Here is a 144,179-nt window from a genome sequence, read left to right as displayed (position 1 = left end):
AGTTTTGGTGTCTCCTTTCATTCTCAAAATTAACTCCTACTATAGAGAAGACTCTGAAGGAAAAGTCTCATTACAATTATCACCTTTAATTTTGGTCTTCCTATGTTAACATACAGAATGATTCGACATATATATTTTGAGCAGAGTTCTTATCGTTCATTACATTTTTAAGACCCACTACATATGAGGTGCTAATAAGCATCTGTTGAATTCATCAATCAGGACAAGTTTATCTGTATTTTATGGTAATTATGAGTATCTAGCACATAAAATGTTCTATCCTAGACATTGGGACAGATACAGGGTCTAAGACTAGATTGAACAAATTTTCTACTCTCCAACTTAATTAGAATGATGGCATGTATACAAAGTGGCATGTTTAGAGTCTGTATCTCTGAGTGCATTCCTTCATATATTATTTCAATGTTTTTCGTATTGTAGAGTTATTTACTCAAATCTCTTTAGCTCTGATAAAATACTTTATCTGTACCTTTCTTTGCAGTACATGTCATTTTTGATTCTGTATTAGAAATATTTACAAGACTTATTTTCTCTACTATATTGTAAACAAATTGAGGTTAGGTCCATGTTTGATTCTCTGATGATTCTTTCAGAGTTCTTAACAAATGGAAAGAGCTCACAGTGTTTATGGAAACGATGAATGATATAACTACTCTACCAGGCCATGTATAATGAATGCATATTAGTGATCCTATACTATTCAGAGAAGGAATAAACCATTTCCAATTAGAGATATTTTTGCATTCAATAAGCATTTGCTTATCAGCACTATGTGTCAAGCATTGTATTGGGCACCATCACACAGAAGTAAATAAAATAAATATGGTCTTTGCCATTGTGAAAGAAAATAAACGTTATGTTATTAATAAATAATTTTAATCTGAGCAAACTTTATGAAGAAACCTCAGGATATTATGAAAATAGGCAATAAAGAGGTCTGACTTGGTTAAGGAAGTGAAGAAGGTAAAAGGGTCTGTCAGGATTTGCTTTCACAGGAAAGATTCCTTCCTGGCTCAGGAATCTGAGGATTGTAGAGAGGGAGAGATTAAAGAGGCAAGATAAAGGGCAAATGGGAGCAAAGGGGTGAAATCAGAAAGGTGTGGGGTATGTTCGGCAGTCCTTGAGTAGACCAGGAATAGGGGGAAATGCTAATGAGGTCGGGAAGGTCAAATTCTGGAGTACCCTTACACATTTTAAATCTCAGCTTCATCCTATAGTAGGGTGGGGAGAGATGGGACATGGAAAATTGGGGGAGAATACCGGTGACATAAGCAAAGAATCTTATGCATTGGATACAGAATGGATTTGGAATAGAGAAAAGGAGAAAAAAGGTAGAATGTGTAAGAGAAAAGTCGAGAATTAAAGGTATTTGTTAAAGTAATTCTGTGATTGTCCAGTAATGAGCCTGAACTAGGATAAGGAGGAATTTGGAATGACTTTCTTTAAAAGTTAAAGAAATCCATAGCTCTTCTTTGAAAGGTCAAGATCTCGGAAGGCCTCAGATTGTAAACGTCATTTTATTTATATTGAAAAACGTTTTTAAAATTAAAATAAAACTTGCATCACTTTGATACCAAACATCTTCTGAAACTCATAGAAATGAAAAAGGTGAGGGTAGTTAAAGGCTAAAGGCAGTGGAAGAAGCAAACTATGATTAAAATACAGTAAGTATAAGGGTTCTAGATTTCTTGATAGACCTGATTCTAGTGCTACAAAAGAACATACACAGAAGTTCATCCAGAGCTATAGATATTTCCATCACTTATTACCCTTATTATGCACATAAATGCTTACACTTTTGGAAAAAAATCTATTTGTTAATTTTTTTCTTATTAACATTAACAAATTATAACCCATTTTTTGACATAAGCAATAAGGCAGACGTTTCTACAGTTCTCTAAAAAGATTTTTAAAAAGCATGCAGAGGGCTTCCCTGGTGGCGCAGTGGTTGAGAGTCCGCCTGCCAATGCAGGGGACACAGTTTCCTGCCCTGGTCCAGGAAGATCCCACATGCCGCGGAGCGGCTGGGCCCGTGAGCCATGGCCACTGAGCGTACCGCAAAAAAAACAAAAACAAAAGCAAAAAAGCATGCAGAAAATATCTATTTCTAACCTGAGAAATGAAAACTGTATCTCTTAGTAAATGAAAACACCACTTAACATAAAAACCTTTAGTAAGAGTAAAATTTTACCAATATTAATTCCATGACCAGTGATCCTTTAGCAACTATATCCCCTGGGGGCTCCATGGGTCTCTGAAAAGTGTTATTCAAAGTTTCCCCAGAGTCTAATGAGGATAATTTGCTAATGGATGTTTTGTTTGATTTTTATCCAAAGGCAAAGAAGGACATAATTGATTAGCATCTGCAAGTGAGAAACACAAGAGTTTCCTTTAAAAAATGATGCTCTCATAGTACTAACAAAAGCCATGATTAATGTTTTTGTCAAATCTGTAAAAGAAAATGGAGAGGACACTGCCTTCTCCCATCATACTAGTACTGTATAAGGATGAGAACAATGCTTTGGCAGACCATTTGTGCATTCCCTTCTGATATGGCACTAGCTGGCTCCTTTTTAGTCTCGAGTTATAAACAACTAAATAGGCTATTAACATTTTGATCAATATTTAGCCCTGCCCTTGCAAGTTCCATGTTTGTTTAAAATATGGTTTTAGACTAGGGTCACTTGAAATAGATATTCTCATGACACTTGGTTTGAGGTTATATTACTTCTTTATAAGTCTGGAAAATTATTTAGAATAAAATAGTAAAATTTCTAAAAGCACAGAGAGATATAATGTAAATGTTTCCTTTGTGCTTTTTACCACCTCCTGTTTTACTCCCCAGACTTAACTATTAGCACTTTCTCATTAACCAAAATATGAAGAAATGTAAGAAATTATAACATGACATAAAAATAATTTCTTGCTTGTGCAAAGTATTTTACAATTTACTAATAACTCTCATATAATTTGTTATCTTTATCCAACCTTGTACAGAGGGTGAAACTGGGGCTTAGAAAGGAAAGTGACAAATTAGATCACATAACTAGTGTCTGTGGGGTAGGACTTTGATACAGATCATCCACCTTGAAGACTCCGAACTAACACGAGTAGGCATGCATGCTTATGCTATCTGCAAGAGGACATCAAAAGCAGTGGAAGAAGACAGACTGATATAGGTTCCTAAAAGTTAGTCGGTTAAATATGGCGAAGTTTAGAAAAGCAATAACTTAGTATCACAGTACAGTAACACAATGGGAGGAAATGGCCACAGAGGAAAGAGGAAGGTTGAAGGATCTGCTGTATGCTGATAATGAAGTATTAAATAACTGAATAACCAAACTCAGTATTGGATTTTTGTCCAAAAAAAGAAATGGTCCCCTGCAATTGATAATCCAGCATGAATTGTGTAAGATGTACCTGAAATTTCTACCACAGAGTTTCCAAAAGTGATTACTATGGCACACAGATCTTGTAAGGTGCTTAAAACAAAAATCTATGCTTACACAGATTTGGGTATATTGATGTACTATATTCTCTGTCCCACTCCTTTGGAAATATGAGAATATCAAAGCCTCCATGAATTCCTACGAGGAAGAAACCTGTCTAACGTTGTTTATGTGAGTTTTTCTCAAATTTAGTTGACCCTTGGTCCCATTATGGATGCCACACTATTAACTTCACAGGGCACATTTCAGGAAATGGCATCTTCTTAAATGTAGAAAAGTTTGGGCTCGAGGTATAACAAGTCAGTTAAAGAAATAAAGCATAATGTTTCTCCTATGTCATTTCATACCTTGTTCTTCACTGTTCAGACAAGGACAAGGAAATCTGTGGACACTTTATTGAGAATTCTCACAATTGCTTCCCAGACACTAATACGTTCAAGAACACCTGATTAGGGGAAGACGTTTTTAACTTTCTATTATTCATGCTGCTTGAATTCCTTCATAGCTAAATGGATATAGTCAATCAATTAAATAATCAATCAGCACACATTTTCCTTGTTTACAATGCATTCTGTAAGATAGATGTTGAATCTGCCTCAAAGAGCTTGTGATTTAACTGAGGCGGCTGGGGATGGATACACTGACAAATTATAGAACTGTGTGATGTTAAATATACATCATCAGAAATGTCGCAAGGTGGGCATGATTAATTACTGAGTATCATGGGTCATTCACTTGCTGTGAGTTCAAAAGGAGTGAGGTCACAGTGGGTGATGGTGACTTAAGATGGTAGTGGAGTTCCTGAGATTCACATACTGTGAAGCATATATTTATGGCTGTGTCTAGGCACAGTTTGAAAAATGGCAGAAAGCTTAAATGCAAGCAAGTACAATAACACATTTGAATTTTTGAATTAGAAAGGACACTAGCTGATAAGAAAGGAAGAAAAAAGAAGTTAGGAAATTGGCCACTCTGCCAAGTTTCAAGAAGAGGACTTTGAAGCAAAATAGTGAAATAAATGAAATGAGGGACTAAAACATATGTATTAATTAATTGAACACATCACTTGATCATTGTTCATTATCTCTGCTCACTTGTAAAGGGAGAGACACACAAAGAATCACCACTTAGATGGGGCTTGAAGTTGGACTATGGAGTGGAAATTGCCCAGTGAGGCAATTCTAAGCTTTGGCTCAGGGATTCCAAGTGAAATTAGATATTAGAAATTAATGAAGACATGTTTCTCTGATTCTATAAACCAGAAATTAATTTCATTAACAAAACAGCCTGGAGAGAAATAAACTATATAGCTAGATAAAATAAATTTAATTTCTGAGACCTATGATGTATTTTTTAAGCAGCACAGCATTTGCTATATATTTTTTTACATCTGGAAATTGATATGTATTTATAACTTGAATAGGGAGATTTTGTTTGGCACACTTTGATGTAGATGTGTACGTTTCACAAATATGAGTATAGGCTACACAGATTTTTTTCAGAATTTTAAAACTTAAAACAGAAACCCATATCTCACTATGTTAAACATCTCCATCTTCATGTAACATATGAGGGAATTAGGCAGCAATAACTCCACGTGTACAAAGAGGTCCCCCAGTTCTGCCTCTTACATTATTTTGACAATATCACACTCCAAAAGAGATAGGCATGAAGCACCAGAATTGTGCATTTGAATACATATCTTTATAGAAGACACACGGATATATATATGGTATATATACTATATATATAGTATACTATATATATATATAGTAATAACCTATATTTCAGCATGCGTCTTAGAACTTAAGTGTGTGTGTATTACTAATGTTATTACTAAGTTACTTAATCTGAATTAACTAAAAACTGAACTAAACCATTCTCAAAGCTGAATCCCAAACCATATCACAGTGCAAAACATTTTCATAGAACCATTAAAAATGCTAATCCAATATTAATTTGCCAAACCTAAACATTGTGTAAACCGTTTCAAAATCTATTCTGAGCCAAAACTATTCACCGTGAGTCAGTGGCTCTAATTCCCTTGCTCAGTTCCAGTTATTCCAAACCATGTTATGCCCAGTCATCACAGTGACCCAGACTCAACAAGAAACCAGCATTAGCACTGGAATAAAAAGATTTAAAGTAGGTCAGTGGATGACCTGCTTTTTGTTTTTCCTGACAAGTTTAATGAGATATCCAATGCATTTATTTGTTCATTTAAAAAATATCTGTTGAACACCCACTGTTCACTCGGCACTGAACAGAGCTCTGAGAGGTACAGGAGAAAACTTGACAATGGTTTTGCCCTTGTGGAATTTTCTAGATTAGCAGAAGAAAATAGATATTAAGCAAATACTTTCCCCAAAATGTGTGCAACAGATTGTGATATGTGTGCAGAAGCAGCAGCAAAAGCACTTGTAAGAGCAGATGATACAGTGCTCTCCTAAGCAAATGTTGCAGTACAAATTGGAGGCTGAATCAAAATGCTCTCATCTCTTAAACTAAATTTGGCTGGTGAGTGAATTTTTTCTGGACGTGTAAGTGATGCAAATTTATGCATATACTTTATATCCTGACTCTTCACACCCCTTTTCGTATAATTTCCTTATTGGGCTCATTGCAGTTAAAATAATGTTTATACTATAGAGAAAGTCTTGAGACTGCATGGGATTTGCAACACAGAAAGTTTAGAGCTAGTTTTTTGTCTTTGCAGCCTTATAAATCTGCCACTTTTCAGACTGTTTTTAAAAGATATATTTATTTTAGCAAATCTATTCTGTTACTTTGATAAAATCTCCGGGTTATATTTAAGTTGTCTGATTTAAATAATTTTGCAGTGTTTAGTTCATGTCTAATTTATTTATTTCATCTCTGGTAGAGGTGGAAGTATGTATTACAAAAGACATGGAAATATCGTCGTGTTTGGAGAAAAAAGTACAAAAGGAAACAATAAGAAAGACATTATGTACTATTTAATATCTTTTAAAAAAGTGTAGTGATGACAGTAGACTTGGCTGATTTTTTTCTGCATTTGTTTCCATTCTTCAAAGTGCTTTTATCTTTGAGTTAGTTTTTTTGTATTGCAAGCTGTTTTTCATTGCGCCTTGCTTTGTAAGGTTTACAAAACTCTCCCACACAACACAAATATAAAGAAGGATGTAATTTGTGAGGTTATAAATGGCATCTTTTAACTGTAATAAAATAAGCAAAGAATAAATAACACTGGATTAAACTGAAGCCCATTAGTGAATTGTGAAACAACACCAAAAGTGAGTGGAAGGATTTAGTAACAAATCTTCAAAGAGTGTTCCTTTGTGTAACAAACGTTTGACTGTGGTGGGAAGCCTCCTCCATGTGTCTTTGCACGTGCCAAGTAATCTTCTGCCTTTGCAGCTAAGAGAAGAAGAACCATGCTGTCCGTATACATAACAGTAGCTCCCCTGCATCTATTAGAAAAGAGTTAAAAATTGGGAACCATTGAAATAAAGTCTAATTCTACAATAATTTATTGTTAATTCTGTCAATGACTTTCATTACGTAGACACTAGCTTCTCTTTTGTTCTAGTCCCCAGCTCCCAACACCTGGGTTCTGCTGTCATATGGTGGCAGAGGGTGGGAGGGTGGGAAGCAGAAACATCGGGGAAGGCGAAAGGATAGTAAGACTATGGAAGCTGGAGTCAGGTAGTCAAGACCCACATCTTCTCTCCATCACTAACAAGCTGCATCACTTTAGGCAAGTTATTTCGCCTTCCAAACCTCAGTTTCTACATCTGTGAAATGGTATAATAGTAGTCCCTACCAGAGCAGGTTGTTGTGAAGATGTACTGAAATGTAGCATGTAATGTGCTCCAGACAATGCAGCATACAGCATGTTCATAGTTATGAGGAAAATTAAAACAGAAGAGCGTATATGTTAAACACTGAATAAGTACTAGAAGCAGATATAAGAATTATTAAGAGAAGCCCAGAGAAAAGAGGGATGTAAATATAGTAGCACTGATGTACCATGGGGGTTCCCACACATAAATGAAGGTGACATGATTAACAGTCGTATGAAATTATAGTTGGATTTCAGTTTCAGAAGCTGTGTAACCCTGAATCTGCCTCCTTCCCTTCCTGAATTTTACATCAGTCACTTAAAAAGCTTTTTATTGGTTTAAAAAATTCACGTGGGTGTCACTAGTCACTACCAGCGGCTGGAAATACTAAAGGAGGTTTAAAAGCATCTGATATGGAGACTGTAAGAGTCTCTTAGTAACTGCTGTCATGCATAGCATCCACCAATGGAACTTAATATTTTAACTGATACTAGAGGAAGATACAGAAACACTGATGCTTAAATTTCTGTTTATGGAATTCTTACGTTAATTTTTATGTTAAATATTTCCATTCCAAACATATTAATACGTCTGAAAAATTCTCAGGACCTAACTCAGCGCTGTCAGTGAGTTGGGTAAACCAGAAGTGATCAACTGGATGGGAAGATACAAATAAATTGTTCTGTTCACCCCAAACATAAATGCAGCTGACTCTCCTTAGTGACAGAGTATAAATAGATCACGTTATATAAGGCACATTGAGGCTTTTTTTAACCTTTCAAAAGAATTAGCATAGCACATAGCATTACTATTTAAGAATTTCCTCCACACAGAACATGGTGTTTAAAGATCTACCCCCACTGACACTCATCAGAATCAAGAGAGTAAACAAAGATTGAGAATCTATATCTTGAGGAGTCTTGGTAGATGAACATAGGCTGGTGAAGGCAGAGTCATGAATGCTTGAATTATGCTGAGAGTAGGCATCTGGTTAAATGAAATTTCCATTTAACAGAGTCTAGCAGAAACCTTAGTTACCTGTCACAAAAAGTCAGATGGCTCTTTTTCCTGGCTTGGAAAATCGAGCAGCACATGGAAGTGTCCTTAAATTTCATAACTACTGGGTTGGCCAAAAAGTTCATTCTTTTTTTTTTTTTTTCCTGTAAGATGACTCTAGTAGTACTTAGTTGTCTTTAACTTCATTCAAAACAATTTTGTTAGATTGTATATGACAGTTGTCACATCAGCGTGTATTTAAAAAAAGACTTGTCAAAATTGGTGAAATTTTGTGTAGCCATTTTAACATTGAAGATGGAAGCAAAAAGCAACATTTTTGGCATATTATGCTTTATTATTTCAAGAAAGGTAAAAGTGCAACCGAAACCCAAAAAAAGATTTGTGCAGTTTATGGAGAAGGTGCTGTGACCAAATGAACGTGTCAAAAGTGGTTTGCGAAGTTTCTTGTTGGAGATTTCTCTCTGGACGATGCTCCATGGTCAGATAGACCAGTTGAAGTTGAGAGCGATCAAATCAAAACAATAACATAGAATGATCAACGTTATACCACACAGGAGATAGCCGACATACTCAGAGTATCCAAATCAAGCATCTAAAAACATTTGCACCGGCTTGGTTATGTTCATTGCTTTGATGTTTGGGTTCCACATAAGTTAAGCAAAAAAAACTTTCTTGGCCATATTTCCACATGCGATTCTCCACTTAAACGTAACGAAAACATTCTGTTTTTAAAACAAATTGTGACAGGCAATGAAAAGTGGATACGGTACAATAATGTGGAATGGACGGGATGGTGGGGCAAGTGAAATGAACCACCACCAACCACACCAAAGGCCAGTCTTCATCCAAAGAAGGTGATGTTGTGTATATGGTGGGATTGGAAGGGAGTCCTCTATTATGAGCTCCTTCTGGAAAACCAAATGATTAATTCTAACAAGTACTGCTCCCAATTAGACCAACTGAAAGCGACACTCGACGAAAAGCATCCAGAATTAGTCAACAGAAAATGCATAATCTTCCATCAGGATAACACAAAATCTTCCATCAGGATAACGCAAGACCTCATGTTTATTTGATGACCAGGCAAAAACTGGTACAGCTAGGCTGGGAAGTTCTGATTCATCTGCCATATTCACCAGACATTGCATCTTCAGATTTCCATTTATTTAGGTCTTTATAAAATTCTCTTAATGGAAAAAATTTCAATTCCCTGGAAGACTGGAAAAGGCACCTGGAAGAGTTATTTGCTCAAAAAGCTAAAAAGTTTGGGGAAGATGGAATTATGAAGTTGCCTGAAAAATGGCAGAAGGTAGTGAAACAAAAGGGTGAATAGATTGTTCAATAAAGCTCTTGGTGAAAATGAAAAATGTGTCTTTTACTTTTACTTAAAAACCGAAGGTACTTTTTGACCAACCCAATACTTTGTGAGTCCTGATTGCATTCTTATTTGTTTCTAGTACCAGTGACAGCCAAGAGATATCAATTTTGTTAATCTGCACCTGGAGTGCTTTAAAAATTCATGATTTACAGTAATACAGGTGGTTCTCTGTTATTTGAACCAATGAGCATTACATGTAAGTGTCTCAAAATCAGTTAGGAATATCCAGAAGAATGCAATCCTTCCTCATCCCATGCCAGTCAATTTCATAATGACAAGACCAAGCTTCCTGACAGGATCTTTACACTGTCTTGAGGATCACTGGCAGTCAGGCACATAATAGACATGAGGACATGGGCAATTTCCCTTCTTACTGAGTGCACTCTCCCTTACCCTCTGTGTGCTTCTGTGTGAGCTAGGTTGTAATCACACTCACTTGAAAGGACATCGAATCATTTTCCTGTGTCTGTGGCATTTTTCCATCAATCACTCTCATCAGTGCATGGAACAATTGTGCATTATCTGGGGACTTTGTTAGGGTCCAGATATTATACTGTCCACCTATAATCTCACTGGCCTGGCAACCTCATTATTATGAGAGACAAGTGTTAATTGTGAATACAGGAATACTGTAAACTGAAACAGTTATATTTTCTCACCTGAAGCACATTTTAATAATACTTGCAAATATCTGGACATATTTTAACTTCATAATTTTTCTGCCAGAAAGTAAATTGGATGATGCTTTAGAAAACATAAGGACAAAAAGGGAGGGAGAAAGAACTTGAGTCTCATTTCATTTTAAAATCTGGGCTGACTGGCCATATAATTAGCTAACTAATTAGGAAAAATAATTAGCATCTTAAGACTTTCACTTCATCATCTGTACATTGGAGACTTTATTTCCCTGGAATAATTTTTCAAGAGTTTTCGATTCCTAAGAAAAAGTATATTAAACCACATTTGAGGATTATAAAATACCACCTTGTAAGAAACCATTAGCAACAATTATTTGTTTAAAAAGTTAGAATAACTAGCCAACAAAGAAGTTAATTACATTATGCTCAGAAATTAATTGGATAATCAAATATAAATGCATTTGTTTGTATAAGAAAAAATGACAGAGGAGAAGAAAATACAGTTGGAATATGTTAATATTTTTCATTGACATATTTTTTTAACTAAACTTTTCCTGAGCAAGAACATGATAAGAAAGTAATTGAACAACTTTGCTGATTGTCAAAAGCGTTAACTTTGTCATTCCAAAGACCTATCTTTTATTCACTGACCTGAAATAAAAGAGGGGAAAAAAAGACCAAAAAAAGAAAAACAGGCTCATACTTAAGATTAAAGGGGACACGTTTTTGGCCTATAGAAGAAAACATCATTATATAAATGAAGTTACAAAACTACAAAACTATAGAAAAATGAATTAATTGATAAAACACCCACTTCCTTTTGCAGTTTTTATTTTAATGCCCCTTGCAAAACATTAACTTGACAATAAATGAATTAAGGAAATGAATGGTGTTTCTATGTGCTTTTGCTCATCATCCCTCATGTGTCACAAGATACAGCAATTCTGGAATCACTGGAAATAAACACTGCCAATTTATCTGGTTCCTTTCTTTGACTTTAGCTAGTATCCAATCTAAACTATTTCATTTGTGGGTACAAGTTAGAACCAAAATAATCAGAGAAGGGCGAAAAATTTGTAGAATGGATGTCTGGTTTCATTCTTCTCACTCTGCAGATGATAGAAACCAGACCAAATGGTTCTATGCTTTACCTGAGGCCAGATACCTAAATTAGAGGCAGAAACAAAACAGAAACCTATGTCTCCTGACACTGACTCCTGTCTCCCTTCCAATACATGATGTTGCCAACATTTAAAATTTGAAATATTCATCAATGAACTCTCTGGTGGATTCACTGGTGTTTTTATTGGAAATTAGAAGGTGGTTTTCTCAGGGAACAGTGAAAGAGCATACTATTAGAAATATATTTTTTTCAAAATATTTCCATTTTATGTTTTAAACATATCATTAAAATCCATTATTTAACTATAAAAACTTACATAGAGTAAAAGTAGCAAACTCCTTTCTCTTCTCCTAAACCCACTTTTCCCATTATTTTTCTTTGTTAACTGATAGACATTCTGCCCATCTTTTTTCAATGAATTGATGTGCTCATTCACATACACTAACATGTAAAATCTCAAAGTGATTTTGGATGTAACAAGCTAAACATACAAAAGAATCCAGTCTCAGACTAAGGACATTTATTGGCTCACTTACTGAAAGTCTAGATAAATGTAGATTTCCAGGTTGATTTAATCCAGTGCCTCTGGCTATATTTCCTGTGACTCCCTGCTGGACTCTACCTCCCCTGTGCATTGAGCTTTTTAGTAGGATGGGTTAAGTACTTCTGGGTCTTACATCCACATACACAAACATCCTCAGAAAGAGAGAGCTGTTCTCAGAAACTATCCCATAAATGGAAGAAGAGTTTTCCTAGAAGGTCCCCAGAAAATTTCCTCTCACAGCACATAGGCCTCTACTGGATCATATTCCTGAAAGAATCACTGGTAAGGAAGAAGGATATGGAGGGTCTTAGGTCCATGGAGACACATGGGATGCACGGAAGAAATGTGAATTTCTGAAGACAGTTTGTATTCTGGTAAGAAGAAGACAGGAAGGTACAAATGCTAAGTAGCAGTTTACAATGTTTACTACACACAAATAAATAGTTCTCTCTCTAGACATATAAATATACATATATATATCTTGAACATATTTTATGCCATCATACATCTCTACCTTATTGTCTTTAATTGCTTCATAATAGTTCACAGTACTATTGTACTATGTACTAATTGTACTACAGTACAAATGTACTGTAATATTTAACTGATACCCCAGTGATATGAATCACTTTTTAATTTATTAACTGTGTTTCCGTAATTTGGATGAGGCCTGAGTGAGAAAGTTTTAAATAACTCTCGTCAAAAAGTTAAAACCAAACAAACAAAAAGCACATGCCTAGATTAAACATTCATGTTTAATATGCCTGGTCCTGTGAGCTCTGCATGTAGCACCCAAATAGTAGTTAATGAAGTTTCATACACTATGTTTCTCTATTTCTCACGAACTGAAAAATGGAAGTTCTTCAGTAGTGACAAAAAGGAAAATGACAGTGGTGAAATATTTTATTCAAAAGTCATAAAGATCCAGAGACAGCAGAAGCAGGAAGAGCTACAATCCTGCAGGCTGTGGACAAAAACCACATTCTCAGAAAGACAGACAAGATGAAAAGGCAGAGGGCTATGTACCAGATGAAGGAACAACATAAAACCCCAGAAAAACAACTAAATGAAGTGGAGATAGGCAACCTTCCAGAACGAGAAGAGAGAGAGAAAGGACCAGAGAAAATATGTGAAGAGCTTATAGCCAAAAACTTCCCTAACATGGGTAAGAAAATGGCCACCCAAGTCCAGGAAGCCCAGAGAATCCCATACAGGATAAACCCAAGGAGAAACACACCAAGATACATAGTAATCAAATTGGCAAAAATTAAAGACAAAGAAACCTTATTGAAAGCAGCAAGAGAAAAATGACAAATAACATACAAGGGAACTCCCATAAGGTTAACAGCTGATTTCTCAGCGAAACTCTACAAGCTAGAAGACAGTGGCATGATATACTTAAAGTGATGAAAGGGAAGAACCTGCAACCAAGATTACTCTACCTGGCAAGGATCTCATTCAGATTCGATGGAGAAATCAAAAGCTTCACAGACAAGCAAAAGCTAAGAGAATTCAACAACAGCTCTACAACAAATGCTAAAGGAACTTCTCTTAGTGGGAAACACAACAGAAGAAAAGGACCTACAAAAACAAATGCAAAACAATTAAGAAAACAGTCTTAGGAACATACATATCAATAACTACCTTAAACGTGAATGGATTAAATGCTCCAACCAAAAGAGAAAGGCTTGCTGAATGGATACAAAAACAAGACCCATATATATGCTGTCTACAAGAGACCCACTTCACACCTAGGGACACAGACAGACTGAAAGTGAGGGAATGGAAAAAGATATTCCATGCAAATGGAAATCAAAACAAAGCTGGGGGGCTTCCCTGGTGGTACAGTGGTTGAGAGTCCACCTGCCAATGCAGAGGACACAGGTTCGTGTCCCGGTCTGGGAAGATCCCACATGCCGCGGAGCGGTTGGGCCCGTGAACCATGGCCACTGAGCCTGCACGTCTGGAGCCTGTGCTCTGCAGCAGGAGAGTCCACAACAGTGAGAGGCCTGTGAAATGCAAAAAAAAAAAAAAAAAAGAAAGCTGGAGTAGAAATACTCATATCAGATAAAGTAGACTTTAAAATAAAGAACGTTATAAGAGACAAGGAAGGACACTACATAATGATCAATGGATCAATCCAAGAAGAAGATATAACAATTATAAATATATATAAACTGAACACAGGAGCACCTCAATACATAAGGCAACTGCTAACAGCTATAAAAGAGGAAATCGACACTGACACAATAATAGTGGGGGATTTAACACCTCACTTACATCAATGGACAGATCATCCAAAACGAAATAAGGAAACAGAAGCTTTAAATGACACAACAGACTAGATAGATTTAACACATATTTATAGGACATTTCACCCAAAAAGAGCAGATTACACTTTCTTCTCAAGTGCGCACAGAACATTCTCCAGGATACATCACATCTTGGGTCACAAATCAAGCCTCAGTAAATTTAGGAACTTGAAATCATATCAAGCATCTTTTCTGACCACAACGCTATGAGATTAGAAATGAATTACAAGGAAAAAAACGCAAAAAACACAAACACATGGAGGCTAAACAATACGTTACTAAATAACCAAGAGTATACTGAAAAAATCAAAGAGGAAATCAAAAAATACCTAGAGACAAATGACAATGAAAACAAGACGATCCAAAACCTATGGGATACAGCAAAAGCAGTTCTAAGAGGAAAGTTTATAGCAATACAATCCTACCTTAACAAACAACAAACATCTCAAATAAACAATCTAACCTTACACATAAAGGAACTAGAGACAGAAGAACAAACAAACCCTAAATTTTGTACAAGAAAAGAAATCATAAAGATCGGAGTAGAAGTAAATGAAATAGAAACAAAGAAAACAATAGCAAAGATCAATAAAACCAAAAGCTGGGTTTTGAGAAGATAAACAAAATTGATAAACCATTTGCCAGACTCATCAAGAAAAAGAGGGAGAGGACTCAAGTCGATAAAATTAGAAATGAAAAAGGAGAAGTTACAACAGACACTGCAGAAATAACAAGCATCCTAGGGACTACTACAAGCAACTCTATGCCAATAAAATGGACAACCTGGAAGAAATGGACAAATTCTTAGAAAGGTATAACCTTCCAACAGTGAACCAGGAAGAAATAGAAAATATGAACAGACCAATCACAAGTAATGAAATTGAAACTGTGATTAAACATCTTCCAACAAACAAAAGTCCAGGACCAGATGGCTTCACAGGTGAATTCTATCAAACATTTAGAGAAGAGCTAACATCCATCCTTCTCAAAATCTTCCAAAAATTCGCGGAGGAAGGAACACTCCCAAACTCATTCGAAGAGGCCACCATCACCCTGATACCAAAACCAGACAAAGATACTATATAAAAAGAAAATTACAGACCAATATCACTGATGAACATAGATGCAAAAATCCTCAACAAAATGCTAGCAAACAGAATCCAACAGCACATTACAAGGATCATACACCATGATCAAGTGGGATTTATCCCAGGCATGCAAGGATTCTTCAATATACATAAATCAATCAATGTGATAAACCATATTAACAAATTGAAGAATAAAAACCATATGATCATCTCAATAGATGCAGAAAAAGCTTTTGACAAAATTCAACACCCATTTATGATAAAAACTCTCCAGAAAGTGGGCATAGAGGGAACCTACCTCAACATAATAAAGGCCATATACCACGAACCCACAGCAAACATAATTCTCAATGGTGAAAAACTGAAACCATTTCCTCTAAGATCAGGAACAAGACAAGGGTGTCCACTGTCACTATTCTTATTCAAAATAGTTTTGGAAGTCCTAGCCTCGTCAATCAGAGAAGAAAAAGAAATAAAAGGAATACAAATTGGAAAAGAAGAAGTAAAACTGTCACTCTTTGCAGATGACATGATACTATACACAGAGAATCCTAAAGATGCCACCAGAAAACTACTAGAGCCAATCAAGGTAAAGTTGCAGGATACAAAATTAATGCACAGAAATCTCTTGCATTCCTATACACTAATGATGAAAAATCTGAAAGAGAAATTAAGGAAACACTCCCATTTACCATTGCAACAAAAAGACTAAAATACCTAGGAATAAACCTACCTAGGGAGACAAAAGACCTGTATGCAGAAAACAATAAGACACTGATGAAAGAAATTAAAGATGATACCAACAGGTGGAGAGATATACCATGTTCTTGGATGGGAAGAATCAACACTGTGAAAATGACTATACTACCCAAAGCAATGTACAGATTCAATGCAATCCCTATCAAATTACCAATGGCATTTTTTATGGAACTAGAACAAAAAATCTTAAAATTTGTATGGAGACACAAACGACCCCAAACAGCCAAAGCAGTCTTGAGGGAAAAAAAATGGAGCTGGAGGAATTAGGCTCCCTGACTTCAGACTCTACTACAAAGCTACAGTAATCAAGACAATATGGTACTGGCACAAAAACAAATACACAGATCAATGGAACAAGATAGAAAGCCCAGAGATAAACCCACGCACCTATGGTCAACTAATCTATGACAAAGGAGGCAAGGATATACAATGCAGAAAAGACAGTCTCTTCAATAAGTGGTGCTGGGAAAACTGGACAGCTACATGTAAAAGAATGAAATTAGAACACTCCCTAACACCATACACAGAAATAAACTCAAAATGGATTAGAGACCTAAATGTAAGACCGGACACTATAAAACTCTTAGAGGAAAACATTGGAAGAACACTCTTTGACAAAAATCACAGCAAGATCTTTTTTGATCCACCTCCTAGAGTAATGGAAATAAAAACAATAATAAACAAATGGGACCTAATGAAACTTAAAAGCTTTTGCACAGCAAAGGAAACACTAAACAAGATGAAAAGACAACCCTCAGAATGGGAGAGAATATTTGCAAATGAATCAATGGACAAAGGATTAATCTCCAAAATATATAAACAGCTCATGCAGCTCAATATTAAAGAAACAAACAACCCAATCCAAAAATGGGCAGAAGACCTAAATAGACATTTCTCCAAAGAAGACATACAGATGGCCAAGAAGCACATGAAAAGCTGTTCAACATCACTAATTATTAGAGAAATGTAAATCAAAACTACAATGAAGTATCACCTCACACCAGGCAGAATGGAAATCATCAGAAAATTTACAAATAACAAATGCTGGAGAGGGTGTGGAGAAAAGGGAACCCTCTTGCACTGTTGGTGGGAATGTAAATTGATACAGCCACTATGGAGAACAGTATGGAGGTTCCTTAAAATACTAAAAACAGAATTACCATATGACCCAGCAATCCCACTACTGGGCATATACCCAGAGAAATCCATAATTCAGAAAGTCACATGCACCCCAATGTTCACTGCAGTACTATTTACCATAGCCAGGTAATGGAAGCAACCTAAATGCCCATCGACAGACGAATGGATAAAGAAGATGTGGTACATATATATAATGGAATATTACTCAGCCATAAAAAGGAACGAAATTGTGTCATTTGTTGAGACATGGATGGATCTGGAGACTGTCATACACAGTGAAGTAGTCAGAAAGAGACAAACAAATATCGTATATTAACGCATATGTGTGGAACCTAGAGAGATGGTACAGATGAACCCGTTTGCAGGGCAGAAATTGAGACACAGATGTAGAGAACAAACATATGGACACCAAGGGGGGAAAGCCGTGGAGGGGTGTTGGTGGTGGTGTGATGAATTGGGCGATTGGGATTGACATGTATACACTGATGTGTACAAAATTGATGACTAATAAGAACCTGCTGTATAAAAAAATAAATAAAATTAAATTTAAAAAATTTTTAATAAAAGTCATAAAGATCCAATTGAGACCAAAATTTCTTCCCAGTAATTCATTTTAGATAAAATATGATGGAATTGGCTTTGAAACATTTGAAGAACATCTAACTTTCCCAATTAACTGAGTGATGTTTAATTTAGGCTTCATTAACTGTCACACCTAGAATTGACCTCCCTGCACTGGACTCTAAGTACCACAATATCAGAGACAATGTTTTTCTTATTCATTATTGTATCCCTAGAGCCTAGTACAGTGCTGGAGAAAAAGTAGGCACTGGATAAATAACTGTTGACTGAATAAATAAACTAAATAGTAGTAAAGAATGGCATGAACCTTGCCCTCTACTGGGGGTGATGGTATAGAAACAGTTGTCTTGCAGGATCAAATATCCTAAGTGCTCTAAGGAATGATTAAAGTCCTATGTGACAAGTGAAAGTAATAACAGGTGAAATCAATAGAAATGAGGAATCATTAAATCTTTTAATGACCAATACTCCTATATATCCTGCCTATACGAACAGGAAAACTTCATTTTATTTAGGATTATTTCAATTGCAAGGAGCAGTGATAAAAGTGATCTCAAGGAAGGAGGAAGAAGGAATTTATTTAATATGACATATTTCATTGGGTACTGAAGTACAGAAACGACTCTACAATATAGCCGGGAAGCATAGAACTAGACCTTGCTCTTTCTGTCCCTCTTGGGAGCTGAATGATGGGTGGTCCAGCCTTGCTAATCTTACCCAGTCAAATTCTCTCTCAATGTCAAATCACTGCCTCTGCTTCCTTGTGCTCTTTGTATACCATAACTGTAGTTTTCTTCTACCTCCTTGGGTTCTGCTGACTGTTTATTATAACATTTGTAGTTTTGTTCCAAATGATAACTGATTAACACCTTGATAGCCTATTTTTTAAATGTCAAGTAAAATGTCTCCTTTGACAAGCTTCTATCTTCTGTTCAGACAATAAGTAACTAGCCACCCAATATATAGACTAAATTTAGGGCAATTTGTGGCTCAGGGTCATGTAGCATGCTGACCTTTCTTCAGGGGTGTAAATAATTACAGATTTCTGAGAAGAAACCATGGAAAAGTGGACAGGCATAAAAGAGATCTAGTGCAAACATTTACTTATTGGCTACTTTTTCAGATTATAAAATCAATATATAATTAAAGATAACTCATGGTTATCTTTAAAACACTGAATCATTACATGTATTCTAATATATTTTCCTCAGTCTATTTTCATGCATATATTTCCAATATCGTGTACTGTATACATTTTTTTAAAAAAGATGTGGGATCTCACTCTGTATTTTGGTAGATCTCCCATTTCTAGCTGTTTATTTATACTACTTACTCCTCTTAGGAAAAATAATTGATTTAGATGACTATATAATATTCTCTCTTAGAAATTCATCTTTTACTCTCCCTGCCCCCAATTCCTGCCAAGAGACTTGTAGACAGAATAACCTGTGGCAAATATCCTTTTATCTAAATGTCTCTATATACTCTGATTAGGTCCCTAAGATACATTCCTAGAAATAAAATCACTGGATAACTTGGCATGAACTTTTTAAAGGCTATTGAAATATATTGCCAAATTGCTTTCAGAAAAGTTTGTTTACTTTTACTCTCAGTAATTGTGTAAGAAGCTATCATTTAATCCTCATTAATTATCCCAAGCATGGGGCTAATGACTGTTCCTATAAAGTTCAAAGACAGGATTTCTAAATAATGGAAGAGTGGGCTGTTAATGCTTGAAGTATTGAAATCTAGAATCAAATGAGAATATATTTCCTCTTTTGGAGTTGCTTTCAGATTTGTAATAGTCTAGGCAAACTACATAATCAAAATTCTCTTAAAATTTTAGTAACAGGATATTAGAACACAGACCATCAATATAATTCCCCACATTTTAAAATTAATTCATTTATTTGTTCATTTTTTTTTTTTATTCTCAGTAAATGTCAGACGTCAACTGTAAGCTTAGGTTGTGCTAGGTACTAGGGACACAAATATGAATAAAATGTTTTTCCATATCCCCAAATCCCAAGGTGGTAGAAAGACATGGAAACAACCTATTACAATGCAATGTTTTAAGTGATATGATAGAAGAATATACACAGAGCTACGGGACCCACGAGGAAGAGGTTGCTAACTCTGCCACAAGAGACAAGCAAGGGAGGCTTCACAGGGAAAATGATAATACTTTGATATTAATACTGAAATACTAGGCAAACACAAACTGGTTAAGACTGTAGTTGGAGAAGAGAAAAAGAAGAGATTTGGCCAGATAGTGAAGTTTCTATCAAACAGTTCGGAATTTATCTTGAAAGCAAGAACAAGCCACTGAAGGCTAGAGCAAATTGGAGGTTGTTGGAGTGATCCAGGGAAAGATTAAGTGTTGCTGATAATGCTGAGTCCCTGGGAAGCAGTGAAGAGACTTGGCAATATTTGAGAGAGAGAGAGTCAACGATGTTTATCAACCAATCAGATGTGGATTTCAGAAAACTGGAAGCAGAGTTGTTTTAGTGTGTTGATTAGTACATGGTGGATCTGTGGATATAATGCAGAGTTAGAGTCAGTTTGGGCTTTACTAAGTTTGAAGTGAATGAAAAATATGAATTTGTGTATATAAATCTGGAATTCTACAGAGAAGTGGAAAACAATGATTAAAATTTGAGAGTAAATAGCACATAGATCATAAATCATATTTGAAATTATCAGCAGGGCAGAGTATAAAGGGTAAGAAGAAAATAGGATATAAAATGGAACCCTAGGAACAATGAGTGTTTTTAGAATTGTACAGAAGAAAGGAGCAGCTAAAGGAGACCAAGAGTCAGTGAGACTCAGTGCTATTCTAGAAGAGAATAAGTGTTTCAGAAGCACAGAAAAGAGGGAATGGCCAACTTTGTCAAGCACAGCAGACAGATTGGGTAAAATGAGAGCTAAAATTACCCAACATACTTTGTAATGGGAGGTCACTGCTGACCTGAGCCATTTACAGTGGCTTTTGTGGAGGTATAAATCACACTGTAGTATAAAAAGTCGAGAATGGTAGGTGAGAATTAGATAAAATATAAACTACTGTCTCAAAAATTTGATGGTGATGTAAAGACGATATATAATCATAGTTATAAGAGATTTCATAGTGGAATAAAATTATGGATTAACAAAGTCTCTGAGGATGGACAGTTTGAAGATACAGAAAGAAAGAGGATATTTAGTGATGAAAATAGGCTAGCAAGTCTGAAGACCCAATGCTTTAACTTAAAATGACAAAAGTTAGAGAATATTTTGATTCAATATTACAGCTTTATGTTTTAAATAATTTAAAATATTTTTAAGATTACTTTTCATTTACGCTTATTACAAAATATTGGCTATCTTCCCCGTGTTGTATAATACATCCTTGAGCCTATCTTACATCCAATGGTTTGTATCTCCCACACACACACCCCTATACTGCCCCTCCTCCTCTCTCCCCACTGATAACCACTAGTTTGTTCTCTATATCTGTGAATTCTCTATATCTTCTTTACTGTTATACTCACTAGTGTGTTGCATTTTTTAGGATTCTACATATAAGTGATATCATACAGTATTTGTCTTTCACTGACTGATTTCACTTGGCATAATGTCCTCCAAGTCCATCCGTGTTGCTGCAAATGGCAAAATTTTGTTCCTTTTCACGGCTGAGGAGTATTCCATTGTGTGTGTGTGTGTGTGTGTGTGTGTGTGTGTGTATACATATACATATACATCTTCTTTCATGGACACTTAGGTTCCTCCCATATCTTGGCAGCTATATGTGTTTAAAATTTTATATAGTTGAATTTAAGTACTCATATTGTACATTTAGTTTATAAAATGAGTATTCCCAATTCAAAGATATAAACCTCTGGATTTCAACTTGTCACCAGAGTCAGTGTGTCCAAAGCATTTGACAGATTCCATTAATGTGAACTTTGTTAATTTCAAATGCTATGGCCATGGCCTAGAATAAAATGTAGAAAGACATTTCACCAATAAACAAACAAACAAGTAAATAAATAAATAAACCATAGAAAGGCATACTATTCAGTTGGGTAAAATTATCTAAGTAGGTGCAGCCAGGAAACCCAATAGACTATTAAATCTATGAGTGGAGAAACTATCTTCTTCATTTAAGTTATCTTCAGGACGTAACACAGTTCCTGGTACATACTAGACATAATACAGTGCATTTTACAGTGTAGGTGAGTTTTGGGAGCATCAGACTGGGGAGATTATTGAAGCCATTGAAAACTGATTTATTTTATCATCCATTTGTGTAACTTAGCAGAGAACTGGACACACATTTAAAGGTCTTGACCCCATAGTTGATTTCTAAAAGCAAACTGATACGGGAGAAAAGATAAATATCCTTTCATATTTGTCTTAACTCACTTGCTTCCTCTGCTTTCCTACATTTTCTATAATCATAAATCTAACACCCCCTCATTTTCTCTCCCTAATTTTCTTCCTTCCTTCCTTAAGAGTAAACTTTTAGCATTTATTTTGGCTATTTTTAACTGAAGAAAAATAACAGCCACCTAGATGGTATCTTTCTATTTTTTTTTAACATCTTTATTGGAGTATAATTGTTTTACCATGGTGTGTTAGTTTCTGCTTTATAACAAAGTGAATCAGCCATACATACACATATATCCCCATATCCCCTCCCTCTTGTGTCTCCCTCCCACCCTCCCTATCCCACCCCTCTAGGTGGTCACAAAGGACCAAGCTGATCTCCCTGTGCTATGTGGCTGCTTCCAACTAGCTATCGATTTTACATTTGGTAGTGTATATATGTCCATGCCACTCTCTCACATTGTCCCAGCTTACACTTCCCCCTCCCCGTGTCCTCAAGTCCATTTCTATGTGTGTCTTTAATCCTATCCTGCCCCTAGGTTCTTCAGAACCTTTTTTTTTTTTTTCACATTTCATATATATACATGTTAGCATACAGTATTTGTTTTTCTCTTTCTGACTTAACTTCACTCTGTATGACAGTCTCTATGTCCATGCACCTCATTACAAATAACTCAATTTCGTTGCTTTTTATGGCTGAGTAATATTCCATTGTATATATGTGTCACATCTTCTTTATCCAGTCATTTGTCAATGGACACTTAGGTTGCTTCCATGTCCTGGCTATTGTAAATAGAGCTGCAATGAACATTGTGGTACATGACTCTTTTCGAATTACGGTTTTCTCGGGGTATATGCCCAGTAGTGGGATTGCTCACTCGTATGATAGTTCTATTTTTACCTTTTTAAGGAGCCTCCATCATAGTGACTGTATCAATTTACATTCCCACCAAAAATGCAAGAGGGTTCCCTTTTCTCCACACCCTCTCCAGCATTTATTGTTTGTAGATTTTTTGATGATGGCCATTCTGACTGGCGTGAGGTGATACCTCATTGCAGTTTTCATGTGCATTTCTCTAATGATTACAGATGTTGAGCATCCCTTCATGTGTTTGTTGCTGATCTGTATATCTTTTTTTTAAATAACATCTTTATTGGAGTATAACTGCTTTACAATGGTGTGTTTGCTTCCGCTTTATAACAAAGTGAATCAGTTATCCATATCCCCATATCTCTTCGCTCTTGCATCTCTCTCCATCCCACCCTCCCTATCCCACCCCTCTAGCTGGTCACAAAGCACCGAGCTGACCACCCTATGCTATGCAACTGCTTCCCACTAGCTATCTATTTTACATTTGGTAGTGCATATATGTCCATATATATACTACCACTCTCTCACTTTGTCCCAGTTTACCCTTCCCACTCCCCACGTCCTCAACTCCATTCTCTGGTATGTCTGCGTCTTTATTCCTGTCTTGCCCTAGTTCTTGATGATCATTTTTTTTTTTTTTTTAGATTCCATATATATGTATTAAAATATGGTATTTGCTTTTCTTTCTGACTTACTTCACTCTGTATGAGAGATGCTATGGTCCATCCACCTCATTACAAATAACTCAATTTCGTTTCTTTCTATAGCTGAGTAATATTCCATTGTATATATGTGCCACATCTTTATCCATTCATCTGTTGATGGACACTTAAGTTGCTTCCATGTCCTGGCTATTGTAAATAGAGATGCAATGAACATTGTGGTACATGACGTTTTTTGAATTATGGTTTTCTCAGGGTATATGCCCAGTAGTGGGATTGCTGGGTCATATGGTAGTTCTATTTGTAGTTTTTTAAGGAACCTCCATACTGTTCTCCATAGTGGCTGTATCAATTTAATTCCCACCAACAGTGTATGAGGGTTCCCTTGTCTCCACACCCTCTCCAGCATTTACTGTTTGTACATTTTTGAATGATGGCCATGCTGACCAGTGTGAGATGATATTGCATTGTAGTTTGATTTGCATTTCTCTAATGATTAATGATGTTGAGCATTCTTTCATGTGTTTGTTGGCAATCTGTATATCTTCTTTGGAGAAATGTCTATTTAGGTCTTCTGTCCATTTTTGGATTGGGTTGGGGTTTTTTTGATATTGAGCTGCATGAGTTGCTTGTAAATTTTGGAGATTAATCCTTTGTCAGTTGCTTCATTTGCAAATATTTTCTCCCATGCTGAGGGTCCTCTTCTCATCTTTTTTATGGTTTCCTTTGCTCTGCAAAAGTTTTAAGTTTCATTAGGTCCCATTTGTTTATTTTTGTTTTGATTTCCAATTCTCTAGGAGATGGGTCAGGAAGGATCTTGCTGTGATTTATGCAATAGAGCATTCTGCCTATGTTTTCCTCCAAGAGTTTTATAGTGTCTGGCCTTACGTTTAGGTCTTTAATCCATTTGGAGTTTATTTTTGTGTATGGTGTTAGGGAGTGTTCTAATTTCATTCTTTTACATGTAGCTGTCCAGTTTTCCCAGCACTATTTACTGAAGAGGCTGTCTTTTCTCCATTGTATATTCTTGCCTCCTTTATCAAAAATAAGGTGACCATAAGTGTGTGGGTTTATCCCTGGGCTTTCTATTCTATTCCATTGATCTATATTTCTGTTTTTGTGGTAGTACCACACTGTCTTGAAAACTGTAGCTTTGTAGTATAGTCTGAAGTCAGGAAGCCTGATTCCTCCAGCTCTGTTTTTCTTTCTCAAGATTGCTTTGGCTATTCGGCGTCTTTTGTGTTTCCATACAAATTGTGAAATTTTTTGTTCTAGTTCTGTGAAAAATGCCAGTGGTAGTTTGATAGGGATTGCATTAAATCCGTAGATTGCTTTCAGTAGTTTACTCATTTTCACAATGTTGATTATTCCAATCCAAGAACATGGTATATCTCTCCATCTGTTTGTATCATCTTTAATTTCTTACATCAGTGTCTTATAGTTTTCTGCATACAGGTCTTTTGTCTATTAAGTTAGGTTTATTCCCAGGTATTTTATTCTTTTGGTTGCAATGGTAAATTGGAGTGTTTCCTTAAATTCTCTTTCAGATTTTTCATCATTAGTGTATAGGAATGCAAGAGATTTCTGTGCATTAATTTTGTATCCTGCTACTTTACCAGATTCACTGGTTAGCCCCAGTAGCTTTCCGGTTGCTTCTTTAGTATTCTCTATGTATAGTATCATGTCATCTGCAAACAGTGACAGCTTTACTTCTTCTTTTCTGATTTGGATTCCTTTTATTTCTTTATCTTCTCTGACTGCTGTGGCTATAACTTCCAAAACTATGTTGAATAATAGTGGTGAGAGTGGACAACCTTTTCTTGTTCCTGATTGTAGAGGAAATGGTTTCAGTTTTTCACCATTGAGAATGATGTTGGTTGTGGATTTGTCATATATGGCCTTTATTATGTTGAGGCAAGTTCCCTATATGCCTACTTTCTGGAGAGTTTTTATCATAAATGGGTGATCAATTTTGTTGAAAACTTTTTCTGCATCTATTGAGATAGTCATATGGTTTTTCTCCTACAATTTGTTAATATGGTGTATCACATTGATTGATTTTTGTATATTGAAGAATCCTTGCATCCTGGGATAAATCCCACTTGATCATGGTGTATGATCCTTTTAATGTGTTATTGGATTCTGTTTGCTAGTGTGTGGCTGAGGATTTTTACATCTATGTTCATCAGTGATATTGGCCTGTAGTTTTCTTTCTTTGTGACATCTTTGTCTGGTTTTGCTGTCAGGGTGATGGTGGCCTTCTACAATGGGTTTGGGAGTATTCCTCCTGTGCTATATTTGGAAGAGTTTGAGAAGGATAGGCGTTAGCTCTTCTCTAAATGTGTGATAAATTCGCCTGTGAAGCCATCTGTTCCTGGGCTTTTGTTTGTTGGAAGATTTTTAATCACAGTCTCAGTTTCAGTGCTTGTGATTGGTCTGTTTCTATTTTCTATTTCTCCTTGGTTCAGTCTCAGAAGGTTGTGCTTTTCTAAGAATTTGTCCATTTCTTCCAGGTTGTCCATTTTATTGGCATAGAGTTGCTTGTAGTAATCGCTCATGATCCTTTGTATTTCTGCAGTGTCAGTTGTTACTTCTCCTTTTTTGTTTCTAATTCTACTGATTGGAGTCTTCTCCCTTTTTTTCTTGATCAGTCTGGCTGATGGTTTATCAATATTGTTTATCTTCTCAAAGAACCAACTTATAGTTTTATTGATCTTTGCTATTGTTTCCTTCATTTCTTTTTCATTTATTTATGATCTGATCTTTATCATTTCTTTCCTTCTAACTTTGGGGGTTTCTTTCTTTCTTCTTTCTTTAATTGCTTTAGGTGTAATTTCGGTTGTTTGAGATATTTCTCGTTTCTTGAGGTAGGATTGTGTTGCTATAAACTTGCCTCTTAGAACTGCTTTTGCTGCATCCCATAGGTTTTGGGTCATCGTGTTTTCATTGTCATTTGTTTCTAAGTATTTTTCTATTTCCTCTTTGATTTCTACAGTGATCTCTTTGTTATTTAGTAGTGTATTGTTTAGCCTCCATGTGTTTGTATTTTTTACAGATTTTTTTCCTGTAATTTAAATCTAGTCTTATAGTGTAGTGGTCAGAAAAACATTTGACAAGATTTCAATTTTCGTAAATTTATGAAAGCTTGATTTATGACCCAAGATATGATCTATCCCAGAGAGTGTTCCATGAGCACTTGAGAAGCAAGTGTATTCTGTTTTTTTTGGATGGAATGTCCTATAAATATCAATTAAATCCATCTCGTTTAATGTGTCATTTAAAGCTTGTGTTTCCTTATTTATTTTCATTTTGAATGATCTGTCCATTGGTGAAAGTGGGGTGTTAAAGTCCCCTACTATGATTGTGTTACTGTCGATTTCCCCTTTTAGGGCTGTTAGCATTTGCCTTATGTATTGAGGTGCTCCTATGTTGGATGCATAAATATTTACAATTGCTATATCTTCTTCTTGGGTTGATCCCTTGATCATTATGTAGTTTCCTTCTTTGTCTGTTATGATAGTCTTTATTTTAAAGTCTATTTTGTCTGATATGAGAATCCAGCTTCCTTTCGATTTCCTTTTGCATAGAATTTCTTTTTCCATACCCTCACTTTCAGTGGGCATGTGTCCCTAGGTCTGAAGTGGGACTCGTGTAGACAGCAAATTTACAGTTCTTGTTTTTGGATCCATGCAGCCAGTCTATGTCTTTTGGTTGGAGCATTTAATCCATTTACATTTAAGGTAATTATCAATATGTATGTTCCCACTACCATTTTCTTAATTGATTTTGGGTTCTTATTGTTGGTCTTTTCCTTCTCTTGTGTTTCCTGCCTAGAGAAGTTCCTTTAGCATTTGTTGTAAAGCTGGTTTTGTGGTGCTTAATTCTGTTAGCTTTTGCTTTTCTATAAAGGTTTTAATTTCTCCATTGAATCTGAATGAGATCCTTGCTGGGTAGGGTAATCTTAGTTGTAGTTTTCTCCCTTTCATCACTTTAAGTACGTCGTTCCACTCCCTTTTGGCTTGCAGAGTTTCTGCTGAAAGTTCAGCTGTTAACCTTATGGGGATTTCCTTGTATGTTATTTGTTGTTTTTCCCTTGCTGCTTTTAATATTTTTTCTTTGTACTTAATTTTTGATAGTTTGATTTATATGTGTCTTGCTGTGTTTCTCCTTGGATTTATCCTGCATGGGACTCTCTGCGCTTCCTGGACTTGATTATTTCCTTTCCCATAAAAGGGAAGTTTTCAACTATAATCTCTTCAAATATTTTTTTCAGTCCCTTTTTTTTTCTCTTCTTCTGGGACCCCTATAATTCAAATGTTGGTGTGTTTAATGTTGTTCCAGAGGTCTCTGAGACTGTCCTCAATTCTTTTCATTCTTTTTTCTTTATTGTGCTCTGCAGTAGTTATTTCCACTATTTTATCCTCCAGGTCATTTATCCATTCTTCTGCCCTAGTTATTCTGTTATTGATTCCTTCTAGAGAATTTTCAATTTCATTTATTGTGTTGTTCATCACTGTTTGTTTGCTCCTTCTCTCTTCTAGGTCCTTGTTAAACATTTCTTGTATTTTCTCCATTCTATTTCCAAGATTTTGGATCATCTTTACTATCATTACTCTGAATTCTTTTTCAGGTAGACTGCCTATTTCCTCTTCATTTGATTGGTCTGGTGGGGTTTGCCTTGCTCCTTCATCTGCTGTGTATTTCTCTGTCTTCTCATTTTGCTTACCTTACTGTGTTTGGGGTCTCCTTTTTGCAGGCTGCAGGTTTGTAGTTCCTGTTGTTTTTGGTGTCTGCTCCCAATGGCTAAGTTTGGTTCACTGTGTTGTGTAGGTTTCCTGGTGGAGGGGACTGATGCCAGTGTTCAGGTGGATGAGGCTGATCTTTTCTTTTGGGTGGGCAGGACCATGTCTGGTAGTGTGTTTTGGGGTGTCTGAGACCTTATTATGATTTTAGGCAGCCTCTCTGCTCATCAGTGGGGTTGTGTTCCTGACTTGCTAGTTGTTTGGCATAGGGTGTCCAGCACTGTAGCTTGCTGGTCATTGAGTGGAGCTGGGTCTTAGCATTGAGATGGAGATCTCTGGGAAAGCTTTCACTGTTCGATATTACATGGAGCCAGGAGGTTTCTGGTGGACCACTGTCCTGAACTCGGCCCTCCCACCTCAGAGGCACAGGCCTGACACCTGACCAGAGTACCAAAACCCTGTCAGCCACATGGCTCAGAAGAAAAGGGAGGAAAAAAAAAAGAAATAAATAAAATAAAATAAGTAAAATCAAAAATTATTAGAAATAAAAAAACAATTTTAAGTAATTAAAGAAAGAAAGAAGAGAGCAACCAAACCAAAAAACAAATCCACCAATGATAACATGCACTAAAAACTATACTAAAACAACACAAAACAAAAATATCAGACAGACAGAACCCTAGGACAAATGGTAAAAGCAAAGCTATACAGACAAATTCACACAAAGAAGCATACACATACACAATCACAAAAAGAGAAAAAGAAGGAAAAAAATATATATATATATTTAAAAAAATGAAGAGAGCAACCAAATCAGTAGACAAATCTACCTATCATAATAAACTAAATACTAAATACTAAAGTAAGATAAACATTAAACCAGAAACAAGTTAGATGCAGAAAGCAAACCCCAAGTCTGTATTTGCTCCTAAAATCCACTGCCTCAATTTTGGGGTGATTTATAGTCTATTCAGGTATTCCAGATGCAAGGTACATAAAAGTTGATTGTGGAGATTTAAGCCACTGCTCCTGAGGCTGCTGGGAGAGATTTCCCTTTCTCTTCTTTGTTCGCACAGGTCCCTGGGTTCAGGTTTGGATTTGGCCCTGCCTCTGTGTGTAGGTCACCTGAGGGCGTCTCTTCCCCACCCAGAGAGGATGGGGTTAAAGGAGCAGCTGATTCAGGGGCTCTGGCTCACTCAGGCCAGAGGGACAGAGTGGTAGGGAATGCAGGGTGAGCCTGTAGCGGCAGAGGCCCACATGACGTTGCAACAGCCTGAGGCATACCCTGTGTTCTTCCAGGGAAGTTGTCCCTGGATCATGGGACCCTGGCAGTGCTGGGCTACACAGGCTCCCAGGAGGGGAGGTGTGGATAGTGACCTGTGCTTGCACACAGGCTTCTTGGTGGTTGCAGCAGCATCCTTAGCATTTCATGCCCGTCTGTGGTGTCCATGCTGATAGCCATGGCTCGCGCCCATCTCTGCAGCTCGTTTAGATGGTACTCTGAATCCCCTCTCCTCATGCACCCCAAAACCATGGTCTCTTACCTCTTAGGCAGTTCCAGACTTTTTCCCGGACTCCCTCCTGGCTAGCTGTGGTGCACTACCCCATTCAGGCTGTGTTCACGCAGCCAACCTCAGTCGGAGCCTCAGCTCCCAGCCACAACCCACCCTGGAGGGTGAGCAGACAAGTCCCTCAGACTGGTGAGTGCTGGTCGGCACTGATCCTCTGTGCAGGAATCTCTCCACTGTGCCCTCCGCACCCTTGTTGCTGTGCTCTCCTCTGTGGTTCCAAAGCTCCCCCCACCACCACCCCGCCCCCCATCTCTGCCAGTGAAGGGACTTCCTAGTGTGTGGAAACTTTTCCTCTTTCACAGCTCCTTCCCTGAGGTGCAGGTCCTCTCCCTATTCTTTTGTCTCTATTTTTCCTTTTTTCTTTTGCCCTACCCAGGTACATGGGGAGTTTCTTGCCTTTTGGGAAGTCTGAAATCTTCTGCCAGAGTTCAGTAGGTGTTCTGTAGGAGTTGTTCCACATGTAGATGTATTTCTGATATATTCGTGGGGAGGAAGATGATCTCCACATCTTACTCCTCCACCATCTTGAAGGTCTCCCCTCTTTCTATTATATTATCTAAAGAACCACCAGTGTCATCTTTCCAAATTGTAATTGATGTCCTGCTCTAAAAATATAATGGGTCCACATTGCTCTCAGGAGCAAGTCCAAAGTCCTATAATTTTTTTAAGTCCATGCTTAATCTGCCTTTACCTAACTCCCCATTATTATCTCATGTCCCTTTCTCTCTCCCTAACCATGTTGTTCTACTGTTGTTACCTCTTCTCAACTAGAGTCTATGTACTAGCAGTGCCAGAAATGCTTTTTCTAATCCACTTCCCCTCTTGCAACTAGCTGGTGCTGGCTACACAAATCACAGTTGTCTTCCTAGTTCTACATGTTCATGACAGGCCGTGTTCTTTGTAACGAATATCATATAGTTGTTAATAAACTTTTTTTTCCTTGTGGCATATTCTTCTTCCTCTACAGGATATACATTCCACAAGGTGATGGATTTATCCATTTGCTTATCTCTATGTTCCCATTGTCCCTGAACATAATAAACACAACAAATATTTATTGGAAAAATAAATGAAATGATGGTTTTTGAGGAAAAAATATGCTATGAGCCACTCATAATTAGTACAATTTTAAGTGATTTTCAAGGATGAGTATCTGGGGTCATAGTGCAGAGAAAAAAAATCCAATTCTTTTTCAGTCTCCCACACATGCAAGTCTGATGGTCAAAATTGTGGTAAGAAAGTTAGGAAAATGAAATTTTGATTAAATGAAGTTCTCAATGTTCTCAACTTAATGATCTTTTAAGGTTCAATGTTAAGTAAAGAACCAATTTTAACTTAACAATATTGGCATCCATCTCCACTAAATGTAACACAATCACAGGTTTTGTCCATTATATTATATAGGATTATATAACCTCATATAAATTTCCAGAATTAAATATTTGCAACTTCAGAATTTTAATACTGAATAATAATAATTTTTTTTCTTGGTTGACCTTTTATTTTTATTTTTAATTAAAGTATAGTTTATTTACAATGTTGTGTTAGTTTCAGGTATACAGCAAAGTAATTCAGATATACATATATTCTTCTTCAGATTCTTTTCCCTTATAGGTAATTACAAAATATTGAGTATAGTTCTCTGTGCTATATAGTAGGTCCTGGGTGGTTATCTATAATTATTCCATTTTTGATGACTAAAAGTTTTAATCAGACTCTGGACCCTCAATCTGGATGTCAGAAATTGCAAACCATGTTATACTAAACAATCACGAAAATAAAATAATTGAATGTTACTTTCAACAATGAGATTGGGACCACCCAAAGGATTTTTTTTAGTAAATTTCAATGAACCAGAAATTGACTATTTCTGAAGATCCCATTCCCCCAATACTTTCTGTTGTGGTTATGGCAAAATATATAAAATAAAATTTACCATTTTATTTTAAGGTTAAAGATGTAATGTACGTGGTAGAGACTACTTCGCTGTTCTCCAAATCTGTTTCTTCTATTTCTTGTACTTAGTGCTATCATTTATTTCCCAGCTGGGCTATTAGTTCAGTGTGGCCATATGGCTGGATGGTAGCCCATGGAATACGGGGTGTGAGTGGAAGCTAACATGCTTCTCTTCCACACTTTCTCTATAAAATACTTCCGTCCAGAGTTCCTCCATGCTTTTTCCTCATCTAGTGGTTGAATGAAAGGACTAAAAGGCCACAGAGGATTGTAAACTCACAAGAGGAAAGGATGTTGGTTTCCTGAATGATCTTGGAAAGTGAACTGACAAAATGGAGCATTTAATGCCATCACTTAATGTGGAGTGGAATTTGGAAGTTTGATGGTCACAGATATAGAACCTGGTATTACCCTAACAAATACTATGTGCTCTCCATAGCAGATGCAAATATTGACTGATAGGTTTTCCAAGTACTAAACTAGCAAAACATACAATGGGTGCTTTTTCTTTTGTTTGTTTGTTTTCCTCTTAATTGACCGGCTTCCGGAAGTTGATGGTAGCAGTTGAAGAGACAAATAAAATGACCCTATATAAGTAATAGCAGGAAGAAAGGCTACGATGAGCAGTACATCCTTTTGGGGGTGGCACAATTCTCTATGGAATGCTTGAGGCAGACCTGAGTTCACATCAGAATGTAATGTTGCCCCGGCAACAGGGTGGTAGCATTTATTTCTGTTGAAAATATCTGAAGCACGTGCAGCACCTTTTCCAAATTGAATGCTCTACTTTGAAGTTATTTGCCCAGATTCCGTACCCTAAACTGCTACAATTCCCTGCTGAGCTCCACTCCTTACTATAAAGGGCAAAAAGCCTCAGCACACATTTGCCATGTCACTGTTCACTCCCTTTTCAGCTCATTAGGAAGAATAGATGGGAATACAGAAGGATTCCTGTGACTGGGGTGAACGTGAACCATAAAGGTGATAAGGTATAAACTGCTCCCTGTGAGAGGAAGGGAGGAAGTTACTGACTTCCTTCTGAATCACTATATTTGGATGTACCTGGTAGTGAGCTCTGCTAGGGTAACTTCATAGAAAATATAGCTCACTTTCTCTTCTTAAAGAGTTAAAACAATACTCTTAGGAAGATCTGGGGGATGGGGAGATCTCCAGGTTAATGAAGCTCACCTAGAATGATTCTTTTGTAAAGCAGCCAATATTACCAGAGAAATCACTCCCTTGCTTAAAATACTTCAGTGGCTCCCCATTAAGATAAATGTTTAAATTCTAAAGAGGCTACAAATGCCTTACTCACTGCTACATACTCATCTCAGGATAACCTCCTCATCTCTGCCTTTACTTCAGCTTTATTTCTTCCATTTTTCCAAAAGGTCATGCTTACTTGCACCTCATAACATTTCCATTTGCTGTTTGTACTGCATGGAATGTTCTCTGTGGACCACAGTTTGCAGTTAATTACATCTCATCCGTTAGAACAGCACTGAGACAGTGCTACCCTCAGGCTTTCCTTGCCTCCTCAACTAGGCTGAGGATCTCTTTCACATGTCTATTGTGGGTTGCATTATTTGTTTAAAATATCCTGGGTGGGACCCTTCTCTGGTGTTGCTTTTTATAGGAGGAGTGTATTTCCTTCCCCACTGATGCATGATTTTACGATGAGGCTTGCTTTATACAATGAAATGACAGTGAAAGTGCTGATGGCATGTTCATGAAGCGGCTTCAAGGCTGATACAGCTAAGATAAGAGATGATCTTTTCTCTTGGATTCCAGAAGAATAGGACATGGAGCAGACTTGCAGCTGACCCACAAGGGACATTAATATGAGTAATATATAAGCAATTAAACCTTTATTGTTGTAGGTCACAGAGACTTGGAATAAGTTTGTTATTTGAATATAATGTAATGAAAGCTGAGTAGTTCACTGTCATAGTTTACTTTTTTTTTTTTATAAATAAGAGGATGTATAGCATGGTAGTATTAGACAGGCTCTAAATTCAAACTCCTATATTCGATGTCCATTCTGCCACTTGGTATTTTGTGTTCTAAGATATCACATTATTTAATGTCTTTGGCTTCTGTTACTTCACTTGTGAAATGGAGATAATACTAGGATATACCTCATAAGGTGGTGGTCAGGATTAAATGAGTTAATATTAACATTAAATGTAATTAAATATTACACCAATGTCTGGCACAGAACAAGCCTTCAGTAAGTGTTAATTATTAGTATTCATAGGACTTAGCAAATTTTTCAGTCACAAGTTTTCTATGATTATTTGATTAAGGTTTCCCTTATTAGACTGTTAGAATCCTGGGAGCAGAAACCTCACCAACTTGATTCACCTTTATATCACCAGTGACTAGCATAAACCTGACACATAATGAGCAACTGACAAATATTTGTTCCTACAATGAATTTTTAAAAATGAATGAATAAAATAATAGCCGAAAGCTAACATCAGTCATTGTATTGAAATGAATAAAGAATAAATACTATTAATATTTAAAATTACTTGTAAGAGGAGTAATATTTCAAGCAATGCTAGTTTTGTCCACTGAAATTATATAAAATCTAGACTGATGGAAAAACCAGACTTTTTGGTTGAAATTTGCAGGGTAAAATTTCCTGTGGTAGATGGCACTGCTGGTCTGGTGACAGCACCATTGCTATTCCAAAGGGCACAATTGTGTGAAATATGGGATGGTGATCATTTGTTTAGATGTTTCTCAAAAAAACAGTTCAATAATGACATATCTAATTATTGAATTTTATGATGAATAAAACCAGTCCTAATATCTATATAATGCTTGTTCTCAAATTCTCCCATTGCCATGTTCTGTCTATCTTAAAGGACATTTCCTGGTACCCCATGTTGGCCATCATTTTTCATATCGTCTGATGTGACTGCAACTTCATGCCCATCCCTCTCTGATAGCACCACCATCTCCCCATTTCCACTAACCCTCAGCCCCTGGCAACTATTCTACTCTCTGTTTCTGTGAGTTTGGCTTTTTTAGATTCCACATGTGAGATCATACAGTATTTGTCTTTCACTGACTTATTTCACTTAGTATAATGCCCTCAAGCTCTATCCATGTTGTCACAAATGGCAGGATTTCCTTCTCTTTAATGGCTGAATATAATGGAGTATATATATATCACATCTTCTTTATCCATTCATACGTAGACAGTCACTTAGGTTGTTTCCATATCTGGTCTGTTGTTAATAATTCTGCAATGAACATGAGAGGGCAGATATCTCTTTGAAATCCTGATTTCATTCCCTTTGAATATATATACAGAAGCAGGATTGCTGGCTCACATGGCAGTTCTATTTTTAATTTTTTGAGGAACCTTCATACTGTTTTCCACAGTGGCTGCACCAATTTACTTTCCTACCAACTGGGCCCTTTTTCTCCATATCCTTACCAACACTTATTTTTTAACTTTCTGATAACAAACAGGTGTGAGGTGATATCTCATTGTGGCTTTGACTTCTATTTCCCTGATGATTAGTGATATTGAGCATCTTTTCATATACCTATTGGCCATCTGTATGTCTTCTTTGGAAAAATGTCTATTCAGGTCCTCTGCCCATTTTTACTTCAATTGTTTGATTTGTTGCTATTGAGTTGTATGTGTTCCTTATATATCTGGGGTATTGACCTGTTATTAGATAGGCAGTTTGCAAATATTTTCTCCCATTCTGTATGTTGCCTTTATATCGTATTGATTGTTCCTTTTACTTTTTAGTTTGCAGAACTAAAAACTGCAGAAGCTTCTTAGTTTGATGTAGTCCCACTTATCGAGTTTTGCTTTTATTGCTTGTACTTTTTGTGTCATATCCAGAAATTGCTGCCAAGACCAATGTCAAGGAGTATTATTCCCCCGTTTTCTTCTAGGAGTTTTACAGTTTCAAATCCTATGTTTGTCTTTAATTCATTTTGAGATAATTTTTGTGAGTGGTGCAAGACAGGAGTCCAATTTATTTTTTGCAGGTGGTAGTCCAGTTTTTCCAACAACATTTATTGAACAGACTATCATTTCTCCATTAAGTATTCTTGACTTCTTTGTCAAATATCAGTTGAAGTGTTCATTTCTAGGCTCTCTATTCTGTTCAATTGCTTTACTTTGTATTTTCTTTTGCCAGTACCATACTGTTTTAATTACTATAGCTTTGTAATAAGTTTGAAATCAGGAAGTATGATGCCTCCAACTTTGTTCTTCTTTCTTAGGATTGCTTTGGCTAGTAGAGACCTTCTGTGCTTCCATACAAATTTTAGAATATTTTTCTATTTCTGTGAATAATGCCCAGACTTGTGGTTGCCAAGGAGGGGAGGGAGAGGGATGGTTCAGAAATTTGGGGTTGGTAGATGCAAACTATTACATTTAGAAGGGATAAACAACAAAGTTCTACTCTATAGCACAGGGAATTATATTCAATCTCTTGGGATAAATCGTAATGGAAAAGAATATTAAAAAAAGAATGTCTATATGTCTATGACTGAGTCATTTTGCTATACAGCAGAGATTGGCACAACATTATAAATCAACTATATTTCAATTAAAAAAAATATCCAAGAGAAATCTAAATGACTGAATAAAATTTATTCAAATTATTAAAGACTATATTCATTAGATAATAGATGAGATTCATGTGATGGTAAATGTTTTTCCTTGAGTAAAGAGCAGAGACAGTTTATAACAATGAATAGAAATACTTAAATTAAACAAAGTTTAGAGGTATAATAAGCTTCGGAGTCTAAATTTCTTGCCCTGTTATCTCTATAAATATAGATCTGACTTCCTTAGAAAAACTGAGTGCTTGTTTTCCTGTATCCTATTTTCCTGTATCATATTTTTATCTCCCCAAAGAAAACTTTGATATCTCTGACATATAATGCAAGCTTCCAGCGCTCCTCTTTCTGTGAGATGCTGTCTCTTACGGACTTCATTCCATTAGTCCTGTGTGGATTTTGGGCACATTTAATCTGCGCAGGACACCAAAGGGACAAAAGCACATTCCTGAGCTTTTACATAAAGCCCTTCATTTGTCTAGCCCTGGCACCAAAGGGTGAAATATCAATTATTATAAACGTATTTGGGGCACTTAGAGGCATTACTCATTCTTCGATGTGGAATGGGAATTTGTGTTTCCAGGAGAAGAGAGGGAGTTGGCAGGTGCGATGAGAAGCACTGCAGTAAAAATTTCCCTACAAAGAGAGATGCTGTGTGTAGAGAGTGTGCGTGCAAGATCTCCTGCATTGCTTAATCCATTTCTCTTGGGTAGAGAAGCCAGTTTACATTTTCCAGTGAACCATATTCACTGATGATTGCTTTGATTTCACTGAACAGGAGGCTTAAAAAACAGCCAACAGAGTTACATTTTAGAGGAAAGCATGGCATAACCTTCAGCAGAAAACCTCCTTCAGAAAGAATCAATGTGCTTAGACTGCCAAATGCATTTAAGTGTTGCAACAGATTAAGAAAACAGGACATATGTGTGCCATGTTCACCAGGCTGAGTGTCCTCTGAATAACCCCCTTGGAAACAAGTCCACACACAATAGCACTCACATGTTTCCTGATCTTAGCAACATCTGCATCTCTCTAGTTGGTGCTATAGACATTGGAAAGAAACTATTTGATGGTAAGATTGTTTAACTCCATTTTAGGGATTTGTACCTTTAAGAGCTGTTCCTTTTTTTTTTTTTTTTTTAAATAAATTTATTTATTTATTTATGGCTGCATTGAGTCTTTGTTGCTGTGCGTGGGCTTTCTCTAGTTGCAGCAAGCAGGGGCTACTCTTTATTGCGGTGCTCGGGCTTCTCATTGCAGTGTCTTCTCTTGTTGCAGAGCACGGGCTCTAAGCATACAGGCTTCAGTAGCTGTGGCTCACGGGTTCTAGAGCACAGGCTCAGTAGTTGTGGTGCAAGGGCTTAGTTGCTCCATGGCATATGGGACCTTCCCCGACCAGGGATTGAACCCATGTTCCCTGCACTGGCAGGTGGATTCTTAACCACTGCGCCACAAGTGAAGTCCCAAGAGCTGCTCCTTTTTAATTCATACATTTTGCTCTTTGTTGAGGTCAAAAGCAAGATATGCTGCTTTAAATGATATGTGTGGAAAGTACGACATATCATTTAAAATACCATTTTCCCTTGTAAAATTTGAATTGCAAACAATTACGATCTTAACTGCTTTACTGAGGTATGAGTAACAAATAAAAAGCTGTAAATATTTAATTTATACAACTTGATGTTTGGAGATAGGTATACACTCTTGAAACCAATGTATCCATCACTTACAAAAGTTTCCTCTTGCCCCCCCTTGTGTTTTTTGCTTGTTTGTTTATATGTTTTCCCTTTTTGTGATCACAGCACTTACTATAAGATCTAGCCTCGGGGGCTTCCCTGGTGGCGCAGTGATTGAGAGTCTGCCTGCTAACGTAGGGGACACTGGTTCGAGCCCTGGTCTGGGAGGATCCCACATGCCACGGAGCGACTAGGCCCGTGAGCCACAACTACTGAGCCTGTGCGTCTGGAGCCTGTGCTCTGCAAAAAGAGAGGCCGCGATAGTGAGAGGCCCGCACACCGCGATGAAGAGTGGCCTCCGCTTGCCACAACTAGAGAAAGCCCTCGCACAGAAACAAAGACCCAACACAACAAAAATAAATTAATAAATTAATAAACTCCTACTCCCAACATCTTCTGTTAAAAAAAAAGATCTAGCCTCTTCTTGAGTCTGTTGGGCCCTGATTGTCTTCAGCTAGAAATAACTCACTTACCAAAGTGGCACATTCTGGGGCAGCCTCCCCTGAACCCCATCACATCATAATGGTAGGCTTTATTTTTCAAGCAGGGATACTGCCTTTGGGGAAGTTTCAGGAAAAAATATGGGATCAAATATGATTTCTGTGGCTGGTTTCTATGTGGGTTAATATAAAGACATTATTTTATGCAGTATAGACGGAGGGAAGGAAGATTGAAGCAAAAAACTTGGTCCTTGATTTACAAGCTTTCTCTCAAACAGGTTCTGTGAGCTTTATCCTAGCTCTATTTCATTAGTGGTTATAATTAGAAAGTAACTGTTCTCTGTTCCTGTGGTATTCTGATATAAAATTTGGGGAGAGACATGTGCTTTATTGATTTTGTATTAGTGCAATGTATGAGACTTTTAAGAGAAAGGTTTTTTCCTTATTTGTAAATAATCTTTAAAATTATTTTTAAAGTCACTTATTGCTCACAAGCCAGCCTAGCATCTTCAACCTGTGTGGCGCCGTGCTTTATAACTTGGCCCCTGCGTTCGTTTGTCCAGAACACGTCTTCAAACCAGCTCAGGTCTTTCTCCCTTTCTTCACAATGTTGTTCAGATATCATCTGCTCAGTGAGGTCTTCCATGGTCACACTATTCAAAGTGTCACCTCCATATCGATATTTCCTGTTCCCCTTCCTTGCTTTACTTTTCTCTCCAGAACTTAACACTTTATAGGAAAGTATATAATTTTTACATTGTTTACGTGATCTCCATCCACAAGGATGAAAGCTCCATGTGGGCAGAGGTTTTCAGCTGCTTTTTTACTAATACTAATCAGAACTTACAACACTGTCTTACATCTAATATACACATATTTGTATATATACAAATATAGCATTAAGTAAAAGTTATTAATACAAGAAACTTTAAACAATATATAAATATAACTACATATATCTTAGATTCATTTTAGTAAACTACACATAATCAGGTACTCTAATAGAAGCAATAATCAAGGATACTTGTCTAAATACTTATAATACTATGATTCCATATTTAGGGAATTATTTTAAAATTAAGAAGGCTGCATTAATTTTAAAAGGAATAATTTATCATGGATTTAGGCATCAGTTCCTGAAATCTTTCAAAATTTGTTTTGCAAGGTATATTTTAGCCTAAAGGATATTATTGCTTTCAAAATAATTTCCCAGTAACAAGAGGAACTTTTTTCCTTACATTTTAAAAGGGTCCATAAGAAATTATAATAGAGTTTTACCTAATTTCAATCATTAACTGAAAACTACTAAAACAAGAAAGACCAAAAGCAAAACAAAACAAAAGTTACATCCTGAGAAAGTAACAACATTGCAATCTCACATACTATGGACTTTTTTTTCTCTTAGCACAGTCTCTCCCACCTGTGTTTATCTGCCTGCATTTACTGGCGGTGGGTCCAGCTTCATAACATCTGTTTTCAAAGAGACATTAGCAATCAAACCTGATGTGTGAGTTTGTTTTCCATGTTAAACCTGACTAGGAATTAATTGCCAAATAAAGGATTACATATTAATTCATCCTGTATTTATTCATTCAGTATGCATGTATGTGTGTGTGTATTTAGCAAAAGCCCACTATGTACAAAACATTAGGCTTTGTGCTACCTGCAAGAAGAACAAAACACAATCTTGGTCTTCAAGCAATTTACATGCTATGGGAGATAACAACTTGAAAATCCAAGCTGTGTGTGGCGATACCCTGACGACTCCCCTGGGAGCCTTCGTAGTATTGCTCCCTCCGTGGGGATCCCTAGAACTGTGACGTGCACAAGTGGTCATAAGGTCTGAAAGTGTAGGATGTGATGGAAACAATTTTATCGAATAAGGCAGGAAAGCATAAGTGCTCTTCAGGAGGTGTAATCACTGTGTCATGGGAGTAGTTAATTCTGCCTCAAAGACTGGAGGGTGGGAAGGGGGTGGCAGGAGCTGCAAATGGTGTAATGTGATTTCTTCCAAAGTCAGGAAGATTACTTGACTTAAGTAGACTGTTACGAGTAACTGGACATAAGAAATAGAAAACATTTTACAGATCACTTCTAGTTCAATATCTTTGTTTTATTGGTCAGGAAACTGAAGCTCAGAGAGAGGAAGTGACAGGCCCAAAGTTACACAGCTAGTTAAATGCAGTATGGAATTCTAATCGCATTTATTAGCTGTTACTTACTATTAGATATTATTTTCAATTTAGAATTTTCCTTTACTTTTTTCAATGAAACTCATCTTTCTCTCAATCTCTTGATTATTGAAGTGGTCTTGGATCAAATATTAAGGAAATTGTAAGGTGATATAGTATGGAAGACTTTTTGGATAAGATCATGTGTTAAAAATCTACTTCAGGGAAGAAAACTATTAAAAAACAACTTTGTACAGTTTTCCTTAACTAAATGCACTTCAACTTAAGATTCTATATTTTTTAGTTCCTTCTCATGCTTTAAAAAAACTGTGACCATAGCAGAAATACTATGTCACAGCAATACTGAAGCGGATTTATATGTTATTTAGAGATTGTGAAAAACTCTTTCTAACAAAAGTAGGAATTTCTTTAAATCCTTTAAGTCTACTGCGACTAAAAGAATTAGAGCTGGAAAAGTTTCCTCAGCAGAACATAAATTAGAAAGTATATGGCCTCAGTGTGGGTTCCATTTCTGATTTCACTCCCACCTTCTTCCCGGCATGGTGGCTCTATTGGTAAAAACAATTTCATTTAAATACTCTTTACTTAAAATTGAAAAAATGCTTGTAAAATTAAACACAATTTAAATTATCTTTTAAATTTTTAAAAAAAGATCTGTTCTAAAGCCTTTAGATAAATAGCCACTTAATCTTGAATTTACATTTACCTATATTTGTAAAAGTTGAGAGTGCTCATATTCTGTAAGCATAGGAATTTAAGGGTAATGGTACAGTACCCTTACATACCCTTTATATATATATATATATATATATATAATGTATATATACATATAAAATACATATACATATATATATTATATACACATATATATATATGGCTAATATATAAATAATATATTTTAGCCACAATGTGATAAGCATACAAAAAAATGATGTTCTACAAAAAATTTCACAATTTGTATGGAAACACAAAAGACCCCGAATAGCCAAAGCAATCTTGAGTACGAAAAATGGAGCTGGAGGAATCAGGCTCCTTGACTTCAGACTATACTACAAAGGTACAGTAATCAAGACAGTGTGGTACTGGCACAAAAACAGAAAGACAGATCAATGGAACAGGATAGAAAGCCCAGAGGTAGACCCACGCACATATGGTCACCTTATCTTTGATAAAGGAGGCAGGAATGTACAGTGGAGAAAGGACAGCCTCTTCAATCAGTGGTGCTGGGAAAACTGGACAGCTACATGTAAAAGTATGAGATTAGATCACTCCCTAACACCATACACAAAAATAAGCTCAAAATGGATTAAAGACCTAAATGTAAGGCCAGAAACTATCAAACTTTTAGAGGAAAACATAGGCAGAACACTCTATGACATAAATCACAGCAAGATCCTTTTTGACCCACCTCCTAGAGAAATGGAAATAAAAACAAAAATAAACAAATGGGACCTAATGAAACTTCAAAGCTTTTGCACAGCAAAGGAAACCATAAACAAGATCAAAAGACAACCTTCAGAATGGGAGAAAATATTTGCAAATGAAGCAACTGACAAAGGATTAATCTCCAAACTTTATAAGCAGCTCATGCAGCTCAATAACAAAACAAACAAACAACCCAATCCAAAAATGGGCAATAGACCTAAATAGACATTTCTCCAAAGAAGATATACAGACTGCCAACAAACACACGAAAGAATGCTCAACACCATTAATTATTAGAGAAATGCAAATCAAAACTACAATGAGATATCATCTCACACCAGTCAGAATGGCCATCATCAAAAAATACTTAATGATTTGTATTTCCCTTGGCAATTAGTTAGAAATTAGTGATTAAACTGAATTGAAAACGCCATTTGAAAAGTATTAAATGGGACAGTTAACTAATCAAATAAATTTACATACTTGAAAAAATGTTATGAATTTGGAATATGAATGATAGTAACTAAATTTTTGAAAGACTCTAGTTCTGGTAAAATGTGCCTAAAATCCAGAGGCATTAAGAAAATATTAATTAAATAAAATCTTTAAATTGCTGCCATCCTAAACATAAATCCATCCCATTTACGGAATATTGGATTAACTTTAGTTCCAGGTTAATACTGTTCACTAACTTGAATCTGGCTTTCCAAAAGTGTTCATTATTTTACAGCATTTAGGAAGAGGAAAAGAGACTAATGTTTATGTGTGGGTATTTATTTTTCCATGGACAACAAAAGTTAAAGAGAATGAGAAGTAAAATATTAATGGTAGACATACTTGAACAATGAGATTATCGTCACATTTTTCTATGTTTTAAATTTTTAAATTTTTCACTATTTTTGGTTTAGTATGTATTGTACCTATCTTTTGGAAAAACAACCACGACTTAAAAACAGACAAAACAACAACAAAACTAAAGCAAGTGATTTCTCATAAGATTCCTTGGTGGGGAAAGTGGTGGGGGGTGGTGGTAGGATGAATTGGGAGACTGGGATTGACATATATACACTAATATGTATAGAACTAATAAGAACCTGCTGTATATAAAATACAGTACAAAAAAAAAGATTCTTTGGTAGATTTTTTTTACCTATAGGTAATATAGAACCAGATAGAAAAGGTCTGAGGATAACTTGTAAGAGAAAAACACCACAAAATAATTAAAAATCCATAAGTACTGAAACATTTGGTGAAGATGACTAATTCAGTGGGTTAATTGTACACTGAAAAAACGGCAGTGATCCGCCATGCCTTTGACTTTTATGGAATATGGATGTACCACATGATCTTACTCTAGAGTTCGCTGTCTCCACATTTTAATCTGGGCCAGCTAGAAAACATAGGCAAAAACTCAGCAGATGGCACTCCCATCCTTAGGTCTAGACTAAAACCAAATCTAAAGATGTTTGTTTCACACTTCAGGATAGAAATGGCACTTAAAAACATGTAAAGACTATTTATCATAATACTAACATGGATCAATGCAATCTGCATCAAAGGCTCAGCAAGTCATTTTGTGGATATCAAGAAACTGATTCTAAACTTTATATGGAGTGGCAAAAGACCCAGAACAGTCAACACAATACTGAAGAACAAAGTTGGAGGACTGATACTACGCGACCTCAAGTTTTACTATACACCTGTAGTAGGCAGTTCAGATCAGGATGGTGGAGCTAAAGGAGCATGGCGCTCACTTTCCCCCATGGACACAACAAAAATGCATCTACAGGTGGAACAATCCTCACTGAAATCTAACTGGAATCTGTCAGAAGGGTTTCTGTACAACCAAGGCTGTAAGAAAGATACACACCTAATTGAGTAGGAAGGGAAGAAAGGCAATCAGGTCAGGACCTGTGCCCTTGGGAAGGGACACAGGAAAAAGGAGATAACATGGGCAGACACCCACCCTGGGTAGTGTACAGTTTGAGCCACAGACTGGGCACCCATGAGAGGGAGACTATCCCCGTTGGCTGGTTGGAGGACCACTGGACCTACCAAAAGGGCTGTGGGAAGCCTGGACACCACTCATGAGGTGCCTACATGCTAGCTTGCCCCCGAGACAGGGTGGAGAGAGGTCTGTTCTGAAGGCTACTGTATTTCCAGCAACTACTTCTCTGTGTATCCCAGTCTGAGCTGAGCGAACACTTCGGCCCCACTTACTCCACATCACAGAGCAGCACTATATCTGGGGTGGCTATGACAGGGGAAAAGACTGGACCATGGAACGCAGAGGTGACCCGGTCCTGAGACAGAGCCTGAGTGGGACAGTGGCCATGGTCGGTGCTTATTCAAGCAGTGTCTCAGAAGCAGCCCAGGTCTCTGACGGCAGCCGCACAACCACAGCTCCCCTCCTGAGACATGCTGAGAGTCCACGTGGGCCCTGTCCACACTGCAAAGCAGCTCTACAATGGGGCAGGGGCAGCAGAGGCTGGAGTCAGCGATCAGCTGTGTTGGACAAAGGGGACTTGCATCCAAGGATACATTAGAGAGAAGGCACCGGTGCCTGCACACTGAACCTCTGTCTGTGGCTGACACAAGCCGAGAACCTGCAGGGGCCCCAGTTACTTCAGCACTACCCTCTCTGGGGCAAAGGTCCAGGTGCTGGGAGAGGGAAAAACACACAGTTCAAGGGAACAGAGCCTGCTTGGGCTTCAGACCGCACCCTGATAGGGTGGTGATTGTCACTGAGCAGAGAGGAAGTCCCACCTCACACCTGGCTCCAGCTCTAACCCCTCCACCTCCACCTACCAAGGTGATAGCTCTAGCACGCCCTGAGGCAAGATGTGACTTGCATCCACATCAAATCCAGCTCTCCCACCAAAGGCACTGGGCACACACGGTCTGTACAGGGATACTCCCACATAGGACACACATTCAAGACCAGAGTAAGTAGCTGTTTCACTCAAACTGATAGATGCAGAGAAAGTTAAGCAAAATGAAAAGGCAGAGGAACTACTCTCAATTGAATCAGCATGAGAAAACTCCTGGAAAAAATAAATAATGAAACAGAAATTAACAATTTACCAGATAAATAATTCAAAGCATTGGGAATTAAAATGTTAACTGAATTAGGGGAAATAAGTGATGTAATCAGTGAATACTTTAACAAGAAACTAGAAAATAAAAAAGACCCAATCAGAAATCAATAGCTGAAATAAAAAACACACTAGAAGGAATGAATAGCAGACCAAATGATACACTCTGCTTGATTTCCAAAACAGCAATGTTGTAAAATGGTCTCAGTAACTACACATTTTAATCCGGAAGCACTCCAGTATTGTTTCTGGATTGGTGCTTGCTGACATTCTGTCTGCCCCTAATTTTACTTTACACCTAGTGTAAAGAGAAACATGGCATTGCCTCTTTGCTAAAATGCCATTTCTTAAGAAAGACAGAACTTTCTTGATCAAACTGTGGAAAAGAGGCTCCACCCAAGTTATATCACTCCCGGAAATTGTAATATATATTTATAAACTGTAACTCCCATTGTTAATAATGTGGAGGTATTGTCTGTCTCAGGCACTGCTTAAACCCCAGTGTTTAGAACAGTGCCTGAATGAATGAATGAACCTGTGCAAAACAGAATAAAGGAGGCTAAGAGAAACATACTTTTAAGGAATTTATCCAAAGACTCACAACTTATAAGTTGTACAACCAGAATTTTAACTACAGATTTCAGCCCAAACCCTGTGCGCATTCCACTGCGCCAACTGTTTCCATCTTGCTTCCAACGGTTAATGTCACCATGTCCGTGGAGAGCAGCATAATGTAGTAGTAGTTTGAGCCACATGGAATTTCCTTTCTGAGTTGAGTGCCATTTAATCTATAACATGAAGTATATAAAGGAGTCACTCTGCTAATAGGTAGGCTATGTTATGCAGAAGAATCAGTAAGTTCAAGGGCCCATATGTCAGGGAAGAGTACAGATTATTCTAGAAACTGACAAAAGGCCAACATACTTGGAATTTGAGTGACTGACAAGGAAAGTGTTTGAAATGAGACTAAAGGGTAGGCAAAGTCTAGATCCTACACCGTCCTGTAGGTTATATAAAGGAATTCAGATTTTATTCTAAGCACAGCAGGAAGCCACTGGTTTTAAGTTAAAGAGTGACATGATCTAATGTGAGTTTTTGAACAGTCACTCTGGCTATTGCATGGAGAAAGAACTAACAATGGGCAAAATCTACATACATACACTACACCTTCACACCCCACATGCCACCTGTGGAAGGGTGTAAAGGATGGGGAAAGAGAGTGTTTTGCACAGCATTAGGTACATGGTGACAGCGGAGCTTATGATAGCATTCCACGTCTCTGAACACCAGATATAGACGTGTCTCCCTCTCTCTCTGTCCAAGCTGCCTGCCCTCTGCAGCAGTACGAGAAACCTCACAGGGAACGGGACCCTACCCTACAGATGGCAACTCTGATATGAATGGAACACTAAACTAGACATAATTTCATATGCAAAACATTCAGCATGTAACAACTTACATGCTTTCTATTGTTCAGGTGCATTTTATTCCTGAATTCTATCCAATTGTTAGCAACGGTTTTCTTTAATTTTTTTCTATGGCCAGGTAATTCTTACCTCTATTTTTTTTTTTTTTTTTTTACCAGCTCTCTGTTTTCTTTTATTTTCTAGGATAAAATTCAGGCATTTAAAGTTGCTCATGGAAAAGGCAACCTCCCTACACCATTGCTGGGAATGTAAATTGGTGCAGCCATTATGGAGCACAGTCTGGAGGTTCCTTAAGAAACTAAAAATAGAGGCACCATATGACCCAGCAATCCCACCCCTGAGCATATATCCAGAGAAAACTATAATTCAAAAAGATACATGCATCCCAATGTTCATAGCAGCACTTATTCACAACAGCCAAGACATGGAAGCAAACTAAATGTCCATCAACAGATGAATGGATAAAGAAGATGTGGTACATATATACAATGGAATAATATTCAACCATAAAAAGGAATGAAATATGCCATTTGCGGCTACATGGATGGACCTAGAGATTATCATACTAAGTGAAGTAATTCAGAAAAAGACAAATACCATATGATATCACTTATATGTAGAATCTAGAATATGACACTAATGAACTTATGTACAAAACAGAAACAGACTCATAGATGAAGAGAATAGATTTGTGTTTGCCAAGGGGTGGAGTGGGTAGGGAAGGGACAGACTGGGAATTTGGGATTAGCAGATGCAAACTATTATATTTAGAATTGAGAAACGACAAGGTCCTACTTGTAGCACAGGAAACTATATTCAATATCCTGTCATAAACCATAATGGAAAACAATATGAAAAATAATATATATATATAATTAAATCACTTTGCTGTACAGCAGAAATTAACACATTATAAATCAACTATACTTCAGTAAAATAAATTTTTAAAAAAAGTTCCTCATGATCTGGTCCCTGTATCTTTCTCTATTCTCACCTTTATAAGCAATGCCCATTCATCCATCACACACATACAAACATGCATACACACACACTTTGTGCTGAAGCAGTAATGAATATAGCCCTTGCATTCTATGATTTTTCCCATGCTTTTATATCTTTTGGGATGTTTGCTTTTTGATTCGACAAACCTGTATTCAATCTTAAAAGCTCAGTTGCTGTCATATTCCCAGAAAGCCATCCCTGGTACTCTTTTAACTGGAGGCAGTTATACTTTTCTCTAAATTTTTTCTATACCTTATTTATGGATATATTAATGAATTCATTTATCAAATTGTTATTTATTTATCACCAGAATGAATTTCCTGTTAAGGGATTACTTTTCATTTGTTTTATGCTTCTTGTGTCTAGTGGCATTGGGCTTGAGGCAGTTTGGCCATTCAAGGAATATGTTCTAGATTGAATTCTACTTTTCATCTATACAGATATTCTGAATAACTACTATGCATGTGCAAATAAAGTAAATTCAGATTATGAAGTAAAAGTGGAAACCAGGATAATTATTATTAGTCATTTGTCCAGTCCCCCTTGCAAAAAAGTATTGCAACTTGACAAAAGGAAACACAACATAAATTCTTAGTGAGATTGCAAACATTCTTAGGCATTTTTTTTCTTTGTGGTGTTGGAAGTCTATATTTATGAAAGAGATAATGAAGAATAAAGGATAAATTAAAAGTCCAAAACAAGCTTTAAACAAACTTTAAAAATAATGTTTCCACTGAAGGCCTCTACCACAATTTATAAAGGTTTCTGGTCTTTACTCTTTTGTTCAGAATGCTGCTGACCTTTGAAATTCAAGGAACTGGGAGGGAATCATTATTTATTATTTGAGGTGGCAGTGCACAACCAGGCTGATTTTCGCTCTGACAAAAGAGATCAGAGCTTGTGAAAGTACAGGAAAAGTTTAAAAAACAACCAAACCAAACAAACAAAAAACCTCATCCATTTATAATCCTGGTAATAATAATAGAATATAACATACTTTCTAGACTCAAGATCCCAGAAATTAAAAAAGAGAATACATTTGCCATAAAGAAGAGGTTTAGGTGGATATAGTTTTCTGTTGAATGTTATTTCTTCCTCAGATTTCCTCGCCTCCTTTCACAAGGCCACTGGAATGTCTAAAAATAATATAAATAAAAATAATGTTCTAATGAATTAATTACTTCAGAAAAAGAATCACAGACCTCACATGGTTATGCGAATTCCACTAGATTCTAGATATTTGTGGGTGGGATCTTTGTTTATATCTTGTTCCCCCTACAGATCCTGTACCTAAAATAGTGGAACAAACACAGTGGAATCTCAGTATTTGTTGGACTAATGAATGATATATTGAATACCCAACTTAAATATAAATGGAGATAACTCTATTCTTTCCAATGGTCATGCAAATATATACATATATATGTATACATATATATTTTTTAAAGATTTTTGTTTTGTTTTTTAAATTTATTTTATTGAAGTATAGCTAATTTACAATGTTGTCTTAATTTATACTGTACAGCAAAGTGATTCAGTTATATATATATATATATTTATACATTATTTTTCATATTCTTTTCCATTAAGGTTTATCACAGGATATTGAAAAGAACTCCCTGTGCTATACAGTACGACCTTGTTGTTTATCCATGCTATATATTTATAATAGTTTGCATCTGCTAATTCCAAACTCCCAGTCCATCCCCCCCATCAGTTGAATGGTTCTTATCTCATCCCTGACATCTACTTTGTCACAAAATCTTGACTGTGTCTTCCCATTTCCATTGCTACCTTCTTCTTAACTCACCATCTCTCCACTGTAGGTCCTCCAACTGAACATTTTCTTCCTACTGCTGAGTGTTTTTATTGAAAATAGCTCTGATATTTCTCTTACCCAATCCTCTGATTGTTAAGTTTTGCCACATTTGTTCTATCGCCCAATCTATATATAAATATATAGCCATGGGGCTTCCCTGGTGGCGCAGTGGTTGGGAGTCCGCCTGCCGATGCGGGGGACGCGGGTTCGTGCCCCGGACCGGGAGGATCCCGCGTGCCGCGGAGCGGCTGGGCCCGTGGGCCATGGCCGCTGGGCCTGCGCGTCCGGAGCCTGTGCTCCGCAACGGGAGGGGCCACAGCGGTGAGAGGCCCGTGTACCACAAAAAATTAAAAAAAAAAAATAAAAATAAATATATAGCCATTATCTTTCATCTTTTCCTAAACTTTTCAAGAGTAAGATGTATGCAGAATGTCCCCACTCCAAACAATACAGTATTTATGTTCCCCAAACAAGGATACTTTCTCGAATAAAAATCATATAACCCTCCCTCAATTTAAGTTCCTCAATCAGGAACCTAAAATTGGTACAAAATTCAAGCCCACATTCCCATTCAAATTTTGTCAGCCGCCACAATTATGACTCCTTTCCCATTCTGGTTCTCATTCTTATCCAAGACACCATAGTGCACTAAATTGTCAGGTCTCTTCCTGAATCAGTTCCTCAGTATTTTCATGTCTTTTTGTCTTTCATGGGTTTAAAGGGGGCAGGTCTTAAACTCTATAGCATGACGCTCAACCTGGGTCCATCTGATGATTCTTCTTGTCCTGATGGAGGTCATGCATTTTTGGTAGGAATTCCACAGAAATGATGTTACACACTTCTTGGAGCATCACTTGAGGGGACACTTGATGTGAACAATCCTTCCTTTGGTCACTTTAACTTTAACTACCTAGTAATACTGGCCTCTGCCAAGTTCTTCCCCTTTACAGTCATCATTTCCCCAGCTTAATTGATTAGTATTATATTGTAGGAAAGTAAAAATAATTCCATAAACCCATTCCTTATCAAACCACCACCAAATAATTTTGGTATCCATTAACAGCATCTTCTTAATTAACCATGATTTCTGATGTTTGCCAAATGACAATTCTCTATTTCCATTATCTCTACAAAATTTGTTGGCAATCTATTGTAAGGAAGAATTTTATTTCTACATAGGTTTATTTATATAGCTATAACATAATATATAGGCTATCTATAATAGCACCCACAATTCTATTCATTCATTCATTTGTTCATATATTCTACCAGTATAATATCATGAGTTAACATCTTATTTATTGGGGTTGCAATCTATCATTGTTATTTATTTTGATGCCAAAATCATCCCAAACTGTCTCCTATGTGCTTTAGGAGTCCCAAAATTCACTGAGCATTACATTAATTTCAGGTACAATATGATGTTCAAGGCTTATCTCATCCTTTCCCTGCCTAGTCTAGGAATAGTTAGTTCTCCAGGAAGCCCTGGTTCCTTTCAGTGAAGACATCATTTAGATGTCTTGGCACTCACTGTACTCATTGTTATAAGATTGCTGTTGCCCTATTAATTAATGGGCAGAGCTTGGAAATATATGTATATGACTCCACATACAACTACAATTACTTATATGTATAGTTGTATGTATATGTTACAAAATCATGAGTCCATATTGAAATCTCCAGTTTTAGTCTAACACTTCATGCTTCTTTTCATCCTTTACTTTTCTTTGTTAATATCTTCTTTTGCTTCCAGAGGCTTCATATTATTCTCAGTGCATGTATTTATTTGCTCAATGTAACCACACTCTAGCCATGCAGGTCATCTCTTCTGTCAACTCCAACCTTCTCACATCACTCCCATTCTTGGTCCTCAAGTCTTCCAGTCTGCTGAGCAATGTGTATCTCTAGCCCTTTTCCAGTGCCCTGCCTTCCTGGTCACCATCAATCCTACAATCCCACAGCTCCATGCAGTTCTGCAACTCCCTGTCCCCTCACCACCTCACATGCTAGGTGACATATGTTCTCCTTTAGACAGGGAAGAGAAGGAAAAGAAAAACTACACATGAATTTTTAATAGCATTTTTGTCCATTGATGAGTACTTCACAAAAGATTCATCATAGTTCACACTGTACATTCCTAGAATACCAACAGAAAGAGAAAGGAAAGAAGAGGGGAAAAAAAAAACATAGCTCTTTCTGTTTGCTTTTGGGGTTATATATGTAAATTTGAGTCAACTAAAGAAATAATTCTACAATAGTACCTAAGACTTTGTCCCTTTGCAGTTCTATCCCCAGGGGAAAAAATTAAATTAAATTAAAAAGCGTTTATTTTATAATTCAAGAACTCTATCACTTGTAAACCCTGAAATTAGAATAAAAAAGGTTGTGGTGCAACACTAATTATATAAACAATTCTAAGTTTCTCTATAGAGAATACTCACGTAAAATCTTACGATTTTAATTCAATAAAGGCAACTATATATATTATATGCAAAGTACAGCCCTTATATAAGACCATACGTAGGTAGGTCATATTTACTGTCACTATTCAACAATAGTTTTATAAGTTCTCAGAAGTGTCAAATTCTTCCACTTTCACTATACCATGCAACTGACTTTAAGACAACATAAAATTACACTTAGAGTATCCTGCTCCTCTCTTCCAAAAATGCACAGTATTTTGATAATATCTTGATGGATGACTTGAGCCATAAACAATAAAATATCCCATGTCTAGAAAACATCCGGACTACAGACCTACAAAACTAGTAAGAATCATGAAATCTCACAGATCCTGAGATGAATCAGTTTATGGAATGATGATTCTTAGAGAGCATTTAATCCAATGCCTGAACTTCACAATAAGGGGTAATCATTGGGGGATTATACTACTTCACACAACAGGAAGCTTACTGTCAATAACTGTAAAGGGTCTGAGATTTTACTCTACCTGTAAAAAAAACTGGCCTGTAACAGTTTCATGAATGCAAGTGAACACAAGACTCTGGGTCAGAAATAGAATGCTTTATTAATCACAGCAATAACACGGGCCACAGTATCAGCTTTTGCACTGCTCCCATGAGTCCCATTTCCACAGGGAAAATCATAAAGTTGGTTGCATTACAGGAGAGAAATTCTAAGCTTAGGATACCAGAATCTTTTTTAACAGGCTGTAATCTTGCCTAAGCTTTATCTTACAGGTAAATATTATCTTCATCATACTGAAAAGTAAACAAACCAGCTCTTTGTTGCAGAAGGAGATGCAATTTCTATATTCCAAGCCTGTTCATTATACAAACATCCTTGAAAAATTAATAAGAAACAAAGGCTGTCAGTACCACTGCTTGCAAGATAGGCAGAAATGCAGAAGACTCATGGGAAATTGTCTCTCAAGGCTTAGCTTCAGGTTGATTCCAGGATGGCTTTAGCAAGTCAGCAATAGCATCATGGACCCAGTGGTCCAGAGAACTTTGGTTCTCTGTTATCCTTAGCAAGCTGATGTTTTTACTCATGGTTGTAAGATGTTTACAGCAGTTTCTTGGTATCATATTGATGTCTGGCCTGATCTAGTGAAAAAGAGATGTTTCTACTCTTGTTTCTCTTTTAATGGTGAGGCCACATTGACAGATTTACATGCCTGTTCTTTTGCTCAAGATTGGGTCGCTCATTCATGCCTAATTAATGACTGTCAAGGGGTAGAAGACCTATCAGAATTCTTCCCCTCTATTTTCTTTTCTGAGTCATATGAAGGGGAACATCCAATCAAATGGAGATTCTGCAGCAAAGAAATAGGCAGATGGGGCAACCAACTGAGACTGCCAGGCTCCTGGATTCCAGGAACATTTCTACTTCTCTGCTTTATAAATTTTAAACTTTTTTTTTTCATTGCAAAGGAGGAAAATGGTCTTTCTCTTCCATACAGAATAATAGGATATAAGCAATTGCAACGTTTTTATATTTTGGGAAAATCATAATGGTGGAGCTAAGTGGAACACACACTTTCATCCTATTATCTGAGAGTCTGTGATTCTTACTCAATTTATGAGATTGAAATTTAGAGATTTCCTTTTTTTTACCCTGAGGATTAGAGACAATGAATATCAATGTTACTACACCTTTAAGGAACCCTTCTCAAGCTTCTATTCTGAAGTGTTTCTTCTTATTTACAACTTGAAAAAAATATGAGTAGGATTGCTCTTAAAAATTGAATTTTCTTAAATTCCTGTGAGAGCTTATCATTATTATCTTCATCAAGAAGTCATCTCCTGAATTACCAGAGAGCCAATTAGCATGATTATGAGAGCAATTTATATTTGAATGGTACCTAAATAGGTATTTTATGGAAGGAAAGTGAAAAATATCTATTTGATTAATTTAATTACTAAAGGTGAAATTCAAGAAAAGAGAGTACTTTCCTTCCACTAGATTGGCTTTTCTTTTTCCCTAGGCTAAACTTTAACATCCAAGAGCTCTCAAACATGCACCCTGCTGTGATGTAATGGAATCTTATGAAACTGGATTACCAAGTACTTCTAGAAACCTAGGGAAGACTCTTTAATCTTTTAACTGGTGGAAGCGTAACTGAATATAATAAAGGCCTTTTTTCTGAAGGAATGTGTTCTCATGTCTCCCTTCTTTAAGGGAAGTAATTACATACAGTGTTCTACCTGGTTTTTAAAATCTGATTTGAAATATGTCACATTTAGTTTCTAAACAGAGGACACTTCAGTCTTTGATCTCTGACATTGGTTCAAATGTTGTTTCTTTAGTTGGTTTTTGTTAGTTTTTTTTTTCTTTTTTTAAACCAGGATTGTACCTTCTATCAAAATTTCAGGAAAATAAATGTATCCTAGTTCATACATACACCTGTCTACATGGTAGAAGGGGCAAAACTGGAGTCCTGGACCAGGGCTTTCCCCCTAGAATAAGTTGCCGGGAGCACTTCACATAGTAAGAAATTTGAAGTAAGGTTCAGGAAGCCCGAGTTAGCCTCTGTTACTGTGTGACATTGGAAAATTTGCTTAACTGCCCTGGGATCTTTGTTTCCTTATTGTGAAGTTCAGGCACTGGATTAAATGCTCTCTAAGAATCATCATTGCATAAGCTGATTCATCTCAAGATCTGTGGGATTTCATGATTTTTACTAATTTTATAAGACTGTAGTCAGGATGTTTTCTAGACACAGGGAAATGCTTTTAAGGCTTGAAAATTCTTGTTTTAGAAATGTTTTAAAGGTTCAGTTCCATGATTTTTATCTCACTGTTTTATTTTCCATTTGTGAAAAACAAACACTAAGCTTCCTGGCTCTTTATCTTCCTAATTTCCAAATTATCGAAATATTATTGCCTTTTTTTTTCATTGACTATATTTCTCCTATGGAAATAAACAGATGAATTTAATTGATATAAAAGAGAAGGTTCTACCGTGTGCAATAATGTCCTCTTCCTGAATTTGTGCTCTAGGACATCAGTAAAACTTTTAATAGAATAATGATAATAAAACAGGTAGTGAACGCCACAAGCCATGCCATATTCTCTTTGAGAACTAGGTGGAGTCCATATAAGAATAAACAAAACATAAGTAGACTATGTTCTTACATTATGTTCAGTAAGTAGGCTACTTTCTTGAAATATATGTCTAATCTACCTAATCATTATTTTCTAGTTAAACTATTTATTTATTAAGTCCACTGGGTATGCAACAGCATGACGCAATTTTCCACTCACTCAGCCTCTGCCATAACCTGATGGAGGTAGTGTTGCTTTCTGCCAAAAGCTTTGTGAGTAGTGGTTCTTGGATACATTCTCTTGCATAAGGGTATGTATTTCATGAACTCAAAAGGAAAAAGTTTCCTAAGGGAATAATGTCAGAGGTAAAACTCTTTTTAAAGGAAGACAGATGGTAGGCGAAATCAGCATTGATGAACTTGAGTTCTACTTCTTCATATGCTGATTGATTTCTCCCAGAAATCTAGCTGGCAAGGTGGATGGAGGTGATGAGAGTTGTGGATGGGATATAAATAATTGCAACATCGTTGTTTTAATTTTAGAAAGGCTAAGGGATCCTAAAAATGTTATTGTCTCCCAAGGAAATAATCATTTTCTCTGAAATTGGGACTGTGCAGATTTTTGTTGATGCTGTGGTCACTGGTTCATTAGCTTACATGGTACTACTTCAGTGAAAAGAACCCTGGCTTCAGTCACAATGCTCAACTGCCACAGGGGCCTGTTTCTCAGCATCTTCTCAATACCAGGAATGGTGAGCCCTGGAAAAATGGAAGTCTCCTTGACTACAGATATGAAGAGATGCGTAGATTCTGTGCTCCTATCCTGGGATCATGGGAGGTCTGCAAAGTGGCAGAGAAATCAAACCCATCTTCAGCATGGAGCAAGCTGAGTGTTAGTGGGAGAACCAGTTTAGATCAAATAAGCATCAGCATTTTGTGCTCTTAAAAAAGTGGTTCTTTAAAAATTGGAGAATGGAATTTTTTTTTTTTTTTTTTTTTTGCAGTACGCCGGCCTCTCACTGTTCTGGCCTCTCCCGTTGCGGAGCACAGGCTCTGGAAGCGCAGGCTCAGCGGCCATGGCTCACAGGCCTAGCCGCTCCGCGGCATATGGGATCTTCCCGGACCGGGGCACGAACCCACGTCCCCTGCATCGGCAGGTGGACTCTCAACCACTGTGCCACCAGGGAAGCCCTGGAATTTTTTTTAAAAAACTTTTATTTCATAGAATCAGTTTCCTCAAACATGCTATTTCTATTGGTAAAATGAGTCAGCATGCCTTTTTCTCCTATGACTATTGGTTAGGTTCATGGAATTGGCATTGCTCCATGAATAAATACTAGTGGCCTGTTACTAGCCCGTCAAAGAAGTTACTACTGCAGCAGTTTGTCCCCTCTTAATATCTGCTCTGGACCATTCCAGTAGATTCCAACTTGGCTTTCTAATATCTAGTTTCGTGCCCCACCTCACTTACCTCCTCAAATCAGTCTCTCTTATGCATTCTTCACAGTGACATCAGAGAGGTCTTTAAAGAACACAAATTTGATCATGTTTCTTTTTGCCTAAAATTGCTTAAGAGTGCCACATTGCCTAGAATATAAAGCCTAAGTTCCTTAGATTTGCATTAAAAGTCTTTCACAGTTTTGCCTCTGACTACCTCTCTAAATGTGTAATTCCGTCCCAGGACCATGTATCTACTTAAAAGCCAACTCACTTTTACTCTCTAGCTATAGCAAAGATGCTGAAGTTCTTGAGAAACACCATACTGCTGTCTCTTTTCATTTACTACATTTTCTACCCATCTTGTATTTCCATTTCTTCTCCACTTGCAAAATTCCTATTCAACCCTCAAAACTTAAGTGAGCTTCTTTTGGAAAAACTTCCACGACATACTCAAACATTCTCTCTTTTCCCACATCCTCAACATTCGCACAGTAGCCAGTACATGGTAATTTCTTAATGGTTGTTTTATTCATGTATGTAATGTTTATGACAGTAATTTTCAGGATCTTTAATGAAAAAATGTGCCTGCAATCCTATAAGAGGAGTGTGGAATGTACAGGGTGTATCAGGAATTGCATCCAATTGCTGGTAACAGACCTGGTTGGAATGGCTTAAACACATTAGGGTTTTATATTCTCACTGAAATCAAGATAAGAGGTAGGGCTGATGTGGTAGTGCCACAGAGTAAACTGAAGTTTCATTTATAATGTTTTGTAGAAAAGAAAAAACTCTGACAGTTTTTCTTTTTGTAACACAAGTGCGTGATTTAAAATCTGCCTAGGCATCCACTTCAATGATGGCTATCTGGAATAAACACAGTGCCAACCACAGGGCCAGATAAAGAGCCAGGCCATGCCCCCCTACCCGCTTTGTTTTAGAGATCCTGGTTAATTTCAATAACTGACTATTTGGAACATTGTTTCTCTCTTCCTGTGCCTTAAATTTCCACACTTAGGTTTTAAATTCACCAATACAGAATGAGCCTTTGAAACCATAGCCCTCACCCTAGACCCCAATCAGGCTGAACTCCAAGTGCGCTGGCTCGCGCTCTCTCTCTCTCTCTCTCTCTCTCTCTCTTTCTCTCTCTCTCTCTCTCTCTCTCTCTCTCTCTCTCTCTCTCTCGCTCTCTCTCTCTCTCTCTCTCTCTCTCTCTCTCCCCCCGAGACCTGCCATGGGGCCCTAAATGTACCATGTAATTTCCAGGACTTGTAAGTAACAAACCTTTTTTTTCCCCCTAAAGTTTCCTGATGGTTATTGCTGGGGGTGTCTTGGGTAGGGAAGCAAAATTTGCACCCCAATGTGTGTCTCTTTGACATGAGGATTATTTTAGGTTGACTATTTTTAAGAGAAAGAAGACTCAGGAAGTCTTTCTTTTTACTTCCCCCTAAGCTGCCTAAAGAATTAGATAAAAGGGGCTGCAACAGGAATGGAACTATCACCAAAGGTATCTACCAAGAACTGGGCTACGTGGGGAGAAGAAACTTGGCAGGGCCTGGAGAGTCCTTGGTAAAGTCCTGTCTGTGTCCCATTGTCTCTGCGTGGCCCAGCAAACATCTGTTTGTCAAACATTTGTTTTTCCATCTCCATGTGAATCGCCTTCCTTCCCTTTGAAGTCCCAATCCAATACCCCCAAAGTTCCCTTTTGTCTTTAGCTGTAAATAGATAGTGCTTAAGGTGAGGGTTTTGGCCATTTTAGTGAGTTACTTGTTTTTCCTGGGTCTCTTGCAATGTGAGAGACCCAGGAAATTAAATTAAAATTATTAAATTTTTTGCTCACTTTTCTCCTGTTAATCTGTCTCATGTCAATTTAATTCTTAGAAGGGGCTTCCCTGGTGGCGCAGTGGTTGACAGTCTGCCTGCCGATGCAGGGGACACGGGTTCATGCCCCGGTCCGGGAAGATCCCACATGCCGCAGAGCGGCTGGGCCCGTGAGCCGTGGCCGCTGAGCCTGCGCGTCCGGAGCCTGTGCTCCGCAACGGGAGAGGCCAAGACAGTGAGAGGTCCGCGTACCCACCCCCCCACAAAAAATAAATAAATTCTTAGACCAGCCAGAAGAACCTGGAAGGGCAGAGGAAAGTTTTTTCCTCCTGCACACTTGCAGTCATAATAAGAACCACAAGGGCTGGTCCAGCCACAACCCTGGTTATCAGTAGGCTGAGACTGGCACAAAACAGTGGTATCATGCTAACTTCTTGGATTTCATCCTAATAACAGCCCAATGTTACAAGAATGTGAACTACTGGAACTCCAGCCTTCACATATAACTACCAACCAGAAAAGTAAAACAAGAAAATGGCAAAATGGATCCCTTCCAATCTTACTTACAGCCCTCTCTAAAGAACTCTTCTCATAACACAATCCGAAATTAGATTTACATTTCATTGGCCTCCTCAATGAAATAGAGGCTGGGAAATATAGTCACCTGGTTATTTTATATATATGTATATTACCCTAGTTCTACTCCTTCTCCAAATAAAACATAAAAACGGTGTTCCGTTACTAAGAAGGAAGAGATGTGGATAAATAAATTCTGCTAGAGGCGTTTCAAACTATGAAACCTAATTTCACAAAACATTAGCATTTCTAGAAACGTGCATTCTTTGCAACACAGTTTTGGAAACAATGGTCTAGATAATCTCTTTTAAACATTTTTCCCAGTGTAAAAACATGTCATTAATTACTAGTTACCCAAGGAGTGAATTTCAGATCCCCTCAGATTTGATATTCTACTCTTCTATTAGATCAAAACCTGCCTTTTTAGTTAAGATAAATTTTTGTGTTCCCTTTGGCTCTGTGCATTTGTGAAGCATTTCTCTAGGATGATAATGATCTTTTCTCTTTAGAGATATTTTCCAGAAACGCATCATTTTTCTTCCAAAGGACCATAGTCTAGAAGCACCTGGAATAAAGCATGGGTCAGCTATTTTCTCATGCTAGATGATCAGTTTTGGCACTTCTGCCCATCTTATTATGTAGACAATCTGTTGTCTGCTATGGCATCCACTAGAAGAAAAACTGTTATGTGCTGTATTTCAGCTGCTGTATAGAGCCAGGCTTTTCAAACAATGCAGATAAAAACCACCAATCATCTTGTCCCGTGACTGAACCTAACAATCGTTGGGATACTACAATTCTCTATCAACTGATGACAAAGCTGCCTGCTTTATAAGGGAAGAAACATCTGCAGCATAAAAGATGCTGCATGAAAATACAGGCTGCTTATTCTGCAAAGATCCTGGCTCTGGAGCCAAATTGTTCAAAGGTTCAAATCCTGGCTCAGGCATTGGGTAGATGGAAAAATCTCAGTCAAAGAGCTTTACCTCTATGAGCTTGAATTTCCATCTCTGAAAGGAGCATCAAAGCACTTTGCAGAGTAATTTCAAGGTTTCGAAAAAAGCCAGTAAAGTGTTGAGCATGGTTCTTGGCACACGTGTTCCTCCATAATTTGTTGTTTTCCTTATCTTCTTATTCCTTCCCTACCCCTCGTCATCCTTTTCCTCATTTTTAGATTGCTATTTTTAGTAGCAGTAGAAGTATTCGTGTTTTAGTAGTAATAGAAAGTTAGTTGCAAATATACTTCATCCTGTTCTACAAACATTTTCAGGTAAAGGCATGTTTTTTCTCATTTTTTTTCACAGTCCATACACCTGCATTCCACTGTGCAAATGTATTCCTTATTTTCAGAAAACTCATGGCATCAATAGACTTTGTGTCTTTTTAAAAATAATGAGGGGGCTTCCCTGGTGGCACAGTGGTTGACAGGCTGCCTGCCGATGCAGGGGACACGGGTTCGTGCCCCGGTCCAGGAAGATCTCACATGCCGCGGAGCGGCTGCGCCCATGAGCCATGGCCGCTGAGCCTGCGCGTCCGGAGCCTGTGCTCCGCAAGGGGAGAGGCCACGACAGTGAGAGGCCCGCGTACCGCACAAAAAAATAATAATAATAATAATAATGAGGAATGTGAGCCAATTTAACTTCACAAAGGAACAGAGACAGCATCTATCCCACCTGACTGCCTACTGTACTCTATAATTTTCAACAAGATCTGGCTCCTGCACAAATGTAATTCATCCTGTATCCCTTTTCTAATCACTCATTATATTCCAGCCACACTGCCTTTCTTTCTCTTTTTCAAGCTTCAGTGTTTACTCCTGCTGCTTCTCGCTCTCTCCCTCCATCTCTTTTTCCCACCTTCTCACTCTCTCTCCCCCTCCTTTTCCCTGTCCTCCTGGAATGTTCTTTCCCCAAAACTCTACATGGCAGATCTTATTCTAAATGCTATCACTTCAGAAAGGCCTTCCCCGACCTCCCTAATTAAAGAAGCTGTCCTAGTGACATTATCCTTTTCATTTAGCTTCATAACATTTATAAGCATCTGGGATTTTAAAATCTATTTATTCACCTATTTATATTTGTCCCTGTTCACTAGTAGGCATGCAGCGAGAGGAGGGAAATTGTTAGTCATGGCTAGTGCTCTATTCCTGGTACCCAGAATTATACCTGTCACCCGCAATGTGCTTGATAGACGCTTGAATCAATGAATTAATGCTAAGTAAACATTTATTAAGCATGAAGAAAGGGAATCACAGGGTATTGTTTGCTCTTTTATCCTTGCTCTTTTATCCAGTTCTCTTATATGCCGTATCTCTTTATTTTTCTATGTTCTGTCAAGAACCATGAAGTATCTAATACTTTATCCTACTTGTAAGCTAACACTTTATTCTGCTGCAGTTTCATGGATGCTGGCAGAAGACATAAGACTCCTAAATCAAAGATGAAGTACTTCATTATCCCAGGCACAGCAAGCAGCACGAACATCACGTTTGCATCAGTGCTCCATGCCCCAATTTCCACAGAGTGAAACGCACAGGGCCAGGTAACATCTGCAAATTGAATGGGGTGCATTATAGAAGAACTTTCAACTTAGGGAACCTACATCTCTTACTATGAGAAGTGAGCATGCTTGCCCTCTGTTCCAGATGGGAACAATATCTCCACCTTCCAAGGCTATAAGAAAATATGCTTTTTGCTCTGAAGAGAGACACTCTCTTATAAGGATGTTTACTAAAGAAATATCCAGGAAAAAATAATTTGGAATAAAGCAACGACTGTCCTCTGCTCATAAAATGTGCAGAAATGCTAGAAAACAAGAGGATTGTCTCCCAACAAGTCCCTCTAACTCTTACTCACATTTCACCCCAATGCCTATTTTGCTCTTCTAGCTTCTATCTTATATATGACTTGTTCAATCCATTTGTCTACTCTGAATGCTTCTGGTTCTCAGAAGCATCTTTGCAGAATAGTCTAATATTAGTGAGTAAGGAAACCCAGGTTTTCCAGCTCCAAAACCAGTATTACCTACCCCACCCCGTGAGTACAGCCCCCTAAATAGTTGAAGTGGCGGCCACTGTTTCTCAGGGCTATCTCCCTAGGTATACTAGACAAAAAGTAGTCATGTAATGCTTTTCAGTGAGAATAGAAGGCTGGCTATCTTCTGAAGCACTTAGAAATATTAAACTCGGCAGGAGAAGTTTAAGAATGATTGCACTGAGGGAATTCCCTGGCAGTCCAGTGGTTGGGACTTTGCCTTCCAATGCAGGGGGTGTGGGTTCAATCACTGGTTGAGGAGCTAAGACCCCACATGCCTTGTGGCCAAAAAACCAAAACAGAAGCAATACTGTAACAAATTAAATAAAGCCTTTAAGAATGGTCCACATCCAAAACAACAACGACAAAAAAGAACCGCTTCATTAAAAAAAAATAAAAATGACTGCACTGAGAAAAATCCCCTCATGTGAATTGTTGGTATTTGTAATAATCAGAATATCCCTAATCAGCATGGCTCCAATACTTTGGAGCTGGAAATATGCCTGTCATAGTTTGCAATGTAATCTGTCTATATTTGTAAGAACAGGATTAGGGGAGGGAAGTTTTTAGTTCAGTAGAAGCTTAGGCACCAATACCAGAGCGTCAAGTTTTTGAAAATGCTCAGTAAGGTCTTTTGCCTTATACATAAGGGATACATGGGCTGATATACAGTAAAACAATCTTCTTGCCTAATAATTGCAATGAGGGACATAGCCTTTAGAATTCAAAAAGTAGAGAAGGGGATGGGGGCATATACAATTTGAAAACTGCAACATTAACATACTTTTACTTATGCACAGATTCATGGAGCCAAGGAGAAGTAATTGTGCATTCTGACTGATCTAACCAGTGTTCATATGATCTTGATCTTTCTAAACATTTATCACTAGAGTGCAGTCTTTAAAATAGGGTTATCTAAAGCCTATAATGACTGCCCATGCTGATATACATTAGCATCACTTCTTCTAGGAATCTTGAATTCATCAATTAAATCCTAAATTGTACAGTGCATTCAGAGACATGTGTTCATTGATGTGTGGCATTTGCATGCTTATTTTGTAAATTCTCAAGTGATGGTGACACAGCTGTGTTCCCTAAATAAAAATCTTATTAGTGTCACTGTCTCCAGTAATGGTACCTATGTTGAAATTTCCCTCAGATTATTGATTTCTAACCTCACTGTGAGGAACAAATATTAATCTCAGTCTATAGAGAAACTTAGTCTCAGAAAGGTTTCTTATAGTAGTGATAATAATAATAGTAATAAGAATAGAAATAATATCAGTTACCTTTTTTAAAATGTTTATTGAGCATTTATTATGTGCTAGGCACTGTGCTAAGCACTTTATCTATCCAATCTAGGCCTCCTAGGAAAAAATTTGAAGTGGCTCTTATTCCTAATTATCAGGCAAATAATCAGAGACACAGAAATGTTAAGTGATTTAGCTCAGTAATTAGCTGAGCCAAGACATGACCCCTGTTTCCCTGAAACTGCTCTGCTGTACCTCTACTTGGACATTTATTTCATGCAGTTTGTTTTGAACAAAACCTCTAAGCCACCTTTATGGCCTTCCAAGATTGGACATCTAGCCCCTACCTGCAAACTCTACTCTATCTTCATCTAAGAGCAGAAGGGAAGTCCTCTTTATAACCAGTCTGGAGACTGATGCATGCCTTACTTTCCTGGATCATGCTACGTTGACTATCAAGCTAAGCTTTACTCACTTAAACTCTTTTGAAATGCAAATTTATTTAAGTTGGGTGGGAAATAAGAAATGCTAATCTCATCTACCACAATGCAATAGTAAAATGTAACAGAGTTTTGGGGTTTTTTTGCTTTTTTTTTTGTTTTTAATTTATTTTTTTAACATTTTTTTAAACATCTTTATTGGGGTATAATTGCCTTACAATGGTGTGTTAGTTTCTGCTTTATAACAACGTGAATCAGTTATACATATACATATGTTCCCATATCTCTTCCCTCTTGCGTCTCCCTCCCTCCCACCCTCCCTATCCCATCCCTCCCACCCTCCCCATCCTATCCCTCCAGGCGGTCACAAAGCACCGAGCTGATCTCCCTGTGCTATGCGGCTGCTTCCCACTAGCTATCTACCTCACAGTTTGGTAGTGTATATATGTCCATTCCTCTCTCTCGCTTTGTCACAGCTCACCCTTCCCCCTCCCCATATCCTCATTAACTTAGAAGTGTTTCAATAAAATCCTGCAGATATATTTATCAATGATTAAGCCTGATCCTTTCATCCTTTAGACAGAAAGCTATGCTTTCAATCCATAGAAAATAGATGCCCAAAATGTAATGTATATTCATTATGGAAGAATTGTTTTCTTTCCTTGTTCAAAGATGCAAAGCAGAATTATACTTTTCTCTTGACCATGAGGTTAACTTTTTTTAAATTTCCATAAGAAATGAACTATGATGGTACATATTTTAGGAGTGAAAACAAAGAAACTTGAGACAGTTAAATTTACTCTCTGTTTTAAAGCTTACTCTCTTTGCTGAGGCTATGTGAAAATAAAAACAACAAAAACAAAAATAAAACCTTCCATATGAGAGAAAAGAACATGCTTGATAGGGATTTGGAGTTGTTTACTTACATACCTGTTATGCAAAGCCACAGAACCAAACTTAAACATCTTTCAAAGTAAGGATAAAAGGGGATTTATTTAACAATAAGCCTATGAGAATTACATACCAGTGAAGAGTTCCAAAGTCTGCAGACAGAGAACTAGGCAAAGAACTCTGGTTCCCATCAATGTGATGCTAACATATTTAAACATAATGCTCTCTAGGGTAGGAGGCAAGCACAAAATAAATTCTGCCTGAAACCCTGAAACAAAAAAAAAAAAAAAGAAAGAAAGGCTGGGGGGCTGTAAGTCTCCATACTGGTGATACTGTAAACTGATCTGCTATTTATAGCGTGAACCCCAGCATCTTTCCTACTCAACCATGTCTGTTCAGTTGTTTGACAGCCTCTATCTTTCCATCATTTGTTATGGAGTTTACAGTAAACCTATAAGCACATTATTTGGAGCAATGCCTAAGATTCTGAACAGGTTATCTTATTTCTGAAGGGAATTGTTACCCTGGATAACTAGGTAATTAGGAAAAAGTGAGTTTGAGCTTCTAGCACTAGGCTGCCACTTCCTCCTCCACTTCTAAGAGAAGTGAATGAAACCTCAGTAATTCTGAGAATCCAACTCTTTCTGAGTGATAATTATAATAACAAACCTGTCTCTGTAAACACATAAGAGTCAGACTTCTGGGGTTTTAAGTGAACTCAGGTGTTGTTGATTTATTTCTTCTGTATCCAGGCTTTTGTCTTAACCTTTTTCTTTTGGTTATTGCTTTATTAAAAATTTTACAGAAGATGTACACACTTACTTAAAAATTGTACTATGTGGAAAGGAAAAAATAAAAAGGTGTGATCTCTGTTGATGGTTTTGTGTATCTGAAATGTGTGCCATTTCAGACCTATATTTTATCTTGTTTTTATATGTATTTTGCAAAACAGAAATCATACTATTTACATGTTTGCTTTTTGATTCAGCTATACATTGCAAGTATCTTTCTGTGTCAATGGGTAAAGATTTACTTAGATCTTTTTAAACATTGCATATAATTTCATGATGTGAATACACCAAAATTTATTCAACCATTCCCCTATTTTTGAACTTTTAAGATGCTTCTAATTTCAGAGGTATTTACAGATGATTCTACATTAAACCTCCATCTACATACACCCTTTCCCACTTGCACTAAAATATCTAAAGAATGAATTCCTAGAAATAGTATTACTTATTTAAATTTTGTATATATGTATTTATCATTTGATATATACTAACAGAATGCTTCCAATTTTATCACCAGCAACTTCTCAGATGAACATTAAATAAGAACATCAAATTCTTTAAACCATTTTTATTAATCTGATAACCATGACATTATCTTGCTTTAGTTTGTATTTTCTTGATCACAATTGCAGTTAAATATCTGCTGTCATGTTTCTATTAGCAGAATTTCCATACTGATGTATCATTTCATCCTCCGTACTCATTTTTCTGAGTTGTTTATCTTTTATTATTGATTTAATTGATATAGAGGACTTGTAGATTCCTTCCTTCACCAGGAATCCATTTTTATTTACAGTTGGAGGTGTAAATCTAATTTAAAGGTTTTTGTTTGATTTTAATGTATGATTCATAATCCTGTTCATGTATTAAATAATAAATTATTTTACTGATTAGGAATACTACCTTTTCATATAAAATTTCTCATATGTGTATGAATCTGTTTCTGGGCCAGAAATTTTGAGTTTATTTACTATAGCTTTTCATGTATATTTTTCTATGTGGTAGAACAATCTCCATGCCTAGACTTTTTCTCCCCAAAAAAATTCTTGATGATTTTGTTCACATATACTCCTTCAGAAGAACTTGTGAAATGACTTCACCAGTTCTAAAAATAATCTGACTATTTAGTACATTTGTGAAGATTTTATATGAAATAAACTCTGGAACGTCCAAGGCAGTAATATATATAGATTGAATTCTGCAAATGGGCATGAGAGAGTGAAACTAGTAGTCCTAAGCAGGTGTGTCCTTCAACAGAGTATGCTGTTAAATAAAGAAATCTCAAATTTGAATTTGGAAACTAAATAGAAATTATGATTTGTAAAAAGGGTGGTTACTGAGGCCTCTTCAAATAAAAATGACATGAACAAATCACTACTTAATATTGTCCAGGTGTCATTTTTTAAATTTTTATATAAAATTTTATTTTTCCATATATTTGATGTGCTGAGCTCTGAAGACGTTACTATCTTTATGTCTTAATCAATGTTTCAAAAGAGAAGGGATTTTAGCAACTTTAGAGTAAGAATGATATTTGAAGGCTACATTTTCCAATTTTACAAACACTTTCTCTACCTGTATCCCTGCATTATAGTAGAGGAGCTACTATAAGGTTTAAACAAATTTAGTCCTAAAATGTTTGGGTTTTTTTCATCTTACATTTTCCTGGTACCTCACAAGCTCTTCTCAAGGAAGGTATTGGCCTGTCTCCTGTTTTTATTTTCCTTTGCTCTTATATATTGCTCAGGGCCAAGTTATACACTGATTTGGAGAAATGTGAGGGGAGGAGGCCACAGTTTGTAATGGAATTTTTTTCATAATTTATGGGGCCTCCCATGAGCATATATATGGGCTATAGATGCTGCTCTGTCTGAGAACAGGGCTTGTATTTGCATCCTCCTTAAGCCTTTGAGAAAGGCTTTCTGAACCCTGACTGACCTTCCCCAGCCCTGTTCTTCCAATGCCACAGGGCAGTTCTGAATTCGCTGACTTGCTTGGGAGCCTGACAAAAATTTCTCTAGGCAATGAAATCATGATTTAAACATATGGCTGTCAGACTAACTTAGGACAGTTCAATCCCTGAAATAGCTAGTTTTCCTAGAGGTATGGAGTCTCTCAAGGTCAGCTAAAGTGTAACTATAGTATTTTAACCTGGTTTACCGAACTAATAATGAAGGATAAGAACAGAACATCTGTCTAGTAAGTTGTTTTTCAGACACTGTTTCTAAGTTCTGGCTTTATAGCACTTGGCTCGTTTAGAAGAAATATAAGCACCCTTTTAATTCAGATGGATCTATTGAAAATTGTGAAACAAAACAAAATGTTTTGCATGATTTTCAATTCGATAATAGTTGATATTTGTGTTTAACTTGAATTTCAGAACATCGATATGATTTGCTTGGTTCATCAAGGAATGAACTTCCCTGCTAAAAGATTCCCACACACATAAATAGAAGAAAAAGCATGGTATAAAAATAGATCTTCATAAGAGTTTTCCCTGATTCCTTATTTGTCTAGTAAAGGTTGCTTTTCAATTTCAGAATCTGCTGAATCCATAATAAATGGCTTGTCCTTCAATGTTTCCTTCTAGAGTTTCTGAACTGCTTCCTACTTCAGCAGCATCTACTCCAGTTATCAGAAAAGAGTAAAGCATAGCAAGAATAGATAAGTTTCCTCAACCTTTTATTCATTAATTTTCATCCCATTTATTTTGTATTCCGTTTCATCTAATTTCAATATTAAGCCATCTTATATTTTCACTAAACGTACATTGTCTTACTGGCAAAATAGTTGAGCAGAAGTTGGATGGGGAAGAATTTTTCATCTCCTGTTGTGGGGTTATGGCTGAGTCTTGCAGATGCTTCAGCCTTAAGCATTTTATGTCTCATGTCCTACCACCTCCTGAGTCTAATTTCTCTGAAATAATGAATTCACTTTCCTTGCAAAGGCCAATGGTTTCTTACTACAGCCTCCAACTATATGAGGAAAAAGCCTGAATGATCAATCTGGTATTTGATACACTCTGGCTGTATTGGTTCAGCTGCAAAGCTTCAACTTAATTGTTTGCCATGTGCAAAACCTTAATTTCAATATTTGAAAAACTAAGTTACTGGAAAAGTCATATGTTATCACAGATTATTACATTACAAAGACTGCGTTAACTACAACTACCAATTGTTGAAAATATTTTGTAGGTATTATATCATGGATGTTCCATGTAAAATAAAGTTATTAATCGTTAATACAATACAAATAAAGAAACTGAAGTTTAGAGAAGTTAGGTGACCAAACAGTAAGTCATTGACAAGGAACGAAAATGTCTGACTCCAAATTCTACTTTCTTAAATATATTATTCTGCTTCTCTGTATCAAACATTTAAACATTTTACTTCATAAGAACTACATTTCACTATCACAAACATTTGTGATCAGAAATATTTTCATCAGTCTCTCATGACAGTTCTACCCCCAGGCTACACAGAAGGGACCTACCTTCATTGCCTTATAATTATGAATTTTTGGAAGCCACAAAATCTATGCATCGGTTCAAATCCAGGCTCTGATCTATACCCCAGGTGTCTCTGGGAAAGTCCCTTATTCTTTTTGAACCTAGGTTCTCTATCTGTAAACAGCATTATTGTGAAAATGCAGTTGCAAAGATTATGTTGAGGGTGTCTTGTATATTATAGCTATTAAATAGGCGATAATCTCTATTGTGAGGGGAGAGAATAGTATTGTGGAGATCATTCTCTCATCTCCTTAAATGAAATTTATGAAAGGTCTACTTTATGTTGAAATTCTAACACTGAATATGAGTAATCACAAACAGTAAGCCCACTCAACTGCTTTCAGAATCGCACTTTACCTCTTTCAAAGGCAATTAGGAGCTGTCATCTTTATAAGCAGTTGAAGTGTAGGACAGATAAATATTTCTTCATTTGTTTGAGGCTTTAAGTTGGTATTGGACTTTATGATTTCTGATGTATCTTTTTACTCATCAAGAGTAATGCTCACTGGGCCAAGTATCCAGTTCTCATGGTGAACAGCCTACATTTCCAAGATTTGCATGGGTTATTTGTTTCATAAATACAATTACTCAAAAGTGTTTATCATTCTCCTTTAAAACTCTTTAGTTCCTCCCTACCCCTGCCCAAGCTCATATGTATACATGTGTATATACATACATATAATTGAATATATATATAAGAATATATGTATAACACAATATGTATAACTGAATATGTATTATATTACAAGAATACATATAATTAAAGGAGGTTTTGAAATATTCTCTTATAAAAAGCTTGGTGAATGTTATTATAAGCAAAACGGAAATGGGTTAGGTTGAGATTCTTTAGTTGTAAACGATAGAAAAAAAAGTCTAATTAGTTCTATTTTCTACATTTAATACAAGGACATAAGTTACATTTGGATACATTTATTAACAACCTAATAAAAATGCGTTCATATGTACAGACTCGTTTTCACTTCAATGTACAGAACACAATTATTATAAACATCAAGCATTGGGAGCTATTGAACAGATGGGGCATTAGTGTCTTAATTCTTGATCTTTGGTCTAGTAAATCCTTCCATTTCATATCTTTTGCACAAATCCTATGGCCATTCAGGGCATGATGAGTGATTTTTTAAATGCTGCTTTAATGTTCATGTCACTTTTTGTGTTTTACTATTTCAAACAAATATGTAAACACAGGTGATCAAACAGGATAATGAGGACACATTAAAAATCTTTGAATATTCCAAACCAGGCATATCCTAATCCTGCCAGAAGATTCTGCATAAACTAAATGCAGTTTCTTGGCACCAACATATCTAATGATTTTTATTATTTCTGATAACTAATATCTGAAAATTGATCCCTGACTCAGAACTTTATTTTTCCATGCTGCACTTAATAAATGATACTGATTATCTATTCGTTATGTTTATCTTAAACAAAAATAGGGATATATGAACATACTAATGGTTTATAGGACATTACACAGAGACCATATGCACACATGCACACGCTCAAAGCTTACTGAAGGAAACACACAGACATCGCGAATGCCTTAATTTTGCCATAAAAATAGAGAATGCATGTTTCCTCACGCAAGTCACATAGGATATAACATTAAAAATATCGAATCTAGGGTTGTGACAGTATTTTAACTAACTATGTTTGTTTCCTTACCTCCCTCCTGGCTTACACTGCAATCTTCAAGTTGCAAATGGAATCTACAGAGTCCAAAACCCTTGTTCAAAGTTTTAGAAATTATCGATATTTATATGGTATTTGAAAATCATTTCTTTCAACGATCAGCATATACTATAATCCCTCTTAACTTTGAATAAAACTGCAGCTTCCTGCTTCGATTGATGGGATTGACATCTCAAAGAAAAGACTCAAAGAAAATGGGTGAACCTAAGTTACACATGAGTTGCTGATAACTGAAAACTGCCACAGAAGAGAATTGGATACTGTCCTACTTATATGACTATTAAATAGAATCTGACTCTCACATGTGTATTTTATTCCTGATGGTTATTGGTTGGGTCCTTCTTCAATCTTGTGGAAAAATAATGTTGTAAACTGTACCTTTGGGCAAAACTACGGCTGACTGTAGTAGCCCGTGCTTGCAGAGTGTGTGTGGTCGGTTCTATCTTGGACCATATTCTCCTCAAATCTTTCTGGTTTGGGGGAGAGCAGCCAGGATGATGGGGAAAGACTCTGAGCTCACCTCCTCTCACAGGCACACCAAAGTCACAACTATCTGCAGAACAACCATCAATAAAATAGACTGGAACCTACCAGAAAAGACCTTCTCCAACATAAAGAAGGAACCACAATGAGAAGGTAGGAGGAGCTGACTCGCAAAGTAATGAAATCCCATCCCCCGCCCCTCAGGCGGGCGACACACACCCTGGAGAATAATTATATTGCAGAAGTTCTCCCACAGGAGTGAGAGTTCTGAGCCCCATGTCATGCTCCCCAGCCCGGGGGTCCAGCACCGGGAAGGCAAGCTCCCAGAGCACTTGGCTTTGAAGGCCAGCGGGGCTTCATTGCAGGAGCCCACAGGACTGAGGGAAACACACTTCACTCTTAAAGGCACACATAAAATCCCAGGGCAAAAGCAGTAATGTGATAGGAGCCTGGGCCAGACCTACCTGCTGGTCTTGGAGAGGTCCCTGGAGAGGCGGGGTGGCCGTCCCTCACCCTGGGGCCGTTCATCCACGTGAACATGGCGGCTGCGTGTTTGCCTCGTTAGCACCGATTCGGCAGCTGGTCCCACCCAACAGCCTACAGGTGCCGGAGCTGGGAAGCCTCGGGGCCAAACAAGTAACGCGGGAATAGAGCCTTCCCCATCAGCAGGCAGGCTGCTTAAAGACTGAAGAGCCCCGCGCTGTCTCCACAGTCGCCCCTAGACACGGCCCAGCCCACAAGAGGGCCAGGGCCCGGCTCCACCCACCAGGGGGCAGACTCCGGCCCCTCCCACCCGGAAGCGCGCACAAACCTCTAAAGCAGCGTCACCCACCAGGCGGCAGACACCAGAAGCAAGAAAACTAGGATCAGCAACCCAGGTCAGACCCTACCCTGGGACCACCTGGGCCCTGGCTCTGTCCACGATCAGACCAACGCAACCTTCGGGACACCCCCTATCCCTTACCCAACTGTGCGAGAACCATCTCCCACCACCAATTATCTGAATCGAGCTCTGGGATCCCTGAGCCCGCAGCCAGACTCTAGGAACCAGCTCTGCCTGCCAGTAGACTGGCAGAAACCCCGGACCTGGCTTCACCTGCCACTGGGTGTGCAACAGCCTGAGTCTTCAGGACCTTAACTCTGCCCACCAGTGAGCCAGCACTAGCCCTGGGACTCCTAGGGTTCCTCAACCGGCCCCCTTGTGACCAGGCCCCACTAAACAGCAGCCACATAAGGCAGGGCCTGGCAGCGAACCAGACTAGGGGCCAACCAAGCCTACCAGACAGCCCACATAGTTAGCCACCACAATAGAAGGACTCGTGCAGCCCTCTTAGGGGGAACCCCCAGAGCATATAGCTTGGGTGACTGCTGGGACTCATAGAACGCCTCCTATAGAGGGCCACTTCTCCAAGGCCGAGAAACATAACTAACCTACCACAGACATAAAAATACAAATAGCAACTTAGAAAAAATGAGGTGGCAGAGGAACATGTTCCAGATGAAGGAATAAGATAAAACCCCAGAAGAAGAACTAAGTGAGAGACTTCCCTGTTGGCGCAGTGATTAAGAGTCCGCCTGCCAATGAAGGGGACACAGGTTCGAGCCCTAATCCGAGCAGATCCCACATGCCGCGGAGCAACTAAGCCCGCGCGCCACAACTACTGAGCCTGCGCTCTGAAGCCCACAAGCCACAACTACTGAGCCCGTGCTCTAGAGCCCGTGCTCCGTAACAAGAGAAGCCACTACAATGAGAAGCCAGCACCGCAATGAAGAGTAGCCCTGGCCTACACACAGCAACGAAGGCCCAATGCAGGTAAAAATAAATAAATTTTTTAAAAAAAGAACTAAGTGATGGGGAGACAGGCAATCTACCCGAGAAAGAGTTCAGAGTAATGATAGCAAAAATGATCAAAGAACGTGAGAGGAGAATGGATGCATAGAGTGGGAAGTCAGAAGTTTTTAACAGAGAGTTAGAAAATAAGAAGAACAACTGAGATGTATGGTTTGGATTGTGTATAAAATACTCTATGCCTAGGGCAGGAGTAGTGAGAAGCATTCTTTTTCTCGGGATACCTTAGAATTAAGAATATGCACCTAGGATTTAAGGTGGCATGTGAGCTACTTGCCACAGTAGCTTGTCTGATAACTGAGAATTTTATGGTTCAGTTAAAGCTTATGGAAAATGTGGATAAAATAATCAGTATTGCGAGTTATATGAACATGCTGTAGATAATGCACTAAAATGTTTGATAAATAATGAATTTGTGTTGAGATAAAAAAGAGAGAAGGAAACTGGCATTCACTGGATACCTACTAGGTGCTATGCAAGAGGACTATGTGATTCGCATTTGTTTTCCCATATTATCGCACAACCAGCTAATAATAGTACCTCATTTTAAAACTTCAGAAAATGAGATTCAGAAAAGTTGAGTAACATACTAATGGTTACACATCTATTAGGGGTCAGTGACTACAGATCTATATCCATGTATGAGAACTCACGGTGCCATCCTAACCTGGGTTCTTCTGCAAAAATCTTGGGGGAAATTACATAATCTTTTGGATTTGTCAAAGAGGTTGGTACAAACAATCTCTACATTCCTTTAGAATGTCAAACATTTATGACTTAAGTATGAGAAAAGTTTGGTTTTCTTTTTACTGTACTCACTAAGTCTCTCACCATGCTGAGATGTCAAACTAGCCTTCCAGCCTGGGAAAAAGAATTTGTCTAACTAACCTGATGACAAAGAAGTCTCGCTTAAGGAACAAAAATTACTCTATTACTTATCACAGTTCTTTTCTTTTTATGAACTGAACTATTAGTTCAATATCAATTATAGGAGAAGGGCTAGCCCTCTGGACACGTGTATAGTTCATTAACAAGATGGTCTGTATTATATACAGGGAAATTAGAAAAAGGGGAGCTAGTTTAGTGGGTGAAAATATTCCATATAAATATCCATATATATATATATACATAAATGGGGGTGAAATCATATTTAACTGCCACGTGTACATTTCTTGTTACAGATTGATAACCATTAAAATGTTAGCATTAAAATATATTTTCAGTGTATATATCTGAGCCATGAAAACACATTTAAAAAGACCACTTTATCCTAGATTTCAGCTGAAGCTTATTTGGTATTTTATCATTTTACTTATCTCTTCTCCCTCATCTCAAATTATTTTGTAAATGTTAAAAAGCCACACTGAATTAATGAGAACATGCTTGCTATTTTTTTCTCATTTGGTTCACATTTAGTTGGATGAAGTAAAAACATTTCTGCTGAAAAGAATCAGTACACTTCTTCAATTAGGTCAGGGCTTCCTGCCATTTAAAATTGACAGAAAAAGCAAAATGTACCAGTCTGCAACACTGGAAATAGAGCTGTTAGGCCTCCCCAGGATCCCTGGTCCTAGGTTTGACCTCAAATCCCTTCTGCCCAAAACTAGTGACTGTTCAAAGGGCCTTCAAAACTGGCCTCATGAGACTGAAGGAGAACAGCAGGAAACTCCAAAATACTAAAGTCAGCCTGACACCCTGTTGCAGTTGGATGCACTAGATCATCAAATGGAAGAATCTCATCATGAATAAATACCTTTTTTAAATACTTGGAGGTAGGTTTGATGTGATTGCTATTAAGACAGTCGAACATAGATATAAGACGAATAAAACAGATCTTAACATGAGCTCACAACCACATAGTAAGGAAATAAAGTAATGTAGAAACATGGTTAAGAGAATAAGCTTTGAAGTTGGAAGATCCGAGTTTGCATTCTAGCATAAACACTCGCTTGCTGTGTAACCTTGACCAAATCTCTCGCTCTCTCTAATCCACAAATTATTGAGTGATTTGTAAAAGAGGGGTATAAGACTATCACAGACTGGTTTTGAGAATTAAATGGAATGATTTATGCAAATTGTTAGCACATGACTTGGCACTCAGTAAATATTTTAAGAATATTAAACATCATGGTTATTGTGATTTCAAGAACTTAATTCAATCAGATGCACACTTACTTTGAAGAGATTTATCAAGAATTTCAACAATTATATAAAAGTCAATTTAATAAGACAATATAAAAAAGTGATTTCCTTGCCATTAATTTCCTATGGTTTACTCCCTAGTGTTATGTGCATATGTTAATGATACCTTAGATGGAAAAGAATAAGCATACTCATAATTTAGATTTGCAATTGCTGTTTTTGGAATAGTCAAATTACCATATTTTAAACACCCACAATTTATTTATTAAATTTATTTATTAAAAACATACATGTCCCAAAACAAATTATAGGTACATCATCTACCTTGTGAATATTGTATCTTAAACAGAGAATCAGAATATGGAATTTCCATTTCCATATTTGTACCATAGCTTTAAGATAAACCCATAGCTATTTATAAATATTCATTTGTTTTAAAATGTATGGAAATGCTGTGCAATTGTATCCTGTTGGATAGTCACATAACACTTTTAGTCTCAAGTAAAATGTGACTGGCATTGTTTTCAGAGATTATTGTTCAAATGATAAAGTTTCAGCAATTGTGCTCGAAAAAACAGAGTGATTTGGTTGTATGTCATTAGGTATAGGATATAAAGTCATTCTCAATTTATAAAGGGAAGTAAAATGAGCTGTGACAATTTAGTCAGGAGGAAAAAAAAAGTCTAAAAAGTCACTTTTAGGACTATTAGTCTTTGTTGAATCAAAACAAAACTATGAAATTGCATTTTATATTGCCAGGTAAGAAAATAATGTTTTCTAATTAACTCAGGGTTTCAAAACCTTACCAATGTGAGCTTTATTCTCAGAACTGCTCAATAAATAAGTAAATTAATGGATAAGCACATAACTAAATAAAAATTGGGTAATGTCACATAAGGAAGCTCTGATGTTCCTTCAATGGTTATTGTTAAGAACACATTACATGGGCTTCCCTGGTGGCGCAGCGGTTGGGAATCTGCCTGCCAGGGCAGGGGACATGGGTTCAAGCCCTGGTCCAGGAACATTCCACATGCCCCGGAGCAACTAAGCCCGGGTGCCACAACTACTGAGCCTGCACTCTAGAGCTTGCGAGCCACAACTACTGAGCCCACGAGCCACAACTACTGCAGCCCGCGCGCCTAGAGCCCATGCACCGCAACTAAGAGTAGCCCCCCGCTGGCTAACGAAGAGAAAGCCCGCACACAGCAATAAAGACCCAACACAGCCAAATATAAAAACAAATAAATAAATAAATTTATTTTAAAAAATACATTACATTTGTTGTGTCTGAATAGAGTAGGCAACTAAACAAGGATATTATAAAATGATCTTCAAATCTCCCTTCCTTGAAGATTTATTTCTAAAATAACTTCCCAATGACACTTCCCTTTCAAAACTCAGAAGAAACAAGTCCAATTCTAAATGTGGTCTTCAATTATATATTCCTTATTATTTCATTCACCTGTCTTAAGTTTTATTCATGTTAGCTGACTGCATTGCAGCACAAAGTCAATGAACACTTGCAGAATCAAAAACGCATGAGTGGTATGGACTGGCCATTTTGGATTTTTTTCTTCCCTTAGCCAAGATCTGACCCTATCTGAAATGTCTCCTCTGGTAGAAATCCACGGAAAATGACTAGGGAGCTCACCAAAGTTCAGCCCTTATTCACCAGAAGCACTACACGGAGGCACCCACCTTTTCTTTTCAGCACCTGCTACCTAGTCCAGGGGGAAGTGCTAACGGGACAATTCCCACAGCCTCAGGTCATTTCAGTAAGCGCTCCCAGGAACACAACACCCATCTCCTCTCTGCTACAAACACCCATTCACAAAATCTGAGGAGAGAACTACAGTCGTCCCTGATTCCTTGGAAATTTAGTTAGACTGATGTAGAAACACCCTCCTTCCCTCAGTGTATAATTATTCGTGGGTGAAGAGCCACCAGGGAGGGTAACAGAAGAGGAAAGAGGGGGAAAAAAGTAGAAGCGGGTTTTGACCTGAGTTCTAAAAGGCTTTCTGTTAATCTCTCGTCCCCCTCTCTCACTTTCCTAATCCCGAGAATGATGGAGTTATAGGCAAGGGAATGATTCCGGAAATGCAGATATGACTCTCAAACCTAGAAATGATCTGGGCGATTTATTTAAAGTTAAATACTCCTCGTGCTAGGAACCCAGCACAATTCATATTTAAAGGAGGCCGTGTTTTCTCCATCATGACATAAACAAACAGTTGCCTCCAAAGATGAAAAACCCGGTTCCGGAGCGTGTTCTTGCTGTCCTCTAAGCTGCAGACTGAGGGCCGGTGGAGAGCGCTCACAACCTGTGAAAGTGCGGAGGACTCTCTCAACCCGGTGGCCAATTCCCCACCGGCCAGAACTCTTCCCTACCAGCCCTCATCATTCGTGACTCTGCAAGACACAGGGACTCAGACGTGTGTGGGAGTGCGTGTGAGGGAGACAGGCGACAGGAGAGTGCGCTTTCCACATGTGGAACCCTGCATCTCCCTGTCTCATAGCTTGCGTCCGTTCATATGCATGCAGTGGTTAAATATTTGATCAAAGGTGGAATAGTTATACTCATCAGTTGTATTTTTAATAGGCACGCCTTAAAATAGAGGGTTCATAAATTGAAAGTGTGAAAAGATTCTGAGTATCGTCCCTATGTCTCTAACCCTTTCTACTCTTCCCTCCCCCATGTCTACTCCCCCCAAAAAAGGAAAGCTTGCAGCAGATTGTAGAAGGATTTGAGTCTGCAGCTAGAGAGAAGGGGATTAGGGCCAGAGCGGTGCAAGTTAAATTGTGCTGCCTATAAAAAATGGGCGGATTGGTCTCCAGATCCAGAGGCTGGTACCACCTTCCTTTCTAAAATAAAATCTCTCTGGCATGAAGTCACCGCCTATTTCACATCCGGTTTGCCCTGGGACGTATTACTACTGTCTTGGTAAAGAAAAATCTTTTGTTGTATAGCTGCAGATTGGATACTGGGAAGCAAATTTGGGTGTGAAATCTTCAGCAAAGGAGCACGCAGAGTCCATGATGGCTCTGACCGCTCAGAGCGAGTGAGTGAGCGGCAGAGCGAGGACGCCCCTGCGCTGCCGGCGCGCCGGGACTCGCGGGCTCGCGCTGGCTCCCAGCTCTCCACGATTTTCTCTCGCAGACTTTTCTCGGGTCTTGAGCGATCCTCTGCCCAGAGGGGGCCCGAGGTAAGTGCGGCATCGGACCGCCACACATAAGCTTTGAACGTGCCTTTTCCTTGCTGGAGTGACAGGAATGCAATAGAAAACAGAGAAGGAGGGAACAGGACAAGAGCCTGATCCCGCAGCAGGTAGAAAGAACGAATGTTTTTCTTTCAGGGTGAAAATCGCAGCGATCTAGGAGCATTATTATTATTATTATTTTCTCCGTCTCTCTTCTTTTCTTTCCCTGTTTCTTAGGCAGAGTTGAATGTATTCCGCGGGGTGGGTGGTGACATGTTGTTTTGGTCTTTTTTGGGTTTTTTTGTTTTTTTTGCAAGACGGAGCTGGGGTGAGGTGGGGAGGGGCGTTGGGTGCATCGTCTAAAGTTAAGACGCTGGGATAGAAAACCTATCTCAATGTTCCATCGTAGGGAAGGCACTCTCTCTTTCTGCCTGCAAAAATGCTTCTTTTCTCCTTTCCAGTGGACGCTGCTGTAATGCCGTCTGGTGTAGGGGTCTCTCTCATTCCGAACACGAAAAACTCAAGTTATCATTTGCTGTGGGTGGCATAGATATGGGTGTTCAGAGTGTGTGTTTGATGGGGCGAGGTTGAAGGTGGAAAGGGGTAAGGAGACAGCTTAGCGTTTCTTTTAAACTATTAGGTTTGCATTTTCAAGAAACTTTCTTACTCAACAACTCAAGTGCCATGATAGGTTTGTTTTTCTCTTTTCAAAATGTCAGAGGAGGACAAAAAGCTATGCTATCTTGCTTTGGGGTTTTGTTTTGTTTCACTTACCCCTTTGGGAATTACCCTTTTTTATAAAGACCAACAAATATTAAAAGGGTACGAGAAGTTGTTTTTCCTTCATAACGGATGTTGAAGGTTAATAAAAGGGTGAATTATAATTATGCAATTTAGGTGCAATATTTTAACATAAGGATATTTACCCAATATTTCTTGTCGTATTCAACTCATCTATGTCAAAAGCAGTCACTAAATTAGGGAAAAACTATGAAGCTCCCAGTTCTTACCTCTAGGTCTAGACCATTTCACTCTAAACACTTTAATTATGTTTCATTGCTTACATGCCTGTTTGGAATGGTTTTTACTGATATAAATGATCCTGGAGAGTGCGGAAAGCATTTGTGTAGATGTATTTAAAGGCATACCACATTAAACTATATAGTGCCTAATGGAAAATATGCTTTAAAAGACTTGCAATCCATTAATCACTGACCCTGCTAAGGAGTACAGATTCAGGGAAGTGCTAACAAATTTTACCTTGAACATTTCTCATATTATGACTGGAATCAGTTATAGCACATTCAAATAGTGTTACCATGTCTGCTCATTCACCAGGTAGTGCTCTGATTTTTAAGAATTACACGAATAGATTATAATTTTAAAAATCCTCTAAGCTTTCCATGCTCCTCCATTCCTCCAACATCCCACTACCAAGTCTAAATTCAACAATCAGAGGGTGATTGATTGCACTTTACCTAAGAGGGAAAAAAGATTCCCTTTTTCATGCAAAGCAAAGCACTCCAGCTTCCATCTGTTTTAGATGAAACATTTTCTAGCAGCAACCTGGCAGAATCTGAGAGGGCTTAAAAGACATGTGAGGGCATGCTTGTGTGCATTTATGTGAGTGTGGTTTGTATGTGAGGGATCAGCACATGGCTTGACTATAAAGTATGTCCTTTAGCCTCACAGAAGCATTAGCGAGCATATTTAACGAGGCAATCACAGGCAGAGAATTACAAGCATGATTTCGGCATTCAACTGAGTGTTTCCTATGATTTTATTTTTTTTAAAAAAAAGATAAATAGCAGTTGCTTCTGAAATCAAGGTGCACCCAGAATCCAAAGATGAATTCAGTCATCAAAGCATATGAACCTACCCCATCACAGCCTCCAAACATGCTCTCCCTGTTGTAGACACCAGCTGAAAATTGTCAGTGCACACAGTTCAGTTGTGGGAACTCAAATAAGAAAGGTCAAATTTTTCAGATGATAACAAGAAGAGAGTAATGCAAACTACATTGTAAATATAAAACCTAGAGGAAAAACAACTCACAGTTTTTATGTTAAGCAATATTGTCACCTGAGAGAATTTCAACTTGTATTCTTTTACAGGAGAAATTTAGACACTGATATTTCTGAATGGAGAAATGGAAGTGAAAGTGGAGAATGGATGGTCCAGGTTTCCATTGCTTCCAGTGAGGTGTCATAGCCCAGTGAGGTCATTTCCTGACTTCAAAGCATTTATCTGAACTGCCTCAGTCAGCCCTAGTGGTTATAACCTGATGTTTCTTGCAAGGGACATTGATCTCTACTTGTTCTACTTTTCAGCTGCACAAGCCCGCAATGAAGAAAAGTCCGGGTCTCTCTGACTACATTTGGGGCTGGACCCTCCTTCTGAGCACATTGACTGGAAGAAGGTGGGGACCCTTTATTTTAAATCTGCATGAGAATTTCTGTAACTTTTCATTTATTCTTTCAGGGGGAAGAAAATTGTCCTTGGAGGAATTCATGACTAAGGGAATTCAAAAAACTTAACTGCAATAAAATTCCAGCTAATAAAGAAGAACAATATGAAAAAATAATCAACTTATTTGCATGTTGGTTAGAATACGCTTAACACGCTTCTGTTAAGGAACGTATTAATTCAACATTTAATTCTTAAATTGAACTTCTCACTGCTCAGTTGTAACTGAACAAAACATGTGGTTTCCTAATTCACAGAAAAAGTTACCCCAATTAATGTCAGCATACTATGTGAATTGATTTTCCAACAAGAAAATTTCTAACCAGTTGCAAAGATCATAGAATAACTTCTATGTGGAAGTGGAAAGGTTAGAATAATATTTGTAATTTGAAAGTCATAAGTTTTTATAAATGCATGTGCATTATGTTTTGAAACTGTTATTTATGTAACCAATAGAAGTAGAATATACTACACACATATTTAAGAACGTTAGATAAAACTGAACTTCTCTATTTAAGTTTAACTACTGTGGAGACAAGTTATGAGAAAAAAATGTAATCATATGATTAACCATATTCAAAATATTTGCTAATGATCCCATCAAATGCATAGACATATTATACTAGCAAAGATACAAATGACCAAATATTTCAGATTCTCCTTTATCTGCTTTTATATTTTTTTGTGTAGTCCACTCCTGTGGCCCCAAAGAAAGTCTTAGACATATTACAAAAATCTAAGATTCTCCATAATGTAATGAAAAGTGAACCCTTATGAGTTAAGGCAGAGAGATGGAATAGACTGGAAAGATAAGGACTAAGGAGGATTTTTTAAATTGAGAAGTTGTCTATTTTTATTGTTTGTTATTGTATATGATAAATAATGACCGCCAGATGAACAGAAAGTGCATTATTGCCAGATACTCTTAATCTGAGGAGTTAAATGTTCTTCACCGCTCTTGAAAAATTGTATGAAGTGTTGCTATTGTAATGACCTGTAGATGGAGTTAGTGCACAATGTTTTATTATATAGTGGTTCATATGGAATCAAAATCACGTACTGTAACTGACATTTCTCTACAAATTATATATTCAGTTTAGGAAACATTACATTGGCATGAGTATTTAATAGCAAATAAATAATCTTGATCTTTATCCTAGGGTCATTGTCTGACAATTACATAGTAAATTAGAATTAAAAATGAAGCATAACCTGATTAAGAAAAGCACATAAAAGAAAGACTGTCATTCCAATTGGCAGAGCAGAACGGGTTCTCTGGGAGGGAGGGAAAAGTCTCTTTTGGCATTTGTACTCCAATGCAAACAATTGGTGAGTACAACATTTATAAAATAAAACCAGGGGAAAAAAAGCATTTCCTGAATTTGACATAAGCTATGAAAACAAAGAGAATGCAGGTATAGGTAGTAGATCACCCCATATTTTGGGAATCATATTAACAATCTAATTTGCTCTGTCATATCACCCCATCTCACCTTTTTCTCCCTTCTTATTTTAGTGATTCTTCCTTAGACTACTTGGTCAGGCTCTCGTCACAACTCAAAGTGTGTTAGTATTTCTTTTCCACCTTTATCAAGACGACCTTCCAGTATCCTTGAAAGATGCATGCATGGCAGTAGGTTTTGTGACAATGAGTTTTTATAAATAATTGTATTCAGAAAACTATTTTTGCTTTACTGCTGTCATCTGCTAGCAAGACATCCTGGAAGACACAGCGCTCGTTGAAAATTTGATTTCAAAAACTAGTAAGATCTTTAATTCTGCCAAAGGAGAGTAAACCCTCAATCTGCACAGTATTAATGTTGAATTTAGGAGAATGGAGAACTGTTTCATAGAGGTACATTTCATATATTTCATATCATGAATAACTTTTAGTTATAATAGCTTATTAAATTAAAATTTTATCAGAAAAGTTTTACATTTTGCCAGTATAACATTATTATCCAAATAATAGTGTTTGTTTTTGAATTGATACTTTGATTATATTTCTTGCTTCTGTCAAATCAGTGAACCCTGGTTTCAAATGTTATTATTTTTCTTAGATTGATCAGTAATATAAACACACAAGAGAGATGCCAAAAGCATATTAAATTGAAAGTGATATTTTTGTGTCCGTTTTTTAGTTCACACTCTATATTCTTTTTTTTTTTTCTTTTTGCTCAAGGTCAGAGCTATCATTGAAATATATCAGTAAGTGTGATCCCTCCTAACATAGAATACTCTTCTCTCAAAGGATTTTGGAGGTGTCATTCTAATCATTACATAAAATATGATTCAAGGAGCATAGATAGTAATGTGATTGATGTAATAAATACATAATATGTGAACTGCAGTCATTACGTGGTCAAAATTCAAAGACTAGTAACGACTGGTAAGGGATAAAAACTAGACCTTCACATAGAAAGACTTAAATACAATTACTCTGATATAGAAGAATGAAAATAAAGTTTTAGACTAAAAGTTAAAGAAAGCTGGATTCTAGTTCAAACTCTACAAATGGCTGTGTTTTCTTAAAACGCTAATCCTGCATTAGTTTAGTAAAACCATAAATTAAGAATACTGGGCCATATCTTTTCCAAGCTATCTTTTACTTCTAAGACCAGAAATTACAAAATTCAATTAGTTAGAGGTTTGAATAGACAAATTATAAAAATTGGTTCATAAACCTTAAGAAGAATGGAAATTACACACTGATGTGAACATGTAATTATCCTAAGAAACAAGTTTTATCTATTTTTCTCATCTAAATACCAGAAAGAACAACAAAAACACAAAACATAGATATATATGAAGTGGATAAAGGGACGGTTGTTGGTAGGTGAAATCTTAGGATTATGCTACATGTTAAATTAAATGAAAACAAAGCTATTACGTACTTTGGTAGCTCAGAAATACATTTTTTTTAATTTGGGAAGAAGTTTCCCAGATCTAGGTTTTTTACTAAAGTGCATTAATGTTCTTGCTTGCCCAGAGAAAACATTCATTACAACATTGTATACATGCTGAGAATTATAAATGTAAAGACACAACTCATTTCCTGTAATTTTCCTTCCATAGTTAGAAATATTAGAATAAAGAGCATATCATCTATGAGAACAAATATGAGAAAATGGTAAGAATTAAACTATGACATTTTTTTACTTTACCAGAAGAAATTTTCAAATTAAGATTCAATAGAAAGGAAGTTGGAAAATTGCAGAAGGTTTTATTTGGAAAAAGGTTTTAGTAGAAATGTATAATTTAGATATTGCCTCCCTTTACATTTTTTTCAGCTATGGACAACCCTCATTACAAGATGAACTTAAAGACAACACCACTGTCTTCACTAGGATTTTGGACCGACTCCTAGATGGTTATGACAATCGCCTGAGACCAGGATTGGGAGGTGGGTAGCATTATCGTGTTTTTATTTTATAGAACAATATTAAACATTTACTATTAAAGTATTGCTTCCCTCTCCATGTTAAAGTAATAAGAATGGAAGCACGTAGTGTAATGACATCCTATTTTTAGTATATTGCTCAATATTAATTCAATTTTCCACGGTCATCCCATGTACATACCCATACATAGTAGAAGGCAGATTCAAACTTCTCATAATGTCATGAAAGAAATGTTACATTTACTTGACAATCAATCTTTTCCATGTATGATTTGATTTTACAAGGGGAAAAGGGGGGTAATATCATCTCTTCCAGCTCAAATACTGCATCTCTGTTTCATTAGGCATAGCTATGTTTGCATTGAATTCAAGTAGAGTACCTCTGAATCTATTGCTCTAAACATTTATTTGGGAATATTACATATTGATCCACTATTTTGTGTTAGATTACCCCCACCTCTAGGATAAAAGGTGAATGAGATAGATGATAGTGTGTGTTTTGTTTTGACTGTGAATTTAAACTTAAACCCTAATTTTCTATAGTTAAAATGTTTTGGTTTTTTTTTTTGTATACCAGTTCATTGGTTTTACTAATGAATTTCTACTCAGGAAGAAGTTAGCACTTAATAATACAGTATTTATAACAATAAGAGTAAATAGTGCAAGGGATTACACACTTATTTAAACAGTCCTTGAGTAAGATAATCAACCTATCTTATTTAGTTAAACAAAGACTAATGAAGCCAAAACAAAATATTGATCTCAGAGTAAAATGAGTGAAGCAAGGAAATAAATTATTGTTCAAAGTCACATAGGAAACCAAGGAGAGAATCTATGACTCCCAACTATAACTTATGCTGCACTCTCTCCAGAGCATTTGTTGAAACTATTTAATAGCAATATTTAAATTACAGTGCAATGACAATATTAAGAAATTCAACTCCTCTTCATCTAGACAGCAAAGTTATGCAAAGAATAAGAAGGTTAAGAATTCAATTTTTGATTTTAAAACACAATGGTAACATGGATTTAGTCTTCCTGTTAATACTCTGGGCAGTGTAATGACACAGATATGGATCATAGGTCTGTTTTGAGGCTGCCAAATGTCATTAGTGTCTCAGAGGTTTAAGGAAAACTCCTTTATCGAAGACATGACTCGGATATATGTCAAAGGTCTTACCAGGTGTCCTTTCCTATCAATCTCAAGCATTCGTTCTAGGACACACTATACAAATTCCTCCAGGTTTGTACTCCACTTAGTTTCCTTTTACTAAGTTCTTTGAAAAAATATTAAGGAACAAAATGCATTGGTCACAAAATGGAGTGCATAAATGTGTATGTGATGTATTAATATAAGGTCTGTGTATATCTAAACCTCTGGAGTGGTTTCAGGAAAATTGTTCTTGGTTCATAAAATTTGAAATAAATTACAAAGACTGCAGGTGGGGGAGGAATGTACAAAAAGAAGAAATTCAGGACAGTGACAATAACTTTTAAAAAGAAGACTTTTAAAGTACTAATGGGCATGCATCTGATTTCTTTACTTCTTATTCTTCCTTCTGCATGATATCTCCTTAGAAAATCAGCAGAATATTATAACACATCTAGAAAATCTTATCTTCATTCTAGTTTAGGAAATCCCATTTAATACTTTACCTTGTGAATGTGAGTATCCTCTATAAGTTCTGTGCATAGTTTTCAGTTTGTTAAACAATTTTACACATACACACACACACACCCCTTCTTTAATAATCAGCTGTTTGGTCATATTGTTATTTGGAGTACAAATAACAAGCCCATGACTGCTCATTTACATTTAATTATGTGTAATAACTCTTTAATCAAATATAGTATAAGCAGGAAGCATTTCACCTACTCCTCATATGCATACCTAAGTCTTGCAGAGCCACAGACCTTGAGGATGTATAATATAGACTAAGAATGGGTCAAAAAGCTAATTTTCAAGACTCAAGATAATGGTGGATTTATTAACAGAAACAACTACATTAATTCAGGCTGCAGTTTTGGTGGAATCTACTTTATTACCTACTTAATCCCCTCAAAATAACAAAAATAGATATTTAAAGAAAAGAAATAGTAGTTGGCTAAATATAGACAAGATATATTCTTTTTAATTGAAATGGATATAATATGCTACAGTAATAGAGAATTCAAGGGCTCAGGAAAATCAAAAAGAATGGATATGCTTTAATTTTTGCTAAAGATGATTTTTCTGATATTTATGATTTCTGGAAACAGTGATTTTGAGATTATGATAGACATGAAAACAAACTAAAAAGTAGCCCAAATAGTTTCCTCTATTTCTATTTTATCTATCATTCTGGAGCATACTGCAATTAAATCTGATGGATTTGAGATTTATGAAAAAACTTTAATACTAACTAAATTTTTGTCATTTTTTTGTCATGCTTTTTCAGTCTTAAGGGATATAATGGCATGTGTTTATTACATATATAGCATGTGTTTACTACATATATCTGCATAATCATTAACATGTTTAAATACATTTTGAGAATGTTTATCTGTCTTTAGAAAACATCTTAACATGTTTAAGTACATTTTGAGAATGTTTATCTGTCTTCAGAAAACATCTTAAATATTAAACACAGATTTTAGATATTTTATGAAACATAATCAGCTACAGAATAGAGAAAAATGTTAACACCATGATTTTTGGATGCTATAAATTGAAATTATCTAATATATATATTTCTGCAAAATTATTTAATTTTATTTCTTTATCATAGATTTCTGGTAAGCTAAGTATGACATGCCTTCCAGTAGCTCTCCCATTATAAAAATGGATTTTTTTACATGATCCATTTCCTTTCAGATGTAAAAACTATGTAGAGGCAATACTTGAAAGATTATCATTAGCTTATAAGGCGGTAAAAATTTCCTCTTAGTAGGTTCATGATCACAGCTGGGATAATCTTCTCTCGCAAGAGATAGGAGCCCACCCTCTTCTTTATTATGATAAAAGTCTGGTTTTATAAAAATAACAACATTGTGCAGAAGGCAGGGATATTTTGTTCTGAATGTCTTGAGAAAATATAGAAATGTGATAAGCTAAGACTTGAGACTAATGTAAGAAACTCTTGTACATGCAGATTCATCATGACCTGTTTTTCAGAAACACACACAGAATCCAAAAGTGTAACATTATTCTTTGGAGATGTACACCCTGGATCCAATAACTAAGAAAACAGATATATAACATGGTTCATCCAGATGATAGGAATCAGTTGCAGATATTGTTAACACTATTTCAAAAGGCTATCTTTTCAGGGTTAAGAGCAATCCTGAGAAAGTAGAAAGAAAAGGGCAACCTAGAGATATTCTGGAAGACACATATCTTTTTAAATAAAATAAAAGAACTAAAAAGCATAGACTGTGTGGAATTCTAATAATATACTCTATTCAAGGATGTAAAGAGAAAAATATGTTGGCAAGTTCATATTTTAAGTATAAAATTAATGAAGAAAGCTTTAAATAGACTTGAATTGAAATAGTCAGTAGTCAGAAAATACAAATCGAAACTGTCAGTGATTGTTGGATTCATTCTCATTTAATAGCTCTTTCTTTGAGGACAAGATGTGGAGGGCTGGTTCTTCCTTGCAATCAGGGCCTGAAGAATGTGTTGTGGTTTTTTTTTTGCTGTACGCGAGCCTCTCACTGTTGTGGCCTCTCCCGTTGCGGAGCAGAGGCTCCGGACGCGCAGGCTCAGCGGCCACGCTCACGGCCCCAGCCGCTCCGCGGCATGTGGGATCTTCCCGGACCGGGGCACGAACCCGTGACCCCTGCATCGGCAGGCGGACTCTCAACCAGTGCTCCACCAGGGAAGCCCTGAAGAATGTTTTTGAAAAGCTCTTGCCTAAAGCATGGTCACTAGAGAAGAATAAAATGGTTGAGGGAGGGGAGGAGGTAAAATCCAGAAAAAAAAAAAAATGTCAAGAGAAGAAAGAAAAGGTTACAGAAGAAAGGAGAGCAAAAGAGGGTACTGAAAATAAGGAGAAAGAACAGAGAAAAGTGAGAGGGTTGGAGAAGGCGAAGGAGAGCAACTTAGAGAAAATGGAAAAGGCATGTGTGGTAGGAGGATGGGTAGGCTCAGGTGTTCCTTGGTTAATCAAGATTCCTCTTTTTGCCTTAAATCAAGACCAAACCAATCACCTTCTGAGAAAATCCATTTCCTCAAGGTTTCTCCTTATTGACTCTGAATCTAAGAAACGAAAGAAGCCTGAATTTTCTCCAACTTTCGAAAAAATTAAATGATGCTCCCCCTGAATTACACCTATCTGGGCAAAATTTCAGCCACCATCATTTTGGCTTTCCCTGCACTCTGGGAGAGGGAGTAAGAACAATCCAGAAACATAGATCCAAAACTACATTCTGAAGAAAGTTTTCAGATTTTTAAGAAGTAATGCCCTTCCAGTGACAGCTTTCCCTTCCTTTCTGCCACACCATATATACAGGCTACATCTCTCTTTCTTTTGAAAGAGTACACGTGTGTACTCATCATGTGACAAACCCAGATTGATGGGGGGAGAAGTAAATAAGTAAATAGATAGGTAGGAATGGAGGTAGAGAATGGGCTTTATTTCTACTATATGCTTAACACATTTAGTTAAGATTTTCTTCTTTTTCCTATAAGTGTTATAGAATTTGGGGGAATTTTTTTGTTTGTTTTAGATTTTACTTAATTGAAGCTGTCAGGTGAGTATTTGTGACTGGAATGTAGCTGGGATTTTTCCCTCAAGGTATTTTAGCACGACATACTATTTAACAAACAATCTATGCTTCAAAGCAGACTTACTCCTTATCTTCTTAATTTTCCCAATTTTTGATTTTTTACGCCTGTATGAGACCTTTTAGACTTCATTTAGTCCTATTATTGCCAGAGATCTTAGCTTTAAGATATAAGCATCTCCAACAAGGCAAGGAGACTGGGTTGGATATGAGTGCTACTGGCAAGGTGGTACGGGCTCCTTGGGGAATTAGCTTGGGATATTGGGTTATGTTTCTTTAGGTCAAAATAAGTAAAGGTGGGAAACTAAGAGTGTTCTGGAGAAAAAAATCAGATTAACTTGTGAAATTTTGTGCAACTCTAAACTTTAGGTGACTAGACTTTGTTCTATCTCAAGATGATATCTGATATTCATGTGATCTTTTATTATGTTTTTGTATCCTGTGTGATGTTGAGATCAGAGGCAACCATTTTATTCATGTTCACCTAACTTAAAACACACATTTTGTATTTATATTAAAAAGCCAGAATTTCTAAAATTTAGAGGGCAAGATATCCGTGTCACAATGTGTTCACCTTCAATAAAATAAAAAGATTCTAAATTACTGACAATACCCCCCACAAATTTAAAAAAGGTTAGATTTATCCAATATTTTTTTATTGTTGTTGTTACATTTTCTTTACCAGATAGTGGCTTTTCGTATCAGCTTTTGAAATTCTACTCTGGAATTCTTTTTGAATTTTCTATAGGTGTATCTGATGCTTTTAATGCAAGGTGTGGAACAGATGCTCAGACTTTGGCATAATGCAATCTATTTACACTGAAATACTATATCTAGACATTCTATAATTCAGTTGAATTTTAGAGAAAAAGCAGTTACCAAAAACCCAAGGGGAATTGTTAAAATGAACAGAGAACACCTTTTAACTTTTACTGGCTGAGAAATCCAGTCAGCTCATGAAGCCAGCTCATCTAATGAATCCAACTGAGATGCCCAGAGGAATGTTCTAGCATATTTAGAAACTTTCTGCTTCCACCTTTTCCTATTGTATATAAATCATCTTGCCAAGCATTTCCTAAGATAAAATGTAGCCACTGGGATTTTGCTAAAGTTATAACGGCCAAATTATTAGTAAACAGCTGCAGTTTATATTTTGTGCAGTTACTTTTGGACTTTTTATATAGTTTCCATTTCCTATCTTGATTCTAGAACCAATGTGAAATATTAGAAAATATACATATTTTTTTTCTGTATATGATTTTTTTTTGCAGCCTGAACTTGAGTTCTTTATTTGAAAAATAGTGTTTGTAGTGTTTCTGAAGTAAGAATCTTACTGTTAATAGTCATGGACTCTGCCATTTTGAAGAACTTAAAACCAAGTCCTAAGTGGACGCCATATCCCTCCATAATATATATAATATATAATGATATTATATTATTATTCTCATATAATTAAAATTCAATAATAGGAACAGAAAGTAGGATACCTCAAAGCTACTGCAGGTTAGGCAATTTTGATCAAGACTTCTACAGACCAAAAGAAACCTATTCCTCCAACACAGCAATCACATTCTTCTCTACAGCTTTGCTCTCTCCCAATAGAAAATGCCATGATATAAGGAGGGAAGGAGGCAAATTCTCAGTCGAGAAGAAATAAATGTCTCCGGTAATAAACTTTACCTTTTTTTCCCTGGGAGATTCTTGTATCATCTGAGTTCTTGGAATCTGAAAACACAAAGGACCAGGTATTGGTTAGGCACCTCGAAATGTGATTTTCTACCCCATATCCAGGTTTAGTAGCTGAATATCACCAACATTAAGTTGCTCTACGTTATCAGGGAGGGGAAAATTGCCAACTATTCTAAAGAATTAAGGGACTGGAAGTGAAGGACAAGGAGCAAACATGTTGCCCCAGGCAGATTGGCGGGGAGCTGAAACATTGTCCAATCCAGGAGTATAAATTGATGGTTATGTAGGAAGCTCAGGATACTTTCAATTTCCAAACAGGACCATTTCAAAGTGGGGTTTAAGAAATACTTTATTATGATGACTAATGTTAGCCAATTCATTCTCCATATAGTGACTGCCTCTGTGAATTAATAGAAGCAAAGTAGCTTGAAGGAGGCAATAAACCTCCTTCATTAAGTTATGAGTATACAGAACTGGGCCCAGTGAATATTATTCTGAGTTCCTCAATAGACAGCATTTCCAGTGAAAACAGGGCCAATGCCATATTAAATAAATTGTTGTAATAGGGATTCCTAAGGAAACACCACCTACAATTCTTCACTATTGATTCCCTCTTCCATTATTTTTAAAATTACAGTCACTCTTAAAATCCACTCTTCACACATCAGCTGTCTTCTTAAACTGCAAGTAACATTCCTTCACTTCATTACCCAAAGACTTATTGCATTAGAACAAAGGTCAGCTGCTTCTATAAGAAGCTCTTTAGGAATTTTAGAGAAAAAGCAGTTACCAAAAACCCAAGAGGAATTGTTAAAATGAACAGAGAACACCTTTTAACTTTTACTGGCTGAGAAATCCAGTCAGCTCATGAAGCCAGCTCATCTAATGAATCCAACTGAGATGCCCAGAGGAATGTTCTAGCATATTTAGAAACTTTCTGCTTCCACCTTTTCCTATTGTATATAAATCATCTTGCCAAGCATTTCCTAAGATAAAGTGTAGCCACTGGGATTTTGCTAAAGTTATAACGGCCAAATTATTAGTAAACAGCTCTTTCCTCTAGAGTGTCATCTTGTACCGTGATCATCAGCTTCACCAAGCTCCAGATGTACTGGACTTTCTGTTTCTTAAGTCAAGCGCATCTATTCTCACCTCAGTTCTTCACCTTATTCTTTCTTCTCCCTGAAATGCCTTTCCCTGTCTCTGTTCATCCTTGAATTTTTCTCACCTTTTAGGTTGCAGTTCAAATGTCATCTCTTCAAAGACACTCTTTCAGAACATTTATAATGATCTGACATTAACTAGTATAATTTGTGCATATGTGTTCGTACACAACTACGTATGTAATTCTTCCTATCTATCTACCTACCTACCTATCTATCTATGTTTCTAACCTATTTACCTAAAATATGTTTTACCTAAGATTGTGAGATATGCTACAGAAGAAAAGGAGCAATTGCACTTTTGCTCATCAATGTATCGATATTACTATTACCTAGAACAGTGCCTTCCTGGCACATAGAAAATGCTCAGTAAACATTTGTTGACTAAATTAATGTACCCAGTAAATACATCTCAAAGTGTTTTTGGCATTAAAATCATATTTGACCCTCACTCTAATGCAATGGAGTTGACTGTGCGGGTATTATTTCTTCATTAAAGAAGTGATAAAACAGTCTCAGGGACATTAAAGGATTGTACCTAAAGTCACACAGCTTGTTCTCTAGGAAAATCAGAGTTAAAATCCAAGTGTTTTGACTCTTAATCCAATGTGCTTATTACTCACTATACTGCACTGCTTTTCTCATTTCTGCCTCAAGCACTAATCATCTTTTTGAATTATCACTTCAAAACATCTGTTACTTCAAAACTTATCAGCAGGATATCAACATTGTAGGAAATCCCCAGTAAAAAACAGATTTACTGCTGTCTAGCTGTTATAGAAGGATATAATATAGTGTGTATATATATGTGTATACATATATGTGTGTGTTTGTGTACATATATGTGTGTGTGCTCATATGTGTTTATAAATATATATATATGTTGTATGTAAAACATATCTTTGAAGAGTGTGCTTGTTTAAAGACTGATTTTAATTAATTTATCATCATAAACTTCATTTACATTGATGTACTATATTAAGATATTCTTAGTCACTGCAATAACAACCATCATCATCATAATCTCATTTTATATAATTCCATTCTATCTTTATCCTTTGAAAACTTGAACATGTGTATTCAGTTATACTAATTTGAAAGAATCTGTTGATTTTTTTACATTGGACAGAGAAGGATTATTGTGATGAAAGTATTTGATTGAAAAAAATTATTTGCTGAATTATCTACTCTCTGAACATTTCTTCCAACTGAGTTATTTTAATTGATTTCCACTTGCATACAATTTCCTCATTACCTAAGAGGTTCATTCATGTTTAACTTTGGCTAGGTGTATAATCTTCCTAGCTGAACTTCATCAGAAGTTCCTGACTCATGCTGTATGCTCTTAAATAGAATATATCAAAGCAAAAACATATTTTGACTTTTCCTCATGTGACCCGTAGAAAGGCCTTGAGTACTTTATAGGTATTTCTAATAACACTTTAGAGTCTAACGCTGTCAATAAAGTCTAGTATTAGAGCATGTGATTTAAATTCTGTTTCAATGTTCCTTAAATAATAAATTATATATGTATATTATATATATATATATATATATATATATATATATATATATATATATATATATATATATATCTCCCCCTACAACAGGGATTTCATGTTGAGGGGGGGATGACAAAGTTTTTCTAGAATTGGGAAAAAATAAGGTTCCTCAGCAGTTGCCCTAGCTCTCAGCCAAAGCACGTAGGTATGAGCTCATCTTCCATTTAAGCCTGGTACACCTGAAGAGCACTTGATTACAAACCACCATTTCTTTGTCAAAAAAGCAAGTTAACCATGCCTCTATTTACAGTTTGGCTGAAGTTGATTCACAACAACCCTCTGTCTTGAACCTTTGCACTCCAGATTATAAACTTTCTATCTTAAAGCAGAATGACTTCACATGCCACTCACGGACTCCCTGGTGAGCTGGAGTGAAAGACACACTTTGGTCAAAGGATCCTATTCCTTGTCTCTGAGATGGTACTCAACTGAGTGAGAATGTGGTTTGAGGATAATCATTACGTGTATATTTGAATAGAAAAAAGTATGTAAGGGAATACATCAAGATATTAACAGTGGATTTATGTGGATGGTGGTATTCCAGGGAATTTAAATTTCTTAAAATATTTTTCTGAAGTTTTTAAACTTATACTATGAACTTTAAAAAATTTTTATAAACAACATAATATGTTATATGGGCCTCATGCTTACCCTAAAGCTTTTGTAATGTTTTAGAGTAGCATTCCCAAGTAAGTTTGGGAAACACAGAGGTAGATGGTGTTGACCAGGTTTTTATTTAAAACATGGTTTCTTAGAGACATTAGCATACTAATGTGCAAGACAAATCTTTCGGAGGCATACATAATAAGCAGAGTTTTACAGCAATGGAAACTTCTTGCTCCACTGCATACTTACTAACAGCTGATGACAAATCAAAGAAAACTGTTTGGGTGTGTGACAAGGGAAATATATTAGAAGGGAAAATATAGAAAGTGAGTGTTCTCTTCTGATTATCTTACCCGCCCCCCCAAGTTGAAGATGGAATCATCTGCTAACAATCTAAAATCAGCAGAGGGAAATAGTCCATATATTTGGCAAGTGGATAGCTCACTTCTTCAGACCATTTTATCATGCTAGATAAAACAGATTTGTGGTGTGTATGTGTCAATCACAATCTCCCAACTTATCCCTCCCCCACCTTACCCCCTGGTAACCATAAGTTTGTTTTCTACATCTGTAACTCTATTTCTGTTTTGTAAATAAGTTTGTTTGAATCCTATTTTTTAGATCCCACATATAAGTGATATATGGTATTTGTCTTTTTCTGTCTGACTTACTTCACTCAGTATGACAATCTGTAGGTCCATCCATGTTGCTGCAAATGGCATTATTTCATTCTTTTCATGGCTGTGTAATATTCCATTGTATATATGTACCACATCTTCTTTACCCATTCCTCTATCGATGGACATTTATGTTGCTTCCATGTCCTGGCTATTGTAAATAGTGCTGCTATGAACATTGGGGTGCATTTTTGAATTATGGACTTCTCTGCTGGATCATATGGTAGCTCTATTTTTAGTTTTTTAAGGAACCTCCATACTGTTCTCCATAGTGGCTGTACCAATTTACATTCCCACCAACAGTGTAGGAGGGTCCCCTTTTCTTCACACCCTCTCCAGCATTAAAAAAAAAAAAAGAAAACATTGGTTGCCCCTAAAACATCTGGTAAGCCAAGTTGTGTAAAGCTAGCTACCTTGGGGAGTTACCTTAAATTGTAGAAATTATACCCTCCTCACACCCCCGAAATGGATAAAAGTGATAAAGGAGTCCAAGAGAACCATCCCACACCACCAAGCACTTGCAAGTGTGCAAACTGAGATTCGTATATATTTCCCAAATGATTATGCATTTAATGACAGATCTCTGCCATAAAAATAAAAATGAAAGAAAGGATATAATTTTAATTCCATAAGTGTCACTCAAATCTGTAAGATATTCACCATAAATCTTATAGTTTATAATCTGGAGAGAACCAAAACTCAAACTTGGGAACAAAATGAGGTTTTTTGCTTGATCTAGAAGGGGAAATCTTGAAAGAGGAAGATGAAAGTGAGCTCAATTAATAAGATAGATTCTAGCTTTTGTGACTAGATAGCATATATTTTCTTTTCATTATGGTTTTTAATTGAAAGTCATTCCTGACATTCTAATAAAGTATGAGCTCTTGATGGAGTCATAAGAAATAGCAGATATTTAAACTAAGAAAAGAATCAGGGCTTCCCTGGTGGCACAGTGGTTGAGAGTCCGCCTGCCAATGCAGGCGACATGGGTTCGTGCTCCGGTCCGGGAAGATCCCACATGCCACGGAGCGGCTGGGCCCGTGAGCCATGGCCGCTGAGCCTGTGCGTCCAGAGCCTGTGCTCTGCAACGGGAGAGGCCACAACAGTGAGAGGCCTGCTACTGCAAAACAAAAACAAAAACAAAAAAAAAGAAAAGAATCAGTCTTGTAAAAATATATATATATGGAAAGAGAGTGTGCAACAGAGAGATGTGTACATTGCGGAAGTGACTGCTGGAAGGGGTGAGAAGGGGGACTGGTATGAGAGGCAAGTGGTTAATACAGCTGAGACTTATTGCTGACAGCTGCTCTTCTTAAGCGACGCAGTTGCTGCAGGATGTTGGATGTTAAAGCTGAGGTTGGAAATGAGTTCTAAAAACACATCTCTATTCTCTTTGTCTCAAACTACCTCCTCTATTTTGAAGCGTTAAACAGTAAACCCCACATAACTATTATGTCAGGGGCTCATTTAAGCATTTTGGAGCCAGTCACATTGTTGGGGGGGAAATGGCCTAAAAATATTAGATTGGTTATTGAGGCAACTCTCTCCACCTCAAAATTATTATATCATTTGTTGAGCCAAATTTATACTGAAAGTATTACCTGTTTACAAGTGAATTGCTAAGGGATAAAATTTTTGATTTTCAAAAGGATTCTTATTGCATGTATTGGATCACCTTTTTAATGTCCTACACCAAATATACAAATGTCCTGATAAATGAAATGAATTGCTTAAAATACTGGACTGTTATTTCTCAGAGCTAAAGTTGAAAATTACGGAGTCATCTTTTTTCATTTTCACCTCTTAACAAACTGTTTCCTTTTATACAGGCAACATTTTTCTCTCTCTCTTTTTTTTTTTTTTGGTGAGTGACTGTATTTCCTTGAAAATATCCGTGTTGAGTTGTCACCAAACTATAATACCTATGTTTTACTGGTTGAAATATATGCCTCAGAGACCAATAACATAAAATCACATTGAGCTTGAAATGGAATCTATTAAATGAACTTTTGCTGTACCGTAATATGTTCTTCTTATCCTCAAAACTGAAGAAACTTATATAGGTTGTCAGATTTTTTTTCCCAGGGAGTAATTTGGATAATTAACTTATGATTTAGTGCCAGAAAGCAATCATTTATAAAACATACCCTTGAGTCCTTAGACAGTTAATAAAGCTCACTACAGTACACTGTATACTTCCCAAGAGTAGCCTAAGTACCTGGAGCATCTGACGAGCTGTATAAGACTGTTTAAGCTCAAACCATTTCCATATGCTAACATATTCTTATTATAATATGAAATGGCTTGGTATCACTCAGGAAAGTGTGTCCATTCTTAAAGAATTCATTAAGCATCATCTGACCTCTCCATAAAATCTATCTCCCAAAGTGGCATATTTAGGCTCCGTTTTTCCACTGAAAGATATTCACTGTGAAATTTCATGTGTAAGCAGTAAATTATCAGGACTACACAGTGGACCAATTTTAGAAATTGCTAATCAAAGCCTATAAATTTCCCATTTGGGTGTGAGTTTGTGGTGGTGAGATCTAATAAGGGCTGTTGATAGACATTCACTGTCCCAATTTCTTGCTTCATCAGAGCGTGTAACTGAAGTGAAGACTGACATCTTCGTCACCAGTTTCGGACCCGTTTCAGACCATGATATGGTAAGTGACTGCATTTTTGGTTTTCCTGGGGTATTTTCTAAATTTAACTTTTGAAAGAAAAAATATAGATTAGGTATTTAGGAAGAAGCTTGCGATGCCTTGGCTATATCTTCGTGTCTCTCTGTGTGCATAATATGTAATACATATAATATTTATGTAGTAGAAAATACCCATTTACTTTCCAGACCAGGCCTATTTATGGTTATCAACCACTGCAGTCTTCTTTTGTTCCATCCCTGAAATTATTCCTTTGCCTTGGTTTATGTTCTGCGAGACAAGTACTGTGAATTACCTTATATTTTAGTTAGGAGGACATACTGATTGAAGAATGCTAGGTTTCTGGATAGCCAGTGCTATTATAAAACAGCCATAAACACTGCAATTGCTGAATTATTTTTGGTTAAAAAGGAGAAATGTGTTTAAAAGATGAGTGAATACTTGACCAGAATTAGACAGAGAATGAAATAACACCTGTGGGAAACGTTCAGCTTCATTGCAAAAGGCAATCGTTAAATTATTACCAAGAGTGAGAATAAAATGAATACATACCTGTTCTCTCTTTTCCCAACCCAAATGAACTAACATGAATTTCTCTTCTATCTGATGGGAGCTGGTAAATCCGTAGAGCTCTGCAGATATTGTATAATATTTCTGAACTCATAACAGCCAAGCTCCTGTATAAGCAAAAAATCATAAAGAGGCCATGAAGATTCATCGTTATGGATATTTTGAAGATATATTAATTAAATACTATTTTTGAAATGCCTTTTTGTTGATACCACCTTAACATTAAAGTCTTCTGATTTCATAGTAGCTCAGATGATTCAGAATAAAAGTTACAGAAAATATCAATTTAGACCAGCATTTCCCAAAGTGTGGAAATTCACAGGGCACCCAGCTTGGCAGGATTAAAGCTCTGACCAGTCCTGAGGTAAAGTAAACTGTTTAACTGCATTTAATCTAGCGTGTTCCAATCATATTTGTCCAAAACCCTTTTCTTCAAGTGATACTTGTTGACATTCTGTGAGTCATACATTGGGAAATGCTGGCTTAGGATAATTAGATACTTTATGCCTAAGAGAGGTTATGAAATGCACCAACTGTACCAATTAGAGTCAGTGGAGCCTATGAGAGACAGCAGAGTGCTAGGTAAGAATACAGATCTCTGAACCAGAATGCCTGGGTTTATAATCCCATCTCCTCCATTTATAAGAGTGTATCCTTGGGGAAGTTGCTTAATATGTCTCTGCCTCAGTTTCTTCATGTGTAAAATGGGAGTAATAATAATAATACTTCATGGGGTTATCACAAGTATTAAACAAATTAATACATGAAAAGCACTTAAAAATCATTGGCGTATCATGGGCACTCAACAAATGTCAGCCACTATTACTATGTAAGAAATAGAAATATAAAAGTTAGCCATAATTGTGGATTCATTCCTCTGGCAATTCATTTTGTCATTGTGGTCAGTCCGTAGACCACTTTATTGAAATACTGTGTGATACAATTATTTTTGCTAAATTGATTGTGGTCTGAGGACCTATTGTGATTCTCCCATATTGGAACTCAGTCTTCCCACCACCCTATTCTCTCATGCTACTTTCCTAATCAAGAACATTTAATAGATCCTAGTCAAGTTTAAGGTCAAATTTAAACTCCTCTGCCTGTATCCCATACAAGCCATACACGATTTACCACTAGACCTCACTTGTTCCCAATATTTACTATTTAGTCATTCACGTTAGTACTACTTTCTGTGAGGCATAACACTGGGGGTTAGCAGGACTGGCTCTAGGATTCAGGCTGGCTGAGTTCAAATTCATCACTAACAGCAGCATGACCTTGGGCAAATCAGTTAAGGCTGTAAGGCTCAAAGTCTCTAAAGTGAGTATATTATTATAATTACCTATCCTTGTAAGACTGTTAGGAATTTTAAATGAGATATGTAAATAATGGTCTATTGATTGTGCTCAATAAATAGTAGCTATTATTATTTTGCCTCTGAACCCTTTATCAAGCCATGCACTCTTTGTGGAAATTTCCTCTATTCTCCACCCATCTAAATTCTGTATTTCCACAAAAGCCCTAATCAGGACCCAAATGCTTGATGAAAACTTTTTTTTTAATTAATCCAATAACAAGTTAACTTTTCCTTTCTGCATTATAATCACATTTATTGACTGTAAAGTACAATTTAGCTTTTGCACACTGCTTTGTAAAGTTATTTATCTTACATAAATATCTTATTTTCCTAAAGTGACGCCAAAAAACATAAAGGCACTCTTGTTTTGCATCCCTCACAGTAACAGTGCATTGCTGTTTTACAGTAAGTGTTGAATTTCTCCTTATTTGGTGAAAGGCTGAGGAGTCTATATTATCTTTTAAAAATTAAGGTCTTCTGAAACTCAGTAAATAACACCCTCTTTCTTACCTGAATCTTGAGCCTTTTGAGAAATAAGGCTGCAGTGTAAGGGATATGGAAAATGAGAATATCATCTTTATTACTAATAATGATGGTATTGCAAAAGGTGGCTTATATCTGCAGACAAGTGAGTTTCCAGAGACTAAACACCAGTCAGATTAACCCACCCCATCAGCAGGCAGAGTTGGCTTCTCTCTGCGAGGGTGTAGACTGTCCGTGTAAAACTTCTAGCATAGAGGAACACAGCTGCATTTATGAGTCTAATGGACAGCCAGCATCCAAAATGCAGAAGACAAGAGGAAGAGGCTGAGATAGGCAAGATTGATTTCTCCTTCCAAATTCTCCTGTCGAATTAAATTATTCCTCCTCTCTCCCCTCCCCAAATAGAAGGGTGTGAGATAAAGGAAAACTTTCAGAAGTTTTACACTGGTGAAGCTCTCTTCTCATAGATGGAAACACTAAGAGAGGGGATGAAGCATTACAAAGAGCACATACTGATAATGATATTACTCCTAATAATAATAACAAATAACTTTTCTCTCTCTATCTCTGGCACCTAGCATGATGTCTCACAAAGAGTAGATGCTCGATAGAAGTTGTTAGGGACAGTGCCCAAATAAAGCCATATGCAATCAAAAAGTTTTCTCTTAAAAAATATTTGGTATACCTTTGAGTTGTTGGTTCAGATTAAGTATGATCTTAGGAACCAATGATGTCTTTTGTCTTAGACAAAAGATGCACTCTAGGATTTTGGGTACACCATTAACCCTAAGATTATCATGAATCACTTTTTATTTATGGCCTTTGATCAAATATCAGGTAGGAAGAAGGGAACGGAGTCTAAACCAGTGATACCGTTTTGCCTAAAACTCTTGAACAAGACAATATCTGAATTGTTCTATCAAGGGATCAAATTAGCCATAGGCCTGCAACTGGTTTCCTAAGTGACAAGCAGAAACTGTACCTTACCACTTTGGGATTAATCATTTAAACTACATTACTGGGGAATTATCCGTAAGAAAGAGCAGTATGATTTAGAGGCTATCAAAATTAAAAGGCAGAATGACAAAGCTATTTTTCAAGACATGAAATGTAGTTTTTAAACTGAGCACTGATAAAATATCTAATTAATAACAATAACCATAACAACATTCAACACTACTGAATGCTACAATATGTTAGGCACTGTGCTAAGGGTTTTATAGATCGTATTTCTTCTAATCCTCCTGCCAACATTTTAGCTAAGTGTTATTATTGCCCACATTTTCCAGAGGAGAAAAGTGACCCAGCTAGGTAGCAACTTGAACTCAGCCTGTCCGTCCTTAGAGACTCCATAGCTCCCAAGGCATTTGACTTCATCTGGAATAGAAAACAAAATTAGGACAACTCCTTAACTTTATTTTAAAAACCATTAATTGGCAATCAAACCTCACATTCCCAGGGCACTAGGTTCTGACAGAAATATCCAGGCAGCACAATCATACAGCCCTGTTTTCCATAGCGCTTAAAATGTATTAAATCAAAGCACACACAGTAATAAACGGTGCAAGCGGGAACGCTACAGTACAATATTTATTTAGGAATATAATGGATGTTTTGTCCCAGTCTTCAGAAAAAGGCTCATATTCTCTAGGGTCCTACTCTATTGAACAGGGTAACTTGGAGAGAATTTTCACTCAAGTGGTGTGGGCTAGAACACTGAACCCTGAACAAAGTGTTCACCAGAGCTTCTTATTTGTTCAGGCACTTTTCTGTGGAGTCTTCTCTTTTGCCTTCTTTTTTTTGTTTGGCTTAGTTATGACCACTTTCTCGCTTTCTTCAGGTTTTCTGTCCTACCACCCTTCCAACGAAATTGCACTTTTTCCATTCCCAGCTACCTAGAAATCTAATATAAATTTGTGTTGATTAAAAAAAAAAAGAGAGAGAGAGACAATAACTTTTAATGTTTACTGAGAACTTCTGTGTTCTAGACTAGGGGTCCCCAACCCCCGGGCCACGGACCACTACCAGTCTGTGGCCTGTTAGGAACCAAGCCGCACAGGTGAGCAGCGGGCAAGCGAGCGGAGCTTCATCTGACGCTCCGCATCGCTCCCATTCCCGCCTGAACCATCACTCGATTTACCTCCTGAACCAACTCCTCTGCCCACCACCCCGGTCCATGGAAACATTGTCTTCCACGAAACTGGCCCCTGGGTGCCAAAAAGGTTGGAGACCGCTGCTCTAGACATTCTTGTAAGCTGTTCACTTGTGTTGACACTTCTCACAACAGCAAAGTGAAATAAGTATTTCCATGATCCCCACTTTATAAATTGGCAACTAGGGCATTAGAGAACATACGAAAATGACCTAAGGCCATTCATCTGGCAGAGGGACGATTCAGTTCTAGTTAGCAGACTTAGAATTTACATGTGTAACCATTATGCTCTGGCTCTACCCTCTCCTCCTTGTTCCAACTTCCTAAAGAAGGGCCTCTGGCCCAGATTGGTCTAATGAATTTCAACCATGGGGAGAGGTCACACTATACAAGTAGCTGCTGGGAGCTGCATGCTGCTACCATGGCAATATTGCAGGGGCCATTCTCAGGATATGGGAGACCAAATACACTCTTTTTTAGGCAAGAGGTGATCATGATCAACTGCTTTATATCGGTTTTCATTTCTACTTCTAACAGAGGAAATCATGGAAATGAAAGCTAATCCAGTTAATTTTGCCCCTTGTGCTTGTGTGTGTGTGTCTGTGTGTGTGTGTGTGTACACAGGCATGCTTGTGTAACTAGGTGTTCGAAAAGAGAGTATCTTAAATGAATTTGGGGATTTCATTGTCCACCATTATCACAGGTAAATAAAGCTAGCTGTAAATATGATAAACTTGTAAACCTTAGGACCTTGGCAAGTTTTGACATAATTTTTTGGAATCTTTGCCTTTGGGATATATCTTGTCAAACACTTGATGAGAAATATAGTTTAAGTTTATTTTGTATGTAACATTTGTTTTAGATTCAAAAATCTCCTTGGAGCAAGCAACAAGTGAACAAACGTTTCAGATTCATGGGAATATGGTCAGTTTAGACATCCTTGGAACCTTGGTTTACGAGAGACTGTTGCCTCCACTGCTGACCAGGCTAAAGTTGTTCAGTTGCATAAACTATAGAGTGCTGATTCCTGAGTAACAGAAATAGCATCATTATCATAGCCCTATCTCAGAAGCTTGTCTATTGTCCAGAGAAGAGAACATGCACAGCCCAGAGTAAACCCATACGCTCTGCTTCCCTAGCAAGCACTGCTACGCTGGATCTTTTCCTGATATAATCCACAGGCACCCCCCTCATTTCTCTCCTCAAGAAAAATACTATTCTAAACCCAGTTTACTCCTCCACAAGTTTTTCCTATAGCTTCCAAGTCCAAACAGTTTCTCCCTCTGTCGAATTTAACAGATGCTTAATAAATGTTTCTAAGTAAATTCCTATGCCAGGTATCCCAGTGCCTCTCATCTGACACTTCCAGACAGAGAAAACAAACAAAGTAACTTCTCCTGCCTGCAAAGATAGACTGGTGTCCTGTTACACTTTTTGTTTTTTTTTTCTATCTCAATCGCACTTACCACTATGCCTGGTACATTACAGACTAACCAATAATAATTCTTAGTTACCTGATCAGTAAGGGCTCAGCAATGTCAAATGTGTGCTTTGAAAATCTTCACTCAGTCTTTACCCAAACTTGCATTAACCCTGGGAAAGAGACAGGTAGTAAAATTCATGCACAAAAAGCCTGAACACAGACACTATTGTTCATGTGCTAAAGACGATATGTATAAAAGATTTTAAAAAACAGCTTTCTGATGCATCAGGGTTTAGGGGATTAAGAAAACAGAGCATGATGTTTTCAAGTTAGTCTTCCTTCCGGTTTGGAGCATTCTAAGATTAATGGAGAATGTGGTAATCTTTATTTCAAACCATTGACTTCCAATTTTAGTGTCAGTGTAGCAAGTCCTGCAAAGAAGATGGATATTATTACCCCTTTCAATTTTAGGAGCTGGTAAATCACATTGCTTGTTTTCAGATTAGCAGATGTTTGTCTCTGGGTATTGCCATGAGGAATGCTGTGCTTATTCAAATAAATAGATTCCCTGGCTGTGAATGATGATGAGCTTCACACATTTCTCCTGTGTCTCACACACACACATATATATACTCACAAGCACACACTCACACACACCCGCATATTCTGCATTCTTTTCTTTTTTCTTGGAAAGTATGCAAATTACCTGAAACAATTTCTTATTTTCATAATCTTCTTCACTGTGTAGAACTGAAAATCTATATACATTATTTGTGGAAAAAAAAATGTTCACTTAGCCAAAAAGAAGATGGGATTATCACATTCACATTAGCACCAAGGATGTCTTGGGATTGGGTGTGGGGTTTTCAGAAACCATAAGAGGGCCCCCCAAATGCTTTATTTTTATAACCAGAATTGCCTAACTTAAACATTTTCCTGTATGTAATAATCTGTAACATGAGTTTTGTTTTCACTTGCAATATATTCTATCTCTTCGAGTACTGATGTGGTGCAGGTGGTGGTGGGAACAGGGTGCTAGTTTCCTTTCACATGTCTGAGGAGATACTCAGCAGAAGTTTTCTCACCAAAAAGTAATTCAGGCATTTAGATATTTTTCAAGTGATTATGTCAACCAACGATTCACCTGATACCAATATGTACAGGCCACCACAAGTTTACTTCTAGGAATATCATCTAGGTCATATTTTGCTTCTAAAGTTGCAAAAATTATGCATCGTCTGTGTAAGCCATTTGCATTGCAAAATACAGCACAGTGAACTCTTTGCCATTTTCCAAAATTACCTAGGAATATACAATAGATGTATTCTTCCGTCAAAGCTGGAAGGATGAAAGGTTAAAATTTAAAGGACCCATGACGGTACTCCGGTTAAATAACCTAATGGCAAGTAAAATCTGGACTCCGGATACCTTTTTCCACAATGGAAAGAAATCAGTGGCACACAACATGACCATGCCCAACAAGCTCCTACGGATCACAGAGGATGGGACCTTGTTGTACACCATGAGGTAAGGATGACTGTGCTTCCGTTTGTGAATTTTTCTAGACCTTCTCTTCCATGTGTAGGCAGTCAACAAGCTGATGGGCCATTGTAGAGTATCTGGTTTCCTGTTTTCCCTGTTTTTCAGCTTTAATAATTATTCTACTATGAAAACTAAACTGGCTGAAATATTATGCAAGTATTAAAGTGTTAAGTAAAATGATTAGACAAAATGAAAAAAAATGTTTACAATGTATAAGTAATGCAATATATATATATATATATATATATATATATATATATATATACATCCCCAATATGTTCTAATTCAATAGAGGAACTTCTCCCTACTATTAACATCGTGGATTCCTGCATTCCAGTAAGGTCTAGATTAAATTTCTAGAAGCTATCTCATGGTATATATCTGAAAATGTTTCTATTTAAAAAGGAGAAAAAAACCAGAAAATAGAAAAAGTTCAAAATTTTTATATATAAATTCATGTGGAAGTATACATTTTGAAGAAGTATATTAATTCACAATGATGTTAATTAGACTGAGAATATAAATATTCTTAATTTTGCTTAAATTGAAGACTACATATATATTTTTGCTCCATAAACATTTCCCCCATTTTGAGATTACTGTAAGCCCAGAATCTGGATACCAATCATTCATTTATGGATGAATGAAAGAAACATGAATTGAATAAAGGTTTGAATATTTTTAGAAAAAAAGTTGTTTAAAAACATTCCTATTTTATGAGAAATTAAGAATTATCCAGGACTTGCGACTTCCCTGGTGGTCCAGTGGTAGAGAATCCACCTTCCAGTGCAGGGGACATGGGTTCAATCCCTGGTCGGAAAACTAACGTCGCACATGCTGTGGGACCACTAAACCAGTGCGCCACAGCTACTGAGCTCACACACCTCAGCTAGAGAGCCTGTGTGTAGCAAACTACAAAGCCCGCACGCCACAACTAGTGAGAAGCCCACGAACTGCAGCGAAAGATCCCACATGCCGCAATGAAGATGCTGTGTACCACAACTAAGACCTGACACAGCCAAAATATAAAATAAATAAAATATTTAAAAAAATTATCTAAGACTCATTCTGAAGAGATGCAGTTTTTTCATATCCAGATGACTTGTTGGAATGTTGTTTTTATAGATCTGGCCAGCACTTGGTAATTTAGACCATCCAATTATTCCTTTGGTATGAAAAGGTAATAAAGGCAACCCCTAGACTTGGCGGATTGTGTTTCGAGTGGGAGTAGAGTGATATTTTGACTTTGGAGAAAGCTGCCAGAATCCCTAGCTTTTTATACCCAACTGCTTTAAGAGCCACTTTAGATAGATGTTGGACTCAACTAGTAAAAGTGTAATAGGACTGAAAGAATGAAAATTCCAGAAAAGAGAGAAAGTAGAGGATCAGTGGACAGATGTGTTGAGAAATTTCCAGATCATCTAAGCAGGATCTATTTATAGTTGAAATTTGAAATATTCTCCCCTTGTAAAATATCCTACACTTGTTTTTGAGCCTAAATCTAGTATCCTTTCCTGCCAGCTGCTAATTATCTAAGGAGAGATTTGTGTATACTGAACAGTTTATCAGTTAATAGTTCCTGATATATGTAATATTCTTCATCAGTAACTAACCTATATCCCCCTTCTCCTAAATTTCTCATCACCTTTGCTAATGTGTTACCACTTCCCTGAATAGTTTGACTTAACTATATGAGTTTAATCATTAATTTACACATTTCATATTTACTTTAATTAATATTGTAATCACTTCATGATTTTACTTGTTATAAAGCCATCTTGCCACATTAGAGTTACTTAATAATATGGGTAAATATATTTTCTGAAAATTATGTGAGGAATTTGGGTGTAAATTTTCCATAGTTCCACCAAATGAGATCAAATATATTTCAGTGAATTTCTTTCTTGACTATACTTTTTAAAAACATAAATAGAATTCACATTCCCATTCCCATAACATAGGGACTAAAAAGAAGCTCAGCAGAGTACTGGCTTCAATTAGGCAGATTTGTAGGTAAAACTAAGTGGTTGGAATATAGTGAAATCACTTATAAAGGAGACTTTAGGTGAATGTCAGCTTCACAGAACCTGAGGACAGTTCCTCCCTCACCTATTCCTTTGTTGTCTTATGCATTTGGTGCTATATTAGGGAAGGTGGGAAGAGATGCACTTAGGAATGGAGATATTTGCCTCTCTTCCTTGTTATCCATGTCTTCTCAACCAAGGATGAATTAGTATTGTTGCAAGTATTTATTTGCTTACATCCCATTTTATTCTCAAAGGATTTGCTCTGGTAGGTGGATTAGTTGATGATGCCTATTTTGGAAAACTTTGGCAATGCTTGCCCATCATACAAAATCAGGTGTCACCTATTTTCTCAAAACAGACAAAAAAAAATGGATAGAATCCAGTCATTGTTGTAAATAATTCTTTATATTTTTTATTTTACTTTTTAAAATTTATTTATTTATTTTTGGCTGCATTGGGTCTTCGTTGCTGCACACAGGCTTTCTCTAATCGCGGTGAGCAGGGGCTACTCTTCGTTGTGGTGCTCAGGCTTCTCATTGTGGTGGCTTGTCTTTGTTGTGGAGCATGGGCTCTAGGCGCGTGGGCTTCAGTAGTTGTGGCTCATGGGCTCCGTAGTTGTGGCTCATGGGCTCTAGAGCGCAGGCTCAGTAGTTGTGGTGCACAGGCTTAGTTGCTCCGCGGCATGTGGGATCTTCCCGGACCAGGGCTCGAACCTATGTCCCCTGCATTGGCAGGTGGATTCTTAACTACTGCACCACCAGGGAAGTCCAAGAATTCTTTTTAGATCGTTTGAATATTAACAGCTCGGTATAGCATTGCCATTTGTGTTTGTCTCTCCTGCTTTCTTAATATATTTGCTATAGTTAATAACATCCCACTTGTATTTATCAGAAAGTATCTAATCTATAGAACTTTTGTTTGTATCCCATACATCCCTTAATCGATAAGGCTGACGGTGAGAGCTGAATGTCCAATGCATTTGGAGGATTTCCCTATGGATGCCCATGCCTGCCCACTAAAATTTGGGAGCTGTGAGTAAATTTATTTTATTTTTATTTTTATGAGAGGCATGTCTTTGAGCAAGAAACCTCCAGTTAGTTATGAATGTTCAAGAGACAGATAAAGAACATCAAGAATATTTAAACAGTGATTTACTGCAAGTGCTTTCTATAAGTAATAATCTTTGACTTCACTTTTTAATATTTTTTCAGGAAGGGGTTATTCCCTATCTGTTGAACTAGAAGGAAGGGATTTAACTATTTAGTGGAAAAATTCTATTTTTGTTCAAGTAGTATTCATAAAAAACCAAATGGAGTTTGGATGCTTCTACCTCACAGATAATATCTTCTTTCCAATAAATGGAGATCACTGTGTTTATTTTATATCATTACTGACATTGGTTTGTTCTTAAGAATAATTTGACTTGTTTATCAAATGGAAATATTGGTAGGTGGCAAAGGACAATAATTAGGTCCTCTTAATAATGAAGCCTACACCCAAAGATGATGCTAGAAAAGAATTTAATTATAGTCTTAAAACAGTTCTAGATATATTTGGATATCTCATGAAGTTCATGTATATATGAATGCTTTTGAAGCTATCTTAGATAAATCACCTTTATGATAACTTTCAGGGTTTCTGCTACTTGAAAATATGCAGGCGCACACGTTAGAGGAGCCCAGAGAATGGTGGTCAGCAGAGTTAGGTTCTCTTGTCTTCCTCTACTTTTCTGCTTTTGATTATAGTGTGCGTGCATAAAGTGAGGAGGAATAATGTATTCCTGGTTTCCTGCAGGGGAGTTACGTATAAGGACTGAGTCAACCTCTTGACTAACCTAACCAGCTTTCTGTTCTCACTAGACAGGCAATCTGAGCAACTATTTTGGTGAAGGTATGATTCACAGAAGAAAAATAGTGGTAGTGTAGGAAGACAGCAAGCAAAGAAGATAGCAAAGGGCCTTCGGGTTCCTAGCAGCGCTAGTCATGGAAAGACAACTTTCTCTATTTATAAATCTCATTCTATACTGAAACCCAAGGGTAGACTACTTCAAAAACTGTCAGCTAAACAGGCCTTTGATGATAACTCCCTCCTCTCCATTTTCTTCCCCAATTTAATGTATGTTCTATACCATGAACTATTTTTTTTTTCTGATTACTGGTTCCATTTTTAACGATAATATTATGTATTATGTGTTACTTGTATGCCAGGCAGTGTACTAAATATTTGTATATGCATCAGCTCATCTAATCCACAAAATAATCTTATAGTTAGGGATATCATACATCATAGTTGGCCTGAAACAGTACTGATTCATGACTAAATCCTGGTATAACTAATAGTACCTCCTTTTGGCTTCAAAACTATCTTGTTTTAGACAATTAATTTTATGTTTAGTATATTAGTTAGCTCACTCACTTTTAAGCAGTGAGTATAGCTTAAAAAAGAGGAGTTTATATTTTTATACAAGATATATGAAGGTAAGTGACTGTTGGTTAATTGCTGGTTAGTTCAGCATCTTAACAAGGATGCTGTCTTAAGACGTCCTTAGAAATTCTCCCTGATGACAAAATGGTTGTTGCAACTCCAGCCATTGCCTCTGCTTTCAAGATGAAGAGGAATAGTGGGAAAAGAAGAAAAGAGTGCCTGTGTCAAAAAAGTAAAATCTTTCCCTAAAGACTTAGCAGGTATCTTCTCACATCTTATTAATTAAAGCTGTGTCACATGACCAATGCTAAATGCAAAGGAGGCTGGGGAAAAATATTTTTAACTAGGCACATTGTCATCCTGAAGAAAATCAACAGTGAGGAGAAAACAAATAATGTCTCATATAAGAAAACTGAAATTTAAAGAAAAACAAGTAAGCTGTTTTCCACCTCAGAGCCTTTGCACATGCTCTTTTTTCTGCCTGGGTTACTCTCACCTTGGTTTTTAGCATAGCTGGTTTTATTTTTTAAATATAGGATTTTTATTTATTTATTTTTTTGGCCATGCCTCACAGCTTGTGGGATCTTAGTTCCCCAACCCGGGATCGAACCCTTGGCCCTCGGCACTGAAAGTGCCGAGTCCTAACCACTGGACCGCCAGGGAATTCCCCGTGGCTGGTTTTATCTATCCCCTACATCTCAGCATAAATATCGGTTCCTAGGGCCTTTCTTAAAGCCCTTATCAAAACCTGTAGGTGCTCCCATCAGTCTTCTTGATCACAATACACATTTATTTTATACTATTTATCACAGAAATAATTATTAGTTTTGTTAACATTGTTATTGTCTGGAGACTGCAGACTCCATGACAGCAGAATCTGTTTTGTTCTACATTTCCTAGCACAGAGCCTAATACAATGTAGGCACTCAATAAATATTTATTGAATGGATAAAGATGATAATAATCAGGTTTTAAATGCCCCTTCAGTGTTTAAGCCTCAGAAATGATGGCCTCAGAAAAGAGGGTTTAAGGACTGTGGGGAATGAAACCTCAACATCAAAGACTTTATATTGAAGAATAGGCTCAGGAGGCATACGCTCAGTGGAAGGGAACACCATGGAGAATCACTGTTGCCTGCCAGTAGCACGGGAAGATGCAGCAGTGGTCCATTTATTGTATTGTCATTTCTCCAACGTGGCCTAACTAGCGTATTTCAGAGATAAAGAAACTGAGGCAAAAGTGAGATAAAAATGCTTTGACCCAACTTTTAAAGCAAACACCTTGCCAAAGTATCAGAGAGAATAAGGAAAACATAAGCGAGATGATTTTGCAATAATTTAGTAAAGCACTATGTAATAAATGTTCATGAGGTGCGGAAGCAACTTCATCCATATGTTGATAAGAACCAAACCTGGAAAAGCAGATGTTTTCCTTACCACTCGCCATTAGATTCTGATTGTCAGTGCTACATTATACTTTCTGCTTGTTAGGGATAACACCCTCTGTATAAGGCCAGATAACTCAAACACAGTATATATACATAAGGCAGCTGACATCTTTTAACTGCTTTCTGAGGAATTTACAAAATAAGGCTTTGATTCTAGAAGAAGAGATTCAGATTATATTCTGACAGTAAGGTCTAGGCAAGTGCTAGACGTAGTCAGGACATAATAAATGACCATTTCCTGACTGATTATCAAGCAGTGTCTTATAAACAAGGAGAAAGGGATAAATAGAAATTCAAAAGAATTCTGAACAATAAATAATTTAGAAATTATTTAGTGTACCTGCCTCATACAAATGGAAAAACAAAGGCCCATAAAACCGAAGTGACAGATGTTCTTCTGATACTGTCTATGCTGTCTTTTTAAAAAATTTTTTCTTAAGTAATCTACTGATTTATTTGAAATCTGAGCTTAATGTTTTTGACTACATAGCTGAAGACTCTTTCTAACCTTCTTTTCTTTATGCTAAATACTGTCAAATCAAAAAAGTTTTCATAGGACCTACTTTCCAGATATGGGAACAAAGAAATAATAAGATATATCACCTATTGTGGAGCTTTAGGTTGAGCTTTTAGGTGTATCTGTCTTCTATATTTAAAACAGCAAATTTCATCATGTGAATTTACTCTTCATTTTGGAAGGTTTCTATTGAGAGATGTAAACAATGAGTAATCTCTACCTTCACAACAATAGCATATTTATAGTAGATTTCATACACAATGGAGTTTCTAAAAATTGCAAATGAGACACTGAATTATATGAAATGAGAAGTCGGTGGTAACACATTTTTCTTTTCCCTCTACAAGTAAATTAGCAGCCCATTGGCAACACATGACAAGATATAAAAAGATAGGGTCCAGGGCTTCCCCGGTGGCGCAGTGGTTGAGAGTCCGCCTGCCGATGCAGGCGACACGGGTTCGTGCACCGGTCCGGGAAGATACCACATGCTGCAGAGCGGCTGGGCCCGTGAGCCATGGCCGCTGAGCCTGCGCGTCCGGAGCCTGTGCTCCGCAACGGGAGAGGCCACAATAGTGAGAGGCCCGCATACAGCAAAAAAAAAAAAAAAAAAAAAAGATAGGGTCCAGCCACTGTTGCTAATGACAGTGTGATAAAGTAGCAAGAACTCTAAATTTTATGAAATGACACAAGGTTTAGAATTGGTTTCATCAATAGTTACATGACCACCAGTTACCTTTGCTTGGCTTTTGAGCATATATTAGAGAGTCTTTGCCTAGAAAATTCTTACTAACAGCAGTGGAGTAGAATGAACGCCATTCTATGTTCCTATCTTGGTTTTCCCACTAAGTAACTATGCACCCTTAAACAAGTCATTTAATGTACCTGTGCCCCAGCTTGCCATTTGTAAAATGAAATAAACTATGTGACTCTAAACGTTCTTCCCCATTAACATTCAGTGATTCCAGGTCACCATAAACCCAGTATGTCCTCTTTGGTAAGACCCTTCCACTTGACAAACAAGAGTTTATCATGACCAGAAAAACATTTTACTGAATATAGGTACCTACAAATTTTAAGTGATATGGTTCTTTTCAAATGTGTGCTCTGGCCTCTCCAAAGGGATTTTTTTTTTAATAAATAAAGTTTTAGACCCTCCTAACAAATGCAATCATGCCACTATATACAATTCTGAAATGCTTACTTTTTTTTGTTTTTTTTTAAGTCAATGAGATGTGTTAAGTCAATGGGATAAATCCTTTCACAATGTATATGTATAATAAATCCTCACATTGTACACTTTAAATATCTTACAGTTTTATTTGTTAATTATACCTCAATAAAGCTAAAAATAAATTAATAAATAAAAGACTACTGCAGTTAAAAGAATTTCAGTGAGGACCACCGCAATTAATAAAATAAGAAAGGCAATGACAATAAACTCCAAAATTATCTACTGTCACTCTTACATGTTTCTGAAAGAAGCCATAACCACTAAATTAATTCCTAGTATATTCTCTCAAACTTCTGAAAAAATTTGTTTAAAAAGCTATCTGATTGCAAGTTGGTTCAGGAATGATGATGGAGCAGATAGGATACCCACATAAAATCTGGGGAATACTAGCTACATTTTTCTGCATCAATCACCCAGAAACAAGTGGTCACTCTAAAGAGAATGTGGTTCAGAGAATGAGGGGCACGGGCTCACGTCTGGTTTTAGGCAGCCTCATGTTTGTGTGAAAAGGCCACCATTATTTTACATCTCATAGTATTGTACTTTGGACGAATACAAATTTGGACAAAGTATCCAAGCCAGGTTACCATGGGGTGAGGGTTGTGTCGAGCAGGGACTCATTAAGACTTCCGAGCCACAGGCATGTTTGCCTTTGAGGGCCATTCCTCCAAACATATATATTAAAAATGTATTTTAATTTTTATTTTATCTTTTAAATTTTTATATTTTATGACGATATTAATAAAAAGTTTGATTATATTCATTTTTTCTTCTGATTTAAAAAAAAATGTGAAACATGTCTGTGCCTCCTAGGTATGGAGCCTACTGTCCCTAATGGAGAAGTTGGCCAAGGGGTAAAGCTTTCACCATAAGGCTAACTTTTGCTATCATATCTCACACTCAGAAGCCCTGGAAACTGTTTTTGCTACTGCGATATCCCTTCAATGTTTATCTCTCTACATCTAAACAGAGGAGAATAGGTACCACCATTAGAACCTAAATGACGTGGGTGTTCTGTGACTAGAAATCAGAAAAGCTATGGAACTCCTTCTCTTTCTCCTTCTCTGTCTCTCTCACTCTGTACATCTCCTCGTCTAACCTTCCTGAATTAAAGATAAGGATTATGACCTAACGTCTCCTATAGGAGGATGACTAGGTTAAAGTGTTACATGACGAATAAGAATGACTGAGAAGTGGAAAGAGCTGTACGGTCCTCCTCCTCCTCTTCCTCAGCATCATGAGAGTAAATATCTATGAGAAGGATAATTAATTAAAAAGAAAGTAAAATCACACACTTTAAAAATGGAGATATCACCTCACACCGGTCAGCATGGCCATCATCAAAAAATCTACAAACAATAAATGCTGGAGAGGGTGTGGAGGAAAGGGAACCCTCTTGCACTGTTGGTGGGAACGTAAATTGATACAGCCACTATGGAGAACCATATGGAGGTTCCTTAAAAAACTACAAATAGAACTACCATATGACCCAGCAATCCCACTACTGGGCATATACCCTGAGAAAACCATAATTCAAAAAGAGTCATGTACCAAAACGTTCATTGCAGCTCTATTTACAATAGCCCGGAGATGGAAACAACCTAAGTGTCTATTAACAGATGAATGGATAAAGAAGATGTGGCACATATATACAATGGAATATTATTCAGCCATAAAAAGAAATGAAATTGAGTTATTTGTAGTGAGGTGGATGGACCTGGAGTCTGTCATACAGAGTGAAGTCAGTCAGAAAGAGAACCAACAAATACCATATGCTAACACATATATATGGAATCAAAAATAAAAAAAGGTTCTGAAGAACCTAGGGGCCAGGACAGGAATAAAGACGCAGATGTAGAGAATGGACTTGAGGACATGGGGAGTGGGAAGGGTAAGCTGGGACGAAGTGAGAGAGTGGCATGGACATATATACACTACCAAATGTAAAATCGAGAGCTAGTGGGAAGCAGCCGCATAGCACAGGGAGATCAGCTCAGTGCTTTGTGACCACCTAGAGAGGTGGGATATGGAGGGTGGGAGGGAGACGCAAGAGGGAGGAGATATGGGGATATATGTATATGTATATCTGATTTACTTTGTTATAAAGCAGAAACTAACACACCATTGTAAAGCAATTATATTCCAATAAAGATGTCAAAATAAAAAAAGGATGCTTAGTAAAATTTCCGGTGTTATCACATTTATCATGACCTTCCCCTGGCCTGATATAATCTGGACCCAGGCTACTGCCTCTAACCTCATTTCAACTCTTCATTCTGGCCACATTAGTCTTCTTGTTCTTCGTTAAATATGTCAAGCTTTTACCTGCCCTGGAGGAAGAAACTTGTTAGCTCCATCTATCCAGAGTACCCTTCCCCAAGACATGGCTCCCTCTCACATTTCTGTCATGTATTTGTATAAATGTCATTTCCTCAGTGAACCTCTTTGAGTCCCTTACCTAGAATAGGCCCCATCCCCTCCATTCTCTATCCTCATATCTGTTGTATATGGCTTTACTGCATTTAACACTACTTGAATTATGTATTCATTAGCTTCTCTGCTTTTGTCCCCACTACTGCAATGCATGTTCCACAAGATCAGGCGTTTGTTATGTTCACTGCTGTATCCTCAGCAAGGTACTCAGTCCTTTGTAGATGCTTAAATACCATTTGTTATGAGTGAACTGATAACTGAATGAATCAGGAAAATGTGTCAGTTTTCCTAAACTAAGGGATATGGGCTCTCCTTTCCTAGGCTGACCTCTGGAACCATGTGTTAGAAAATATGAAACTGATAGAACACACCAACTAACTAGGAGAAGCAAAGCAGCAAAACACATGGACCATCTTCCATTCTTTCCTTTTAGATGCTTACACGAGAGCGGAAGTTGTTTATGAGTGGACCAGAGAGCCGGCACGCTCAGTGGTTGTAGCAGAAGATGGGTCACGCCTAAACCAGTACGATCTTCTTGGACAAACAGTAGACTCTGGAATTGTTCAGTCTAGCACAGGTGAGTGCCATTTAGTTACTTTAGATAGGGGAGAAGGACCAGAAAAAGGTTTTGTAAGGATGTGCAAATTCAGTTAAGTCCCTCAATGACACAAGTAGAGAGAGTGAAAATTGCACTAAACTGGGGAACAGTTGGACTGGGAGCTAGTGTAAACTCTATAGACCTGTGACCTTGAATTTGACATTTAATGCCTTTTGGTCTCTGGGGGGTTTTGTTGTTGTTTGTTTGTTTACAAAATGAAGAAGTAGTTCCATGTGATCAGGGTAGCATTGTATTTAGACATGTGAACTTTTGGAGATGAATATATGGGTTAAATCCTTATTCCTCCAGCTTGCCAGTTAATTGTGGTCACCTCACAGGGTTGTTGGAAGGAATGAATTAAATCCATGAAGAGTAATCATCACACTTCCTGGCACATAAAAAACTCTTAATAAATGTTAGCTATTAATATCATCTAGGCCCCATTTATTGTCATGATTCAATAAATCTTGGTAAATTTCTAGCGGCAATCATTACGCATAGGATACCAAAAAGCCTTTTTTTCCCCACAAATCCATTTGTAACTCTAGCCAGTGATTTTCTACAGCTAAAATCTACACTGATCACTCCATTCTGGAATTAAAAGTAGATGGACCACCATCCTTCTTGGTACTGTAACTGTTTTACCAATGAAATACTCAGAATTAGATCAGATACTATGCAGCAGCTGTATCTAAAATTTTAAACTTTTGAAGTTGCTTCAAGAAATAAGATGAGTTTAGTTATGCATGTATCCCTTTTGTGACTAAGGGATATGTGATCATAGGGTCAGATAATTATAAATAAAATTTGGATTCTAACAATTAGGAAAATGTACTCCCTTAATACCAATATTTTTAATTATGTTCAATTACTGAAAGCTTAGCAAGGATCAACAATTTTATGACTGTATCTAAAATTTGAAATTAGTTCATTCACTTTGATTTGTAATTCCTGAAAAAAAAGACAATTAAGTGACATGTAAAGGCAGAATTGCCCTTTTTCTCAGGAAAATTTCTTCCTTACATTTCAGACTTTATATTAGGACCATGATCATTATAATCTGACCATTCTAAATTCAAGTAATAGGTCAATATATCTTACTCTGATTATTGGGTAATTGCTGCTTAACAGGATCTGTCTTTTGCTTACTTTATAGCATCCATGGCTACTATAGAAGTTGAAATATTTATGTTTCTTGCTTTGAAAAATGGAGAAGATTTTCCCTCAGCTTTGCCTACCTTAGAAGTGCACATGGCATAGTGGGAATGTGTTAGGCTTTGCAGTGAGAAAGATGTGGGCTCAAGTCCTAGTCCTGCCTCTTAGAAGCCTGGTGACTTTGGGAAGGTCATTTATCCAATTAGAAACTCTGTTCTCTTCTAATAATGGCGAGTCTGTAATTGTGCATTAAAGATGAGATAGTATAAAACACTAAACAGAGTGTTATACAGTAGATGCTCAAAATGGTGTGCAATAGCTGTTGTTATTGTCCTGAAAATATCCCAAAACGTGGAAAATACCGAAAATTTTTCTTCCTCACCAAGTTATGTTGGAAAAGATACTAAAATGATCAGTGCTTACTTTTTAAAACTTGAATGCTATTATAAACTGGATACTGTGGCAGGTGCTACAGTCAATGATAGACAAGACATATCTTGCTCTCATGAAATCTGAAGTCTAAAGGAAGACAAACACAAACTATAGTTATCAAAATGGGTGGTAAGTGTTGTGATTAACATTTTTGTGAGGGCAAGTACGTGTCTGTCTTCTTTTTTTTTTTAACATCTTTATTGGGGTATAATTGCTTTACAATGGTGTGTTAGTTTCATGTCTGTCTTCTGTATCCCTATGATTTACTACAGTAGATGAAACAGGAGGCACTAAATATATATTCTGAATGAATGAATAAAAAATAAATGAATCCAGCCTGGGTAATCAAGGAAGGATTGCTGCAGGGGTTGACTTTCATTTTGTCAATCTGTATTTGTTGGGATCCAAGTAATCACTATCCTAGGCCCAGGACATTCAGAATAATAGACAAAGAACTTCCCCTCAAGAAATTCTCTCCCTACTATCATTAGAATGGAGGTTAGAGGATGTCAGGGAAATAGTATTTCAAATGCAATAGCATGCATGCAATAGGACAAATATACACTACGGTTGCTGGGAGGAAGCAGTGCTTCCATTCTGTTCTAACGCTAGTGACCTTGGTGTGTCACTGTATCCCTCTTTATATTCTAGTTCCCATGTCTGCAAAATAAGTGGCTTAGTCTGATGAACTTGGAGACCTTTTTCACTTTTGGTTTCCTAAATCAGCCTACCTACATTCTTGTTACTCAGAAAAGATATACAGTCCCAAAAGGGCAATAGGTGAGAAAGAGTGGTCCAACCCACCACCACCAAGGTGGCTAGACCTCATAAGTTAGGCTCATTAAAAGTCATCATTTCATGTTAGAGCTGCAAGTTTATCTGTACAAAATAAGAGCTTTTCCTTGTCATTCCAATAATGACATGATATGGGGGGAGGGGGGAGGAGAATAAAGAGCAAATTCTCAAATGTGGGAGCTCAGTTTGATGTATGTTTTCCCCTCCACACTAAAACCCTGAACTACCCTTCCTCTGGGTCTCCTTTAGCTCATCAAAAATACACCTTGTTACATTTCTATGAGAAGAAACAAAGATCTTTTGTAAGGTCTTCAATCCCATATTTCACAACTCCTACAGAGCCTTGAAAACATTAAGATAAATGACATTGAGTGCTATTATCTCCCTGTTTCTGCCAGAAGACTAGGAATGGTGGCAGAAAAGTACACACACATTGAGAATGATTAGATAAAAAGCATCTTCTCTTACCTTAAAATTCTCTGTGGGGAGAGAAGCAATTCAGGTCACCTTCTAGAAGGTTAGAAGGTGTTTCCCTGCTTGCGTGCAACCAGCACATGTGTGAATACTCATTCACACACACTACCAGTAACCTCTTTCAGGTCAAACACCTCTAGATCACTTCAGTGCCATAGGAGGGAAGATATGAGGCTCAATCCAATACTTGGATTTTTCTCAGTGCAAACATATTAGAGGGACAGTCCCTTCATTGGAATCTGCCATCAGTTTGGGGGAAAAAATGAGTTGGAGACTTAGTTTGAAGTGCACTTATTTACCTGGCAGAGCAAACTTGTTACAAGGACACAGAAGGATGAGTCTAGTCAGTTTTCACATCTGATGCAATTCTCTGTTATCCATTCATTTATTCACTTAGTCCTTCAACCATTTGCTCATTTACTCTGTTTGACACTGTGATCGGGCCTGGAAAAGAGAGGTGAAGGACCCATAGTTCCTGCACTCAAGAAGCTCATGGTTGAGTGATGTAGGTAGCTAATATGCATTGCGTTGTTCTAATCCTTACAACAGTCCGAGGTTGTAAGTATTATCATTATCTCCATTTTACAGATGGGACATAATTGAGGCCCAGAGAGGTTTAATGATTATTCCAAGGTCACACAGCTAGGCAGTGGCAGAGCTGGGATTTGAACTTGGGAAGTCTAGCTATAGAGTGTGTGCTCTCAACCACGTGACACACTAGTAATAGGCAGGATAGACATGTGAAAATGCAACAATGTGGTATAGCATGGAGCTTAAGGGGTGGATTCTGGAGTTATACTGTGAGGTTTTGAATGTTGGTTTTACCACTTATTAACTGTGTGACCTTCCTCTGTTCATCTTTTCTCTTGTACTACTTGGAGATGATCAGAGGACCTACTTCATGAGTTACTGTGAAATTGAAATGAGAAAAATGCATGTAAACTGCTTACCAGAGTATCTGACATGTAAAAATTATATAATAAATATTAGATATTACTATTAATAGTAATGATGAAGTTAGTACAAGAAAGCTACATGATGACACCGAAGAAGACGTCATTTCTTCTTGAAGTATAAGGGAAGGCAGTTTGAAACTAGACCCCAGCCATGGCCCTCTGACTCATTCTAATATACCACAATATGCTTCCTAAGGAATTCTTTAAGGAAAGCCCACACAAAAATTATAATTGTAATTAAGGGACATGACAATGTGACTTATACAGAGATGCAAAGTTGTTAAATTTGGCATTAGGTGTAAGAATAATATCACGGCTATAAAATAAGAAGAATGTAATATAAAATGCTTTTTTTAAAACACAACAATGATGACTGGAAAGTCGTCATATTTGCCTAAGTCAATAGACCGGTGTGATCAAAGGAAACGTAGGTGAGTTTTGTCTAATAAGAATGTCTCTTCTTGGGCTTCCCTGGTGGCACAGTGGTTGAGAGTCCGCCTGCCGATGCAGGGGACACGGGTTCGTGCCCCGGTCTGGGAAGATCCCACATGCCGCGGAGCGCATGGCCATTGAGCCTGTGCGTCCGGAGCCTGTGCTCCGCAACGGGAGAGGCCACAGCAGTGAGAGGCCTGCGTACTGCAAAAAAAAAAAAAAAAAAAAAAAGAATGTCTCTTCTCTGTGAATGACTTTTGTTTATTCTTAGAACAGATGACCAGGGAAAATTATAGGATCCTCTTTCCTAGAAACAGTCTTCTCTGGATGAGTTAAGGATGACTCTGCAGGGTTGAAATGAATGAGGAAAGCAACTGTTTTCACTGACCAGGGAGCAATAGTGGTGATCGACATTCACCAAAGGAGCCTCAGGACTTCTATTTTTGCAGCCTAATACATGATCTCCAGAGAAATAATATAACTGTAAGACGTGAAAACAGGTTTGTAGGAGGGAAGATGGAGAGGGAAACTTACATAGTCATCTGGTCAACCTAATCATATTTCAGATGAGGAGATAGGTCCAGAGGGGTTAAGTGGCCTAGAACTATAACCATTGTTTCCTTATTTCTATTTCAGTACTCTCTGAAGCAGATATTAAAATACCAGCCCCTCCCTCAATGACATTTTTTATTCCTCATTCCTTTGAAAAAGGTAGCATCTTAGAAAACACAAAATTTAGAATACTTGAAAGGAAAGTAATAGCTTTACATCCACTACAATTTTGTTAAAGAAATGAATGGAGCTAGAGAATCCATTTCTATCCTTTCTACCTTTACACTGTAAATCTGCATGTGACTCAGACTTCTTTAGAAGAACTTTCACATCTGTTATTTCATATTATCCTCACAGCATCCCAGGAAACAGTTAAGTAGCACATTATCATTTTTACGGAATAAATGAGAAAACTGAAGTCAAATAAAGTTAAGCAAGGAATTTACTCTAAGTAACCAACATTTAAGAAAGTAAAGGATGGAAGCCAGATCTAAAGAAACCCTCAATGCTGCTTTACAAAATTATATTCCTGCTTCTTTTCTTCTCTCTCTTTAATTTTGTATTGTGATGTATAAGAAATATTGTCACATCTAATTTACAAGCTTCCCTCAGGGTTACATGATGTGCAAGGATATTTGAATTACAATTCTTCTAGACTGTTAAATCAGAGGGAAATAATTTGACATGCTTAGTACATAAGCACTTGATGTCTAGAGATACTCTTTCAATCCAATTTACATGACTTTTTTGGGTTTTTTTCTTTCATTTTTAAATGATTACAATGTGATTCTGATTTTGCCGCCTTTTGCTCTCCTTATTTAAATGTTATTGATGGAAATAATCAATAAATAATATATAATAAGAATAGATAAAAGTTTTATTTGAGCCAATCTGTGGATTATAGCCTGGGAGACACAGATTCAAGAAGTGCTCTACCAGACTACAAAAATGGGGGAGGCTTATAAAGGCAAAAACTGCAAAATTACATAAGCTGTTTGTCAGAAATTATAGATGGAGCTGGCAAGAAGTAAGGATGTTTATTAAGCAAGGGTTGGTTGGGGTCTGAAATGGATGCATAGTTACATGGGGAGAAATTGAGACCATAAGGTTGCAGCTGGCAGCTGCTAGCAGATATTATTTTGAGAATGGCTGGTGGTGTCCTTGAGTCTGGTAGAGTTCAGAAAATTGAAATTCTCAGTGATACAGGAATATATCTGAAACCACATCCACAGTGGCCACCCAGATCCATTTTGGATGCCTGAACCTCAGTTATTCCATTTAGATTTTTAAATGAATTCTTTTCTTTAATGGTTAAAGTCGATGTACAATACATGCTTGACAGGCCACAAGACAGGCTGTTCTGGTTAGCAAAAAGTATCAACCAATTCGTGTATAAGCCAGAATGATTTCCCCATGCCTCAACATGTGAAAATTTCTTCCATCAATATTTTGTACCAAAACTTCTTAGATTTTGTTTAACTGAGGAAGGTGACGTCAAAAGATTTGAAGTTTTCCTCTACTTTTTCTAATTTGTTAGTGAGGAAGTGGTTTATAAAACAAATATAATGTCACATGATAGCTCCTCCAAAAAAATAATCTTGGCAGAATCTTCCCAAAATGTCACATTGTGAACAACAAAAGATGATAATGGAATATATATAGACATTCACCTTTCTGGCATTATATGACAGATGGAATTTTTTCTTTGAGCTGATGACATTTTGCAGGCTACAATTGAATGAATGGTTAGGAATGATAATGCATACTCCTGGGAGGTGAGATGTAACCTGACTATATCTACCCAAGGCTACATTTTAGCAGAGTCCCAGGAAAAAAATGTGTCTTTTTGCATTTTTCTCAAATTTGAATCACCTGTTTATTTCAGATGACCTTGGAGACATTATCCAAGTTATCTACAGAAAATAGAAAAAAATTAGATAACATTTTATTTACCTTTCAAAAAAGAGATGCTAGTGGATGTTAATTGCAATGAGTATTCTTAAGCCTCATTCATCCCTTTTCACCATAGGTAGGTGCTGAATATTGAGGATATGTAAAGCCATGCTATACTCAAAGAACTCTCTCTCTTCTTAATTAGCTTTCAGTTTGGTGGAGGTGTATAAGTACATAAATAACTAAAATTAAAAGTATATAATATATTGATAAGTGTAAACAGAAGCTGTAAATAAATTTGAAGTTACTTAATATTGATCAGTAAATGGCAGGTGTTATCATTAATAACAATCATGAAAACATAACTGAATGTATCGATGATTTCCTACTATAGAGAGTACAGGGAGCATTTCTTCTACCAATAATTCTACCAATTCTGACTGGAGAAACAAGAAAAGAAATGGAGAAAGCAACTAAAATTTATTTTAAAACTCTTATGTAGAATGATCTTCACTAGAGCCCTTATTCTGTATTCTCCCCACAATATACTTATCACTATTTTATAATAAGGAAACTGAGGATCAGAGAGTTTAAGGCTACACAGCAAGAAAATAGCATATCTGGGTTTTGAACCCAAATTCATTTGCTTCTAAAGCTAATAAAGTGTCCCCATACAGTACATTTCTTCCTCTTCTACTATGGACTGAGCCCAACCCATATATGAACAAAATATTCGGCTATAGAAGAGGTCAAGTAGGGAATTTTGTTGATCAGATTACTGAGATATGAAAATGTGTGGTGAGACATGAGATGTGATACTGAAACACGTGTCAGAGCTAGGATGTGGAGAGTGTTGGGTATTGGTTAGGGAGTTTGCTTGTTAGTATGTAACACTGGAGACACTGTTGATTATCACATTGTGGGAAGGGAGAGTGGCTACAAGTGGCATCTAGTGGGCAAGAGGCAAGGTATGTGGCTAAATATCCTACATTACACAAGACAGCTCCCACAATAAACAATTATCTGTTCTGAAATGTCAGTAGTACTGAGGTTGACAAACCCTGATGTGGATAATGGGAATCCATTAAGGTGTTTTAAGGTATGTACGTATGCTTTAAAACAATCACTCTGACCTCAAATTTAGGGGAAATTGTAGTTCAGGACATGACTGGAGACCAACAAGACAGTTCATAGATTATGGTAAATTTACATTGTAAATCTGCAAAGGAGATAAGAGCAATGACCATGAGATAAGAGATAGACTGAAAGATACTGCACAGGTGAAATTAAAATTGTGATGATCAACTGATTCCTTTCTCTCTCTTTTGGAAGTCCTACTAACAACCAAGGATTAATTCCAGGTTTTTATCAATAGCCTGAGTGAACAGACAGATGAGAGTGCCATGAATTTAGAAATGGATGCTAAGTGGAAAAGAAGCCCTGCTATATGCTAGTCATTATTTTTTATGGAAAAGTTTAAGTAATATCACTTTTGAACATATTTAGTTGGTGATATCAATGAAAAATCAGTATCTATGAGATGTCTAGTAGATATTAGGAAATACAGTGGTTTTTGAGAGCAATGTCACTTAGAGATGTAGATTCCCGCAGCCATCTGGATAAAAATGACATTAAGAGCAGGGGTGAGAAGGAAAATTCCTTATTAGAGTCAAGAAAAAAAAAATAGAGATGATGACAGCTAAAGACAGAACTATACCAGGAACCTCTACATTTGCTTTGCAGAAAGATGAAGATTAGTGCCCAAGAGACAGGAAGAACTCATAACTCTCTGACTGAAATATCCAGTGAGTTAGCAAAAGAAACTGAAAAGGAGAGCTAAAAGGAGAATGTGAGTCTAGAGAGTGCTATCAAGATGGTAGGGGCAGTCAGCATTGCTTAATTTTTAGTGCTACAAAGAAGATGGTCAGTGGGTTTGAAGATTGAGATCTTTAAGACTGAGATGTTCAATTATGGATATTAAGAGATCGTGAGCAGTTTTAACCACATTATAGGGGCTGAAGCTGGATGGCCATGAGCTGAGACATAAATCACAGGTTGAGGAGGGAAAAGTTTGAAGTTGAAGGGAAGGAGGAAGATAGAGAAATGTGAATACCGAAGACAGCAATATTCTCTTAGTAAGAATACACCTATTTTTCTCCTACCCACACACAGATAACTAAGTATATATTCAGAGTGAGTAAAGCTAAAAACGTCTAAGACTTGCAATTAAGAAATAACATCAACTAAAAACAGAAAACACCTCCTACAATTTGGGCTGTGTGTTTATTTCTTTGGGCCTCTAATCAAATCAGACTTTGACATATATAAAGACCATGGAGAGTGCCTAGCTACTTCATTATTTCCCAGACTGGTCTAGGAATTGAGACAAGTTCAAAAGCTAGTGACAAATAGGATTTTTCTGCCCTCACCTTAAAGAATGGTTTGTGTGAATAGGTGGGACCTGAAGAGTTGCATGTTTTGAAACCTTCCCAGGTGATGGTGATGAAGGTGTTCCTCAAAACAAATTTTGAGAGTTCCATCACACTCTTCTCATCTTGATAATCAGGGTAAGCCAAATCCAAGGTCAGAGAGCTACTGAAAGAAAGTGCAAGAGCTGGAATTCAGCTCCCCTGACTTGGACACCAAAGCTCCTCCATTAGACAGGCTGACTCTTTTCTGCAGAGGACAAACTGGTGTCTTCTAATCCACTGGTGTACATCATCAGGATCTAGCACATTGCCTTCAGGGTTATTAAAGCCAATCTGTAAACATATGCTCAGATTTGTCTCTTAAATGTATCATGTACCGGGATTAGGACATAAGAAAATCGATGAGATCTCTGGCACATCAATCTCAACCTCAGTGGCATTTTGGTGTTTGTTTGTTTTTTTAAATTTTATTGGAGTATAGTTGATTTACAATGTTGTGTTAGTTTCAGGTGTACAGCAAAGTGAATCAGTTATACATATACATATATCCACTATTTCTTTTTTTTTAGATTCTTTTCCCATACAGGCCATTACAGAGTATTGAGTACAGTGCCCTGTGCTGTACAGTATCTATTTTATATACAGTAATGTGTTATGGTGTGTTTTTTAAATGTCTCTTTTCTTTCCTGGATAAAAGCTTTTCTCTCCAGGAACCAGATGTCACATGGATAAAGGCTATGTCTAACCTCCAGGTTCTTGCTGCTGATGGAAAAACTCACAAATAATTTATTTTCAAGGTCAAATTGCTCACCTTACTGTCTGTTTTACCCTCCAGGAGAATATGTTGTTATGACCACTCATTTCCACCTGAAGAGAAAGATTGGCTATTTTGTTATTCAAACATACCTGCCATGCATAATGACGGTTATTCTCTCCCAAGTCTCGTTCTGGCTCAACAGAGAGTCTGTACCAGCAAGGACTGTCTTTGGTAAGTGCCAATCAAGATGCACATGCAAGGGTCTGGAGGGCAAGTTGTATCGTATCTGTGACATTGCAGATAGAATGAAAAAAGTAATAATACGTTAAAATCTGAAGTTAATACAATAGGAATGTTCAAGGAATTACCATTCTCATTATGACATGATTGTAAAAAAATTCTTTTTTTAAAATAGCAAGCTGTTTTAGTGCATGTTAATTGATGGGATTAATGAACACGTGATTTGCTATTTTAGGAGAAAAATGGAATGAAGCAGGTATGAAATGCATGTGATAGATTAAAATACACACATAGAAACATTAATACTTAAATCATACATTTAGAATCATTTAGAATCTAATGATTCTAAAACATTAATACTTAAATCATACATTTAGAATCATGTGTCAGTGTATTTTTTGAGAATCTGAGAAAATATAGTATCAGCAGAACTACTTCTTTACATATATGAAAGCAAGGGGTCCTTATGTAGAAAGAACTCATTGATGACCATGACACCAGTACAGGAATATCTCATTTTACCCAATGTGTGTACTTCTGAAGAGTTACAAATATTTTTTTCTATGAAAATATTTTAAATGCCTTAGATGCTTTAAGTCAGTCTAATGGAAAAATGTTTAAAGGGTAATAACTTTTTACTAATAGGAAAACTCACTCCCTAATTTATAATTTTAGAAGTTTGTATTTCATATAAAGAGGTATTTCCTGCCTGTGTCATAGTACACTGTCTTAAGTGTACTTTTCAGGCTGATGAAAACAAGATTTCATCACCAAAAACTTACTGATTCATTCATTCATTCACTCATTCATTAACTGACTTTTTCTTTGAAATCTACTATGAGGTCCTACTATGTTCTATGCATGGAATGTAGCTGTTACCTTAACATAAACCATTCTTTTCATGAATGTTAAATTCTGGAGCTTAAAATTTGAATAACAATAAAATCATGCAGAATACTTATTGAATGCTTTTATATCAGGCTTTGTTCTATGAAACAACCCTATATTATCTTATTTAACACTAAAAGAATCCTCTGTAATATTATCCCTGTGGTATAGACAAGAAAGCTAAGGAGCGAGATATTAAGTAACTTGCCCAAGTTCAGAAGCTATGAGGTGAAGAAGTCTGGAGTAAGACCCAGACTCTTAGCTCTAGAGTCTGTGCGCTTAATGATGATGAGGTACAACTACCCATGTACTTCCTGCTGCAATGACAAGGCATGGAATGGGGTTGTCGTGGGCAACATAATTTATCTGGAAATTATAACCACATATTTAATTGGTGAAAGGTACAATTATCAAGGTTCATTCCAAAAATATCGACTAGGCACATGCTATGTTTAAAACCCTTTACTATAAAACAGAAGCCTTCAGGGGCTTACATTCTAAACTGAGGATTATCCTTGTGCAGAGACCCCCGTGGCATCAGTCATCTCAGGAAAAAAAGCAAGACTCTGTTACGAGGGCACAGAAAAACATCTTTTCTTCTGAACTTATCAAGGTGCTTCTGGGGTGGAAACCACGAAATCTCTGCTGTGACATTAGCCTAAGAACAGCTAAAGCAAGACCCAGAATGATTTCACCCGCAGAGCAAAAGAGTAGTTCATTTAAAACTCTTTTTTTCCCTTAACACAATTTGTAAATATTAACTAGTGTTTACACCACTTATTAGAACTGAAGATTGAACTCTTGTCAGATGCTCACTTCTATATGTGTATGTAGTTTAAGCCCTTTATTCACTTGAATTATTTTTAAATGAGAACAAAAGACATGTACTTTATATTTTATGTTTATTTTTGTAGAATGAGCCCAGCACTGTAGTGAAAATGATTTTTTAAAATGCTCACTTCCCCCGCCTTGGTCCCCAACAAATCCTACCCTTCCTTTTTGGAAATCCTCTAAAGCACTTTGGAATGTTTTATAAGTCAAAAACCTTGTTCTTAACATTTTCAACAGTCTGCTATCTCAGCTGACTCATGCCCTTTGGGTAAACATAACTGCATATCTGTAAACTCAACCCTGGCAAGTGTTTCTGTGTATCAAGTTATATATTTCTAATGTTTTAAGTTCAATAAAATCACAAATACAATTTTCTGAGACCTTCAGCCTTCTAACATTTATTTAGTACACGTCTCTATTCTTTCTAGTCTGCGCCCAGTGCATTCCTCTGAGCTGTGGGGAATGCCTGAGAGGGTCATGGGTATTTAAAGAAAAAATACCAGAGGGAAAAAATAAAGCAAAAGTTGTACCTTATAAGAGTTTAGTAAATGGCATCCAAAAGGCAACAAAGCTGGAGCCATTTCATGTCTTAAAACATCATCTTCTTAACCTTCCATCCTCTTTCTCATTTGGAGGCTGTGGTCATGTAAATTTGCTGCCAGACAGACCCAAGTTTTAGGTTCAATCTTCAGTCTTCTAAGTGTCAGTTGCCTATAAAATGAGAGTACAATTAAAATAAAATAGTGCCATTTAAAAGATTAAGTGAGAAAAATAAAATAAAATTTGTAAATTGTCGGGCTCAATACTTGAAACAATAGATACTCAGCATATTTTTGGTTTCTTCCGTTTCCCTATAGCAGGAATTGTAAGACCACACACACACACACACACACACACACACACACACACACACACACACACCTCTCTTTATGTTATTGTTAACTGTTTTTAATTTATGGATACTTTTTTTTAAGAACACCCATTCCCCAATTACTTTTAATAGTTGGTGGCCCACATAAGCCAAAATTCAAATAAAAAATGGAATTCACTTTAGCGGGGATTTATCCAAAAGGACTGAAGTTGTTCATAATAAGTTATTAACTTTGGGGCTTCCCTGGTGGCACAGTGGTTAAGAATCCGCCTGCCAATGCAGGGGACACGCGTTCGATCCCTGGTCCGGGAAGATCCCACATGCCACGGAGCAACTAAGCCCGTGTGCCACAACTACTGAGCCTGCGCTCTAGAGCCCGTAATCTGCAACAAGAGAAGCCACTGCAATGAGAAGCCCATGCACCATAACGAAGAGTAGCCCCTGCTCACCGCAACTAGAGAAAGCCTGCACGCAGCAATGAAGACCCAACACAGCCAAAAAATTAAAAAATGTTATTAACGTTGTCCTTAGTAAGTATCAGGCTAAGTGCTAAACACTTTATTACATTATTTTATTTAATACTCACAATAGCCCTCTGAGTTAGACTTAGTAAAATTAATTTATAAGGAAATAATTACAAAAAATCCAGAAGCTCACAACCGTGAGGCAGTTTTCCCAACGTCACTCAGCAGTTACAGAGCTGGGATTTGAAACTGGGTTGCTCTGTTTTCCAAATACTGACATTTAATTACCTTGCTCTTTGCTCAAGTTAATATTGATATGTAAATCTGGGGGCTATTTTCCCACCAATATTCCTGAAACCATTTGTTGGTTACATAATATGGTTAATGCTCCAGAACTTTCTGCAACACCTCTAATGTTCATAGTAAGGCTATTTCCTACAACTGTGACCATGTATCAAAAATATGAGTTAATAAAAATCTCAGTGTTTCTTCTTAGTCCTATCACTTTCTAATAGAGTTAAAGATCATCTGTCTTGAAAATCATGGAAACTAGGGAATGTTGTATGGTTTAAAGCAGTTTAGAAAAATTAGCCACCGACCAGCTGTGTAACCCTGCTGATTCTCTAAAATTAATCAAAAGGGTGAATCATAGGTATGAGTTTTAGACACATGGGATGACAATATCTTCTGTGGCAATAATTTACTTATCTTTAAAATGCTTTCACATATTATTATATTTAATCCTCAAATAATCTTGTAAATGTGCAGAACTTTTCCTCTCTTAGAATTTCAACAATGATGTAGACAATCAAGAGAATGAAGTTTAAATCATCACTTTTAAAGTTATGGAGACTGAGGGCCCTAGAAGTTAACTCGCTTACTCAAGGCTACAGAGCTAAGAAGTAGTGAGGAACTAGTTACTGGAAGAGGTTAAGATTTTTTCAACATCATGCAACCTAAGCCACCCCCACTGGGTTCCTGTGATTTTTTTCATACATTTTCAAATGGCTTAAAAGGGAACTTATAGTATTCTAACTAGTTTAGTGCATTACATATAGTAGGTTGATAATATTAATTTGTTAAATGAACATTAATGGATGTCATCATTCACATACCAACACTTATAATAATCTAAGTAAACTAAAAGCAACTGATGTGAAAACTGCTTTGAATGTAGGTGATTTTAATCAGTAGGGATAGATTCACAGAATAGGGAAGATAGGGCAGCATTAGCAGAGAGAGTAAGACTGTGGACATTTGAATCTGATGAATGTGTTCAAATTTGGTTTTGCTACTTCTGAGCTATGTGACCTCAAGCAAGTAACATGCAACTTATTTCAGGAACATCTTCAAAAGAGTATCTATTTGAAGAATCAGGAAAATATAGTATAAAGGCCAAAGAGTTAATAATGTAACAAGATTATCCTAAAATAATTATCTATCAATGATGAATTATCAAAAAGTTATTGGTTTCTTGGATTGTATATTCAAAGTACACAGGTAGAATATTAAACAGAGCTGAGGATCCAGAGACTACCTATGGATCAAGGACAGTGAAGATACCTGCTTTCTTTTTCCTACAGTTGGGGACAGTGAAGGAATATTATTTCCTTTCCTACCCAGGACACCATGTTCAAGACATCTATTTACGGGAGTTTACTATCTTATTAACAGCTTCTCAATAGCAGAGGAGTTTATCCCTCCAAGAGCTCTCCATCAATACTGCCATACCATGAACTGCAAACTACACTGGGGTTAAATTAAAACTCATTCATCCCAAACCAAAATGGGATGAACTTGAAAACACACTCTGTCTGTGTTTCCCTTTACATAAGTAGGCTGACCTCAGTGATGAAAGTTTGTAGTATGAACCTACAAATTCACTTTCTTTCTTTACAGGAGTAACAACTGTGCTCACCATGACAACTTTGAGTATCAGTGCCAGAAATTCCCTCCCTAAGGTGGCTTATGCAACTGCTATGGATTGGTTTATTGCTGTGTGCTATGCCTTTGTATTCTCAGCTCTAATTGAGTTTGCCACAGTAAACTATTTCACCAAAAGAGGTTATGCATGGGATGGCAAAAGTGTGGTTCCAGAAAAGGTAAATGCTTTAATATTTCCTGTGATATAGCACTATTATGTCTTTTAAAACATATAGGATGGGATGTTTGGATTTGGGGGAATGGATGAAGAATGCAGGGTAAAGAGGATTCTTTGTTTCTTTGTTTCTTATGTCACAAATGATTAAGTGCTATGAGAATTTTGTTATTGCTAAGCAAATGTTGTTTCAGTGGATAGATGTTCAGAGTAGAATGAATGAGATAAAGGAGAAACACAAAGGTAAACATCTCTCCTCAAATATGCTTTCCTATGGTCCCCATTGACTGGAGAACAGTTTTAACAAACCTTACATTAGGAGCAATTATGCCATTATAATTTCTGTAACTTGAAAATTATAGTCTTCTGGTTGTTTTCCAAGCCTAATAACTTTGGTCAGAAATGTTATTACTTTAATGGCTCAATTGAATTGAGCTTGCAAAATGCATTATCTCTAATTTTCACTAAAGGGTAGGAAACACATTTTCTTTTTCCAAAATAGAGGTTTGCTTTAAGAATCATAACACACAGAATTCACAGAAAAATTCTTCACTGTAGAAAATTATCAAGTCAAGAATATCACTGTTCTTCTCAATTAGAACCTACTTTAGAGTGGATTTTAAAGCATAGTTGGGAGGGACTTTCCCCATGGTCCGGCGGTTAAGACTCTTCCTTCCAATTCATGTGGTGAGGGTTCCATCCCTGTCAGGGAACTAAGGTCTTGCATGCTGCAGGATGCAGCCAAAATAAATAAGGAAATAAATAAAGCACAGTTGGGGAGGATATTTCTACTTCTGGGGTTTGAAGGAAAAATATGTCAAAATGCAAGGGAGCCTTGCGATGGTGGAAAGAAGGGCAAAGTCAGAGACACAGAGATTCTAAGACATCTAGAAGTAATCTAGGAGGAATCACTCTACAGCAAATATAGAATTCTAGTGTCTTGAGTCAGTCCCTAAAAATACAGTTCTGTGGTCAAATACACTTGAATAATTCTGCATACTGTCACCAAGTCACAGTATAGTAAAGAGCCTGAGAGGGTGTATAGTAAAGAAATCCATTTAATGATGTTTTTCCCATAGCTCCACAAATATACTTGAAAAGAGGATCCTTTGTGCTGGAAACATCTACCACATTTAATAGAATCTAAAGCGTTACTGCTTATACGATGTACCACTAACACACGTATACGTAAGAAAGAAAATATGCTGCCAAGCAAAAGTTCTTTGAGCTCTACCTTTCAGCCACAGGTGAACACCTCAATGATCTTGTACACAAGCAACAGCATAGAAGGTTCTGCATCAGATGCACTATCACAAGCAAAATGGGCCAGAACCAGTCCTCAAAATTCACCTTGCCTTGAAACATCCTTGCCCAGTATAAATAAATCTCTGAATTTTCAAATCAAGAACCTAGGCTCAGGTTCAGTAAAGAGGAGACAAGACAAAAGGGACTGCATTTACCAGTTGGAGAAAGGGGTGAGAGAGTGGAGACAGAGTTTGTGTCCAATACTTACCTTAGCCATTGATGGCCTCCATTTGTCCTAGAACAAAAGGGCAGTCCCAAAGGAAAGAGCACCAAAACTGAAGATGAGTGATCATAAGACACTACCAATTGTAAGACATAGCCCAAAGTCATAGATGTGGACATTTTAAAAATGCACATCTTAGAATCACTGGCATATTCTGTTAAAGTTCTTCAAAATTAATTATATGCAAACATCGGTGATATGCAACTGAAAAATGAAATGCAAGCACTGGGAAAAGTTGCTTTTCTATCTTAATCCTTTCTTTGCATGCTGCAAGAGGCCAATGTCTTTCTGATTGTGGCTCATCAGTATCAGTGGTTAATGACTTGTTAGATGAATTGAACTTGATCTGGAAAGCATAGAATTTGGGTTGAGGCATTGGTGAGCTCATAGTTGAGTTTATATTTCTCTCTTTCTGACCGTATGTTAGTCTTTCAAGTGCTGTGTCTCAAATAAAATATTTCAATCTCTATCAATCTACAGTCCGTGTTATTCAGTGTACACATATAGCTATAGGTATGGTCACATCTATATATTTTATGTATATATATAGATAGATAGATACATATACATAATGCCTATATCTGTCATCCTAATGAGAAAGAGAATATTTTTTATAATTTATCTATGTCTCTGTAAAAATCTTCCCCAGGGCTTTGCCAGTTTGATTAGCTTATAATAAGGAGCATGATCACAGTGTGATCCAGGTCTCATTTTGACATTCAGAGAGAATAAATAACATATTTTTCTTGTGACCAGGTGAGTGTTTTCAGGAGAGGTAAAATTTCAATCTCTGACATGGTATAACTTCAAGAAAATCCACATAGGGCATCATGTTTTCAAGCAAGCATATAGTAGCCTTCTCAAGATCCATCCTCATATGTTTAATTGCTGAAAGAAATACCAACTTCTTTTTTTTTTTTTTGCGGTACGCGGGCCTCTCACTGTTGTGGCCTCCTGTTGCGGAGCACAGGCTCCAGACGTGCAGGCTCAGTGGCCATGGCTCACGGGCCCAGCCGCTCCGTGGCATGTGGGATCTTCCTGGACTGGGGCACAAACCCACGTCCCCTGCATCGGCAGGCGGACTCCCAACCACTGCGCCACCAGGGAAGCCCCCAACTTCTTAATGAATATGGGGGAGCTCAATATTTTCAGAAATGAAAAAAACTATATTATTTCCTGAGAAACCAACCAGATATTTCTAAATATCCTTTTCAACATGACGCTGCAAAAAGAAAGAAAGAAATAAAACACTTAAGTTGAGAAAATTTAGCATTAGGGTATTATGATAAATTGGCAGTAGGAGAGACAAAATCTACCAATAATACAAACTCTTCTCCAAGAATTCTTCCTGTGGCAGATTATTCATTTCAGTTTATCTAATAAGGTGTCTGTCACTCAACAAATTTTGTTTAGATTAGAACCCATTGCCTCTCTTCAACATCAGAGTGCATATACATTTTATCTAAAGGACATACATGCTTTTCAATGTATCCTTTAATATTAGATCTGCTATTTTCTAAGCAGTAGACTCAATACAAGTTCAGTCTGGCTGTTTGTGTTGAAATAATTCATATCACTTTTTGACTTGTAGTCATTTGGACCACATTCAGACAGAATCAATTTTACTCATTTTATTTTTGTACAAATAATTATAGAAATTTCTGTCACTCCTCCTAAAGCTTAAGCAAATCTGCCTTCACTATGAAATGGGTGTATACTTGGACTAAGTGGCCTTACTTTTAATGGTGTGATACTAGGAGAAAAAAAAATCTGGGCTTTTTTTTGGTTTTAAGTCCCAGTGAATGTATGCTTAAGGATTTGGAGAGGAGAAAAGGTAGCAGATAGGTCATGGAGTTGGATAATAAAGAAATTAACCTGTTAAAATTGCACCTTGTGAGTGAGAAATATCAGCTCTTCTAGAAGTAATAGTTTATTCTGATTGGATATTAAAAATACAGATTTTCCAGAGTATATCGAGTCTGGTTGGTCAAGTTTAGCTGCTCATGAACGTTCTCTGTGTAGTTTATTCACAATGTCAATAATCAGGCTTCACTCCCTAGGAGTTCTGATTCAAAATGCAAGATTGTGCCCAAGACATTTACACTTAAAAAATTTTTAACTGGTGATTTAGTGTGCACAAGAAAACAAGGCTCACTCTCCTAGACTAGTGCCATCCAGCAGGAATATAAGTGAGCCACAAATGTGAGCCATATATATAATTAACATATTTCTGGTAGCCTTATTTAAAAAGTACAAACCAGTGAAATTAAGTTTAATAATATACTTTAGCCAGTATGTCAAAAATATCCTCTTTACGTATAAATAATGCTAAACGTTATTTAGTAGAAATATTGTACTTTTTTTTTTTTTTGCGGTACACGGGCCTCTCACCGCTGCGGCCTCTCCCACCACAGAGTACAGGCTCCAGACGCGCAGGCCCAGCGGCCACGGCTCACGGGCCCAGCCGCTCTGCGGCATGTGGGATCTTCCCGGACCGGGGCACGAACCCGTGTCCCCTGCATTGGCAGGCAGCCTCTCAACCACTGCGCCACGAGGGAAGCCCTGTACTTTTTAAAAATTTTTCATACTTAGCCTTCAAAATCCTATGTGTACTTTATACTTCCAGAACATCTCAAATTAGACTAGCCACATTACAAGTGCTCAATAGTCACAAGTTACGGATGGCAACTGTATCAGAGCACATAGCTCTAAACAATGATACACTTTATTTTTGAGAAATGTCTGTACGACAGAAACTCTAAGAAATACCGCACTTGTCAATTACTGCACAGATAACGTTGATAAGCAGCCAACACTGAGCAAGAATTGAATTCAGGATATCCTGACCACCCCTGCTTTGCCATTTGCCCATTGGAAACATGGGGAGAAGGAACAAATAATAATTAGTTCAGCAGTTTTTCACTGCAAAACAAACTACCCCAAAACTTAGTGACCTAAAACAACGACCAAGCATTTTGGGCTGGGAAAAACCTGATGGTATTTCTGTTAGTCTGACCTGGGCTCATGCCAAAAAGTCCTTGATACGTGGTCATAGTTGGTCCTGCCCAAAACATCCATAAGATGTTTGGTCCACACCAAAGGACTTTGTTATTTGATCCTGTCCAAAACCATTTGGCGTGGACCCGATATGCTCATGGACATTTTGGATAGGACCACATTTCAAGGACTTGGCGTAAACCAAATGTCTTACGGACCAACTGTCTTATGGACATTTTGGACAGGAACAAATGTCCTACAAGGTCACTTGTCAATCTTATAACTAGACGTTTGTATCTGCATTTTTCATTTTTCCCCAAAATGCAGTTGTAAATTACGTTCCTTAGATTTTAAATAAAGCACATGTTTGAGTTCTAAAGGTCCCTTTGCTCAGCAACTTATAAATGTGCTTCCCACAGTTTACTAAACAAAATACTTTTACTCTTTCCTTCTACAGCCAAAGAAAATGAAGGATCCTCTCATTAAGAAAAACAACACTTATGCTCCAACAGCAACCAGCTACACACCTAATTTGGCCAGGGGTGACCCCGGCTTAGCCACCATTGCTAAAAGTGCAACCATAGAACCAAAAGAAGTCAAGACGGAAACAAAACCACCAGAACCGAAGAAAACCTTTAACAGTGTAAGCAAAATTGACCGACTGTCAAGAATAGCCTTCCCGCTGTTATTCGGAATCTTTAACTTGGTCTATTGGGCTACATATTTAAACAGAGAGCCTCAGCTAAAAGCCCCTACCCCACATCAATAGGTCCTGTCATTCACATTCTGTTGTTCAGTCCTCTGCGCTGGGAATTGCTTTCTGTTCTCAACGCAGTAATTCCCATCTGCTTTATTGCCTCTATCTTAAAGAATTTGAAGATTTCCTTATTTCCATAATTCATATAAGAACAACAGACCCCTGTCTGGCAGTCCAGAGCAGAGCATACAGCTGAGAGACAGGATTCTGAAAGAGAGAGCAAGACAGAAAAATCACGACAGAAGGAGACAGAAGGGAAGAGAGAGGAAAAGTGGGGGAAGTAAATCCAAAGACATGAGGAAAAGTAGAAGAAAAATCAAACTTAACTCTATAACTCTGGGTCATTTGTAGATATATATTTCCAGATATTCTAGAAAAAAAGATACTGTATATGTCAAAAATATTTTTATGTGAAGGTGTTTAAAAGAATAAATTACAAATGTTTAAAGAAGAAGCATTTTAAAAAATCTATGTCTTTATTGCACAAACTACAATGTGCTTCTTACATTTCTGTTTTGTTTTTTAAACCGATGTATAGCTTTAACATTCTGTTTCCAAAGCTAAAGATCCCCACTCTTTCTCCTTTTAAGAAATGCCTAATGCATTATTTTGTTGTTAAATGCTATTTTAAAATTTATGGAAAATTGTATTGGCAAATGTGCAGTTCCTCACTGTAGAGCACATTTAATCCAATGGAGACAAATGCTTTAAATAGGCTGCTTTACTATCATCTGAGCTTTTACCACTAGACTCAATGAGGAGTCATTTTAACAGATACACACTCAATAAAACTAAAAAAAGAAATAATAAATTTAAATAGAACAATTTTAAAAGATTTATTTTCCATCCTGTCTATATCCAGATAGCACAAGCATCAAATAATTACTGGATTTTCATTCTGAAGATGTTTTTAGAGGGGCAAAAATATTTTGCAAGCTCTAGAATTGTTGAATGTATTATTTTATATAACAGTACATTAAAAGCTTTAGATTGAAATTTATGACTAGTAAACAAATATAGAATATATAAATTATATATGTAAATATACGGCATGAGATTGTAAATTTTTTTACTTTTTTAAAGGTTGTGTTCTTAAAATACTGTGTAGGACTCACCGCTCTTAGCTGTTAGAATGTTGTTAAATGCTATGGAAATACTTTTAGAGCCTGCATTTAAGACCAGAACAGCCTGAAGGAATCAGATGGAAGTTCCAATATATGGGTATAAAATCTACTTATGGAGAGAAAGCTTGTAATTGTCCAGTGTACAGCAGTAAATCAGTTGCTATCTGCTCAAGTCATCCCACATTTCCCTATTTTAAGCTCTTGTAATATAGAAAGAAAATGGAAAAGCACTAGTGGGAGCTAGAAAATCAACTGTATATTATTGCTATCTTTGCTGATACCAACTATTTCAATAAGTGTTGTACCATATGTAGCATTAAATATAAAAATACATGAAAGAATGTACAGGAAATAGCTTTTATTGAGTAATATTACATTTCATTTATACTGTAGCAATATATTTGTAGGCATACTACGTAAGGGCTTTAATGACAAGAGGTCCATTAATACTCCCTATGAAAATTCCAGTCTGTTTCATTACTTCCCAGATGTTTTAGAAATAAATATTTATGCAGAAGGTGTTTTTGAAGTCTCCTTTTGTCTGACAGAATTTCAGAGATATTTAAAATTAGTGTCCAGAATCCACAGGTTATGGTCTAACCACATTTAGAATACTATGACATAAACCTGTCATCATAATTACCAAATAAGACAGTTGGGATCCATACCCAAGTTTTGAGCAATGTTTGTCTCAAAAAGCTGCTATCCAATGATGCAGGAAAATACAGTTTGTGTTTTCCTAAACAAACTCTGGTTTTGTTTTTAAATGTGCTTTATTGTTTGATATGGTCCTGCCTAAATTCAATAAGCTAGCCCAATAAAGTGTGAACCAGGATATTTCATCCTTCGGTATCATGTGTAGATATCATGTATAGAAATAAAGTAAAATATGGCTCTAACTTCTGTGTTGCTGTTAATCTTGTTATTTTGGGGCGTTAATCTAATGTGTTTATTAAGAGCATTTTATCTTCCAGACTCCTCATAGCTAACATTTGGTCTGTATTTTGCTCATTAGATGTGAATATTTCTTATTAGTCTGCTTTCTGCTATGCAATGACTGCATTTCTATCATTTCTTAGTTTGTTAGTATATGTGGACAGTATTCTATTGTATAAATTGATTGCACAACTTATCAAAGACAGATGATTCTATGTAGCTTTTCTACAGTGCTTTGCTAAACCATGTAATACTAGTTAAGTCTTCCTTGAAAATAAAGACACACTCTTATAGAGGACAGTTCCTGTAAACTCCCAGGAAAAATTTTTTAAAGATGACACTGAATGTTTATCGCACCTTAGTGCAGTGAAGTGGCAATAAAACCTAACATGAATCGAGGTTGTTTATGGCAGATGCATGTATTGCTTTACAGAGTTTAGCAAAAGCTCTTAATTTTATGTCATACTGTATTCTATTATAATAATAAAGCTAACATTATTCAGTAAAAAATGGAATGCTTGACTTTCTTTTCATGTTATCAATATGACCTATCATTGCCTTGCTTTAAAATATTTTCAAGTAGGAGCACCTAAAAGTGCCAAGTGCTAATAAGAATCTAGGCTACTCAGAAGATTTTTGAAGATGTATCAATAGTATGATCCTAAACTATGATTTTAAATGAATCACTTTCAAAAAGAGGAATTGTTAAACACCTGGTATCTGGTGCTGCCAGTAGCACCTCAAGGCAAAATTTGTAAAGCATAAATAGAAAAGAGTCAGCATACTGAAACAATAGTAGTTTGTTCATATCTATTGTTAATACAGCAGATTTCTTTTCTGATCTACTCCCGGGAGACTGGTTTAATTGTTTTAGAGGAAGAGTCTCAGCATTATAGTTTTTAAACCTCCCACAGATCTATTACATTCCTTAATGTTTCTATAAGCACAAAGTTAAAGTACAAAACACTGAGAGGGACCTTCAGGATGGTGGAAGAGTAAGACATGGAGATCACCTTCCTCCCCACAAATACATCAAAAATACATCTACATGTGGAACAACTCCTACAGAACACCTACTGAACGCTGGCAGAAGACCTCAGCCTTCCTAAAAGGCAAGAAACTCCCACATATCTGGATAGGGCAAAAGAAAAAGGAAAAACAGAGAAAAAAGAATAGGGATGGAACCTGCACCTCTGGGAGGGAGCTGTGAAGGAGGAAAGGTTTCCGCACACTAGGAAGCCCCTTCACTGGTGGAGACAGTGGGTGGCGGGGGGTGGGGGGGAAGCTTCGGAGCCACGGAGGAGAGCGCAGCAACAGGGGTGCAGAGGGCAAAGCAGAGAGATTCTGCACAGAAGATCGCTGCTGACCAGCACTCACCAGCCCAAGAGGCTTCTCTGCTCACCCGCCGGGGTGGGTGGGGGATGGGAGCTGAGGCTCAGGATCGGGAGGTCAGATCCCAGGGAGAGGACTGGGGTTGGCTGCGTGAACACAGCACGATAGCTAGCTGGGAGGGAGTCCGGGAAAAAGTCTGGAACTGCCTAAGAGGCAACAGACCATTGTTTTGGGGTGCGCGAGGAGAGGGGATTCAGAGCACCACCTAAACGAGCTCCAGAGACAGGCACGAGCCACGGCTGTCAGCATGGCTGCCAGAGACGGGCATGAAACACTAAGGCTGCAGCTGCAGCCACCAAGAAGCCTGTGTACGAGCACAGGTCACTCTCCACACCCCCCTTCCGGGGAGCCTGTGCAGCCCACCACCGCCAGGGTCCCGGGATCCAGGGACAACTTCCCCGGGAGAACGCATGACACGCCTCAGGCTCGTGCAATGTCATGCCAGCCTCTGCCGCCGCAGGCTCGCCCCACATTCCGTACCCCTCCCTCTCCCCGGCCTGAGTGAGCTGGAGCCCCCTAATCAGCTGCTCCTTTAACCCCGTCCTGTCTAAGTGAAGAACAGATGCCCTCAGGCAACCTAAACGCAGAGGTGGGGCCAAATCCAAAGCTGAACCACAGGAGCTGTGCGAACAAAGAAGAGAAAGGGAACTCTCTCCCAGCAGTCTCAGGAGCAGCGGATTAAATCTCCACAATCAACTTGATGTACCCTGCATCTGTGGAATACCTGAATAGACTACGAATCATCCCAAATCTGAGGTGGTGGACTTTGGGAACAACTGTAGACTTGGGGTTTGCTTTCTGCATCTAATTTGTTTCTGGTTTTATGTTTATCTGAGTTGAGAATTTAGAGCTTATTATCATTGGTAGATCTGTTTATTGATTTGGTTGTTCTCTTCCTTTTTAAAATGATTTTATATATATATATATATTTTTTTTTTTTTTTCCTTTTTCTCTTTCTGTGAGTATGCACGTGTAGGCTTCCTTGTTTGATTTTGTCTGTATGGCTTTGCTTTTACCATTTGTCCTAGGGTTCTGTCTGTCCATTTCTGTTTTTCGGGTTTTTTTAAAAATAGTTTTTAGCACTTGTTATCATTGGTGGATTTGGTTTTTGGTTTGGCTGCTCTCTTCCTTCATTCTTTGCTTCTTTTCTTTTTATTACTTTTCTATTTTTAACAATTTTTTTTATTTTAATAAGTTAATTTTATTTTATTTATTTTTTTTCTCCCTTTTGTTCTGAGCCATGAGGCTGACAGGGTCTTGGTGCTCTGGCCAGGTGTCAGGCCTGAGTCTCTGAGGTGGGAGAGCCGAGTTCAGGACGTTGGTCCACCAGAAAACTCCCAGCGACATGTAATAACAAATGGTGAAAGCTCTCCCAGAGATCTCCATGTCAACGCTAAAACCCAGTTCCACTCAACAACCAGCAAGCTACAGTGCTGGACACCCTATGCCAAAAAAACTAGCAAGACAGGAATACAACCTCACCTATTAGCAGAGAGTTTGCCTAAAATCAAAATAAGTCCACAGTCACCCCACAACACACTACCAGATGCGATCCTGCCAACAAAAAGACAAGATTCAGCCTTATTCACCAGAACACAGGCCCCAGTCTCCTCCACCATGAAGCCTACACAACCCACTAAACCAAACTTAGCCACTGGGGGCAGAGAGCAAAAACAACAGGAATTATGGACCTGCAGCCTGTGAAAACGAGACCCTAAAACACAGTAAGTTAAGGAAAATGAGAAGACAGAGAAATACACAGCAGATGAAGGAGCAAGGCAAAAACCCAGAAGGCCAAACAAATGAAGAAAAAATAGGCAGTCTACCTGAAAAAGAATTCAGAATAATGATAGTAAAGGTGACCCAAAATCTTGGAAATACAATGGAGAAAATACAAGAAAAGTTTAACAAGGACCTAGAAGAATTAAAGAGCAAACAAACAATGATGAGCAACACAATAAATAAAATTAAAAGTCCTCTAGAAGGAATCAATAGCAGAAAACTGAGGCAAAAGAACGGGTAAGTGACCTGGAAGATAAAATAGTGGAAATAACTACTGCAAGCAGAATAAAGAAAAAAGGATGAAAAGAAGTGAGGACAGCCTCAGAGACCTCTAGGGCAACATTAAACACACCAACATTCGAATTCGCAGGCTCAGCAGCCATGGCTCACAGGCCTAGCCGCTCCGCGGCATGTGGGATCTTCCCAGACTGGAGCATGAACCCGTGTACCCTGCATCGGCAGGTAGACTCTCAACCACTGTGCCACCAGGGAAGCCCCAGCATCATTCTCAATGGTGAAAAACTGAAACCATTTCCACTAAGATCAGGAACAAGACAATGTTGCCCACTCCCACCACTATTATTCAACATAGTTTTAGAAGTTTTAGCCACAACAATCAGAGAAGAAAAAGAAATAAAAGGAATCCAAATCGGCAAAGAAAAAGTAAAACTGTCCCTGTTTGCAGATGAAATGATACTATACATAGAGAATCCTAAAGATGCTACCAGAAAGCTACTAGAGCAAATCAATGAATTTGGTAAAGTAGCAGGATATAAAATTATTGCACAGAAATCTCTTGCATTCTTAAACATTAATGATGAAAAATCTGAAAGAGAAATTAAGGAAACACTCCCATTTACCACTGCAACAAAAGAATAAAATACCTAGGAATAGATCTACCTAAGGAGACAAAAGACCTGTATGCAGAAAAATATAAGACACTGATGAAAGAAATTAAAGATTATACAAACAGATGGAGAGACATACCATGTTCTTGGATTGGAAGAATCAACATTGTGAAAATGACTATACTACCCAAGGCAATCTACAGATTCAATACAATCCGTACCAAACTACCAATGGCATTTTTCACAGAACTAGAACAAAACATTTCATAATTTGTATGGAAACACAAAAGACCCCGAATAGCCAAAGCAATCTTGAGAAAGAAAAACGGAGCTGGAGGTATCAAGCCTGGCTTTAGACTATACAACAAAGCTACAGCAAACAAGACAGTATGGTAGTGGCACAAAACCAGAAATATAGCTCAATGGAACAGGATAGAAAGCCCAGAGATAAACTCACACACATATGGTCACCTTATCTTTGATAAAGGATGCAAGAATATACAATGGAGAGAAGACAGTCACTTCAATATGTGGTGCTGGGAAAACTGGACAGCTACATGTAAAAGAATGAAATTAGAACACTTTCTAACAGCATACACAAAAATACACTCAAAATGGATTAGAAACCTAAGGCCAGACACTATAATACTCTTAGAGGAAAATATAGGCAGAACACTCTATGACATAAATCACCGCAAGATCCTTTTTGACCCACCTCCTAGAGAAATGGAAATGAAAACAAAAATAAACAAATGGGACCTAATGAGACTTAAAAGCGTTTGCACAGCAAAGGAGACCATAAACAAGAAGAAAAGAAAACCCTCAGAATGGGAGAAAATATTTGCAAACTAAGCAACAGACAAAGGATTAATCTCCAAAATATACAAGTAGCTCATGCAGCTCAATATCGAAGAAACAAACATCCCAATCCAAAAATGGGCAGAAGACCTAAATAGACATTTCTCCAAAGAAGACATACAGATTACCAACAAGCACATGAAAGGATGCTCAACATCACTAATCATTAGAGAAATGAAAATCAAAACTACAATGAGGTATCACGTCACACAAGTCACAATGGTCATCATCAAAAAATCTACAAACAATAAATGCTGGAGAGGGTGTGGAGAAATGGGAACCCTCTTGCACTTTTGGTGGGAATGTAAATTGATATAGCCACATGGAGAACAATATGGAGGTTCCTTAAAAAACTAAAAACAGTACTACCATAAAACCCATCCATCCCACTACTGGGCATATACCCTGAGAAAACCATAACTCAAAAAGAGTCATGTACCACAATGTTCATTGCAGCTCTATTTATAACAGCCAGGACATGGAAGCAACCTAAGTGTCCGTTGACAGATGAATGGATAAAGAAGATGTCGCACATATATACAATGGAATATTACTCAGTCATAAAAAGAAACGAGTTTGAGTTATTTGTAGTGAGCTGGATGGACCTAGGCACTGTCATACAAAGTAAGTCAGAAAGAGAAAAACAAATACCGTATGCTAACACATATATATGGAATGTAAAAAAAAAAACAACGAATAATTCTGAAGAACCTAGGGGCAGGAAAGGAATAAAGACGCAGGTGTAGAGAATGGTCTTCAGCACACAGGGATGCGGAAGGGGAAGCTGAGATGAAGTGAGAGAGTGGCATGGACATATATACACTACCAAACGTAAGGTAGATAGCTATTAGAAAGCAGCCGCATAGCACAGGGAGATCAGCTCGGCGCTTTGTGTTCACCTAGAGGGGTGGGATAGTGAGGGTGAGAGGGAGATGCAAGAGGGAGGAAATATGGGGATATATGTATCTGTATAGCTGATTCACTTTGTTATAAAGCAGAAAGTAACACACCACTCTAAAGCAATTATACTCCAATAAAGATGTTAAAAAAATAAAAATTACCTTTGTAAAAAATAAA

The 144,179-nt window shown here is 37.1% G+C and overlaps 1 protein-coding gene across 2 annotated transcripts; it reads left to right on the top strand.

The window, feature by feature from the left end:
* Window positions 1-77,726: 77,726 nt before the first annotated feature.
* Window positions 77,727-138,749, top strand: GABRA1 (gamma-aminobutyric acid type A receptor subunit alpha1). 2 transcript variants are annotated; one of them, XM_032627127.1, is made up of 11 exons: window positions 77,727-77,781; window positions 78,187-78,422; window positions 80,747-80,835; window positions 84,173-84,285; window positions 97,345-97,412; window positions 104,701-104,921; window positions 107,912-107,994; window positions 115,449-115,592; window positions 125,567-125,719; window positions 130,682-130,884; window positions 135,863-138,732. In XM_032627127.1, the coding sequence occupies exons 1-11, from the start codon at window positions 77,751-77,753 to the stop codon at window positions 136,172-136,174; spliced, it is 1,653 nt and encodes a 550-aa protein (XP_032483018.1). In that variant the 5' UTR covers window positions 77,727-77,750; the 3' UTR covers window positions 136,175-138,732. The 2 variants fall into 2 exon arrangements, with proteins under 2 accessions (XP_032483018.1, XP_032483019.1); XM_032627128.1 differs by lacking the exons at window positions 77,727-77,781; window positions 78,187-78,422 and adding an exon at window positions 78,514-78,544 and having other exon boundaries at window positions 135,863-138,749.
* Window positions 138,750-144,179: the final 5,430 nt, after the last annotated feature.

Source organism: Phocoena sinus, chromosome 3 (genome assembly GCF_008692025.1).
Source record: "Phocoena sinus isolate mPhoSin1 chromosome 3, mPhoSin1.pri, whole genome shotgun sequence".
NCBI classification, from domain to species: domain Eukaryota; kingdom Metazoa; phylum Chordata; class Mammalia; order Artiodactyla; family Phocoenidae; genus Phocoena; species Phocoena sinus.
Note: the sequence above shows the minus strand (reverse complement) of the source record. Positions and strands in the feature narration are given on the sequence as shown.

What these genes read in the sequence shown, in the direction of transcription:
- GABRA1 (XM_032627127.1), top strand. Translation starts at nt 77,751, where the DNA reads ATGCATGCAGTGGTTAAATATTTGATCAAAG. An exon ending in CCTGAGACCAGGATTGGGAG is followed by an intron (nt 84,286 to 97,344) that starts GTGGGTAGCATT and finishes TTGCTTCATCAG; the next exon opens with AGCGTGTAACTGAAGTGAAG. An exon ending in AATTGTTCAGTCTAGCACAG is followed by an intron (nt 115,593 to 125,566) that starts GTGAGTGCCATT and finishes TTTACCCTCCAG; the next exon opens with GAGAATATGTTGTTATGACC.